The 144,179-nt window shown below is 44.2% G+C and overlaps 6 protein-coding genes, 1 non-coding gene and 1 pseudogene across 24 annotated transcripts in view; 2 read left to right on the top strand and 6 right to left on the bottom strand.

The window, feature by feature from the left end:
• Positions 1-2,738, bottom strand: part of LOC123726127 (E3 ubiquitin-protein ligase UBR4-like) — a 10,592-nt pseudogene extending 7,854 nt beyond the window's left edge.
• Positions 2,739-6,178: 3,440 nt separating this feature from the next.
• Positions 6,179-16,969, bottom strand: LOC106566298 (E3 ubiquitin-protein ligase UBR4). The gene is made up of 6 exons (XM_014134202.2): positions 14,930-16,969; positions 13,018-13,115; positions 11,923-12,026; positions 8,974-9,103; positions 6,611-6,750; positions 6,179-6,361 (listed from the first exon to the last, which is right to left on the bottom strand). The coding sequence occupies exons 3-6, from the start codon at positions 11,956-11,958 to the stop codon at positions 6,242-6,244; spliced, it is 426 nt and encodes a 141-aa protein (XP_013989677.1). The 5' UTR covers positions 11,959-12,026; positions 13,018-13,115; positions 14,930-16,969; the 3' UTR covers positions 6,179-6,241.
• A 50-nt stretch (positions 16,970-17,019) lies between these two features.
• LOC106566299 (ER membrane protein complex subunit 1) lies at positions 17,020-38,700 on the bottom strand. The gene is given in 24 exon segments (XM_045692862.1): positions 17,020-17,614; positions 18,161-18,290; positions 19,728-19,812; positions 20,433-20,643; positions 22,223-22,396; positions 26,971-27,108; positions 27,201-27,320; positions 27,506-27,667; positions 27,973-28,122; positions 29,541-29,740; positions 31,256-31,264; positions 31,690-31,806; positions 32,792-32,888; positions 33,340-33,438; positions 33,650-33,721; positions 34,134-34,307; positions 35,750-35,905; positions 36,202-36,296; positions 36,299-36,327; positions 36,618-36,746; positions 36,877-36,970; positions 37,145-37,210; positions 37,335-37,462; positions 38,407-38,700. Coding segments are annotated over 24 exon segments (2,907 nt in total). The 5' UTR covers positions 38,499-38,700; the 3' UTR covers positions 17,020-17,434.
• Positions 38,701-50,352: 11,652 nt separating this feature from the next.
• On the top strand, positions 50,353-70,884 carry LOC106566297 (proline-rich receptor-like protein kinase PERK10). Of its 4 annotated transcripts, none has more exons than XR_001319860.2 (4): positions 50,353-50,491; positions 63,050-63,140; positions 66,868-66,972; positions 67,126-70,884. XR_001319860.2 is itself a non-coding variant. In XM_014134198.2 (4 exons), the coding sequence occupies exons 2-4, from the start codon at positions 63,086-63,088 to the stop codon at positions 68,737-68,739; spliced, it is 624 nt and encodes a 207-aa protein (XP_013989673.1). In that variant the 5' UTR covers positions 50,353-50,491; positions 63,050-63,085; the 3' UTR covers positions 68,740-70,884. The 4 variants fall into 4 exon arrangements, 2 of the variants coding, with proteins under 2 accessions (XP_013989673.1, XP_013989674.1); XM_014134198.2 differs by having other exon boundaries at positions 68,276-70,884; XR_006758481.1 differs by lacking the exon at positions 66,868-66,972 and having other exon boundaries at positions 68,276-70,884.
• A 1,844-nt stretch (positions 70,885-72,728) lies between these two features.
• LOC106566296 (pancreatic progenitor cell differentiation and proliferation factor B) lies at positions 72,729-82,054 on the bottom strand. The gene is made up of 5 exons (XM_014134197.2): positions 81,753-82,054; positions 80,581-80,673; positions 79,547-79,624; positions 75,473-75,572; positions 72,729-73,225 (listed from the first exon to the last, which is right to left on the bottom strand). The coding sequence occupies exons 2-5, from the start codon at positions 80,633-80,635 to the stop codon at positions 73,099-73,101; spliced, it is 360 nt and encodes a 119-aa protein (XP_013989672.1). The 5' UTR covers positions 80,636-80,673; positions 81,753-82,054; the 3' UTR covers positions 72,729-73,098.
• Positions 82,055-82,196: 142 nt separating this feature from the next.
• trnae-cuc (transfer RNA glutamic acid (anticodon CUC)) lies at positions 82,197-82,268 on the top strand. Its single transcript has one exon. It is a non-coding gene; the product is annotated as a tRNA-Glu (tRNA).
• A 4,374-nt stretch (positions 82,269-86,642) lies between these two features.
• LOC106566294 (tumor protein D54) lies at positions 86,643-123,657 on the bottom strand. Of its 15 annotated transcripts, none has more exons than XM_014134190.2 (10): positions 123,391-123,655; positions 108,673-108,875; positions 108,277-108,425; positions 100,958-101,005; positions 98,948-99,049; positions 93,939-93,965; positions 91,599-91,643; positions 90,888-90,936; positions 90,455-90,503; positions 86,643-89,837 (listed from the first exon to the last, which is right to left on the bottom strand). In XM_014134190.2, the coding sequence occupies exons 1-9, from the start codon at positions 123,404-123,406 to the stop codon at positions 90,495-90,497; spliced, it is 648 nt and encodes a 215-aa protein (XP_013989665.1). In that variant the 5' UTR covers positions 123,407-123,655; the 3' UTR covers positions 86,643-89,837; positions 90,455-90,494. The 15 variants fall into 15 exon arrangements, with proteins under 15 accessions (XP_013989665.1, XP_013989668.1, XP_045548824.1 ...); XM_014134193.2 differs by having other exon boundaries at positions 91,599-91,640; XM_045692868.1 differs by lacking the exon at positions 100,958-101,005 and having other exon boundaries at positions 91,599-91,640; positions 123,391-123,657.
• A 14,469-nt stretch (positions 123,658-138,126) lies between these two features.
• Positions 138,127-144,179, bottom strand: part of LOC106566293 (dnaJ homolog subfamily C member 5) — a 41,531-nt gene continuing 35,478 nt past the window's right edge. Inside the window, exons 2-5 of the mRNA XM_014134181.2 lie at positions 143,974-144,150; positions 142,357-142,570; positions 141,380-141,551; positions 138,127-139,742 (exon numbers count right to left, since the gene is read on the bottom strand). Coding sequence (XP_013989656.1) covers positions 139,639-139,742; positions 141,380-141,551; positions 142,357-142,570; positions 143,974-144,086 — 603 coding nt within the window. The 5' untranslated portion in view covers positions 144,087-144,150 and the 3' untranslated portion in view covers positions 138,127-139,638. The remainder of the gene's footprint in view (positions 139,743-141,379; positions 141,552-142,356; positions 142,571-143,973; positions 144,151-144,179) is intronic.

Here is a 144,179-nt window from a genome sequence, read left to right as displayed (position 1 = left end):
AATGTGCTTTCACCGAAAAGCTATTTCAAAATCGGACATAGCGATTGCATAAAGGAGTTCTGTATCTATAATTCTTAAAATAATTGTTATGTTTATCGTGAGTAATTTAGTAAATTCACCGGAAGTGTTCGGTGGGAATGCTAGTCACATGCTAGTCACATGCTAATGTAAAAAGCTGGTTTTTGATATAAATATGAACTTGATTGAACAAAACATGCATGTATTGTATAACATAATGTCCTATGAGTGTCATCTGATGAAGAACATCAAAGGTTAGTGCTGCATTTAGCTGTGGTTTTTGTGACATTATATGCTAGCTTGAAAAATGGGTGTCTGATTATTTCTGGCTGGGTACTCTGCTGACATAATCTAATGTTTTGCTTTCGTTGTAAAGCCTTTTTGAAATCGGACAGTGTGGTTAGATTAACGAGAGTCTTGTCTTTAAAATGGTGTAAAATAGTCATATGTTTGAGAAATTGAAGTAATAGCATTTCTAAGGTATTTGAATATCGCGCCACGGGATTCCACTGGCTGTTGAGTAGGTGGGACGCTTGATACAGTTATGGAACCTGTATCCCTCTCTACAGATACCGCAGGTCAGTCCTGGTAGAGTGTTGTTGTTATGTTACCTGGAACTTGTATCCCTCTCTACAGATACAGCAGGTCAGTCCTGGTAGAGTGTTGTTGTGTTACCTGGAACTTGTATCCCGCTCTACAGATGCAGCAGGTCAGTCCTGGTAGAGTGTTGTTGTGTGTTACCTGGAACTTGTATCCCTCTCTACAGATACAGAAGGTCATTCCTGGTAGAGTGTTGTTGTGTTACCTGTGTCATGACGTTGCCCTCTCTGGGAACAGGGAGCACAGTTGACTCCCTCCCCCTTGCACCATCCCCCTACCTACCTCTCCCTACCCAGGCCCTGTGAAAACAGTTGTAAAATTCTAAAGGAGAATGTCCTGCCGCTTGGCCCAGTTGAGACACAGAGGGGTTTCATTGAGAGACCAAGGAAATTCTTCCAAAACACAGAATTGGGGAACCGAACGACATTTATGTTCTGGAGAAGGTATAAAAGATCGGTGAAGAATCCAGCTACGAACTGGTCCACTTGGTACAATTTTGTGATACTCAGAAGAAACAATATAGCCATATTACCATAATACTGTTTATATAATAGCCTCAGCTATGGGACTTGCATCTAAATGGTTGTATAAAATGTATTAATAAGGATAAAGCTATTTGGAATACGTTGAGATGCTATGTACTGATGTTAATGTGATAGAATGTATTTCTGTTCAAAGCTTAAATCAGTCATCGGCACGCCCCCCAGGGACACAGACAGGACCAGGCGTCATGTGACAAGCCTGTTCTATGTTCACGTATAAAACCCCCACCCTGATTTTCTTTCATCAGACCAGCTTACCTCAGAAGAGAGAGCCAAGGTCTGACCATCCAATTCCTCTACTGAAAGTTAACTATACCACGTAGTTAAACTTTTAGACTATCGAGACCGACAGAATAATAACAAGTATTTGATATTAATTAATAGTCTGCAGATAGAAATTATATCATTGAACGCGAAGACCGACGAAACATCCATTCTATAACGACATTAATGAATGTCGCTTTGAAAGATCCATTCTAACCGAGAGAGAGAGAGAGAGAACAGGACAAAAACTCTCCAACAAGGATCCCGACGACACACTGAGCGTAAATATATATTGATTGCAATTGTTCCCGAATGAGTGAGCGTTCATGTGCAAAGGATTAGCATATCAATTGTTAATATTTATCAACTCTGTTGTGTCTTCTCAGCTGCCCTTTATGACCCTTTGTTTAACAAGACACCAGCCATGCCGGTTTAGCCCACTAGGGCACATTCCTCTACCATTTCTTTGTAACGATAACTACTGTTTGTATGCTTTCTGTGAATTACTTAGTTTAGTAAATAAATGATTTTAAGACAATTGATGTATGGATGACTTTAGTAAAGGCTGGATTCGTGCAGATACAACAATTTACGACGTTTGGAATGAGACTGGACGCGAGGTAAAATACACCATTTAAACCAGAAGATAACCGGCCTATACTATAATTTAATATAATATATAATGTTATAATATAGGAAAGTTATATTAGGAAAATTATAACTTTGTAATCTGAATATTTTCCTTGGTGCCCCGATCTCCTAGTTAATTACAATTAAACGATTAATCAGTTTAATCGCGTGATAATAATTACAGGGAGTTATTTGATAAACATGTCTTCAAGTTAATGGTGCCCAAAGACACGACACAGGTAAGCTACACACCCTTTGCCAGGTCCCAGTTTAGGGGAGCCTTCTCCATCCTTGGTGCGGGCGGCGATGTCTCGGACCCTGAGGGCGGCCCAGAGGGTCCTTCTCCTTGCCCTTGTCAGCCAGGGCCGTGGAACACAGGTTCAGGTACAGGATGTTCAGCAGACACCACGCTCCCAGCAGCTGGAAGTTCTGGTAGTGCTGGAGGACACATTTCACAACAATGTTTGAATCATTTAGCAGGCACTCCTCTCCAGAGACTTCACAATCAGTGAATTTAACTACCCTAAACAACCACATACACTACATGGCCAAAACTATGTGGACACCTGCTTTCATTTCATGTAACTCCTGATCTTGTTCTTGTGATGACGTTGCTTCCAGAGGCAGTTTGGAATTCGGTAGTGAGTGTTGCAAACAGACAATTTTTTTTACGTGCTTCAGCATTCAGCGGTCCCGTTCTGTGAGCTTGTGTGGCCTACCACTTTGCGGCTAAGCCGTTGTTGCTCCTAGACGTTTCTACTTCACAATAACAGCACTTACAGTTGACCGGAGCAGCTCTAGCAGGGCAGAAATTTGACCGACTGACTTGTTGGAAAGGTGGCATTCTATGATGGTGCCACGTTGAAAGTCACTGAGCCATTCTATTGCCAGTGTTTGTTTATGGAGATTGCATGGCTGTGTGCTCAATTCTATACACCTGTCAGCAACGGGTGTGGCTAAAATAGCCAAATTCACTAATTTGAAGGACTGTCACCATACTTTTGGCCATGTAGCATATTTCTATGCTTTATAATACTTTTAAATGACATGTCCGTTTTTGGAGGGAAATACCAGGTTACCCGGGAGAAAAGTGATTTATTCACCCATCAGCCTGTATCCAGCTACACAGGTGAGGACAGGTATCCAGCTACACAGGTGAGGACAGGTATCCAGCTACACAGGTGAGGACAGGTATCCAGCTACACAGGTGTGGACAGGTATCTAGCTACACAGGTGAGGACAGCGTTGATTCACTAGTCACCTCTCCTCCAGCTCTGCGGGAGCTGCTGATGGCCTGGCTGATCAATTCATAGATGTCCAGCTGAAAACACAGAGAGAGGACAGAGAGAGCGAGAGCGAGGACAGAGAGAGCGAGAGCGAGGACAGAGAGAGCGAGAGCGAGGACAGAGAGAGAGAGAGCGCGAGGACAGAGAGAGAGAGAGAGCGCGAGGACAGAGAGAGAGAGAGAGCGAGGACAGAGAGAGAGAGAGAGCGAGGACGAGAGAGAGAGAGAGCGAGGACAGAGAGAGAGAGCGAGGACAGAGAGAGAGGAGAGAGAGAGCGAGGACAGAGAGAGAGAGAAGCGAGGACAGAGAGAGAGCGAGCGAGGACAGAGAGAGAGAGAGAGCGAGGACAGAGAGAGAGAGAGCGAGGAGAGAGAGAGAGCGAGGACAGAGAGAGAGAGCGAGGAAGAGAGAGAGAGAGCGAGGACAGAGAGAGAGGGGAGAGAGAGAGAGAGACAGAGAGAGAGAGAGAGAGAGCGAGGACAGAGAGAGAGAGAGAGGAGGACAGAGAGAGAGAGAGAGAGAGAGACAGAGAGAGCGAGGACAGAGAGAGAGAGAGAGAGGACAGAGAGAGAGAGAGAGCGAGGACAGAGAGAGAGAGAGAGAGAGAGAGAGAGAGAGAGAGAGAGACAGAGAGCGAGGACAGAGAGAGAGAGAGGACAGAGAGAGAGAGCGAGGACAGAGAGAGAGAGAGAGCGAGGACAGAGAGAGAGAGAGAGAGAGCGAGGACAGAGAGAGAGAGAGAGAGAGCGAGGACAGAGAGAGAGAGAGAGAGCGAGGACAGAGAGAGAGAGAGAGAGAGAGAGAGAGAGAGCGAGGACAGAGAGAGAGAGAGAGAGAGAGAGAGAGAGAGCGAGGACAGAGAGAGAGAGAGAGCGAGGACGAGAGAGAGAGAGAGAGAGCGAGGACAGAGAGAGAGAGAGAGAGCGAGGACAGAGAGAGAGAGAGAGAGAGCGCGAGGACAGAGAGAGAGAGAGAGAGAGAGCGAGGACAGAGAGAGAGAGAGAGCGAGAGAGAGAGAGAGAGAGAGAGCGAGGACAGAGAGAGAGAGAGAGAGCGAGGACAGAGAGAGAGAGAGAGAGAGAGCGCGAGGACAGAGAGAGAGAGAGAGCGAGGACAGAGAGAGAGAGAGAGAGCGAGGACAGAGAGAGAGAGAGAGCGAGGACAGAGAGAGAGAGAGAGAGCGAGGACAGAGAGAGAGAGAGAGAGCGAGGACAGAGAGAGAGAGAGAGCGAGGACAGAGAGAGAGAGAGAGCGAGGACAGAGAGAGAGAGAGCGAGGACAGAGAGAGAGAGAGCGAGGACAGAGAGAGAGAGAGCGAGGACAGAGAGAGAGAGAGCGAGGACAGAGAGAGAGAGAGAGAGAGAGCGAGGACAGAGAGAGAGAGAGAGAGCGAGGACAGAGAGAGAGAGAGAGAGAGCGAGGACAGAGAGAGAGAGAGAGAGCGAGCAAGGACAGAGAGAGAGAGAGCGAGCAAGGACAGAGAGAGAGAGAGCGAGCAAGGACAGAGAGAGCGAGCAAGGACAGAGAGAGCGAGCAAGGACAGAGAGAGCGAGCAAGGACAGAGAGAGCGAGCAAGGACAGAGAGAGCGAGCAAGGACAGAGAGAGCGAGCAAGGACAGAGAGAGCGAGCAAGCGAGCAAGGACAGAGAGAGCGAGCAAGGACAGAGAGAGCGAGATCAAATGTAAGTAACTTAAAATCAGCCAAAACGCACCCGTTAATAGAATGTGTTTTGATAACTTCTAATTGTAAAAGATTAGCTGGAAGGGGTGAACTGATGTCATTCTTCACTAACTGATCAGAGTACTGAGTCATATCAGTCTGCTAGAGTACTACAGAGTCATATCAGTCTGCTACAGAGTCATATCAGTCTGCTAGAGTACTACATACACAATTGGTGCACCCTAGCAACTAGGTATAATATTGGTGGTAATTACACATTTCTGTACGATGGTAGCAGCATCCTTTTCATAGTCCTCCTCTTTGGAGCCAGTGGAGGCAGTGCGGAGCTGCAGGCCACTGCCCACCTGCAGGACGGCCATGAACGTGGCAACACTGACACCTGGAGGAGAGGAGGAGTAAACCTACAGTTAACCCCAAGATTAGAGGCAGAGGCAACAGGGGAACTTTCAGCCAAAATAAAACATATTTAAACTAAAAGAATCATTGTATAAAATCATGGGTAAGCTTCGTCAGAAGAACATTGTTTTTCCGCTTGAAAAGTTGACTTTTGACAAAAAACAAACAAAAAAAGGGGACAGTACACTACTGTATGTGGCCAAACTAGGAGTGGAACCTACAACTGAACACAGAACGTACCGGTGTAGAGGCAGCTGAGTGCCAGGACAGTCACATCCAGCAGTCTCCCAGGGGTCAGGGGCTCCAGGACGGGCAGGGACAAGGTGTCCAGGGCCATGGTTACATCGAATACCAGGGAGTGGAACCTGAAGGGAAGAGAATAACACTGGGTAGTGGGTGTCAAATACTGATGATAAATGAGTGTGACCGAGCACGTCACCAAATTCACCTATGACCAGTGTAGGTACCAACTCAGGAGCATGATTACATCAACAAATTTACTGCAATTTTGACTAGAAGAGACAATTGACTCAAATGGGAAAAATATTCTATCACAACAACAATTCACTATGCTCCTACAGAGAGGAAAGAAATCCTTGAGTAGTGTTGTACTCGAGTCCAGAAGTCCAGTGATTAGGGATTTAACTACAATACAATCCTGTGAAGACCAGAGAAATCTGGGTCACACACACACACACACACACTCAAACCCACCCATTGCGGACGGCGGTTGCGTCTCCGACGGTGGCGGGCATGATGAAGGAAAGAGTTGGCTGAGACGGCGTCCTGAAACCGGTTGATATAGCGCAGGAAGTAAGGGAGGTTCAGGCAGACACGCAGCGATTTCTCTGACCCGCCCAGTTCCTGGAGACTGGCCACGTTCTGGGACGCGTTTTCATTTTGGCCTGGAAGGTCTGGTCTGTCGTCTGGTCCTCAATCTCCACCTGAAGAGTAAAGATAAACAGAAATATCAGACCATGTGAACAGCAGCCTACAAAACAACAAATATTACACTCAGAGCCATTTTTGACAAATGATGGTTATAAAAAAGGTACAGAGTAAAATGTTGATATCAAGAAACACAGAGGGGGAAAAAAACTGTTAACTTTCCCAGCTAACAGGGTGGCCATGACTGGCTTTTACTTTTGGTGGCTAAAAAAGTTGTAGAAAATGTTTCAGGAGAAATGTTCTACCTGCGTGTGTCCTGAGGGGGAGGCCAGTACGGTGAGGTCAGGGTTGAACACCGAGGTCAGCTGATTGAAGAAGTTCATTCGCACTTCCTTGTGTCGCAGCTCAGGGTTGACTGGAGAAGGCACCTCCTTCTGGTCCTCCACTGTCAGGGCGGGAGAAACAGGCCCGTTAGGACAGGGCGGGAGAAACAGGCCCGTTAGGACAGGGCGGGAGAAACAGGCCCGTTAGGACAGGGCGGGAGAAACAGGCCCGTTAGGAGAAACAGGCCCGTTAGGAGAAACAGGCCCGTTAGGAGAAACAGGCCCGTTAGGAGAAACAGGCCCGTTAGGAGAAACAGGCCCGTTAGGGAGAAACAGGCCCGTTAGGAGAAACAGGCCCGTTAGGAGAAACAGGCCCGTTAGGAGAAACAGGCCCGTTAGGAGAAACAGGCCCGTTAGGAGAAACAGGCCCGGAGAAACAGGCCCGTTAGGACAGGGCGGGAGAAACAGGCCCGTTAGGACAGGGCGGGAGAAACAGGCCCGTTAGGACAGGGCGGGAGAAACAGGCCCGTTAGGACAGGGCGGGAGAAACAGGCCCGTTAGGACAGGGCGGGAGAAACAGGCCCGTTAGGACAGGGCGGGAGAAACAGGCCCGTTAGGAGAAACAGGCCCGTTAGGACAGGGCGGGAGAAACAGCTGTCTTGCCCTAACCCTGTTGAGTAGACAAGCACCATAGCTGTCTAACCAAACATTGTCACCCCAACATTTTAAATGTATTTATTTGACATAATCCAACAACATAGCCAGAATTAAATGACACTTCTACTGAGTCTATCTAACAATGTGATACAGTGAGTCAATTCCATTTAAATTCCAGTCAATTCAGGAAGTAAACCAAATTGAAAAGTATTAAAGAAAATGTGGAATTTCAGCAGCAGCGGCCTGTGCAGTTTCAGATGAGGGAGGACGATCCTTTTTTTTTAATGATCTTATTTCTATTACAGCATATTGGATGACTGTCATTCATATTCCATTCACTCAAGTTCAATGTAACAGCGATAGGTTTAGGCTACTAGACAATACTCAAATGTTCCCTGTACCCATCAAGCGGTTTCTACAACTTAGCCTATGAATGACAGTTTACAACGTAGGTGCACACAGGTCGAGAGAAAGACTTGTGACAGTGACACATTCAATAACGCCTTGCACATTCTTGCCTGCATCTAGCTGATTTAGGGTGTAATAAATTAGTCCAACAGTTGCAAACGAGAGTTTCTATTGGACAAATACAGGTATGTTTTATCCCTGTTTCGTTCTGTTTTAGAAATGTTTTTCAACGGAATGAATAAACACCTGATCACACACAAACAGCTCACTTTAACAGCCACATAGAAACAGCTCGTTGTATTCCTTCTCGCATCTCCTCCTCTCACCTTTTCCCTTCGCTTGTGGACTTCAAATGCACAACACATTAGCTGTCTGTGACCAGGCGAGAAAAATAAAAAAACTTTACATGCCAAACCTTAATATCAAAACCGCAATCATGCAGTACAGTCAGTAAGCAGTTTAGCAGTTACACTGACGGGGCCCCGGTGGCACCAAATTAGTAAAACCAAAAGCTTACCTTGACTTCGTTAAGAGTTCTGGTGTTGGATAGTCATAGCCAGCTAGCTAACATAGCACCCCTCTGAGCCGGGTGTTTGAGTACGCTAAACAGGCTAGCTGCAATTGGTAGCTAAGTAATTGAAAACAATTGGCAAACTCTAGCTAACTCTCGCTCTTGCTCCTCCGTTTTTGAAGAAATGAATTTGTTCATAACTGTTCAACTATTGTCTTTCTCTCTCTTTGAGTCAACTACTCACCATATTTTAAACACTGCAGTTCTAGCTAGCTGTAGCGTATGCTTTCAGTACTAGATTAATTCTCTGATCCTTTGATTGGGCGGACAACATATCAGTTCATGCTGCAACAGCTCTGATAGACTGGAGGACGTCCTCCAGAAGTTGTCATAATTACTGTGTAAGTCTATGGAAGGGGGTGAGAACCATGAGCCTCCTAGGTTTTGTATTGAAGTCAATGTAGCCAGAGGAGGACGGAAGCTAGCTGTCCTCCGGCTACACCATGGTGCTACCCTACAGAGTGCTGCTGAGGCTACTGTAGACCTTTTTTGGAAAACAGTGTGTTTTTAACAAATTATTTGGTGACAAATATATTTTGAATAGTTTTATCTAAACACGATAACTTTTTAAATGTTTCACTATTTAAATTTTTATTAAAATTCACCGAGGATGGTCCTCCTGTGAGGAGCCTCCGCTGAATTTCAGTGTACTTCCTGAATTGAATTGGAGTTGACCCCAAGCCTGGTGAGATGTAAGAAGAGAATTCACAGTCAGAAAGTGTCTTGACTGTCTGTGGCAGCTTGGCGGACTTCATCATGGCTGTGAAGGTGATGATCTTGGTTCTGTCTAGGCGGCTGCAGCCGGTACACAGCCCCTTTATTAACAGGATCAGGTGTTTCTGGAGACAGAAAAGAGAGGAGGAGAGGGGGAGGGGGGGGTGAGAAGAGTTCTGTTACGCCATTTATTCCACTGAGTCACTGACTACTCTATATTTATAGACACAGTCCAGTACTACTACTGCTGATACTTACTACTACTACTACTACTACTACTACTAACTGCTACAGATACTTACTACTACAGATACTTACTTACTACTACTACTACAGATACTTACTTACTACTACTACTACAGATACTTACTACTACTACAGATACTTACTACTACTACAGATACTTACTACTACAGATACTTACTACTACCCCTACTACAGATACTTACTACTACCCCTACTACTACAGATACTTACTACTGCTACTTACTGTTGCTACTACTGATACTTACTACTACTGATACTTACACTACTACTACTGATGATACTTACTACTACTACTACTACTACTACTACTACTACTACTACTACTACTACTTACTACTACTGCTACTTACTACTGAAACTACTACTGCTACTTACTACTGATAATACTGCTACTAACTACTACTGATACTGCTGCTACGTAGTACAAGTACTATAATACATACTACCTCTTATAACTTCTACTAATTGTTATTTTGAAATTGTCTCTTTTCATTGTTATGGACTGATGCGTTCGCTTCCTCAACAATGCAGTACATCAGCATTTCACTGCACCTTGTATACCTGCTGTAAACTGTACTGTAATGTTGAGGAAGCTAAAACATCAGCATTTCACTGCACCTTGCATACCTGCTGTAAACTGTGTATGTGACAAATACAATTTGATGTTGAGAGGACGGTCTTCCTCGGGGACGTGACCAAGACAACATAGAAGATCAGGATTTGGGCAAGGGAATAGTTCAGTTTCAATTAAGATTCCTCTCTATATCTATGAATAATCAAGAAAAATCCCATCCCTGCTGTCTGTCTGTGGGATAACAGACTGGACATAATACACTTCAAAGTAGGTTTAGATAAACACAGTGGAGGATGTCTAGCCTGCCTGACCCCAGATCTGTTTGAGCTGGCTATGCCAACGCTGGCATGAGAATGATTAGAGGAGTTGGCAAGACAGCAAAAACAGATCTGGGATCAGGCTAGAGGACAGAGAGGATGGGTATAAGCCAGGACTCTCCAAACATGTTTTCCTGAAGGAGGTACCCTCCTGCAGGTATTCACTACAACCCTGTTTTCCTGAAGAGGTACCCTCCTGCAGGTATTCACTACAACCCTGTTTTCCTGAAGAGGAACCCTCCTGCAGGTATTCACTACAACCCTGTTTTCCTGAAGGAGGTACCCTCCTGTAGGTACCCTCCTGCAGGTATTCACTACAACCCTGTTTTCCTGAAGAGGTACCCTCCTGCAGGTATTCACTACAACCCTGTTTTCCTGAAGAGGAACCCTCCTGCAGGTATTCACTACAACCCTGTTTTCCTGAAGAGGAACCCTCCTGCAGGTATTCACTACAACCCTGTTTTCCTGAAGGAGGTACCCTCCTGCAGGTATTCACTACAACCCTGTTTTCCTGAAGAGGAACCCTCCTGCAGGTATTCACTACATCCCTGTTTTCCTGAAGGAGGTACCCTCCTGCAGGTATTCACTACAACCCTGTTTTCCTGAAGGAGGTACCCTCCTGCAGGTATTCACTACAACCCTGTTTTCCTGAAGGAGGTACCCTCCTGCAGGTATTCACTACATCCCTGTTTTCCTGAAGGAGGTACCCTCCTGCAGGTATTCACTACAACCCTGTTTTCCTGAAGGAGGTACCCTCCTGCAGGTATTCACTACAACCCTGTTTTCCTGAAGGAGGTACCCTCCTGCAGGTATTCACTACAACCCTGTTTTCCTGAAGGAGGTACCCTCCTGCAGGTATTCACTACAACCCTGTTTTCCTGAAGGAGGTACCCTCCTGCAGGTATTCACTACAACCCTGTTTTCCTGAAGAGGTACCCTCCTGCAGGTATTCACTACAACCCTGTTTTCCTGAAGAGGTACCCTCCTGTAGGTTTTCACTACAACCCTGTTTTCCTGAAGGAGGTACCCTCCTGCAGGTATTCACTACAACCCTGTTTTCCTGAAGAGGTACCCTCCTGTAGGTATTCACTACAACCCTGTTTTCCTGAAGGAGGTACCCTCCTGTAGGTATTCACTACAACCCTGTTTTCCTGAAGAGGTACCCTCCTGTAGGTATTCACTACAACCCTGTTTTCCTGAAGGAGGTACCCTCCTGTAGGTATTCACTACAACCCTGTTTTCCTGAAGGAGGTACCCTCCTGTAGGTATTCACTACAACCCTGTTTTCCTGAAGAGGTACCCTCCTGTAGGTATTCACTACAACCCTGTTTTCCTGAAGGAGGTACCCTCCTGTAGGTATTCACTACAACCCTGTTTTCCTGAAGAGGTACCCTCCTGTAGGTATTCACTACAACCCTGTTTTCCTGAAGAGGTACCCTCCTGTAGGTATTCACTACAACCCTGTTTTCCTGAAGAGGAACCCTCCTGTAGGTATTCACTACAACCCCAGCTGTAACTAACCTGATTCAGTTTATCAAACAGCTAATTATTAGAATCAGGTGTGCTAGATTAAGGTTGGAGTGAAAACCTGGACGGTATCTCTCCAGGGACAGGGTTGGAGTGAAAACCTACAGGACGGTATCTCTCCAGGAAGGGGGTTGGAGTGAACACCTACTGGACTGCATCTCACCAGGAACAGGGTTGGAGTGAAAACCTACAGGACGGTATCTCACCAGGAACAGGGTTGGAGAGCTCTGGCTGGTTTAAGCATTTCTACTTCTCTCACCTGTGAGACGGCGCATGCTTCGTCAGGGTTCTCCATACGCAGCAGTGAGAACTCAATCAATACTTTACAAGCTGCTGCTACTGACAGCAACTGGTTTCTGGGGACTAGAGGTGGAGAGAACAGAGGATGACTGATCAGATTTCATATGAATAGTCTTGTTAATAACATGTACACAACACTGCAATCTTGACATTTTTTATTAAAAAGTTGTATAGTGATGTACCTGAAGGCCATGCGAACATGAACAGCACAATCTACTGTAACTGGGTTAGCCGCAGAGAGAACATGAACGTAGCGTATCAATTGGAAGGCAGAAATACTGTAAACATGTTTCTATCAAATGACTTTATGCCTGTAAGTTAAGACTGGAATAAGAATGTGACAAATATGTGTAGTTTCTTCCTGGGGGGTTTCACACCAAATTGTGCCGTTTCCTCCCGTTGGATGACCAAAGAGAAAGTATTGTAAAAGATTGGGACACACAAGTGATGCTTCATTATAAAAATCATAGATGGATTTAACGTGAGCATTTTTTGTACAATAAACAAAATGACTTGCATGGACAGTGGATACGTGGTTATGTTTAGGAATTTTTGTTTGTTAGACATTTGGCGATGTGAAAGCAACCGGACCAAATGTAAAACCTACAACGTAATACACTTAACTCAGTTTTAAGTTATAGTTCCAATCAATGTGTGAAAACGCCTTGAGCCTTAGATATCTCAGACCTTGGAGCAACATAAGACAGGCAACGACAACAAGGTCTGAGGATGATGTCAGCTTGGGCCTGCCGCAGAGGCAGAGTTCTACCTTCAGACACATTAAATGATTAAAAATGGCAACACTAGGGCTGCTGAATCAAGTGCACCTACCAAGTGCACCTACCAAACAAATGAACAAAAAAAATAGGAATGTTTGGGGATCGACTAGGAATGCCTTGGAGATCGACCAGTCGATTGCCCGTTTGGTGACCACTGGTCTGGAGAGACTAGTCTCTTCTCACAAAACAAATTTACAAAGGAGTGGTTGCTAAAGTAGTTGAAATGGTAGACATAAAGGAACTAGTTAAATTAGTTAATGGATAGTTGAACATACTTTGTCCACAGACTGTGGCGATGTAATGAGCAGAGAGCGCCACGAACGACGAGTAGAACGGCTAATACTGTTTATCATGGTGTAGGATCTCAGATTCACTGCAATGACATGGGAAATTGAAGAGGGAGGGTCATTGCAAAATACACAATAAATGGCATTACAAAAGTACAGTTCAACTCACAGTCAAGAAAAGGCTATGTCGTCATGAAGAATAACACTGTGCAAAAGAATAGGTTGGTCCAGCAGCCGAAATAAATAGTCAAGCATAGATCCATAATATCCACAGGACTTTATTCACTCCTGAAATGTTGCTGTTGAGAAGGTTTTGTTTACATTTACATTTTAGTCATTTAGCAGACGCTCTTATCCAGAGCGACTTACAGTACATTTCATGCATTTATTTTATTTATTTTTTTGTACTGGCCCCCCGTGGGAATCGAACCCACAACCCTGGCTTTGCACACACCATGCTGGCGTTGCAAACCAACTGAGCCACAGGGAAGATAAAAAATTACAAGTGAATGCTGTGGTTTAGAGTCCCCGGGAACACCAGCTCCAACGGTTTCACATATTTGGTTGTATGTTTTGTCGTCATTTGACAACAAAATGTTTTTATAGCTTCAAATTTAGACTGTCAGTTAATGCATCCAGAAATGAGTCTATACATTTGAGTGGTTATATTTCTCCAGCCCCCATCCCTGAGCTACTGTTGCCCATATTTGATCTATCCCATAGTCACAACACCTGACAAATCAAGGGCTTGATGGTTTGTTAACAACTAGTAGTCAAATCAGGTGTGCTATTGTTGGGATAGATCCAAATGTGTGTGTTCTGCCATTTCAGTTGATGAAGAAATCAAACCTATCACATTCATAGATGCAGCTCTGGATGCCAGGACTGACAGACAGTTCAACACAATGACATGATAAATGGGGCGGCAGGTAGCCTAGTGGTTGGATGCCAGGATTGACAGACAGTTCAACACAATGACATGATAAATGTTCTACAAATTGTGAAGCTATAACTTACAGTTCAGTGTACTCAAATGACAACACAAAAAGGTTGTGCTGCTACTCCATTGTATAGCTAGCTATACTTTGTTATAAATGGAGGTTTGATAGTTGCACTAGGCTCATTAGACTTGACACATAAGGCATTTAACAGTATAACCGATAAGCTTCAAGTATGAATGGGTGTGTCAACGACTGAAGTGACCATTGAACTGCAAGAAATATCCCAGATTGTAGCTAGCTGTTGACAGTCCTTTGGGCTAACGTTAACTACCTAACTCAGAACGGATCAAGGAGTGCAAAGTCAAGAAACGTTATAGTTAGCCCACATCGAACGACATATGAAACGATTATATCAACAGCTGTGTCAACTCGTGATGTTGACATATCTAAATACTAACTATCTAATCCATTCATGCCATCACATCAGCAACATCATGACCGCAAACAACTTGACCATCAAGTAAACAGAGAACCACGGGGTAAACTTTCGTTTCTTACAATACAAGAAATGTTAGTTAGTTCGTCAACTGTGGCTCGTTAAAGCCTAACATTACAGTAGTTCGCCAAAAAAAAACTACAATGTTTGGCTTTGTTTATTGTCATGCAAATACGACAAAACTCTTCCGAATTCAGTTATTATGGTTTAACAGCAATGTTTACTTCACCGTAAACTCTGTTAGGAATGCAAGGCTTCATCTTTTTTTTATAGAAATGTTTGGGGATCGACTAGGAATGCCTTGAAGCAAATTCACACTAGGTATATTACTGTAGGTAGCATGCTATGCTAATGCTAGCGCAATACAACTGAGCTGAGTTAAGTTAGCATGGTTGCTAGCTGTTATATCGAGCTCTTTCTCGTCAACAGAGCGCTGCATTTCACAGACGGACACGTTGTTTACCTGTTTATTATGGATTCTATAAGCGGAGGTAGCTCTTTCGTTTCAAAAGTTGTGTAGGAAGCTGATAACAGCGGCGGGACAGCAGCAGTCCATTTCGATTCCCCATCTCGTCCACTCACCGCCATCTTTAGATTCCTTACCGGACAAGCAGAAACACTTCCTCAACAACATCCCCCAAATAACAGGAAGTGTCGACATAGATATTAAATCAAAGACGCGCTGTAATAAAGCGCTTTAATAATAAACTACGACAAACTAGCAAGAAAATTTCGTAGATGTAGAAAGGATAGAGAATTTTAGAGAAGAAAATAAAAAAAAGACAGTGAAATAATTGCTATTATTTCTTTATAGCACAACCAAACATCTGTAGTACGCTTACTTTGTGCAAAAAAATTTAAAAAAATAAGACTTTCAGAAATAGGAATCATTTTATTGAGGGCATTGGCGTTTTTGTTAAAGTGTTGCATGAGCAGAGTTGTCCATTCACCCCAAAAAGGAAAAATTTATATTCTAGAGCGCCATGCTAATCCATGTTTAAGACATAAATATAGCACATAAAAATGAAAAACATTTCAAACAAAATAAACCAAAATTATCAAAATCTCATCGAAATCTGTACCGCATTTAGTAATCTTAAAATACGTTTTAGTCATCTTTCAGAGCTAAATCATGTTTCAGTATAAGAACACCTGCTTTGAAATGCACCAAGTAACCACTTAACTGCTCTTTCGTTGTGGTAAAAATAACATTTCATTGCATGAAGTGAGATCATGAAAAGCACTTTACATTGCTATCTTAAAAGGAAGGTTATAAAGGGTGTAGACAGTTCATTATTTGTTAATAGCAATGACATACAGTGCCTTCAGAAAGTATTCATACCACTTGACTTATTCTACAATTTGTTGTGTTACAGCCTGAATTCAAAATGGATTAAACACATGACAGTAAAAACATGTTAAGAATTTAATGCAAATTTATTGACAATTAAATACAGTAATCTCATTTACATAAGTATTCACACCCCTTTGCTATGACACTCCTAATTGAGCTCAGGTTCATCCAATTTCCTTTGATCATCCTTGAGATGTCACTACAACATGATTGGAGTCCACCAGTGGCCAATTCAATTGTTTTGACAGGATTTAGAAAGAAACACACCTGTCTATATATGGTCCCACAGTTGACAGCACACGTCAGAACAGAAACTATACCATGAATTCCAAGGAACTGTCTGTAGATCACTGAGATAGAATTGGGATGAGTCATATCTGGGGGAAGGGTACACAATTTCTAGATTGTTGAAAGTTTCCAAGAGTACAGAGGTCTCCATCATTGGGAAATTGAAAAAATATGGAACTACCCACTCTGCCTAGAGATGGCCATCCGACCAAACTGAACAACTGGGCAAAAATGACCTTGATCAGGGAGGTGACAAAGAGCCCAATGACCACTCTGACAGAACTATAAAGTTCCTTGGCTGAGATCGGAGAACCTGCCGGAAGGACAACAGTCTCTATAGCACTTCACTAATCTGGGCTTTATGGGAGAGTGATCAGATGGAAGCCACTCCTGAGGAAAAAGCCACATGACAGCACGCCCGAAAAATGGCTAAAAAAATGCATGTGAAAGAGCATATCTAAAAATATTGTGGTCTGATGAGATGAAAATCTAACTCTTTGGCCTGAATGCAACGTGCTACGTCTGGAGAAAACCAGGCACAGCTCATCTGGAAAAAGACTTGAAGATTGCTGTTCACCGCTGCTCCCCATCTAACTTAACAGAGCTTGAAAAAAAATCTGCAAGGAAGAATGGGAGAAAATCCTTAAATCCAGATGTGCAAAGCTGATACCGACATACCCAAGACAACTGAAATCTGTAATCTCCACCAAAGGTGCTTCTACAAAAGTATTGCATTTACATTTGTCATTTAGCAGACGCTCTTATCCAGAGCGACTTACAATTTTTTTTTTGCTCCGTACTGGTCCCCCGTGGAAATCGAACCCACAACCCTGGCGTTGCAAACACCATGTTCTACCAACTGAGCCACACGGGACCAGGGGTGTGAATACCAGGGGTATTGACTCAGGGGTGTGAATACTTACGTAAATTAAATCTGTATTTAATTTTCAATAAATGTACGAACATTTCTAAAAACATGTTTTCACTTTCATTATGGGGTATTGTGTGTAGCTGGGTGAAGGGGGGGAATCAAATCCATTTTTAATTCATGCTGTAACAACAATGTGGAAAAAGTCAAGGGGTAGGAATACTTTCTGAATGCAACTCCCCTTAAATTCTACCTCAATGTAAAGTCTTACCAAATAAATTAAACAATCAAAAAATTTTATGGAAAATCTTGCAACCCGAAATTAATCTCTTTCTTGAAAAAGAAAGATGACGACCCCCCCCCCCACCAAAACGGCTTCAGCTCGTCCACCACCATTGTCACGGTGTCATCCATGCAGCAACGGAGAGATCAGAGTTGAAAGGTGAGAAGTTGACTCTTCACCGCCAGGCCCGGTTGAGCAGTTTGACCTGTGCCAGGCGTTTACTAATCATGGTGGCGAAGAACAGAGCGAACAGAACACTGCTGATCAGGACGTAGTCGTAGTCATCTTTCAGCACGTCGAACTGCTTGGAGGGGTACACTCTGGTTTGGTAGATGTCAAGACCGTACGCAACCACCTGTGTAACAAAACATATACAATTCCGTGTTAAGTATTTAGTCTTTGACCTACATCATATTTAAATCTTCATTTCATCTACAGTCGCTCTGCATTGTCAGTGTACCATGGCCTCAGAAATGCAGAAGGAAGTCCAGACTTGATACATTGAAGGTAGTGTAATAGACCAGTTTCCCAACCAGGGGTACTAAGACTTGGGGGTACTAAGACCCCTGGGGGTACCTGGCCTATCCACAGGGGGTACTAAGACCCCTGGGGGTACCTGGCCTATCCACAGGGGGTACTAAGACCCCTGGGGGTACCTGGCCTATCCACTGGGGGTACTAAGACCCCTGGGGGTACTTGGCCTATCCACTGGGGGTACTAAGACCCCTGGGGGTACTTGACCTATCCACAGGGGGTACTAGAGAAGACTCATGAGACCATAGGCCTACTGGTAAAATGCACATGAGGGGTACTCCAAGGGTACTGTGGTCATAGCAAAATGTACTTTGTGGTACAGTAGCTGAAACAGGTTGGAAACCAAAGTAATAGACCATAGACTCACCAGACATGTGGACTCCAGGCCAGAGGGGGCAGTGTAGATTCCTTTCACTCTCAATACGGTCTGATTGTAGTTGATGAACCACTCTGTGCGGATGGGCATCTCTGGGGCGTAGGGTATAAGGTTCTCCTCACTGAAAATAAATGACAAATCAATTCTTACTTTCATAGAGTTTCATATAGTGACAAGGGCCCAAAAAGACTCCAGCCACCCCAGTCATAGACTCTTCTCTCTGCTACCGCCCGGCAAGCGGTACCGGAGCCCCAAGTCTAGGTCCTAAAGGCTTCTTAACACCTTCAACCCCCAAGCCATAAGACTCCTGAACAGCTAATCAAATGGCTACCCGGACTATTTGCATTGTCACCCCCCTCCACCATTTTACACTGCTGCGCCTCTCTGTTTGTTATCCATGCAGTCACTTTACCTCTACCTACATATCACCTCAACTAACCTGTACCCCCACACATTGACTCTGTACTGGTACCCCCCTGTATATAGCCTCACTACTGTTATTTTTCTTATTTTATATTTATTTATTTTTTTACTTCAGTTTATTTTTGTAAAAACTTTCTTAAAACATATTTTTCTTTAAACTGCATTGTTGGTTAAGGGCTTGTAAGTACGTAAGCATTTCACTGTAAGGTCTACTACACCTGTTGTATTCAGCATTTCACTGTAAGGTCTACTACACCTGTTGTATTCAGCATTTCACTGTAAGGTCTACTACACCTGTTGTATTCAGCATTTCACTGTAAGGTCTACTACACCTGTTGTATTCAGCATTTCACTGTAAGGTCTACTACACCTGTTGTATTCAGCATTTCACTGTGAGGTCTACTACACCTGTTGTATTCAGCATTTCACTGTGAGGTCTACTACACCTGTTGTATTCAGCATTTCACTGTGAGGTCTACTACACCTGTTGTATTCAGCATTTCACTGTAAGGTCTACTACACCTGTTGTATTCAGCATTTCACTGTAAGGTCTACTACACCTGTTGTATTCAGCATTTCACTGTAAGGTCTACTACACCTGTTGTATTCAGCATTTCACTGTAAGGTCTACTACACCTGTTGTATTCAGCATTTCACTGTAAGGTCTACTACACCTGTTGTATTCAGCATTTCACTGTAAGGTCTACTACACCTGTTGTATTCAGCATTTCACTGTAAGGTCTACTAAACCGGTTGTATTCAGCATTTCACTGTGAGGTCTACTACACCTGTTGTATTCAGCATTTCACTGTAAGGTCTACTACACCTGTTGTATTCAGCATTTCACTGTAAGGTCTACTACACCTGTTGTATTCAGCATTTCACTGTGAGGTCTACTACACCTGTTGTATTCAGCGCATGTGACTAATAACATTTGATTTGAACCAATATTCCTCTCTAACGGTCAAATAACTTTGAAACAACAGGGTCCTGTTCATTAGTGTACAATGTAGCAAAATGTTTTGCAACAGAAAACAAAAATATGCATTCGTAATTGGACAAAAATAGGTATTCCCTCGCAGTTTCAGTACATTTTCTTCCTTTTGGTGCCTAATGAACATGTGTTGGTACTAACCGGCTGTGCTCAGTGACGACCTCTGGTCTCCGTGGATCAAGGAACATCTTGGGGAGAGACAAGATGGCTCCTGATGGTAAACCCACTGAGATAAAACAAATAGCCAGAGCAAAATTAATTACGATACAGATAGTGCTGAAAGAGGGTATTAAATCCACTAAACACCATTGCAAAATCTGCATAACTAAAGGTTTAGCAAAAAAAATAAAAAATAAATGTAACCATGAAAATCATTAATGACTGTCAATAACAAATACTTCTTGGTATTCTTGGTTATTGTCTAGGCAACATTTTGTAATGTCTTTATTATTTTAAATACTACCCACCCACCCACAGAACTACCCACCCACCCACAGAACTACCCACCCACCCACAGAACTACCCAACCATCCCTCCCACCCACCCACAGAACTACCCACCCACCCACCTGCAGAACTACCCACCCACCCACCCGCAGAACTACCCACCCGCAGAACTACCCATCCACAAAACTACCCACCCATCCACAAAACTACCCACCCATCCACAAAACTACCCACCCATCCACAAAACTACCCACCCATCCACAAAACTACCCACCCATCCACAAAACTACCCACCCATCCACAAAACTACCCACCCATCCACAGAACTACCCACCCATCCACAGAACTACCCACCCATCCACAGAACTACCCACCCATCCACAGAACTACCCATACTGACCGAGGAGATGTCTGGAGGTGATGCCCTTCTCAGTGAGCGTAGCCTCCATGGTGGTGATGGGAGAGGGGAAGATGTAGGTCTGCTGTAGGACCTGGGGCAGGTGGGGTCTGTCCAGACTACTGAACACTGTGCTGTTATACAGCTCTGTCCCTTCAAACAGCTCCAGCACACTGAACTCATTACGCCTGGACTTGGTGTTCCAGTACTCATACTGTGGAGAGGGACGGAGAGAGAGAACATTTTCAGGGTTTCTCAATAGCTGGAAGACAGTAGTTCATTAACCTTTTCCCTCACCATAGAAATCTTTAACACTTGTGACCGTAACAGCAGCAGCTGATACTACTACTACTACTACTACTGTTGCTACTCCTACCACTCCTACTCCTACTGTAAATTCTACTTCTACTTCTGCTATTACCACCACTGATAATACTACTACCACCACCACCACTGATAATACTACTGCAATCACCACTACTGATAATACTACTACTACCACCACTGATAATACTACCACCACTGATAATACTACCACCACTGATAATACTACCACCACTGATAATACTACTGCTCCCACTACTGATAATACTACTGCTACTGATAATACTACTGCTCCCACTGATAATACTACTACTGATAATACTACTGCTCCCACTGATAATACTACTACTGATAATACTCCTGCTCCCACTGATAATACTACTACTACTACTGATAATACTACTAATAATACTACTGCTCCCACTACTGCTAATACTACTGCTCCCACTACTGATAATACTACTACTCCCACTGATAATACTACTGCTACCACTACTGATAATACTACTACCACTGATAATACCACTGATAATACTACTACCACTGATAATACTACTGCTAATACTACTGCTCCCACTACTGCTAATACTACTGATAATACTACTGATAATACTACTGCTAATACTACTGCTAATACTACTGATAATACTACTGCGCCCACTACTGCTAATACTACTGCGCCCACTACTGCTAATACTACTGCGCCCACTACTGATAATACTACTGCGCCCACTACTGATAATACTACTGCGCCCACTACTGATAATACTACTGCGCCCACTAGTGATAATACTACTGCGCCCACTACTGCTAATACTACTGCGCCCACTACTGCTAATACTACTGCGCCCACTACTGCTAATACTACTGCTCCCACTACTGCTAATACTACTGCTAATACTATTGCGCCCACTACTGATAATACCACTGCTCCCACTACTGATAATACTACTGCTCCTACTACTGCTAATACTACTGCTAATACTACTGCTCCCACTACTGATAATACTACTGCTCCCACTACTGATAATACTACTGCTCCCACTACTGCTCATACTACTGCTAATACTACTGCTGCTAATACTACTGCTGCTAATACTACTGCTGCTAATACTACTGCTGCTAATACTACTGCTGCTAATACTACTGCTGCTAATACTACTGCTGCTAATACTACTGCTCCCACTACTGATAATACTACTGCTCCCACTACTGCTAATACTACTGCTCCCACTACTGCTAATACTACCGCTGATAATACTACTACCACTGATAATACTACTGCTCCCACTACTGATAATACTACTGCTCCCACTACTGATAATACTACTACCACTGATAATACTACTGCTCCCACTACTGATAATACTACTACTCCCACTACTGCTAATACTACTGCTCCCACTACTGCTAATACTACTATTGATAGTAGTACTACTACTGCGAATACTGCTGCTACTACTACTCACCACCACCCAGTTCTCAGAGTGGACAAAGTGGACGGGTCCCCTGGCCTTTCTCTGGACGGCTTCATGGATGATGCGTCCAGTCACACCGTCGACCAGGAACACGCCCACGAAGGCCCGCTCAGGGTGGGCGTCTGTACTCTCCGTCACCACTGCCAGCAGGTTAGGGTTTAGGTACTGCGGTAGGTAAAAAGGAAAGAGACTGTTATTCAGGTCTTCACAACAACAACAAAAAATATATTTTTTATTTTTTTTAAATCACAATTTCTCTTATTTCCAACAAGTTTGTATGTGCACTTGTTGCTCCTCAAAAAAATTATTAAAAGTTAAACTTTTGGGTCAGAGTTTGCAGATATTACCCGCTGAACATGCTTTTTAGTCCAGTCTAGTCTAAATCTGGATCTGGGAAACTGGCCCTTAATAGTCTGAGTGTAGACTCTCTAGTCCAGCCTTTCTTAAAGTATGGGTCGCAACCCACTTGACATGTTAATAGTGGGTTGTTGACGTGTCAGAGTAAATGTATAATTATTTAATTAATTACTGGAATTGATTTGACCACGTGCGCAACTGCACTCCGCGACCCACACGCTGCAGTGCTGTCAGCCACTGACTTGTCATTCCCACTCGCCATCAAATGGACTCAAGCTAGCCACAAGTTCTGAGTGAGCTCAAATCGTCATGAAACGCAAATACAGCGATGAGTTTCTCTTGGTTTTGTACAAACTTTGAGAAATAACAAGGATCGGCCGCAATGTGTTTTGCGCGGTGAAGTGCTTACCTGCTGACCACACCGCTCTCGTCGCACAAATAAACATTCACATACATGTTATTCAATCATTGCACCCACACTGCTCACGGGCATCTGCGTGGCCAGGTCGCTAAAATAGAAATTAGTTCTATTTGTGACACTCAACGCGCTGCAAGTCCGGCCTCTCCCATCTCCTCATTGGTTTTTAGTAGCATATACCCACGTGGGGGATTGAAAGATGAACTGAGGTCCACACTCCTGTCGGTGTGTAGTAATGCTGTAGAGTTGGTTGCCAACCGCCATTTAAAGTCCACAGAAGAAAAATAAGCCTTAAGGAAGGAGGAGAGATGAAAAACAAAGTCGGTTGACCGTTTTATGTGTGGATTAATTGTCGGCGTAGAGGACCTTGTGCATTTCAGGTAAAATAACAACTCAATGTTTATATACCAGGACAAATTAAGCTACCTAAATAGGACAAATTGGCTAGCAACAACAAGCTAGCTAGCTAAATTGCCATGAATGTTTAATGCTTTTCGACCTATCCCTAAATTAATATAATTGGTTCAGAGTTTGTTTTGATATTTCAACCTGCGTGTCCTGATCGCTTCTGGTGTGGGTAAACCACACGTCCGGTTTGGTCAGCATGCTAGGAATTAGGCTCTCAAAACGAACAAATTAAAAATGACCCGTCCTGACCAAACGTCCACAGCATGACATTAAACCCAGGGAGTTCTGACAGAACGGGGAAGAATGCTTCAGGAAACAATGCTTCGACAGTGGACGAGTAAGTCAGCTAGCAAGGCATTGTCGTCATTTTATAACAGGTAATGATTAGCAGAAATAAGCGAGTACTCTCTCTCATAGTAGTAGATTAGTTCTTACAAACAATCCCCTCGTACACAGCTAATAGCTAGCTAGCTAATGTTAGCCAAAGCAAGCTAGCGAGATACTGATAGTGTAATACAGATGGAGAATCAATATGATCACACCTACGGTACACATCTTACTGTATAAATTACTGTTGGAGTCTAGGTTGGAACTGTTGCTGTTAAAATACAAGTAATAAAAAAAAAAAAATCTGAATACAATTATTTAACACGTCACACAGATGTAGACTAGTCCCGTGTGGCTCAGTTGGTAGAGCATGGTGTTTGCAACGCAAGGGTTGTGGGTTCGATTCCCACGGGGGACCAGTATGGAAAAAAATGTATGCATTCACTACTGTAAGTCGCTCCGGATAAGAGCGTCTGCTAAATGACTAAAATGTCAAATGTAGACCAAGACAGACAGACCATGACAGACAGACCGACATATGTGTGATTTGATCAGTCAGTTTATTCCAGTTCAGAATGAATTAATGTGAATTAATTTTAACAGCAACAGTTCCAACCTAGGCAGATATGTAAGAGTGTTTTTAATCATTTATATGGGTCTCATCATTTGTTGTCTATACTGCATTTGTTTTAGGCATAAGGACAATGAAATGCACCAATTTTTACATATAGATGCATGTTTTCATAAGCTTGGGTCCCAGGAAAAACACCGCATTTCTCATTTGGGTCCCAGGCTGTAAAGGTTGAAGAACCCCTGCTGTAGTCTACAGTCGTGGCCAAACGTTTTGAGAATGACACAAATATTCATTTTCTGCTGCCTCAGTTTGTATGATGGCAATTTGTATATACTCCAGAATGTTATGAAGAGTGATCAGATGAATTGCAATTAATTGCAAAGTCCCTCTTTGCCATGCAAATGAACTGAATCCTCCAAAAAACATTTCCACTGCATTTCAGCCCTGCCACAAAGGACCAGCTGACATCATGTCAGTGATTCTCTCGTTAACACAGGTGTGAGTGTTGACCAGGACAAGGCTGGAGATCAGTCTGTAATGCTGATTGAGTTCGAACAACAGACTGGAAGCTTCAAAAGGAGGGTGATGCTTGTAATCATTGTTCTTCCTCTGTCAACCATGGTTACCTGCAAGGAAACAGGTGCCGTCATCATTGCTTTGCACAAAAAGGGCTTCACAGGCAAGGATATTGCTGCCAGTAAGACTGCACCTAAATCTACCATTTATCGGATCATCAATGGTGGAACAAGCTCCCTCACGACGCCAGGACAGCGGAGTCAATCCCCACCTTCCGGAGACACCTGAAACCCCACCTCTTTAAGGAATACCTGGGATAGGATAAAGTAATCCTTCTAACCCCCCCCAAAAAAAAAGTTATAGATGTACTATTGTAAAGTGGTTGTTACACTAGATATCATAAGGTGAATGCACCAATTTGTAAGTCGCTCTGGATAAGAGCGTCTGCTAAATGACGTAAATGTAAATCAAGAACTTCAAGGAGAGCGGTTCAATTGTTGTGAAGAAGGCTTCAGGGCATCCAAGAAAGTCCAGCAAGCGCCAGGACCATCTCCTAAAGTTGATTCAGCTGTGGGATCGGAGCACCACCAGTACAGAGCTTGCTCAGGAATGGCAGCAGGCAGGTGTGAGTGCATCTGCACGCACAGTGAGGCGAAGACTTTTGGAGGATGGCCTGGTGTCAAGAAGGGCAGCAAAGAAGCCACTTCTCTCCAGGAAAAACATCAGGGACAGACTGATATTCTGCAAAAGGTACAGGGATTGGACTGCTGAGGACTGGGGTAAAGTCATTTTCTCTGATGATTCCCGTTTGCGATTGTTTGGGGCATCCGGAAAAAAAGCTTGTCCGGAGAAGATGAGGTGAGTGCTACCATCAGTCCTGTGTCATGCCAACAGTAAAGCATCCTGAGACCATTCATGTGTGGGGTTGCTTCTCAGTCAAGGGAGTGGACTCACAATTCTGCCTAAGAACACAGCCATGAATAATGGTACCAACACATCCTCAGAGAGCAACTTCTCCCAACCATCCAGGAACAGTTTGGTGACGAACAATGCCTTTTCCAGCATGACGGAGCACCTTGCCATAAGGCAAAAGTGATAACTAAGTGGCTCGGGGAACAAAACATCGATATTTTGGGTCCATGGCCATGAAACTCCCCAGATCTTAATCCCGTTGAGAACTTGTGGTCAATCCTCAAGAGGCGGGTGGACAAACAAAACCCCACAAATTCTGACAAACTCCAAGCATTGATTATGCAAGAATGGGCTGCCATCAGTCAGGATGTGGCCCAGAAGTTAATTGACAGCATGCCAGGGAGGATTGCAGAGGTCTTGAAAAAGAAGGGTCAACACTGCAATTGACTCTTTGCATCAACTTTATGTAATTGTCAATAAAAGCCTGACACTTATGAAATGCTTGTAATTAAATTATACTTCAGTATTCCATAGTAACATCTGACAAAAATATCTAAAGACACTGAGGCAGCAGACTTTGTGAAAATGAATGTGTCATTCTCAAAACTTTTGGCCATGACAGTACTGTCCTACCACCTAGAGCAGTGATTTACCTTGTAGAGAACACTGTCCTACCACCTAGAGCAGCGTTTACCTTGTAGAGAACACTGTCCTGCCACCTAGAGCAGCGTTTACCTTGTAGAGAACACTGTCCTGCCACCTAGAGCAGCGTTTACCTTGTAGAGAACACTGTCCTGCCACCTAGAGCAGCGTTTACCTTGTAGAGAACACTGTCCTGCCACCTAGAGCAGCATTTACCTTGTAGAGAACACTGTCCTACCACCTAGAGCAGCGTTTACCTTGTAGAGAACACTGTCCTGCCACCTAGAGCAGCGTTTACCTTGTAGAGAACACTGTCCTGCCACCTAGAGCAGCGTTTACCTTGTAGAGAACACTGTCCTGCCACCTAGAGCAGCGTTTACCTTGTAGAGAACACTGTCCTACCACCTAGAGCAGCGTTTACCTTGTAGAGAACACTGTCCTACCACCTAGAGCAGCGTTTACCTTGTAGAGAACACTGTCCTGCCACCTAGAGCAGCGTTTACCTTGTAGAGAACACTGTCCTGCCACCTAGAGCAGCGTTTACCTTGTAGAGAACACTGTCCTGCCACCTAGAGCAGCGTTTACCTTGTAGAGAACACTGCGGTCTCCCATCACTCTGCCCTGAGAGTGGACATGTTCGTTGGGCCTCTTCCCTTTGACAGCTACTATCTTCTGGACCTCTGTAGGTAGGACCACCTCCCAGATTCGCTCTGTGGACAAGTCCTGGATGAACACACACACACTCTCAATGTCACATCCATGCATATACACACACACACAAATGAATGTCACGTACACACACAGTGTTAAGTCACCTTGCGCAGTCTGAATCCAGACAGGTTTCCGTGCTCTGAATGGACCAGGTAGAAGAAGATCGAGGAGGCCATCTCCTGGAGCTGCTGCAGGACGTTTTTCGTGGAGGGGAAGGCTGTCACCTGGAGGGAGGGAACACATATAAAGGCAGAAAAATTAAAAAGGGAGTCAACACTAACAGGTACTTTACAAAAGAAAAGGCGCAAATCTTTCCCACAAATGCAGCAGAATGTTTTATTACACATCAGTTAAAACCCGTTGACGTTTCATCCCTCAAGGCCTTGCAATCAGACAGATGTAGTCCTACCTTGTATTGGTCATCGACCAGCAGCAGGACTTTGGCGTAGTCCTGGTCTATAACAGGTAGTAGTAGTGACTGGAGGATGGGGCGGGGCAGGGCCGGCAGGGCGATGTGGCTCTTCCTGCCAAATATGGGGTTGAACACATGCAGGGTGGCCAGGCCAGTGTCCTGGGGGGAAAAAACCAGACACAGCGAGAGCGGAAATGTTTAAAAAAATAGGAGACATTTCCTCCAACGTTATATCCAGTCGGAGTAAGAGCTGCCCTACCTAGTTACAGTACGTAAAAATGTAGGTTGTAATTCCTACTGAGACGCTTGGTAAACGACAGCTCCGATGGCTTTTTCCAGCTTCAAGATCACATTTAAAATCGTTGGGGAATCTTACAAATCACCAGAACTCTTAAATAAATAAATAAATAAATAAAGTGTAGTAAGGACTATTTTGCAACACAGTCCACGGTGTTGTTTCCTACCTTATCCTTGATGAGCAGAGTGCATTGTGGGGGATGGGGGAAGTGAGCGGTGGTCCTCTGGACTACCAGTTTGAAGGCTGCGTTGGGCTGGACATTCTCCAGGTAGTGCTTCCACAGAATAGAGCCTGACTTGCTGTCGATGCCAAAGAGCTGGAACCAAAACAGAGATAAAAAGATTATTTCATAACGTGTGCTATAAAAGCATAACACTTATTTTATGGCCAAGGACAAATGCACTGTGAAAGCCGAACATCATTTCAAACAACATTCCAATCATTTATTAAAATCAATTGCACAAAAACCACATCACATCCAGAGCATTTTACAGAGCTTGTGTTAGGACTGAAGTAACACAACACTCTGCATATATGAGACTGACTAGGACTACTGCAAAGTGCTACCAATGTGGGTGCTGAGGTCAACAGAACCTCTCTCTACCAATGTGGGTGCTGAGGTCAACAGAACCTCTCTCTACCAATGTGGGTGCTGAGGTCAACAGAACCTCTCTCTACCAATGTGGGTGCTGAGGTCAACAGAACCTCTCTCTATCAATGTGGGTGCTGAGGTCAACAGAACCTCTCTCTACCAATGTGGGTGCTGAGGTCAACAGAACCTCTCTCTACCAATGTGGGTGCTGAGGTCAACAGAACGTCTCTCTACCAATGTGGGTGTTGAGGTCAACAGAACCTCTCTCTACCAATGTGGGTGCTGAGGTCAACAGAACCTCTCTCTACCAATGTGGGTGCTGAGGTCAACAGAACCTCTCTCTACCAACGTGGGTGCTGAGGTCAACAGAACCTCTCTCTACCAACGTGGGTGCTGAGGTCAACAGAACCTCTCTCTACCAACGTGGGTGCTGAGGTCAACAGAACCTCTCTCTATCAACGTGGGTGCTGAGGTCAACAGAACCTCTCTCTACCAATGTGGGTGCTGAGGTCAACAGAACCTCTCTCTACCAATGTGGGTGCTGAGGTCAACAGAACCTCTCTCTACCAATGTGGGTGCTGAGGTCAACAGAACCTCTCTCTACCAATGTGGGTGTTGAGGTCAACAGAACCTCTCTCTACCAATGTGGGTGCTGAGGTCAACAGAACCTCTCTCTACCAATGTGGGTGCTGAGGTCAACAGAACCTCTCTCTACCAATGTGGGTGCTGAGGTCAACAGAACCTCTCTCTACCAATGTGGGTGTTGAGGTCAACAGAACCTCTCTCTATCAACGTGGGTGCTGAGGTCAACAGAACCTCTCTCTACCAATGTGGGTGCTGAGGTCAACAGAACCTCTCTCTACCAATGTGGGTGCTGAGGTCAACAGAACCTCTCTCTACCAATGTGGGTGCTGAGGTCAACAGAACCTCTCTCTATCAACGTGGGTGCTGAGGTCAACAGAACCTCTCTCTACCAATGTGGGTGCTGAGGTCAACAGAAACTCTCTCTACCAACGTGGGTGTTGAAGGGGGGAGGGGCTGCATGTTTTTTATCAGGTAGTTTCTCACCTTCCCCAAGGCCGTGACCATGAGGATCACCTTCTGCCATCTATACACCCCCCCCCAACCCCCCCTCGGCTCACCTTCCCCGAGGCCGTGACCATCACCATCATCTTCTGCAGGTTGAACTCATCCCTGGACAACGTTTCTATGGTGACCTCGTTCTTAACCTGGCTGCGGGGTTTACGGGCTTCGTAGAACAACTTCCACAGGTGTGCCAGCCACACCTGGAGCAGAGTCACCTGGGATGACAGACGCTTCAGCACCATGGGGAATAAGCCGTCTGAGGAGAGGGATAACCACGGACAGACGGACACACGTTATCATCTACACTTTCAGTCGTTAGATTCTAAAACAGCCATGGTTGCAGTCGTCAGGATAGAAGGCTGGACCGCAAGATGTTTCCTCAGGTTAATCTGGAACCCGGTGGATTCTTTCTACAGGGACACTAAATAAACCAGGTCAACACTGAAGCTCACAAACTGATCTACAAACAAAATGACAGACTTAGAACACAACCAAACAACAAAGACTACAAGAACACAACAAAGACTACAAGAACACAACAAAGACTACAACCAAACAACAAAGACTACAAGAACACAACCAAACAACAAAGACTACAAGAACACAACAAAGACTACAAGAACACAACAAAGACTACAAGAACACAACAAAGACTACAAGAACACAACAAAGACTACAAGAACACAACAAAGACTACAAGAACACAACAAAGACTACAAGAACACAACAAAGACTACAAGAACACAACAAAGACTACAAGAACACAACAAAGACTACAAGAACACAACAAAGACTACAAGAACACAACAAAGACTACAAGAACACAACAAAGACTACAAGAACACAACAAAGACTACAAGAACACAACAAAGACTACAAGAACACAACAAAGACTACAAGAACACAACAAAGACTACAAGAACACAACAAAGACTACAAGAACACAACAAAGACTACAAGAACACAACAAAGACTACAAGAACACAACAAAGACTACAAGAACACAACAAAGACTACAAGAACACAACAAAGACTACAAGAACACAACCAAACAACAAAGACTACAAGAACACAACAAAGACTACAAGAACACAACAAAGACTACAAGAACACAACAAAGACTACAAGAACACAACCACACAACAAAGACTACAAGAACACAACAAAGACTACAAGAACACAACAAAGACTACAAGAACACAACCAAACAACAAAGACTACAAGAACACAACAAAGACTACAAGAACACAACAAAGACTACAAGAACACAACAAAGACTACAAGAACACAACAAAGACTACAAGAACACAACAAAGACTACAAGAACACAACAAAGACTACAAGAACACAACAAAGACTACAAGAACACAACAAAGACTACAAGAACACAACAAAGACTACAAGAACACAACAAAGACTACAAGAACACAACAAAGACAACAAGAACACAACAAAGACTACAAGAACACAACAAAGACTACAAGAACACAACCGAACACAACAAAGACTACAAGAACACAACCGAACACAACAAAGACTACAAGAACACAACCAAACAACAAAGACTACAAGAACACAACAAAGACTACAAGAACACAACAAAGACTACAAGAACACAACAAAGACTACAAGAACACAACAAAGACTACAAGAACACAACAAAGACTACAAGAACACAACCAAACAACAAAGCAGAAACTTAAAATCAGAGCCCTTTGCTACTGAACTTTAACATAAGCAAACAGAAAAGACAGAAAGCTCATAGCTTTACCTTGAATGGCTGGATCCACGCGCAGCAATTAGAAAACCAAAGAGACAGAGCAAGACTTAAGCCAATTGGGGATAGCAATACATAGAAGACAATTAACTTAGACAGGGTCAAATAACATTATACGGTCCTGGCGGCAACAAACACAGGCCATCACAAATACTTATACCAAGCCAAAAAGAGACAAAAACACCTAAAAAAATTAAATACATGGAATCATTCTTTTTTTTTTTACAAAAAAAGACATGTTGAAAACATAGATTTTAAAGGGAATGACTAAAAGCATAATAACGTTAATCGTATCGTTTTAGAGAAATACCTTTTTGTGTATCATCCTCAATTATTTTATTTGATGCACGTCGTCTTCGCTACGTTGTGTTTTTTAAAATGACAATATGAATAAGGTTAGCTAGTCTCTGATCTCCGATGTTCTTTACCAGCTTTCTTGCCAAACTCCCCCTCCAGCTCCGCCTGTGTCCCAGTGAGCGGCAGGTCCACCATCTCCATGGTAACAACATCAGCCAGGGCCTCCTCTCTGGTCCATACCACACGTCCTGAAATCACAGGTGTTGGTTAGAAGCCTCGTCTAGTGTGTGTGTGTGTGTGTGATATGTGATTTTTATTAGGATCCCCGTAAGCCAAAGGCGAAAGCTAGTCTTCCTGGTGTCTGCCACATAACAAAAAGAGACATTACATACAAAAAGACTTAACAATTTACATTCATATAAAACAGTGTGTGTTCCAGTGTGTAGGGTTTTTTTTGTGAATCAAAAATACGTTTAGGTGGTGGGCGTGGCAATGAGAACGGTCGCCCGTCGTCACGGCTACATCGTAGAGAATATTTTACATCTTGGCGCTGTTGAGATTTTTTTAAGCAAAATTTCCTGCAATTCTACATATTTCTCGATGAAGCTGAGAATCCTTTTTGCAGTTTAAAGCTAATTTCCTGCAATTCTACATATGTTTCCATGATAGCTGAAAGAAAACTGAGTTTTAAAGCCAATTTCCTGCAATTCTATGCATTTTTTCCACGAATAATGCTGTGTTCTTTTGCAGAAATATAATAACAAAATTAATACTAATGCTTTGTTTTTTTTATTATTTTCAATTCTCTCTCCAACTGTTTAACTTTTGTTAGTTCTCAAAAGATAAAAAGAAAAAATATATATAGATCATTATCTTTTCTACATGTTTTATATCTGATTTGTCGTTTAGGTTTCCACACTGAGAGCGTTTCTCCATCCCAAAGATTACAATGGCAGACAAATCCATAGTGTGTGTGCGCGCGTTTCTGGTTTTACTATCCTTGCGGGGACCAGAAGTCCTCACAAGGATACTAAAACAAGGACAATTCAGACAAGTGGGGACATTTCGCAGTCCCCACAGGGGGAAAAAGCTATTTTAAGCTGAGGGGGTTGGTTTACAAATCAGGGTTAGGAGTTAGGTTCAGAGTTAAGGTTAGGGAAAATAGGATTTTGAATAGGAATCCAAGGATAGCAAAACCAACGTGTGTGCGTGTGTGTATATGTATACACTGACCTGGCTGCTGTATAAAGGTGAGAGCATGGTCCTCTGTCTGCACTAGGACCCTGTAGCCCACAGAGTCGTCCTTCTTCAGGAAGGCATGGACGTACAGCTGGGGAGGAAAAACATCAGACACTACAGGGTGAGGCACCGGGCACCACAGGGGGAGGCACCGGGCACCACAGGGGGAGGCACCGGGCACCACAGGGTGAGGCACCGGGCACCACAGGGTGAGGCACCGGGCACCACAGGGTGAGGCACCGGGCACCACAGGGTGAGGCACCGGGCACCACAGGGTGAGGCACCGGGCACTACAGGGTGAGGCACCGGGCACTACAGGGTGAGGCACCGGGCACTACAGGGTGAGACTACTGTATATGCACTTTGTGACAACAGATCATGTAAAAATGGCTTTATAAATAAATGTGATTGATTGCAGTGCTGTAACCTCCTATAGGTAGATTCCAACAGCATTTCCTTTGGACTTTTCTGCGAATGGTTGGACGTGTCAAACTCATATTTACTACCCTGTACCTGATTTTCCAAAAGCCAGACAGACTCACCTTGTGTGGTTTCCCACCGTTCAGATCCAGGGGAAAGATGACAGTGGTATCCAACAACCTGCGACCAGAGTCAACGCTGAACAGGTTGACAGCACAAGCCTGGAGTGGGAACAACAAGGAAGACAACCAACGGGTTACTTACAACAGTATAATAAACTACTATATGGACCACAAATGTTTCTTTCTGCCCCCTGAACAAGGCAGTTAAGCCCACTGTTCTCTGGTAGGCTGTTATTGTAAAATAAGAATTTTTAAATGCATGACTCAACACTTCGATTTTAAGCAACTGTGAGACACGATGACGACTCACAGTTTCGTTTTTGGGAGTCATGACGGCAGCAACAGTCTTCTCTCCTGTGGTGGCAAATGAGACTAAGAACGCCTGTAAAAACACATAGAAACGCATTTATATGCCCACTTAGAACTCATTCAGCGTCACTGACCTTCCGACTAACAACATTCGAGGTCCAATATTATCCAGGTTGAATGGTTAAATAGTATAATAATATACTGTATGCTACATAGCAGATGCACTATCCAGAGAGACTTATAGTACTGGAAAAATATAGCAGTAATCAAACTCACAGACGGGGTTTACTGTATACGGGTAGACAGGGTTTACTGTATACGGGTAGACAGGGTTTACTGTATACGGGTAGACAGGGTTTACTGTATACAGGTAGACACAGTTTATGGTCAGTGACATTAATAATTGCCTGTCTGGGATGAATTAAGTTTATTGAATTCAACTATATTGAATAAACAAAAAAATGAATGAATTAACGAATCTGTACGGGCTGGAAGTCTCTGAGTGGGGCGATGGTGTATCCATCAGCATTGAGCTGCAGCAGGACGTGGTGGTCTGGTCCAAGCTGGAGAAAGAACTCTGAGAGGGGGGAGCGAGCCGGGTGGGGCTGGCTGGACACCAGGACGGGCTGGAAGCCTGGGGACACCTCTAGATCCAGAGACTGGGGGGGGTTTAGGAAATTAAGCAACAGAAAGACATCGGACCATTCCTTTCCACTCAACAAGCAATAGCATCAATGGGATTATTAATGCACAAGGTATTCACGGGATTTAAAAGGAAAAAAATCCAGTCAAAAACAATTGAAATCTGCTAAACACGTTAACATTTGCTAGCGTCTGTTTGCTGCCTGAACCAGTCACAAATCAACCCATATGAAACAAAAAGGTAGGGATGCCAACAACACCAGTTCACACACTCCATGCTGAATACACGCTAGCTAGTGTAGTGAAGTTCTCGCTAATTCCCAAATGAGTTTTCATTCTGTTCTGCTGTGATGTCATCACGTTGGCCAAATGTTCCGATGTAGCGAGAGACGCAGAGCCAGTTGTCAGTCGGATGGTGATTTTTGAGAACAAGTCCAATAACTTTGGTGCCGTACAACTTCATCAACAAGCTGGCAAACTAGCTAGCATATGACCATTCAAACTAGCTAGCGTCTGACCATTCAAACTAGCTAGCGTATGACCATTCAAACTAGCTAGCGTATGACCATTCAAACTAGCTAGCGTATGTTTTCAGAATTAGGAACTAGGAACTATTCTTTTTTTTTTTTTTTTACAAATCGGTAGAGGGTTGAATGTCGCCATTTGACGTGAGACGGTGTAGTCCACTGTTGATACATTCGGCAGCAGTCAAGTTCAAGACGTTGGACTTTCAAGATGCAAAGTGTCACTTGCCTCATCATCAGGATGTGTTTTGCGTCATATGAGGCAACTGACACTCTGTTATCTTGAAAGGCCAACATCTTGAAAACTTGACTGTTGACATGCAAAAACTTTTTGGGAATGTTTTAACAGTGGACTAATGAAAAAAAGAAAAGTATAATAACGAAAAATAACCTTTTTTGAGGGGAGTTCCTTTAAAAAAAAATTTTAAAAAATCACAGAAGTTAAAGCAAAAACAAATCCCATGACTGAACCTTATTAAGATCGGCAGGCAAACTTTTTGGCTCAAGAGACACATTGGGATTTTGAAATTTAACAGAGGGCCGCTCAGATTGTTTTTAATGACGGATTTGTTTGTCAAAAATCGATTTACAGGCCAGAAAAGGGTCAGTTATTTGAAAATCTACAGGTCCATTATCATATACATGATAACGGACTTAAAGCATTTGAGATAGATATATATACATGATAACGGACTTAAAGCATTTGAGATAGATATATACACACTTTCAAATCTAGTTTGAGGTTTAAGTGTTACCTGGAGTGTTTTTGTTTTAACCCAGAAAAATGATTTACTTCATATGACAGAAATCTGTCGCAGTGACAGAGAACTTTAACCTCTACAATCGCATGTTATGTCTCTCAGTTTCAAACATATCTGTTACCATCAAGCACTGGCTCACTGAACGATACGGTTGTGACGGTGGGAGACGGGTACCTGTAGTAGGATCTGGCTAAACTCTGGAGTATCCTCAGCCTGTATAGGGAGGGTGTAGAGGGCGAATGTGGCAGGGTCCACACACATCAGTAACCCGTGACCAACCACCACACAGCTAGACTCAACACTGGACAGCCACGGGGCTTCGACTGATCTCTGAGGACAACGACAGACAGGAATCAGTGGGTTAGAGACAGGACGTGTGTGTGTGTGTGTGTGTACAGGCTACAGAGGACCAACAGACACAGTGTAGATACTGATGGAGGACTAACAGTTTGAGCTGGTTTCCTCAGACACAGATTCCATTTCCTCCTGGACTGAAAAAGCATGCTGAAAAGGTTATCCAGGTTCTAGGCTTAATCTGGCTCTGGAAAACAGGCCCTTTAATGATACCTTAATGAATTTTAAAATGGTTGCCAATGAAGGTTTGATGACAGTTCTAAAGCAGTTACCTGCTTGATGATCTCTCCATCCTCTAGACTGTAGGCTATGATAGTGAGGTGAGAGTTAGGAACCAACCCCAACACATAAACCTCCTCTTCTCCCCAGAGTACACTGCCTGGTATTGGACTGCATCACTGTGGGGTACAGAAAATAATTAGTCAAGCAGTTTTACACAGTCCTGAAAATGAAATGCATATTACCTACGTGCTGTAGACTGGGTTCAAATACTATTTGAAATATTTTAGATACTTTGAGCGTTTGATTGAGCCTTTACGGATTGCCAGATGGGCAGGGCTTGCACTTTTGGCTACATTTGATTGGCTCCATTGCGTCAGGTTAGCATCACCAAGTGCAGCTAAATCATTTGAAATAAAACAAATACCATTTGAACCCATGCCTGGTCCCAGCCAGCACCAGCACCTACCTGTCAGGCAGGTTCTCGACCCATTTCTGGTGTCCATTGGACAAGTAGTGGAGAGAGATGGCAGCTTTCTTTAGCACTGCCACATGCTTTACGGTGTCCTGTATGGCCACAAAACACGCAGCCTGGAAGCTGAAATAGAGATAGACATTATGAGTACTTAGTCATCTGGCAAAATATCTAAAAATCATTGTCCATTTCTATTGAGTGTCTCTCAGCTATAAAATTAAAACAGGTCATCTGCACACAAAGAGACACACACCTGCCAGTATCCAGCACGGCCTCCCAGTTCAGCCCGCCAATGTTTGTGTCCCAGGAACGGAGCAAACGACCATCTCCAACCACCATCAGAGCATCTAGAGAAGACGTAAAGAACAGTCAAATATCCACCGTCAAAGATGAACGCAGAATCTTAAAATGAACATAGGCCTAGATAAAGCCTATATAATTGACTGTGTACAACACGGTTATGTTGGCTAGGCCAAGAAACTAGGCAAGTCTACAACAAACTTTTAAAAGGCTGTAGTCACCTTGTCCATGTAGCAGAAGTGTGTCTATGGTTCCCTCTGGTCCGGTCTTGTCCACATGTCTCCAAACTGTAAAGTCAGAATGAAAAATATTTAACTCTATGCAACTCAAAACATTCTTGTCACAGATTTCAGAGTCAAAGAGAAAAGCTAGAAACATATTCGCATTGTAATATGAATTACAAATACTCACAGAGATCTCCAGTCCTGGAGTTGAAAGAGGCAAAGATATTCTTGTCGGTGGCGACAAACAGCTTTTTAGATGACTGTGTATTCGACTCAAAGTGGGCAAAGAGTGTCTTCCCCACATACTGCTGTCTCCTGGAAATACAAAAAGGGGAATATTTTTTAACAGTCAGACTTCTGTTGAAATATAGCTAGCTATTTTTACTTTAGTTAATCAAATCACTAATGTACATAATCCTATTCATTACTGTGGCATTTGGAGACAGTATCATATCTGCAAATACACTGATCACTACTCACTAACTTTAAGCATCAGCTGTCAGAGCAGCTTACGGATCATTGCACCTGTACATAGCCCATCTGTAAATAGCCCATCCAACTACCTCATCCCCATATTGTCATTTTGTTGTTGTTTTTGCTCCTTTGCACCCCAGTATTTCTCCTTGCACATTCAGCTTCTGCACATCTATCACTCCAGTGTTTAATTGCTAAATTGTAATTATTTCACCAGCATGGCCTATTTATTGCCTTACCTCTCTTATCCTACCTCATTTACACATGCTGTATATAGACTTTTCTACTGTATTATTGATTGTATGTTTGTTTTACTCCATGTGTAACTCTGTGTTGTTGTATGTGTCAAACTGCTTTGCTTTATCTTGACCAGGTCGCAATTGTAAATGAGAACTTGTTCTCAACTGGCCTACCTGGTTAAATAAAATAAAAAAAATATGTAAAAAAATATTTTAAAAATACACTAATCGCAAGGAGCATGTGGGACAAATGTGTGGAAACGGGTCTCCTTCCCTCACTGATCCTTACCCCCATTAAAAGAAGAGGAAGCGATCTGAAAATACATTTACATTAGTGAATGATTAGCTATATATTCCAACAAGAGACTGTCGGAGACGGGTGCAGACATGACAGGAATAACTACTGAGTGAATCCAACCCCGGAGGAACGATTGGCTTTTCGCCTACGACCAAACACATCTGACGCTGTCAATGGTTAGCACATAGCATTAGCTACCGTTAGCTAGCTGCATAGCAGAATCAATGGACATGCTCATAGTTACATACCAATCAAACTTTCCAACTTGATCTTCGAAAACAGCTTCACTAATGCAAAGAAAAGACAATAAGATGACAAATAAAGACGTTAGTTTAGCCATTTTAACAGATGGCTTCTAAGAAAGGGAACGACCAAAGATGGTGGATACATGAAGACGGTTCATTCAAGCCGTTAACCATTGAATAAAAATTGTCATTTCCGATCTGGTTAAAGGGGTGGTACTCCCATGGACACCAATGCAATAGCATTAAAGGGATGGTTTTCCCATGGACACCAATGCAATAACATTAAAGGGGTGGTTCTCCTATGGACACCAATGCAATAGCATTAAAGGGGTGGTTCTCTCATGGACACCAACGCAATAGCATTAAAGGGGTGGTTCTCCCATGGACACCAATGCAATAGCACTAAAGGGGTGGTTCTCCTATGGACACCAATGCAATAGCATTAAAGGGGTGGTTCTCCCATGGACATCAACGCAATAGCATTAAAGGGGTGGTTCTCCCATGGACACCAATGCAATAGCACTAAAGGGGTGGTTCTCCCATGGACACCAATGCAATAGCAATAAAGGGGTGGTTCTCCTATGGACACCAATGCAATAGCATTAAAGGGGTGGTTCTCCCATGGACCCCAACGCAATAGCATTAAAGGGGTGGTTCTCCCATGGACACCAACGCAATAGCACTAAAGCAGTGGTTCTCCCATGGACACCAATGCAATAGCATTAAAGGGGTGGTTCTCCCATGGACACCAATACAATAGCATTAAAGGGGTGGTTCTCCCATGGACACCAATGCAATAGCATTAAAGGGGTGGTTCTCCCATGGACACCAATGCAATAGCATTAAAGGGGTGGTTCTCCCATGGACACCAATGCAATAGCAGCTGGGTCTGGTCTACTTATTTCATTGACTGTAAATGTAACCAGAATAAAATAGGGAGTGGGGTGTCTCGCTTCCTTTTCTGATAACCCATGTAATAATCTCTTCCGGGTCGATTTTCTTCTTCGTTTTATTTGGCGATGTGTAAACTAATACATAAGGTGCATTACCGCCATCTACCGAGCTGGACTGTGATGGTGAGAGGACTATTGGCGCTGAAACCAACCAAACACACACACACACACACACACACACACACACACACACACACACACACACACACACAAATACTGTGAAATGACTTGTGAATCTCCATTCAAGCTCTCACTTCCACAAGCCCTGGCTGCCTTCTGTGAGCCTGTAGGACCCAACCATAGACTGTATGACCACAAACATAGACTTTAGGACCACAACCATAGACTTTAGGACCACAACCATAGACTTTAGGACCACAACCGTAGGACCACACAACACACAGCAGCCTCTGTCTGTCTGTCAGGAGAGTAAGTCAATGGTATTTTTCAGAATTTAATATAAGTTATATTGTAGCCTATCTTTCATGGTATTCAGACCTGGGTTTAAAATACTTAATTTAAATATGTGCCTGGGTTGAACTTGCCTGGCTTAATAAACCAATAGAAAAGTCCCAAAACTGTAAAACCCGCCCATCTGGCACTCCAGGCATACTCAAGCAAATGCTCAAAGTATTTGAACAAATATATGTATAGTATTTGAACCAGGTCAAGTGGTATAGTATTACTACTATAAGTGATAGTAGTACTGTAACTGTGCTGGAGGTCAATAAAGGGGATTTACATTAAGGGAAAGGGGGACACCAATTAGTTGTACAACTGAATGCATTCAACTGAAATGCGTCTTCCGCATTTAACCCAAGTTGCCCTATTGCCCGGGGTAAGTGGCCTGAGCAGTCGTGCAAGTTGAGCCTGCTCTGTGGTTGACCCATTGGGCAGGTGAATTTTTTATATATATTTTTTACAAAATGCAAAGAATTCCAGTAGTCTGGTCCTTCTGGTCCCTGAATTGTGTGTAGGTGAAAATGGCTACTAAAAATGGCTGCCCGATGGGCTGTCACGTCCTGACCAGCAGAGGGAGTAGTTGTTTAGTATTTTTGGTTAGGGTGTGGCAGAAGTACTGTGTTGTATGTTTTTTTCTGGTATTTCTGTTTCTATGTTGGTCTGTGTGGCTCCCGATCAAGGACAGCTGGTTATCGTTGTTCCTGATTGGGAGTCATATATTAGGAGTGTGTTTGTCACCTGGTTTTTGTGGGTTGTTTTAGTTTGCACTGCTGTATGTAAGTACATAGTCTGTGAAACTGTCTAGTCTGTCATGTTTATTGTTTTGTCCGTGGCCATCATAATTTAAATAAAATGATGTGGAGCACACAAGCCGCTGTGTATTGGTCAGATAATGATTTTGAAATATCTTCAGATGAAGGTGAAGATTGTGACATGGGCAAGGGCTTTCCACACTTTAATGTCAGCTACCCACACCTTACTGGCCTAGAACACCTCTTTCTGTAGCCTAGTGTCAGATTAATTTAGTAAATACTGATAAGAATGTCTAATGATGATCACAAATCCTTACGTCAGAGATATGACAGATATACGCTCTTAGAAAAAAATGTGCTTTGGTTTGTCCCCATAAGGGAGCCATTTTTGGTGCTAGGTAGAACCTTTAGAGGAAAAAAGGGTTCTTGGTAAGAGCCCTTCATAGAGGGTTCTAAGCAGGTTCTATGAAAAACCCTACATAGAGGGTTATTCCTAGCACAATCTGTGAATAGTTATGCTTAGAACCCTCTATGAAGGGTTCTACTTTTATCCTCAAGGTTCTTCATAGAACCCTCCAAAAGTTCTACCTAGAACCCTCTGAAGGGTTCTACTAAGAACACTTATCTGTGAAGGGTTCTTCCTAGAACCCCCTGTGAAGGGTTCTTCCTCCAAGAAGCATTAGCATCAAGTTTTTAAGTTATACCATACATATACATACATTGCTCCTTGAAAGTGCTAGTTTGACAACTTGATTGTTGACATGCATGCTTTTTTGGGACTGTATAAACAGTGGAATATTAAATTTAAAAAATAAATACAATTATTTACCTGATTATTACTTTTAACAAACAATCAATAATTTTAGTCAAGATGATTGAATATATTTCTCTTTATATCTCTTGGCCATCTTTGAGGAAAGATGGCCAAGTTTCTGTGACCTCAATAGAATCTACATTTTGTTACATTACAGCCTTATTCTAAAATTGATGAAATTGTTTTTTTCCCCTCATCAATCTACACACAATACCCCATAATGACATCACAATACCCCATAATGACAAAACAAAAGCATGCACTTTGTTGAAGCACCTTTGGTAGCGATTACAGCCTCGAGTCTTCTTAGGTATGACGCTATAAGCTTAGCACACCTGCATGTGGGGAGTTTCTCCCATTCTTCTCTACAGATCCTCTCAAGCTCTGTCAGGTTGGACGGGGAGCATCGCTGCACAGGCTCTGTCGCAGCCGGCCCGCGACCGGGAGACCCATGGGGTGGCGTACAATTGGCCCAGGGTCGTCTGGGTTAGGGGAGGGTTTGGCTGACAGGGATGTCCTTGTCCCATCGTGCACACGCCTTCCCTGTGGCTCAGTTGGTAGAGCATGGTGTTTGCAACGCCAGCATGGTGTGTGCAATGCCAGGGTTGTGGGTTCGATTCCTACAGGGGGCCAGTACAAAAAAATATATAATAATAATAAAAATGCATGAAATGAAAATGAAATGTATGTATTCACTACTGTAAGTTGCTCTGGATAAGAGCGTCTGCTAAATGACTAAAATGTCAATGTAAATGCACTAGTGACTCCTGTGGTGGGCATGGTGCAGTGCACGCTACGCGCCCAGGCATTTACAGGGGGTGGAGGAACACCCGTGGCATGGAATTACTCTGATGTTAATATCTCGACTCATCCTGCTGCCAGGCGGAAGGATATTCCATTGAGTGACTAGCATAGTCCCTAGTTCATAGAACCTTGGTTAGTAACCTTGGTTCTCTTTTCACATCTCCATTTTGTTTCTCTCCATCCTCAGGAGCCCGTCTACGTGTATGAGGATAAGAATATCCCCTACAAGTGGAGTTCCCCTAGAGGCCATCATCCATGGACGTTTCTCCAACAAGTCAGATGTCTGGTCCTTTGGGGTTCTGCTCTACGAGATGCTAACCTATACCATACCTAGGTACGTCATGATCACCTAACCCAGTGGTTCTCAAACCTCTCCTCGTGGACCCCCAGACATTTTCACAGTTTTGTTGTGAAACCTGATTCACCTATTCAAGGGCTTGGGATAATTAGTTGACAAGTTAAATCAGGTTTTCTAGAATAGTTAAAATACATGGAAGTGATGGTGGTTTCCAAGGAAAGGTTTGAAAACCCGGGCCTGAAGAACCGACGATGTATTGCATGGAATTCTGCGTCGGGCATAAATGACCATTTGGATCAGGAACGTTTCCTCTCATTAACGTTATAGCACTTTGTGACAACTAGTGATGTAAAAAGGGCTTAAATAAATACATTTGATTGGTTGATTGATTGATCTTATGGCTTTTCTCTGTGATCCAGGCTAAAGAAACAAACAAAAGGTGTCCAGTCAGATCCTTGCTGGCTCCAGATAAATAGCCAGACTTCCTCTACAAACTCATGCTCAGCTGTTGGCGTGACAACCCTGCAGACAGACCGGACTTCAAGGAGTTCGGGCCCAAACTGGAGAACATCAACCCGCTATGAGCTGGAACAGGGCTCCCGAGTGACACAGCGGTCTAAGACACTGCATCTCACTGCAGGACCTGGTTCGATTCCAGGCTGTATCACATCTGGCTGTGATTAGGATTCCCATAGGGTGGTGTATAATTGTCCTAGCGTTGTCCGGGTTTGGCTGGAGTAGGCTCTGTCATTCATTGTAAATAATAATTTGTTCTTAACTGACTTGCCTAGTTAAATAAATGTTAAAAAATATAAACAGTGACTGTCCCTAGCCAAAGGAGGGCAGCAGAGTCATTGTCTCTCAGAGTAGAGGGTATCCTGGCTTGTCTCTCAGAGTAGAGGGTATCCTGGCTTGTCTCTCAGAGTAGAGGGTATCCTGACTTGTCTCTCAGAGTAGAGGGTATCCTGGCTTGTCTCTCAGAGTAGAGGGTATCCTGGCTTGTCTCTCAGAGTAGAGGGTATCCTGACTTGTCTCTCAGAGTAGAGGGTATCCTGGCTTGTCTCTCAGAGTAGAGGGTATCCTGGCTTGTCTCTCAGAGTATAGGGTATCCTGGCTTGTCCAATATGGTAGGTACTGTAATCAACTCTCTAACCTTTAAGGCATGACTAACAAACACATAGCTCTCTCTGGTTGTTGGAAACTCAAGTTTGACTTAAATGTGTTTCCATTGGCAATCCTTGAGGTACCATTCAAATATCAGGGTTTTAATCAGTTACACATGTAGGTTCTTCAGTTATAATTAATGGCCATTTTTGTAGGGATTGATACATTTTTAGTTAGGGCAAATGAAGTCTGAAATTTCAAAATTGAAATTACATTCTTTAGAAGCCTTTTCAAAACTGCACTACAAGTTTGCAATTCGTGCTGTGCATATCATTGTATTGTTGAAACTTTTGCAATAAGCCTAAATGTACTGCTTAAAAAAATATAGATATTTCCCCATGGTTAATAATTATATTAATTACATGCATCTCTCTGTGTTGTAGATTTCCCCCAGGCGACATCCCAAATGGCACCCTATTCCCTATTTAGTGCACTAGTTTTGAGCAGGGCCCTATGGAATAGGATGCCATTTGGGATGTCAGTCAGCCAGTCACGTGGTCACCCCTCCACCTGGTGAACCCTCCACCTGGTCACCTCTCCACCCGGTCACCTCTCCACCCGGTCACCCCTCCACCCGGTCACCTCTCCACCCGGTCACCTCTCCACCCGGTCACCCCTCCACCCGGTCACCCCTCCACCCGGTCACCCCTCCACCCGGTCAACCCTCCACCCGGTCACCCCTCCACCCGGTCAACCCTCCACCCGGTCACCCCTCCACCCGGTCACCCCTCCACCCGGTCACCCCTCCACCCGGTCAACCCTCCACCCGGTCACCTCTCCACCCGGTCACCTCTCCACCTGGTCAACCCTTCACCCGGTCACCTCTCCACCTGGTCACCCCTCCACCTGGTCACCCCTCCAACCAGTCAGCCAGTCACCTCGTCAACATGCTACCCACTACCCCAATATGCCAATGAGAAGATGAGAATCACATCTCAGTCCCTCTCCCTCTGTTGCTGTGGTGGACCAGGCCCAGTGTCTGGGGGATTCATCCTACAGGTCATCTTTAATATATCATCTCAAGGCCAGTGAGACCAGAATCAGAATGGCTACAGAGTGCCTCAAGCTCTCCCAGGCCAGGATGGCTTCAATCAAGCCATCAACAGCTCATGCAGTGATACACTACATTTGGGGGTTTGGGAAGCATCAAGAGAAAACACTTGACAGGTTTGAGAAGCATCGAGAGACAACAATTGACACGTTTGGGAAGCATCGAGAGACAACAATTGACAGGTTTGAGAAGCATCGAGAGAAAACACTTGACAGGTTTGAGAAGCATCGAGAGACAACAATTGACACGTTTGGGAAGCATCGAGAGACAACAATTGACAGGTTTGAGAAGCATCGAGAGAAAACAATTGACAGGTTTGGGAAGCATCGAGAGACAACAATTGACAGGATTGGAATAAGAACCCAGTTGGTCTCTCGTTTGGTAGCATCAAAGTGATAAAACTGTAATTTTACAGAGGAAAATCTCAACCTCCAGTTAGATTAGAAAGTCTAGATACCGTTTATAAACTGTCATTAAAACATTAATAAACTTTTTCATAAATTATTCACAAAGTAATACTTTGCTCACATTGTCTCTTTTTAGACAGACATGATTTGGTATGCACCTCACACAGGCTACTGAATACATCCCAGGACTACTTCCTCCTTACAGAGTTACTACAGGCTACTGAATACACCTCAGGACTACTTCCTCCTTACAGAGTTACTACGTCCTCATCAGCACCTCACACAGGCTACTGAATACACCTCAGGACTACTTCCTCCTTACAGAGTTACTACGTCCTCATCAGCACCTCACACAGGCTACTGAATACACCTCAGGACTACTTCCTCCTTACAGAGTTACTACGTCTTCATCAGCACCTCACACAGGCTACTGAATACACCTCAGGACTACTTCCTCCTTACAGAGTTAGTATGTCCTCATCAGCACCTCACACAGGCTACTGAATACACCTCAGGACTACTTCCTCCTTACAGAGTTACTACGTCCTCATCAGCACCTCACACAGGCTACTGAATACACCTCAGGACTACTTCCTCCTTACAGAGTTACTACGTCCTCATCAGCACCTCACACAGGCTACTGAATACACCTCAGGACTACTTCCTCCTTACAGAGTTACTACGTCCTCATCAGCACCTCACACAGGCTACTGAATACACCTCAGGACTACTTCCTCCTTACAGAGTTACTACGTCCTCATCAGCACCTCACACAGGCTACTGAATACATCCCAGGACTACTTCCTCCTTACAGAGTTACTACATCGTCATCAGCATTTTTTTCACTCAGGCTTACTGAAGGAGGCCTAAGGACTGAAGAAACAGGTTCAATCATTACATTCAATCCCCTGGGAAGCAACCAGTCTGAGACTATTTATTCATTAATTCAGGCTTACTGGGGGATACCTATGGGTCCTATGTTTTCTGTCCGGAGCTTATATACATGTTTTATTTTATTTTTATTTCACTTTTATTTAACCAGGTAGGCAAGTTGAGAACAAGTTCTCATTTACAATTGCGACCTGGCCAAGATAAAGCAAAGCAGTTTGATACATACAACAACACAGAGTTACACATGGAGTAAAACAAACATACAGTCAATAATACAGTAGAAAAATAAGTCTATATACAATGTGAGCAAATGAGGTGGCAAAAAAAGGCCATGGTGGCAAAGTAAATACAATATAGCAAGTAAAACACTGGAATGGTAGATTTGTAGTGGAAGAAAGTGCAAAGTAGAAATAGAAATAATGGGGTGCAAAGGAGCAAAATAAATAAATAAAGTAGGGGAAGAGGTAGTTGTTTGGGCTAAATTATAGATGGGCTATGTACAGGTGCAGTGATCTGGGAGCTGCTCTGATAGCTGGTGCTTAGCGAACGCTTATTTATTTATTAAACAACAGTTTTTCGGCATGAAGCTTTCATTAGACCAATGAAATTGCCGAACGGGTTAAGGTCAAACATCTTTTATGTTTACTGTTTAGATTAAATCGAGCGCTCTCAAACTTCCCATCATTCTGATTATGGTAGTCATTTTGTCACCCTGATTCCTGGGGGCACAACAAAGTATTTGCAGCCACTCGACATCAGTGTAAATCGTGCATTTAAGGTGGCGCTCCGTGTTCAGTGGGAGGCTTGGATGACAAGTGGGGAGAAATCCTTCACTAAAACGGGCCGCATGCGAAGAGCAACTTATGGTCAAGTCTGCCAGTGGGTCCTGACAGCGTGGAGCATTGTCAAAAAATCCACTATCATCAACGGGTTTCGAAAGGCTGGACTGCGTCGTGTTGAAGAGGGCTCAGCGGGGGATTTGCCTCCGGATGAAAGTGACGAGAGCGACAATGAAAACGATCCAATATCGGATGAAGCAATTCTGAGGCTATTCAACTCCGACACCGAAGGAGATGACTTCAGTGGTTTCAGTGCACAGGAGGAGGAAGATAGTGACCAATGACTTTCTTGGTAGGCTACTGTTTACTGCTCATTTTTTATTTTTTGTTACAAGCCGTGTTTCATTAAAGCCTATTTATTTTTGTTACAAGCCGTGTTTCGTTAAAGCCTATTTTATTTTTGTTACAAGCCGTGTTTCGTTAAAGCCTGTGTAAAGTTCATTTGTTTCAATGTACCGGTAGGCACCTGCGGCTTATAGACATGTGCGGCTTATTTATGTCCAAAATAAAAAAAATTAAAAAATTCAGCTTATATTCAGGTGCGCTTAATAGTCCGGAAATTACGGTAATTGGGATTGGGGCCTTCAATTGGAGGCAACTGTTTATCGTTGCCTCTGATTGAAGGTCCTATAATTAGGAGTGTGTTTGTCATGGGTATTGTGGGAGGTTGTTCTTTGCATAGCTGTGTGTTGCCTGCAAGACTGTTTGTCGTCCGTTCATCGGTTTCGCGTTTTGTTTTTGTATAATAAACATAAGCATTCACGTACCCGCTGCACCTTGGTCCATTCCCTACGACGACCGTTACAGAACCTCCCACCAACCACGGACCAAGCAGCGGGCCCAGGAGGAGGAAGGATCCTGGGCCAGGGAGAAAAGGGAGTGGAGGACATCTTGGACATGGGAGGAGATAATGGCAGGGGGCAAGACCCTGCCATGGAGACAGGTGGAGACAGCAAGGGAGGAACGGCAAAGGTGGAGCGAAGACCGGGACTGTTACAGGGTACACGGTTGGCATTTAAGCCTGAGAGGCAGCCCCAATAATTTTTTTGGGGGGGCACACGGGTAGTTTGGCTGGGCCAGGGTTAAGCCGCAAGCCAACTCCCCGTGCTTATTGGAGGCTGCCTATTAATGGTCAGGTCCCATGCTTTGGAGTGATGCGCACGGCGTCGAGGCCAAGTTTTCACAGGCCGGTGTGCGCGGTGCCAGCGCCCCACATTTGCCAGGGGGAAGCGGGCATCCAGCCAGTAAGGGTGGAGCCAGTACTGCGCTCGAGACCGCCAGTGCGCCTTCACGGTCCAGTGTATCCTGTTCCCGCTCCTCGCACTAGCCCTAAGGTGTGTGTTTCCAGTCTGGCACATCCAAAGCCAGCACCACGCACCAGGCCTCCAGTGCATCAGCCCAATCCAGTACGTCCTGTTCCTGCTCCTCGCATTAGCCCTGAGGTGTGTGTCTCCAGTCTGGTACCCCCATTACCAGCCCCACGCATCAGGCTTCCAGTGCGTCAGCCCAGTCCCGAGCTTCCGACGACAGTACCCCGTCCAGAGCTTCCGGCAACAGTGCCCCGTCCAGAGCTTCCGGCAACAGTGCCCCGTCCAGAGCTTCCGGCAACAGTTCCCCGTCCAGAGCTTCCGGCAACAATCCCCCGTCCAGAGCTTCCGGCAACAGTGCCCCGTCCAGAGCTTCCGGCAACAGTACCCCGTCCAGAGTGTCCGGTGACAGTGCCCCGTCTACAGATGGCCTACAGTCCGGAACCGAGTGAGACGGCCTACAGTCCGGAACCGAGTGAGACGGCCAACAGTCCGGAACCGAGTGAGACGGTCTACAGTCCGGAACCGAGTGAGACGGCCTACAGTCCGGAACCAAGTGAGACGGCCTACAGTCCGGAACCGAGTGAGTCGGCCCACAGTCCGGAGCTCCCAGAGTCGGCCCACAGTCCGGAGCTCCCGGAGTCGGCCTACAGTCCGGAGCTCCCGGAGTCGGCCTACAGTCCGGAGCTCCCGGAGTCGGCCTACAGTCCGGAGCTCCCGGAGTCGGCCTACAGTCCGGAGCTCCCAGAGTACAGTCCAGGGTCTACAGTGACATGCTTCAGGCAGAGGTATTCAGTAGGGGTGGACTGGTCAGGTAGGGGACTAAGGCCTGAGCCTGAGCCACCTCCACTGTAGGAGGTTTGGGGAAGGGGAGGTGTAGCACGGGAGCCGTCGGTGACGGCAGCCACCCTCCCTTCCCTCCCTTTAGTAAGGGGTTTATTTTTGTAGATATTTTTTTTGTTGACAGGTGCATCCGGGGTCTGCACCTTTGGGGGGGGTACTGTCACGTCCTGACCAGTAAAGGGGTTATTTGTTATTATAGTTTGGTCAGGACGTGGCAGGGGGGTATTTGTTTTATATGGTTCGGGGTGTGTGTGTATGTAGAGGAGTGTTTGATTTATGTATTCCGGGGTTTTGGTCATTGTTCTATGTTAGTGTATTTCTATGTTCCGTCTAGTCGTTTCTATTTCTATGTTTAGGTAATTGGGGCCTTCAATTGGAGGCAGCTGTTTATCGTTGCCTCTGATTGAAGGTCCTATAATTAGGAGTGTGTTTGTCATGGGTATTGGGAGGTTGTTCTTTGCATAGCTGTGTGTTGCCTGCAAGACTGTTTGTCGGCCGTTCATCGTTTTCATATTTTGTTTTTGTATAATAAACATGAGCATTCACGTACCCGCTTCGCCTTGGTCCATTCACTATGACGACCGTTACATAAGTGTTTCCAGTTTCAGAGATTTTGTTCTGGGGTAGACAGTGGGGAAGAGCTGAAGGAGCAGGTTCATTCCTCCTGTTGTCTGTCCTTGGGGTAATGTACAGAGTGCTAATCATCTCTGGACAGAGAAGCCTCAACACTCCTTAAGGACGTGTCTACACAGAGACACAGAGAACTGAACGCATGCCCAGAAAACCTGCTCTCCTGCTCTGCCCACCTCCCTCTATGTCTCTCTCTCTCTCTCTCTCTCTCACCTTTTTAATGAGGGTCACATGCCTAGAGTAATAACAAAGTCTAGATGACTACGTGACCAATGTGCTGACTCTCAGCCATATAGATAAACACTTGTACATTTTGATGTTATGACCATAAATATTTCCATCTTCCTTAGCTAAGTTAACTTCCTGTTGAACTTTAACCCATCTCACATCTAGACAGCTCTGGCTTTCTCCTTTCTGTCTTTATTGTTGCTACAGAAAGAGAGAGATGTCTTTAAACATACCCCCTTCCTTCCCTCCCTCCCTCCCTTGGAGAGAGCAAGCCAAGAAGCCCTACCCTCCCTCCCTCCCTCCCTTAGAGAGAGCAAGCCAAGAATCCCTACCTTCCCTCCCTCCCTTGGAGAGAGCAAGCCAAGAAGCCCTACCCTCCTACCCTCCCTCCCTTAGAGAGAGCAAGCCAAGAATCCCTACCCCCCCCTCCCTCCCTCCTTCCCTCCCTCCCTTGGAGAGAGCAAGCCAAGAATCCCTACCCTCCCTCCCTCCCTCCCTCCCTTAGAGAGAGCAAGCCAAGAATTACATACATACTACATTCTTCTTCCTGGTTCAGGTTCCTGAGATATCAGACTGACCTAATGAAGCACTCACAACTCAACTGAACATTGGGATAGTTTTAAAGAATGATATCAGACCTGCAAGGTAAGAGTTTTATAATACTTTTTTTTTTAATCCTGCAGCATGCCTTAAAGTAGTCTAAGTGTTGGTTTATAGGGTCCTGATTGTTGCACCGATGACTTTAGACTGAGGGAGCACCCAGGTACGGTGCAACACTACTCTGGGTTACAAAGTATTTCATCATCTACAATACAGGTACATACTGCCTGGTTCCACATCTGTTTGTGTTGCTCTTAGAGTCATTGTCAGGCCAAACGGATGCAAACAGAACTGGGACCAGCCTTCTATCCACTGTCCCCTCAGTGTTGATCAGGAGAGAGAGAAAGGTCACTATGGTGGGTAAGAGAGAGAAGAGAGAGATCACTATGGTGGGTAAGAGAGAAAAGAGAGAGGTCACTATGGTGGGTAAGAGAGAGAAGAGAGAGGTCACTATGGTGGGTAAGAGAGAGAGAAAGAGAGGTCACTATGGTGGGTAAGAGAGAGAAGAGAGAGATCACTATGGTGGGTAAGAGAGAAAAGAGAGAGATCACTATGGTTGGTAAGAGAGAGAAGAGAAAGAGAGAGAACACTATGGTGGGTAAGAGAGAGAAGAGAGAGGTCACTATGGTGGGTAAGAGAGAGAGAAAGAGAGGTCACTATGGTGGGTAAGAGAGAGAAGAGAGAGATCACTATGGTGGGTAAGAGAGAAAAGAGAGAGATCACTATGGTGGGTAAGAGAGAGAGAGAGGTCACTATGGTGGGTAAGAGAGAGAAGAGAAAGAGAGAGGTCACTATGGTGGGTAAGAGAGAGAAGAGAGAGATCACTATGGTGGGTAAGAGAGAGAGAGAGGTCACTATGGTGGGTAAGAGAGAGAGAGGTCACTATGGTGGGTAAGAGAGAGAGAGATCACTATGGTGGGTAAGAGAAAGAGAGAGGTCACTATGGTGGGTAAGAGAGAGAGAGGTCACTATGGTGGGTAAGAGAGAGAGAGGTCACTATGGAGAGTAAGAGAGAGAAGAGAGGTCACTATGGTGGGTAAGAGAGAGAGAGGTCACTATGGAGAGTAAGAGAGAGACGAGAGGTCACTATGGTGGGTAAGAGAGAGAGAGGGGCCACTATGGTGGGTGGGTGTGAGAGAGGTCACTATGGAGAGTAAGAGCGAGAGAGAGGTCACTATGGTGGGTAAGAGAGAGAGAGAGGTCACTATGGTGGGTAAGAGAGAGAGAGAGGTCACTATGGTGGGTAAGAGAGAGAGAGATCACTATGGTGGGTAAGAGAGAGAAGAGAAAGAGAGAGGTCACTATGGTGGGTAAGAGAGAGAGAGGTCACTATGGTGGGTAAGAGAGAGAGAAAGAGAGAGGTCACTATGGTGGGTAAGAGAGAGAGAAAGAGAGAGGTCACTATGGTGGGTAAGAGAGAGAGAAAGAGAGAGGTCACTATGGTGGGTAAGAGAGAGAGAGAGGTCACTATGGTAGGTAAGAGAGAGAGAGATCACTATGGTGGGTAAGAGAGAGAAGAGAAAGAGAGAGGTCACTATTGTGGGTAAGAGAGAGAGAGGTCACTATGGTGGGTAAGAGAGAGAGAAAGAGAGAGGTCACTATGGTGGGTAAGAGAGAGAGAAAGAGAGAGATCACTATGGTGGGTAAGAGAGAGAGGTCACTATGGTGGGTAAGAGAGAGAGAGAGGTCACTATGGTGGGAAAGAGAGAGAGGTCACTATGGTGGGTAAGAGAGAGAGAGATCACTATGGTGGGTAAGAGAGAGAGAGAGGTCACTATGGTGGGTAAGAGAGCGAGAGAGGTCACTATGGTGGGTAAGAGAGAGAGACAGAGGTTACTATGGTGGGTAAGAGAGAGAGAGAGAGGTCACTATGGTGGGTAAGAGAGAGAGACAGAGGTCACTATGGTGGGTAAGAGAGAGAGAGAGAGGTCAATATGGTGGGTAAGAGAGAGAGAGAAGTCACTATGGAGAGTAAGAGAGAGAGAGATCACTATGGTGGGTAAGAGAGAGAGAGATCACTATGGTGGGTAAGAGAGAGAGAGAGAGGTCACTATGGTGGGTAAGAGAGAGAGAGAGGTCACTATGGTGGGTAAGAGAGAGAGAGAGTCACTATGGTGGGTAAGAGAGAGAGAGAGAGGTCACTATGGTGGGTAAGAGAGAGAGAGAGGTCACTATGGAGAGTAAGAGAGAGAGAAGAGAAGTCACTATGGTGGGTAAGAGAGCGAGAGGGGCCACTATGGTGGGTGGGTGTGAGAGAGATCACTATGGAGAGTAAGAGAGATAAGAGAGGTCACTATGGTGGGTAAGAGAGAGAGAGATCACTATGGTGGGTAAGAGAGAGAGAGATCACTATGGAGAGTAAGAGAGATAAGAGAGGTCACTATGGTGGGTAAGAGAGAGAGAGATCACTATGGTGGGTAAGAGAGAGAGAGATCACTATGGTGGGTAAGAGAGAGAAGAGAAAGAGAGAGGTCACTATGGTGGGTAAGAGAGAGAAGAGAGAGGTCACTATGGTGGGTAAGAGAGAGAAGAGAAAGAGAGAGGTCACTATGGTGGGTAAGAGAGAGAGAGTTCACTATGGTGGGTTTAAAAGCAGAAATAGCCCAGCTGGGATTAAAAGTCTAAAGGCATTAAACCGGGTCAGAACCGGGTCAGAACTGGGTCAGAACCAGGTCAGAACCGGGTCAGAACCAGGTCAGAAAGAAAACAACACATGGAAGAAAGGGAGGGTAGGTGGGGTGTGTGTGTAACGTTGGTAGAATGCGTTGTGTGGCAACAGGGCCCTTGTGCAAGTTGTTGTTCTCCAGCTTCCCCCCAAGGAGGGGGAGAGAGGGGGAGAGAGCGGGGGGGAGAGAGGGGGAGAGGGGGGGGGGGTCTTTCGGCAGAATCACTCTGGACCTAGTTTCAGAAGTCCTCATCTCTACAGCAGGCATAAGTAGGTCAAAGAAAGTGGGTGACAGGGTGTCAAGAGTTTGGGTGTCGCTCAGCATGAAAAAAAAATACCTTCCAATTACCTGGTGACACGGTAGACCCCCCCCCCTCTGGAGTTGGGACTACAGTCCTGCAAAAAAACACAGGGGGCAGTAAACACTATTATGTGGGAGAATGTCCCAGCTGACAGTGACAGAAGGGAACTTCCACAGTCAACGACCTTCTTGGTACCTGGTAGCTGGTGGATTGAGACAGTGGAGCAGCCAGTTAAAAACACATGACGTAAACACTGTGTGTGTGAGAATCTAACACCTGGCAGGCATAACAATGAGAGTTTAGAATTCACATGTGAAAAACATTATTGGTAGTACTGCTAGACAGCTACGGTGCAGGTATTGAGACTGCGTAGCAAGCATGAAACCTCCTCCTTGGTACAGCAGCGTAGGTACAGTCGGAAAAAGGGAGGGCTGTCTGCCAATGCGTGACCTATCCCCTACATAGCCCTTATACAAGTGTAACGCTCCGCTTTCACTCTGTCTCTGCGTGGGTGCTGTGAGTCTAGAGGGACTCTATGGAGGGGGGGGGTGGAGCTGAAGACCAAGCTGTCTGCATGACAGATGGAAAACCCAATCGCTTCCCGATGCCGCGTTTGTCTTGTAGTATTGCGTTGCAGAGACAACGTATGCATCTAATTGTAAGCTGTAGACGGCTTGACAGAAATGGTAGCAGAAGGTGAACGTTGAATTTTTTGTTGCGCACATATCCAAATGATGTCGCGTAACATTTGACGCAACAACGCTGTCGGTGTGATAGAAGCGTAGTCCCGTCATAGTTCACTACATGTCACATTGTTCCCTTGTACACTCTGTCTGTAGCTGTCACATTGTTCCCTTGTACACTCCGTCTGTAGTCGTCACATTGTTCCCTTGTACACTCCGTCTGTAGTCGTCACATTGTTCCCTTGTACACTCTGTCTGTAGCTGTCACATTGTTCCCTTGTACACTCCGTCTGTAGTTGTCACATTGTTCCCTTGTACACTCCGTCTGTAGTCGTCACATTGTTCCCTTGTACACTCCGTCTGATTTTGTCACATTGTTCCCTTGTACACTCCGTCTGTAGTTGACACATTGTTCCCTTGTACACTCCGTCTGTAGTCGTCACATTGTTCCCTTGTACACTCCATCTGTAGTCGTCACATTGTTCCCTTGTACACTCCGTCTGTAGTCGTCACATTGTTCCCTTGTACACTCCGTCTGTAGTCGTCACATTGTTCCCTTGTACACTCCGTCTGTAGTCGTCACATTGTTCCCTTGTACACTCCGTCTGTAGTTGTCACATTGTTCCCTTGTACACTCCGTCTGTAGTTGTCACATTGTTCCCTTGTACACTCCGACTGTTGTCGTCACATTGTTCCCTTGTACACTCCGTCTGTAGTTGTGACATTGTTCCCTTGTACACTCCGTCTGTAGTTGTCACATTGTTCCCTTGTACACTCCGTCTGTAGTTGTCACATTGTTCCCTTGTACACTCCGTCTGTAGTTGACGCATTGTTCCCTTGTACACTCCGTCTGTAGTTGACACATTGTTCCCTTGTACACTCCGTCTGTAGTTGTCACATTGTTCCCTTGTACACTCCGTCTGTAGTTGACGCATTGTTCCCTTGTACACTCCGTCTGTAGGTGACACATTGTTCCCTTGTACACTCCGTCTGTAGTTGACATATTGTTCCCTTGTACACTCCGTCTGTAGTAGTGACATTGTTCCCTTGTACACTCCGTCTGTAGTTGTCACATTGTTCCCTTGTACACTCCGTCTGTAGTTGGCACATTGTTCCCTTGTACACTCCGTCTGTAGTTGTGACATTGTTCCCTTGTACACTCCGTCTGTAGTAGTGACATTGTTCCCTTGTACACTCCGTCTGTAGTTGACACATTGTTCCCTTGTACACTCCGTCTGTAGTTGACACATTGTTCCCTTGTACACTCCGTCTGTAGTTGTGACATTGTTCCCTTGTACACTCCGTCTGTAGTAGTGACATTTTTCCCTTGTACACTCCGTCTGTAGTTGTGACATTGTTCCCTTGTACACTCCGTCTGTAGTTGTCACATTGTTCCCTTGTACACTCCGTCTATAGTTGACACATTGTTCCCTTGTACACTCCGTATGTAGTTGTCACATTGTTCCCTTGTACACTCCGTCTATAGTTGACGCATTGTTCCCTTGTACACTCCGTCTGTAGTAGTGACATTGTTCCCTTGTACACTCCGTCTGTAGTTGACGCATTGTTCCCTTGTACACTCCGTCTGTAGTAGTGACATTGTTCCCTTGTACACTCCGTCTGTAGTTGTCACATTGTTCCCTTGTACACTCCGTCTGTAGTTGACACATTGTTCCCTTGTACACTCCGTCTGTAGTTGTGACATTGTTCCCTTGTACACTCCGTCTGTAGTAGTGACATTGTTCCCTTGTACACTCCGTCTGTAGTTGTGACATTGTTCCCTTGTACACTCCGTCTGTAGTCGTCACATTGTTCCCTTGTACACTCCGTCTGTAGTTGTCACATTGTTCCCTTGTACACTCCGTCTATAGTTGACACATTGTTCCCTTGTACACTCCGTCTGTAGTTGTCACATTGTTCCCTTGTACACTCCGTCTATAGTTGACGCATTGTTCCCTTGTACACTCCGTCTGTAGTAGTGACATTGTTCCCTTGTACACTCCGTCTGTAGTTGTCACATTGTTCCTTGTACACTCCGTCTGTAGTCGTCACATTGTTCCCTTGTACACTCAGGTTGTGTAACTGATGCACAATGCATGGATGAGTTTGTCTGAACAGGAACGTTCCCATGGATGAGTTTGTCTGAACAGGAACGTTCCCATGGATGAGTTTGTCTGAACAGGAACGTTCCCATGGATGAGTTTGTCTGAACAGGAACGTTCCCATGGATGAGTTTGTCTGAACAGGAACGTTCCCATGGATGAGTTTGTCTGAACAGGAACGTTCCCATGGATGAGTTTGTCAGAACAGGAACGTTCCCATGGATGAGTTTGTCTGAACAGGAACGTTCCCATGGATGAGTTTGTCTGAACAGGAACGTTCCCATGGATGAGTTTGTCTGAACAGGAACGTTCCCATGGATGAGTTTGTCTGAACAGGAACGTTCCCATGGATGAGTTTGTCTGAACAGGAATGTTCCCACGAGCGTGGCGTGGAGCGTAATGAGCCATCAGGAGCACTGAACGAGGACAACAACATGTGACTGTGCTGCTAGACACCAACTCAGCTACATCTCAAATCAAATGTTATTTATCACATGCACCGAATACAACAGGTGTAGACCTTACAAACCTTTAACTAACAATGCTATTTTTAGAAAATAAAGTGTTAAGAAAGTATTTACTCAAATAAACTGAAGTAAAACATTTATTATTATTATTAAGGAGCAACAATAAAATAAAAGTAGCGAGGCTATATACAGGGGGTACCGGTACAGAGTCAATGTGGAGGCTATATACAGGGGGTACCGGTACTGAGTCAATGTGGAGGCTATATACAGGGGGTACCGGTACAGAGTCAATGTGGAGGCTATATACAGGGGGTACCGGTACTGAGTCAATGTGGAGGCTATATACAGGGGGTACCGGTACAGAGTCAATGTGGAGGCTATATACAGGGGGTACCGGTACTGAGTCAATGTGGAGGCTATATACAGGGGGTACCGGTACAGAGTCAATGTGGAGGCTATATACAGGGGGGTTAGGGTACAGAGTCAATGTGGAGGCTATATACAGGGTGTTACGGTACAGAGTCAATGTGGAGGCTATATACAGGGGGTACCGGTACAGAGTCAATGTGGAGGCTATATACAGGGGGTTAGGGTACAGAGTCAATGTGGAGGCTATATACAGGGTGTTACGGTACAGAGTCAATGTGGAGGCTATATACAGGGGGTACCGGTACAGAGTCAATGTGGAGGCTATATACAGGGGGTACCGGTACAGAGTCAATGTGGAGGCTATATACAGGGGGTACCGGTACAGAGTCAATGTGGAGGCTATATACAGGGTGTTACGGTACAGAGTCAATGTGGAGGCTATATACAGGGGGGTACCGGTACAGAGTCAATGTGGAGGCTATATACAGGGGGTACCGGTACAGAGTCAATGTGGAGACTATATACAGGGGGTACCGGTACAGAGTCAATGTGGAGGCTATATACAGGGGGTACCGGTACTGAGTCAATGTGGAGGCTATATACAGGGTGTTACGGTACAGAGTCAATGTGGAGACTATATACAGGGGGTATCGGTACAGAGTCAATGTGGAGGCTATATACAGGGGGTACCGGTACAGAGTCAACGTGGAGGCTATATGCAGGGGGTACCGGTACAGAGTCAATGTGGAGGCTATATACAGGGGGGTTAGGGTACAGAGTCAATGTGGAGGCTATATACAGGGTGTTACGGTACAGAGTCAATGTGGAGGCTATATACAGGGGGTACCGGTACAGAGTCAATGTGGAGGCTATATACAGGGGGTACCGGTACAGAGTCAACGTGGAGGCTATATACAGGGGGTACCGGTACAGAGTCAATGTGGAGGCTATATACAGGGGTTACGGTACAGAGTCAATGTGGAGGCTATATACAGGGGGTACCGGTACAGAGTCAATGTGGAGGCTATATACAGGGGGTACCGGTACAGAGTCAATGTGGAGGCTATATACAGGGGGTACCGGTACAGAGTCAATGTGGAGGCTATATACAGGGGGTACCGGTACTGAGTCAATGTGGAGGCTATATACAGGGTGTTACGGTACAGAGTCAATGTGGAGACTATATACAGGGGGTATCGGTACAGAGTCAATGTGGAGGCTATATACAGGGTGTTACGGTACTGAGTCAATGTGGAGGCTATATACAGGGGGTACCGGTACAGAGTCAATGTGGAGGCTATATACAGGGGGTACCGGTACAGAGTCAATGTGGAGGCTATATACAGGGGGTACCGGTACAGAGTCAATGTGGAGGCTATATACAGGGGGTACCGGTACAGAGTCAATGTGGAGACTATATACAGGGGGTACCGGTACAGAGTCAATGTGGAGGCTGTATACAGGGGGTACCGGTACTGAGTCAATGTGGAGGCTATATACAGTGGGTACTGGTACAGAGTCAATGTGGAGGCTATATACAGATGGGTACCGGTACAGATTCAATGTGGAGGCTATATACAGGTGGTACCTGTACAGAGTCAATGTGGAGGCTATATACAGGGTACCGGTACAGAGTCAATGTGGAGGCTATATACAGGGGGTACCGGTACAGAGTCAATGTGGAGGCTATATACAGGGGGTACCGGTACAGAGTCAATGTGGAGACTATATACAGGGGGTACCGGTACAGAGTCAATGTACGGGCGGCAACGGTTAGTCGAGGTAATTGAGGTAATATGGATGGATAATATAGGGAGAACCACTTTCCTGGCACTAATCACTTAAGATGTTCAGTATCTTGTTTCTTTTGCCTCATTAACCCCCCAGCAGAAATCTAATTAGCTTAATAATACAAAATCCCCATCTAAATCCCCATCTAAAATCCCCATCTAAATCCATCTGTTTAAACAAGAGATAACAATACACTAACTGCCGTGTTTGTCAGACCATGAGACATCCTGAAAATCGCTCTTTTCACGAACCATTTGCGTCCGAACCATTTGCTCAGTGTCAGCCTCTCAACGTCTCATCACGACAACACAGATGTCCATAATTCTCCGATTATTTCATATTTTTTCAGAAACATGCCACGAGTTGTTCAGTCCAAAACACTGTTGAGCAACAAGACAACAACTTTTCCAGGTAGTGCCTGTTTTTCTGATCATCCAACAGAAAACAAATATTTTTGAAAGGCCCTATGATACACAGAGCAACTGTTATCTAGAGTCAACAATGTTCTGCTTTTTTTAGCTGGAGGGCGGCTGGCTGATTCCAGACTTGGAATCAAAGGAACACCCCCCCCCCACGTTTTGGCGTATCAAGCCTTTATCTGGCAGATTAAACCTGGTTTGGTTGTGTGTGTGTGTTTGAGTTTCCATTGAGAGTTTAATCTCTGTTTCATTATCATACCAGACCTTGAAGGTCAAGTGTGTTATACAACACGTCGAGGATAACAGACTATTCTATTACTGTATCTGTGAAGAGGTTAACATTACTATAAACATCTGTTGTATAGTAGACAGCTTTACAGTTGATTTCCTCAGTGCTACAAACATCTGTTGTATAGTAGACAGCTTTACAGTTGATTTCCTCAGTACTATAAACATCTGTTGTATACTAGACAGCTTTACAGTTGATTTCCTCAGTACTACAAACATCTGTTGTATACTAGACAGCTTTACAGTTGATTTCCTCAGTACTATAAACATTTGTTGTTTACTAGACAGCTTTACAGTTGATTTCTTCAGTACTATAAACATCTGTTGTATACTAAACAGCTTTACAGTTGATTTCCTCAGTACTACAAACATATGTTGTATACTAGACAGCTTTACAGTTGATTTCCTCAGTACTATAAACATCTGTTGTTTACTAGACAGCTTTACAGTTGATTTCCTCAGTACTACAAACATATGTTGTATACTTGACAGCTTTACAGTTGATTTCCTCAGTACTATAAACATCTGTTGTTTACTAGACAGCTTTACAGTTGATATCCTCAGTACTACAAACATATGTTGTATACTAGACAGCTTTACAGTTGATTTCCTCAGTACTATAAACATCTGTTGTTTACTAGACAGCTTTACAGTTGATTTCCTCAGTACTACAAACATATGTTGTATACTACTAGACAGCTTTACAGTGATTTCCTCAGTACTACAAAAAATAATTTCAGCTCAGTGACTAAAGAGATTATTGTTACTAGTTACTAGGAACGACACTATACAAGACTAGTTACTAGGAACGACACTATACAAGACTAGTTACTAGGAACGACACTATACAAGACTAGTTACTAGGAACGACACTATACAAGACTAGTTACTAGGAACGACACTATACAAGACTAGTTACTAGAAAGTGGGCCCACCACGTCATTTCAAAGTGGAAAATTGGATATTGTTTGGTTGAAACGTTGAGCAATGAGATAACAACCTATATTCACCCACTCAAAAAGAGTTAGTTTAATTTCCAATGTGTTATCACTATGCTTTCAACCAATCTAAAAGCACAACCATATTCTAATGAAAAAACAATGTCTGATTTTTGGTTTAGTTGTCACCAACTGCGTATTTAACCATTTTAAAGCAAAGTTTAAATGGGAATACAATGTCAGGTATTTTGTTTATATACAACAGATTAATATGTTAACATTGTGCTTCATCTAATAGCGAAACCAAATTACCTGGATTATAGTTGAGATTATATTAAAAAGTACATCAACGCCGTTCATGATTCTGTGCAGATTATTACAGAAATTGTGAAGATCTCCACAGCCCTGCGCCGACCTACGCACGCTATCTTGAAAATAAACTCTTTATATGATTACAAGACAAGACATTTGTAGTTACAGTAACCTCAAAATGTGGCCATGGAGACGCTAAACAAGACATTTGTAGTTACAGTAACCTCAAAATGTGGCCATGGAGACGCTAAACAAGACATTTGTAGTTACAGTAACCTCAAAATGTGGCCATGGAGACGCTAAACAAGACATTTGTAGTTACAGTAACCTCAAAATGTGGCCATGGAGACGCTAAACAAGACATTTGTAGTTACAGTAACCTCAAAATGTTGCCACGGAGACGCTAAACAAGACATTTGTAGTTACAATAACCTCAAAATGTGGCCATGGAGACGCTACTCATGTTAAGGTTAAATGTTACATTAGTTTGTAAAATAGCCTTAACTTTAGGCTATTCACTGTATTAAACGTAATATTGAAACGTGTTTTGTTGACAATGCAACCAAACATCAACATTTAAAGTAGATGTGTGTCACGTCCTGACCAGTAAAAGAGGTTGTTTGTTATTGTAGTTTGGTCAGGGCGTGGCAGGGGGTGTTTGTTTAGTACAACACTAAACAAACACCCCCTGCCACGCCCTGACCAAACTACAATAATGTTCTAAATTTTCTATTTCTGTGTTAATCTAGTTTTTCTATTTCTACGTTGGGTTTTGGTAGCTGGTTATCGTTGCTTCTAATTGGAGGCCATATTTAAGTGGGTTAGTTTTCTCTTGTGTTTGTGGGTGGTTGTTTCCTGGATAGTCTGTGTACCTTACGGGACTGGTTTCGTCGTTTGTTTTGTTTATGGTTTTCCTTCAATAAATTAAGAAGATAAATATACCCGCTGCGTTTTGGTCTACCTACAACGACGCTTGTAACAATGTGTCTACTGCTTGGATAGTATCATCTGAGCAACTGGCTTAATCCCATTCTTTACTTTTATTTTTGGTTGAGTTGGAGACGTGAATCCAACATATCCTTTGTTAACTTGTCGAAAAGTGCAAAGACTATTTATTGTGCTTTAAAAGTCATATTGAATTATATTTGGTTGTCAACGCAACCAAATATCAACATTTCAAAGAGTATCTTCTGATTGGATAGTTCCATCTGTGCCACTGACGATACATCTCCTTTAAATGTAGATATTTGGTTTCGTTAAGACAACCAAACAGAATTCAATATCACTAAATATAATTACATTTTAAATTAACCAGAGCTTGTAACCTTAGGCCTATTGTTTGTCTATTTTTTTGTTGAATTCTGGGTTGAATTGAAACAATAGGGTTCCTGAGTGGCGCAGTGGTCTAAGGCACTGCATTTCAGTGCAAGAGGCGTCACTACAGTCCCTGGTTCAAATCCAAGCTGCATCACATTTGGCCAGGATTGGGAGTCCCATAGGGCGGTGCACAATTGGCCCAGCGTTGTCCGGGTTTGGCCGTCATTGTAAATAAGAATTTGTTCTTAACTGACTTGCCTAGTTAAATTAATCAAAAAATGTAAATAGCTGTTGATGTTTTTACAAGTGCTATATAGGCCTAAATAGCATCATTGCTGATGTGAGTGACAAAGAATGGTAACATTTAATTCGTTTTGTTAAACCGACCTTTAGGAATGATTTCGATAGTAACGGTGAATCTATTTCGTTTTTTAAGTGGAGATCTCTCAACAATCATTCTCACGATAGCACATTGGTAATAGTCAGTAACAAATATTATGACATTTGGTTATCATGGTGACATTATCCCGTGGTTGAAATTTTACCCTGAAAAACAACAGTTGTTGACTTTTTTTCAAATCCAATGTATTTTCCACATAGATTCCACGTCACAATATGTTGATAAATTACATTGAAACAATGTTGATTCAACCGGTTTTTGCTCAGTGGGATTACCATTAATAAAACTTACAGTATCTTTTAGCTAGCTAACATCTTTACCTACTTCAGTTCAAAGTTCTGATTGTCAACCTGGATAAGAGCTTCTGATAAATGACTGAAATGTACTACAAAATGAAATAGCTGAAAATAGCAGCAGAGGTTGCTGGACTGAAGGTTAAACAAATTGTTCCAGAGTTCAGGATGAAAAATCCATGACTCTGTTTGTCCACGTCTAGCCAGCCTGATCACTCGTTCTTTCGTTCTTTCTCTCTTGTCTCTTTTTTTTTCAGGAAATTGAACCGTCGACCGGGCTGACCAGAAGCAACATGACCAGTGTTAACTCCCCCGCCTGCCTCCTGGCTCGTAACCAGTTCTATAGAAGTAAAGATAAACCCTATTTTTAAACCTTGACTTTGTCTCATCCGTTATTGAACTTGGACAGACAACAGGTTTGGTCTGGGCGGGGTGTCTGTTTGTTTGATAGAAGATATGAAGAGTGACCGGAGGACATGTGAAAACTTAATGGAGAATTACTGTCAACCTCTGCACTTTATCTTTTGAACCATCGTGACAAATACTTAGAACAGGGTGTCCTTTCATACACTCCGGTTTATGTTTGATGAACATTTGGTTGACTGAACTGTAACCTCACTGTGAAACCACACACTCAACACCTGGTCAAAAGAATACATGACTCATTTATATCGACTGTAGTCTAGTTCATCTGCTATTTTTAAACAGTAAACTGATTCTGAGGACAAACTCCAAAAATGTGAACTTTTAGTTGGATTCAACCTTTATTTTAACCAGGTTGTCACATTGTGGTCAAAATAACTCATTTTCAAGGAAGACCTGGCCAAGAAGGCAGCTCAAGTAAAAACCAAAGAAGACATCGGTCTTCATCTGTCATTAATCATTTGATTACGTACACAACATTCAAAATCCCCCTAAGTATGTCCATCCATCCAGCCTCGGCCTACAGTAAATCCTAACCCCATCCATCCAGCCTCGGCCTACTGTAAATCCTAACCCCATCCATCCAGCCTCGGCCTACAGTAAATCCTAACCCCATCCATCCATCCTCGGCCTACTGTAAATCCTAACCCCATCCATCCTCGGCCTACAGTAAGGCTAAACTAGCTAGCTGCATTCGCTAGCTAGGTAAGTGAAAGTGAAAAGAAATACAACTAAATATAGCTCTCTCTCTCTTGCTTCTCTTACATTTTTTAAGAAATTAATTTGTTCAAAACTGTTCAACTATTGTCTTTCTCTCTCTTTGAGTCAACTACTCATCACATTTTATGCAGTGCAGTGCAGTGCTAGCTAGCTGTAGCTTATGCTTTCAATACTGGATTCATTCTCTGATCCTTTCATTGGATGGACAATATGTCAGTCCATGACACAAGAGCTCTGATAGGTTGGAGGATGTCCTCCGGAAGTTGTCATAACTATTGTGTATGGAAGGGGATGAGAACTCCCGAGTGGTGCAGCACTCTAAGGCACTGCATCTCAGTGCAAGAGGCTACAATCCCTGGTTCAAATCCAGGTTGTATTACATCTGGCTGTGATTGGGAGTCCCATAGGGTGGTGCACAATTGGCCCAGTGTCGTCTGGGTTTGGCTGGGGGTAGGCCATCATTGTAAATAAGAATTTGTTCTTAACTGACTTGCCTAGTTAAATAACAAAAATAAATATAAGCCTCCTAGGTTTGAAGTCAATGTACTTGAAGGAGGATGGAAGCTTGCTGTCCTCCGGCTACACAGTGGTGCTACACCAGAGAGTGCTGTTGAGGCTACTGTAGACCTTTGTTGTTTAAATCAATTATTTGGTGACATGTTAACATATTTAGTTTAGTTTTATCTAAAAAGGATCACTTTTTTTATTGTTTCACAAATTGTTATTTTTTATTTAAATTCACTGAGGAGGATGGTCCTCTCCTTCCTCCTCTGAGGAGCCTCCACTGCTGTAAGCCGGCATGGACACAATATGACACACAGCATAAAATAACGCAACCAACAAAACAAGAAACACACTGTTTACACAACCTATGGTAGCTTAACGCCACTTTGAAGTTGATAACAGTTGCTGCTGCCGTCTCCATTATCTCACTAGCACAACACAGGCTAGCTAACATCGTCACACGACTACAACACAAGCTAGCTAACATCGCCACACTACTACAACACAGGCTAGCTAACATCGTCACACTACTACAACACAAGCTAGCTAACATCGTCACACTACTACAACACAAGCTAGCTAACATCGTCACACAACTACAACACAAGCTAGCTAACATTGTCACACGACTACAACACAAGCTAGCTAACATTGTGACACGACTACAACACAAGCTAGCTAACATCGTCACACTACTACAACACAAGCTAGCTAACATCGTCACACAACTACAACACAAGCTAGCTAACATTGTCACACGACTACAACACAAGCTAGCTAACATTGTGACACGACTACAACACAAGCTAGCTAACATTGTGACACGACTACAACACAAGCTAGCTAACATCGTCTCACTACTACAACACAAGCTAGCTAACATTGTCACACGACTACAACACAAGCTAGCTAACATTGTGACACGACTACAACACAAGCTAGCTAACATCGTCACACTACTACAACACAAGCTAGCTAACATTGTCACACGACTACAACACAAGCTAGCTAACATTGTGACACGACTACAACACAAGCTAGCTAACATTGTGACATGACTACAACACAAGCTAGCTAACATCGTCTCACTACTACAACACAAGCTAGCTAACATTGCCACACGACTACAACACAAGCTAGCTAACATTGTGACACGACTACAACACAAGCTAGCTAACATCGTCACACTACTACAACACAAGCTAGCTAACATCGTCACACTACTACAACACAGGCTAGCTAACATCGTCACACGACTACAACACAAGCTAGCTAACATCGTCACACGACTACAACACAAGCTAGCTAAAGACAATCTAAAGATTTCTTCAGATTAAATCAGAAGATGATTATTAAGATGATTGTAAAGATTAAATAGAAATTAAAACAACATTTTTTTTTTTTATAAAACATACATTTTTATAAATCCTTAGGGAAGGCCTAGAAGGCCCTGACGGTTCCCCACTGATACAGAAAGACTGAGCAACCAGGAATGTCTCTGAAAAGCTGCATGTGAATGTGCTTATCTGAAATGTGATTGTGACTGTTTTATCTCTCTCCGTAAAGTCACTGTTTTCTCTCTCCATAAAGTCACTGTTTTATCTCTCTCCGTAAAGTCACTGTTTTATCTCTCTCCGTAAAGTCACTGTTTTATCTCTCTCCGTAAAGTCACTGTTTTATCTCTCTCTGTAAAGTCACTGTTTTCTCTCTCTGTAAAGTCACTGTTTTATCTTTCTCCATAAAGTCACTGTTTTATCTCTCTCCGTAAAGTCACTGTTTTATCTCTCTCTGTAAAGTCACTGTTTTATCTCTCTCAATATAGTCACTGTTTTATCTCTCTCAATATAGTCACTGTTTTATCTCTCTCCATATAGTCACTGTTTTATCTCTCTCTGTAAAGTCATTGTTTTATCTCTCTCCATATAGTCACTGTTTTATCTCTCTCCATATAGTCACTGTTTTATCTCTCTCCATATAGTCACTGTTTTATCAATCTCTGTAAAGTCACTGTTTTATCTCTCTCCGTAAAGTCACTGTTTTATCTCTCTCCATATAGTCACTGTTTTATCTCTCTCCATATAGTCACTGTTTTATCTCTCTCCATATAGTCACTGTTTTATCTCTCTCCATATAGTCACTGTTTTATCTCTCTCTCCATATAGTCACTGTTTTATCTCTCTCCATATAGTCACTGTTTTATCTCTCTCTCTCCATATAGTCACTGTTTTATCTCTCTCCATATAGTCACTGTTTTATCTCTCTCTCCATATAGTCACTGTTTTATCTCTCTCCATATAGTCACTGTTTTATCTCTCTCTATATAGTCACTGTTTTATCTCTCTCTCCATATAGTCACTGTTTTATCTCTCTCTATATAGTCACTGTTTTATCTCTCTCCATAGAGTCACTGTTGTATCTCTCTCCATAGACACAACAAGCCCTACAGAGAGTATAAAGCCTAATGCAGTCTACAGCCTCTCTGATTGGTCGATGCTACAAGTACTGGTCTGGGTGACCATGTCAACACAACCAGGTGACTGAACCATCATATTCTCCACACTACTCCTTTAATGACGACATCACACAGCGGTTCAACTAGACTGGTGCTGTCTGTCTTGTACTTTGTATTGTCGCCTGTCATTTCTACTACTTGAGTACCGGCACGTCTTTTGAGTGTCCTCCTCAGGGTTCCCAGGAGCAGGGGATTTACTAATCACCTCTTTATATCATCCTCAGGGTTCCCAGGAGCAGGGGATTTACTAATCACCTCTTCATATCCTCCTCAGGGTTCCCAGGAGCAGGGGATTTACTAATCACCTCTTTATATCATCCTCAGGGTTCCCAGGAGCAGGGGATTTACTAATCACCTCTTCATATCCTCCTCAGGGTTCCCAGGAGCAGGGGATTTACTAATCACCTCTTCATATCCTCCTCAGGGTTCCCAGGAGCAGGGGATTTACTAATCACCTCTTTATATCCTCCTCAGGGTTCCCAGGAGCAGGGGATTTACTAATCATCTCTTCATATCCTCCTCAGGGTTCCCAGGAGCAGGGGATTTACTAATCATCTCTTCATATCCTCCTCAGGGTTCCCAGGAGCAGGGGATTTACTAATCACCTCTTCATATCCTCCTCAGGGTTCCCAGGAGCAGGGGATTTACTAATCACCTCTTCATATCCTCCTCAGGGTTCCCAGGAGCAGGGGATTTACTAATCACCTCTTCATATCCTCCTCAGGGTTCCCAGGAGCAGGGGATTTACTAATCACCTCTTCATATCCTCCTCAGGGTTCCCAGGAGCAGGGGATTTACTAATCACCTCTTCATATCCTCCTCAGGGTTCCCAGGAGCAGGGGATTTACTAATCATCTCTTCATATCCTCCTCAGGGTTCCCAGGAGCAGGGGATTTACTAATCACCTCTTCATATCCTCCTCAGGGTTCCCAGGAGCAGGGGATTTACTAATCACCTCTTCATATCCTCCTCAGGGTTCCCAGGAGCAGGGGATTTACTAATCACCTCTTCATATCCTCCTCAGGGTTCCCAGGAGCAGGGGATTTACTAATCATCTCTTCATATCCTCCTCAGGGTTCCCAGGAGCAGGGGATTTACTAATCATCTCTTCATATCCTCCTCAGGGTTCCCAGGAGCAGGGGATTTACTAATCACCTCTTCATATCCTCCTCAGGGTTCCCAGGAGCAGGGGATTTACTAATCACCTCTTCATATCCTCCTCAGGGTTCCCAGGAGCAGGGGATTTACTAATCACCTCTTCATATCCTCCTCAGGGTTCCCAGGAGCAGGGGATTTACTAATCACCTCTTCATATCCTCCTCAGGGTTCCCAGGAGCAGGGGGAATATCTAAAGGAAGGTGGGTCAGTGTGGTTCTGGGGGAGCCCCAAACCATGCACCGCCCCGTCCAGCCCACCGCCCCGTCCAGCCCACCGCCCTCGCCCAGTGCTCCCGTCCAGCACCCCGGTCCAGCGCCCCCCAGTCCAGCTCCCCGGTCCAGCTCCCCGGTCCAGCTCCCGGTCCAGCGCCCCCGGTCCAGCGTCCCCGGTCCAGCGCCCCGGGTCCAGCGCCCCCGGTCCAGCGCCCCCCAGCCAACAGAGCGGTCCAGTAGAGTCACACCACCACCAATCAACAGGTTGAAACACAAAGAGGGAAAGACTCCAAGAGGAAGACGAGGGAGAAGACATCTTCCACTCTGTCTGTCCTCTCAGCACAGAAATATGGACTTGATCAAGCCAGTCGGTGTCGAACATGTTTTACATTTTGCGTCACTCCCTATCCTACCCTGAAAAATGCCATTTCTGCAAGCGCTCTCTAAAAACAGACTTCAGCCTTTATTCAATCTCTATTCGCTGAGGCGTTACAGATTGCACGCTATAAATTTAAAGGTCATTTCTGATTGAGTCGACATATTACAGCGTTTACCGTGAATGCACTCTCCACTAACATTGCCTTTTAAATTTAAATCGTGACGTAACGCTGAACTTCCGCGATATGGATTGAAAAGACCCTCCCTTTATATTATTCCATACATTGGTATAAGATATGAATTCAATCAAACACACAGTCCAGTTATACACCCTCTGCTCCTACTCTCCTTTTTCTATTGTTAATTTTCCCCTCCCTTCCTTTCTTCATTTCATAACTTTGGCCACAGCCTGTTCTACTCTGTGCAGCATAACTAACGGAACAAGATGTTCCCTTTTCTCCTGATACTGGCTGGTTGCCAGGCAGCAATATGGGAACATTCATTCATGAGTTGAATAAAACAGAAACCTGTTACCTGGTTCAGAGCTAGAGAGACAGGCAGCAGAAACCTGTTACCTGGTTCAGAGCTAGAGAGAGACAGGCCGACAGGCAGCAGAAACCTGTTGCCTGGTTCAGAGCTAGAGAGAGACAGGCAGACAGGCAGCAGAAACCTGATGCCTGGTTCAGAGCTAGAGAGAGACAGGCCGACAGGCAGCAGAAACCTGATGCCTGGTTCAGAGCTAGAGAGAGACAGGCCGACAGGCAGCAGAAACCTGATGCCTGGTTCAGAGCTAGAGAGACAGGCCGACAGGCAGCAGAAACCTGATGCCTGGTTCAGAGCTAGAGAGAGACAGGCCGACAGGCAGCAGAAACCTGATGCCTGGTTCAGAGCTAGAGAGAGACAGGCCGACAGGCAGCAGAAACCTGTTGCCTGGTTCAGAGCTAGAGAGAGACAGGCCCACAGGCAGCAGAAACCTGTTACCTGGTTCAGAGCTAGAGAGAGACAGGCAGCAGAAACCTGATGCCTGGTTCAGAGCTAGAGAGAGACAGGCCGACAGGCAGCAGAAACCTGATGCCTGGTTCAGAGCTAGAGAGAGACAGGCCGACAGGCAGCATAAACCTGTTACCTGGTTCAGAGCTAGAGAGAGACAGGCCGACAGGCAGCAGAAACCTGATGCCTGGTTCAGAGCTAGAGAGAGACAGGCCGACAGGCAGCAGAAACCTGTTGCCTGGTTCAGAGCTAGAGAGACAGGCAGCAGAAATCTGATGCCTGGTTCAGAGCTAGAGAGAGACAGGCCGACAGGCAGCAGAAACCTGTTACCTGGTTCAGAGCTAGAGAGACAGGCCGACAGGCAGCAGAAACCTGATGCCTGGTTCAGAGCTAGAGAGACAGGCAGCAGAAACCTGTTACCTGGTTCAGAGCTAGAGAGAGACAGGCAGCAGAAACCTGTTACCTGGTTCAGAGCTAGAGAGACAGGCAGCAGAAACCTGTTACCTGGTTCAGAGCTAGAGAGAGACAGGCAGCAGAAACCTGATGCCTGGTTCAGAGCTAGAGAGACAGGCAGCAGAAACCTGTTACCTGGTTCAGAGCTAGAGAGAGACAGGCAGCAGAAACCTGTTACCTGGTTCAGAGCTAGAGAGACAGGCAGCAGAAACCTGTTACCTGGTTCAGAGCTAGAGAGACAGGCAGCAGCAACCTGTTACCTGGTTCAGAGCTAGAGAGACAGACTGATTCTCTCCCTCCCTTTTTCTCTCTGTGAGAAGTATGTTCCCACCCACACACAACTACCCAGTGACCTGGAAAAACTGCTGCTCAGTCTAAAGATAAAAGCACTTCTGGAACATAATGATCCTTGTTTGTTTTTCCCTGGTCCCTTCTGTTCTATGTGTTTGGTTCCTGGGTAGCAAGGCATGACACATTCACGTAATCTAATGGCTACAACGCTAGTATTGTAGTCTATGGATCGACAATAGCATTTAGTTAGCTTCTGGTTAAATCCCCAAGACAGATCTGTCAATGTATTGACTGATATGCAAATATAATGTGCTTTATATATTCACAAACATTAACCTCTGATGGAAGTGTAATTTGTATATAGTAAAATAGTCTTTCATACTTGTTTTATGCAACCAACCTCACTTGATTTACCAAATAAAACCATAATAGAAAGATATTTTTAATCCCAGCCCCTGTCCCCTCAGGTCTTTTTGCCTTTTGGTAGGCCGTCATTGTAAATAAGAATTTGTTCTTAACTGACTTGCCTAGTTAAATAAAGGTTAAATCAAAATAAAATATCTGCCGATCATAAGCGGTTTTCCTTTCTTTGAGCTACAGAAATGTATCTTTCAGTATAAAATAGCAGAATATTGGAGAAAGCTTTTCCCAACATTGTAAGACAAATTCAACGGTGCTGTTGGAGGCCGTTATGACACTATAACCTTTTCTAGAATAATCCGTAGTAATCATCCTGTTATGGGATTGGGTGAATCTATGTGCATTGTATTTAGGCATAGGGATAGGGGACTGCTTCGGACTGCATGAATGATTCCCTAAAGGTCAATAGAAACCTTCTGTCAGGGTTATGATAGGGTCAAGGTTAAGTTACTGTCCAAATGGCTAGTTTCTGTGGGAAGTGAGATGATGGCTTTCAACGTAGCAGTTGGGGAGAGAAGTGAGAATGACAAGATGCAGATATCAGAATGGTATCTGAAGGGAGATCAGAGCCAAACAGCCATCTGGTCCAGCCTGTCCCATCCTGCTGAGACATTCACCCCAGGTACTGTAGATAAGACTGGCTCTGTAGCACTGTGCTGCTATACAGCTGAGGGTATCCTGTTGGGTGAATACATCTGGTCGGAGATTTTCTCTGCCTCCGTATCCGAGTACCGTACCGGAGTAGAACCTAACAGTGTCAGGCAATATGGTGTCTTGACTCAAGACAAGAACAGCCTAATGGCCTGGTGTCAGACAACATGGTTTGACTCAAGACAAGAACAGCCTAATGGCCTGGTGTCAGACAACATGGTGTCTTGCAGTGTTGGCAGTAGGAAGCCCCCTCCACTAGACATACTTATCATAACGGTGTTACATTTCACATAGCAATTGACTGTACTGAATAGTCCTAAGCTTCCAGAATAAACTTTACACAGCATGGTAGGAATGGACATTCCCATTTACTTACTATACTTGGCAGAGGGATTGTTTGTTTCTAGTATTTCAGATCCATAACTGCCAAAAGATCCATAACTGCCAAAGGCTTCATAAGTCACAGACAAGAAGGTAAGAGGATCCATGCATATCAATGGTCTGTTTCCAGTATTCAGCCTGACAGAGTTGAACACTGAGTGCCCAGGTTAAAACCTCTACGGGATCGTGTGTCCCAGCCGCGGGATGGTTGAGCTAACGTGCGCTAATGTGATTAGCATGAGGTTGTAAGTAACAAGAACATTTCCCAGGACATAGACATGTCTTATATGGGCAGAAAGCTTAAATTCTTGTTAATCTAACTGGACTGTCCAATTTACAGTAGCTATTACAGTGAAAGAATACCATGCTATTGTTTGAGGAGAGTGCACAACAGAAAACGTATCACGGCAACTGGTTTGATACATTCACCTCTGAAGGTAAATAATGTACTTACATTCAGTAATCTTGCTCTGATTTGTCATCCTGAGGGTCCCATAAAATGTAGCATAGTTTTGTTTGATAAAATCTATTTTTATATTCAAATGTAGGAAGAGGGTTCTACAGTTTGAACCCCTGCCCCTAGATGTGTGAAGGTTAGTGTATTTTCTATAGGGAAGCTAATTATTCATCACATTCCTGAGTGTGTAAACTTACAAAAATTATATGGTAATAAAAAAATGTATGTTCTCTATAGGGTTTGATCCTTTTAATGTTGACTGACGAATAAAGGTTGACTGACGGATACTGAGTGCCCAGGTTAATGTTGACTGTTTGGCATAGCAAGATTGTTTTCAGAGCAATAAATTCCATTGAAAGAAACAGAAATGACAGACAAGTCTATAATTAGGCTGAGGCGACTTTTACTAGACATCTGCAATCACAGGGTGACAAAGTGGAGAAGTTAACAAAAGTTATGAGGGCACCACGGTGTTACAGACAAGTACAAATGTAAAAAAAAAAAAAAGATTTTTTATATATATATATTTTGTTCATAGATTTAAAAAAAACAAAAACGGGATACAAATAAAACAACGGTCATTGTCAACCTGTCCTACTAAGACAAACAAAAAAAGCGTGTGTGTTCCAATATCCATACTACCTAGTATGAAGCAATGTAAGAGGCATACATTCTATGTAGTGTGGAGGATGGAACCGCATTAAGGGTTTAGGGAATGGGGACGCAGCCTCCGTCTCCTAGCGTTTGTCCCATCTCTCAGGAGGGGGGTGGACTCCCCGGCTCCGGCCTCCCGGCTTCGCTGCCGTCGCTGACCTGCCTCTTCATCACCATCTCCCTGGCAACGCAGGTCACCTGGCCGTTGGTCACAGTCATGGCCGCCGCCCTGGAAGAGAGGGGTCGAGTGTGAGAGCAAAGCAAAACGGGGAGAGGTAAGGATGACCTGCGTGGCTCAGTCGGGAAGACTGTAGCACTAACAATGCAAAGGTCGCCAGTTCAATTCCCAGGGATGGAGGACAGTGTGAGCGAGGAGGAGTTGTTTAGGGAGAGAGAGGTTGAGTGTGAGAACAAGGAAAACTGGTGTTGTATTCAGCAGGGAGCACCTTGCTTAATGTTGTAGATGAAACTGCCATGAGGATTATGTCTTAGTGTGTCAGAAAGCTGTCTGTCCTAGTGAGGGACCCAGGAGGGAGTATTCATGAAGCAAGACAATAAGGGTTTGGAAATGTCAGCTAATGAATTGACTACTAGTTGAAGTTGTTTCACAACACTTATAAAGAGCTGGGGGTTTTTCCGCTAGCATTCTGGTAAGACGCCCAATGGGCTTTAGCGGGGGTTTTTTGCACCCCCTTGTGTAAAACCGTAAATCCCAGTGTGAGAGAAGGACAGTATAAGGATACACGCGAATATGAAAACCTTGCTACCGCACATTTGTGTGAAATTACAGATGCTTATTTGTTTGATATTAATAAGCCTGTATTCTGGATGGCCTTGTCTTCACCTCTTCTGACCAACTAGTCGGTATAATGTAAGTAAGTCCCATAGTGAACAATGTAACTTAAGATACGCACCTTTGTCTTTAACGCTAATAAAAAGGCCCAATGTCTTTAACGCTAATAAAAAGGCCCATTGTCTTTAACGCTAATAAAAAAGGCCCAACCAAGAATCTGTTTGTTTGTCCATTTATGAACACTTGCCATCTCACCTTTACTATAGTAGCTATCAGGAAGGTTAGTCTCCTCACCTAACAGTGGGTGAGGGCGGGGTTAACGGTGTGCTGAGTAGGTGTGGGAGGAGCTATGAATGGACATTTCTCCATTGAAAGTCTATGGCCATTGGAATGCATTGAAATAGTATCAAAATGGTGGGCAGAAGGAAGATAATGTGATTAGGTCAAGTCGAATTCCATAAGAGATGTAACAAGCACACTAAAACCTTAAAAGTATTACCTCTGGTTAGATCAGTAGCTTGTGACTTTACTGCATTAGGTTAAAAAAAAATAAAGCTTTATTTTTAAAACTTACAAGATAATTTTTTTTTACGAATTCGTCAAAGATTTAATGCATATTGCATAAATTAACATGAAATGTGTATTATACACACAAATATAAAACGTTGGTGCCATGAACTTAATTAAGATCCCAGAACTTTCCATACTCAAAAAACATCTAAAATGTTGTGCACAAATTTGTTTAGACCCGTTTTAATGACCTTTTTCTCCTTTGCCAAGATAATTAATCCACCTGACAGGTGTGGCATATTATGAAGCTGAATAAACAGCATAATCATTACACAGGTGCACCTTTTGCTGGGTACAATAAAAGGCCTCTAAAAATGGGCAGTTTTGTCACACAACACAATGCCACAGATGTCTCAAGTTGAGGGAGTGTGCAATTGGTATGCTGACTGCAGGAATGTCCACCAGAACTGTTGCCAGAGAATTTAATGTTAAATTATCTACCATAAGCTGCACTCAGCGTCATTTTAGATAATGTGGCAGTATGTCTAAGACCAGCCACCCGGACAGCTGATAAAACAGAGGAGTATTTCTGTCTGTAATAAAGCTCTTTTGTGGGGAAAAAACTGATTGGCAGGGCCTGGCTCCCCAGTGCGTGTGCCTGTGACAGTCCATGCCCACCCATGGCTGCGGCCCTGCACAGTCATATGAAATCCATTGATTAGGGCCTAATTTATTTAAATTAACCGATTTCCTTTTATGAACTGTAACTCAGGAAATTTCTCCCTCTCAAATTCCAGTTAACTCCTGAAAATGACTTTGTTTGTTAATCTGAGTCCACCTGGTGTCATTTTGGCACCATTTTTTTAGAAAAGGCTTTGCCATTGACATGTGCATCTTATCCTGTGACCTTTTGACCCAGAATTGAGACACACACACACAAAGAAAATTATATATCTTAGCAATGGTAAGCCCTACAGACATGAAACAAAGTGCACTGTGCTTCTGAGAGTATGTTCAGTTCAGCTCTAAAAGCAATGTTTATTTTACACCCCCCCCCCCCAAGGGAGCGCAATGGAACCAGAGGATAAGTCAAGAACATTCTGAAGTGTTTTGAATACGTAAGAGGTTATAGTCCATTACCCACATTTCTCCCAGTTGCCTACTTTAACTTACTTCTGCTTGGCCTCCTCAGTCAGAGTGGTCATTCCTGGCTGGTTCTGCTTCCCAAAGAAGAAGCTGGACCACCAATGTCCAGAGTCTTGTTTGGGCAGACCTGAGAAACAAGATTAACAACTAGGTCAAACACATAGAAAATGAATAAACATAAGACAATTACCTATATAATAGCCCCAACATAATACATAAAAGGTTCACACGGATATACAGTAACCCGATTACCCGATAATTCTATAGTTGACCCTCGGATCGGATCACGCTCGGTGGCCACGGACCGGTGTGAAAATACAGACCAGATCTGAAATTATTTGAAGAAAATATCCTAATAAAAATAAATAATCTAATTAGCTACACATGGCAGTTGGCTCAGTAAAAAATATTTAATCTGTCTCCTTCACCGGTCTTCCTCGCTCTGTCTGACTTGAGCTCTCGCTATTCCTGGGGTTGTGTGTTTCGTCACAATGTACTTTTGAATGTTCGTTTTGGACTGATGTCCGACTGAGCATTCTACTCAACGCATCATCAATGATCGCTGATGGAGATTTCAAAAGGTGCATTACAGTGGCTTGGAAATACAATGACATTCAAAATGGAGGCAAATAATTAGTAGGAAAACATTTTCATGTCACCAGATTGACTTTAGATGTAGTATAACGCTTGCTAGCATTGCCAGCTATTTTTGACAAACTTTACTAGCTAATGTCAACATTGCCAACCGTCTAAAGTAAGTTTGATGACATGTTAACGCTGACAAAGTTGTTTCCTACTAAATATTTGACTACTTTAGCGATGTCATCGTATTTCCTGGTCCCCCAAAAAACAAACAAGAAAAGTAGTTTTGCTGTAATACACAGCTGTATTTGAGCCAGGGCGAAGTGTTCAGATAGTCTATTTTATGACGTTTCCGCTGGATATACGGGATCAGCAATATGTTGCCATTTCACTATGGAGAGAACGAGAGTGTTGGAAAGATGTTTCAAATACAGTGAGGAACTATACTGTGGTGACCATAAAAATACATTGAGAAGCTCTGAGGCACATAAGTGGTGGTGCATTAGGACAATTAGAAATCCCCAAACTGGAACTTTTATAGACCTACAGGCCAGGTACTTCTTTACATGTTCAAGTTAAATAATACATAATACATACATACATAGCTCCAAAAAATAAAGGGAACACTAAAATAACACATCCTAGATCTGAATGAATGAAATAATCTTATTAAATACTTTTTTCTTTACATAGTTGAATGTGCTGACAACAAAATCACACAAAAATAATCAATGGAAATCCAATGTATCAACCCATGGAGGTCTGGATTTGGAGTCACACTCAAAATTAAAGTGGAAAACCACACTACAGGCTGATCCAACTTTGATGTAATGTCCTTAAAACAAGTCAAAATGAGGCTCAGTAGTGTGTGGCCTCCACGTGCCCGTATGACCTCCCTACAATGCCTGGGCATGCTCCTGATGAGGTGGCAGATGGTCTCCTGAGGGATCTCCTCCCAGACCTGGACTAAAGCATCCACCAACTCCTGGACAGTCTGTGGTGCAACGTGGCGTTGGTGGATGGAGCGAGACATGATGTCCCAGATGTGCTCAATTGGATTCAGGTCTGGGGAACGGGCGGGCCAGTCCATAGCATCAATGCCTTCCTCTTGCAGGAACTGCTGACACACTCCAGCCACATGAGGTCTAGCATTGTCTTGCATTAGGAGGAACCCAGGGCCAACCGCACCAGCATATGGTCTCACAAGGGGTCTGAGGATCTCATCTCGGTACCTAATGGCAGTCAGGCTACCTCTGGCGAGCACATGGAGGGCTGTGCGGCCCCCAAAGAAATGCCACCCCACACCATGACTGACCCACCGCCAAACCGGTCATGCTGGAGGATGTTGCAGGCAGCAGAACGTTCTCCACGGCGTCTCCAGACTCTGTCACGTCTGTCACATGTGCTCAGTGTGAACCTGCTTTCATCTGTGAAGAGCACAGGGTGCCAGTGGCGAATTTGCCAATCTTGGTGTTCTCTGGCAAATGCCAAACGTCCTGCACGGTGTTGGGCTGTAAGCACAACCCCCCCACCTGTGGACGTCGGGCCCTCATACCACCGTCATGGAGTCTGTTTCTGACCGTTTGAGCAGACACATGCACATTTGTGGCCTGCTGGAGGTCATTTTGCAGGGCTCTGGCAGTGCTCCTCCTGCTCCGTCTTGCTGCTGGGTTGTTGCCCTCCTACGGCCTCCTCCACGTCTCTTGATGTACTGGCCTGTCTCCTGGTAGCGCCTCCATGCTCTGGACACTACGCTGACAGACACAGCAAACCTTTCTGCCACAGCTCGCATTGATGTGCCATCCTGGATGAGCTGCACTACCTGAGCCACTTGTGTGGGTTGTAGACTCCGTCTCATGCTACCACTAGAGTGATAGCACCGCCAGCATTCAAAAGTGACCAAAACATCAGCCAGGAAGCATAGGAACTGAGAAGTGGTCTGTGGTCACCACCTGCAGAACTACTCCTTTATTGGGGGTGTCTTGCTAATTGCCTATAATTTCCACCTGTTGTCTATTCCATTTGCACAACAGCATGTGAAATGTATTGTCAATCAGTGTTGCTTCCTAAGTGGACAGTTTGATTTCACAGAAGTGTGATTGACTTGGAGTTACATTGTGTTGTTTAAGTGTTCCCTTTATTTTTTTGAGCAGTGTATATATAAAATAAACATTTAACAAAAAGGGCAAACAATTCACACAATGAAAGCGCACAAATTAGTGGGAGACAGAGCCAGAGAGCATTCTGGAGAGACAGAACCAGAGAGCATTCTGGAGAGACAGAGCCAGAGAGCATTCTGGAGAGACAGAGCCAGAGAGCATTCTGGAGAGACAGAGCCAGAGAGCATTCTGGAGAGACAGAGCCAGAGAGCATTCTGGAGAGCCAGAGCCAGAGAGCATTCTGGAGAGCCAGAGCCAGAGAGCATTCTGGAGAGCCAGAGCCAGAGAGCATTCTGGAGAGCCAGAGCCAGAGAGCATTCTGGAGAGCCAGAGCCAGAGAGCATTCTGGAGAGACAGAGAGCATTCTGGAGAGACAGAGCGTTTTAATACTAAGCTGTAGTGTAGACCACAACGCAATTCTCAATAGATCTGGTCCACCTCAGATCCGAATCAGGGATTGATTTCCCCCCCAAAATAAAAAAATGACCTGGTCCTGGTGGTGTCAGATGGGAATTTCACGGATCCAATTCGGTTAGGATCTCAATTTCAGGTCCAAGAATACCTGAACTAAACATAACTCACTAAATGACCTCATCACTGTGTACATGTAAAGCTTCAGTAGACGAGGAAAAAACTGACTACCATTCTCTGCTGCCTCAGTTGGTGTTGTCATGGCACCGTGCCCTGAGGCAGCAGAGAATGGTAGTCAGTCAGTTGGTGTTGTCATGGCACCGTGCCCTGAGGCAGCAGAGAATGGTAGTCAGTCAGTTGGTGTTGTCATGGCACCGTGCCCTGAGGCAGCAGAGAATGGTAGTCAGTCAGTTGGTGTTGTCATGGCACCGTGCCCTGAGGCAGCAGAGAATGGTAGTCAGTCAGTTGGTGTTGTCATGGCACCGTGCCCTGAGGCAGCAGAGAATGGTAGTCAGTCAGTTGGTGTTGTCATGGCACCGTGCCCTGAGGCAGCAGGGAATGGTAGTCAGTCAGTTGGTGTTGTCATGGCACCGTGCCCTGAGGCAGCAGAGAATGGTAGTCAGGTCGGCAGAGGAATGGTAGTCAGTCAGTTGGTGTTGTCATGGCACCGTGCCCTGAGGCAGCAGGGAATGGTAGTCAGTCAGTTGGTGTTGTCATGGCACCGTGCCCTGACTGGCACAACAAGGCAATCCTACAGTCACCAACCTTAAAAGGTCTACCATGTAGTAAGACTGGGACTATACCAGTATCGCCATACTCATACTACCCCAACAGTTAGGGAACTCCCAGTACCACCCCTGAACACAGTCCCTACCCCAACAGTTAGGGAACTCCCAGTACCACCCCTGAACACAGTCCCTACCACCACCCATATGCTTGCTTTGTGTACCTGGATGGTGTGGAATGACCTCCCCACTGTACTCTGAACTGCCACAGGAGCTGCTGCTGGAAGTGGAGCCGAGGCGCCCTGGGGAAAAGTTAAACCAATAGGACTGTTAGGTTTGTACAGAACAACTCATTCAGCACCTTTACAAGCCTACTCCAGACCTAGGCTATTGTCACAGGATCAATCCATACTTCTGTCACTGTCTCAGGATAGGGCTGGACAATACTACCCATTCATGACCAAGAGGTTTGATCCCCACAAATTCTGGGAGGTACAGTTAACTCTAATGAACTCATCCTCTGCAGCTGAGGTAAATCTGGGTCTTTTCCTGTGTCATGAGAGACAGTTTCATCATAGCACTTTCAAAGTTCTTGCATTTTTCCAGATTGACTGATCTTCATGTCTTAAAGTAATGATGGACTGTTGTTTCTCTTCGCTTATTTGAGATGTTCTTGCCATAATATGGATTTGGTCTTTTACCAAATAGGGCTATCTTCTGTATACAATCCCTACCTTGTCACAACACAACTGATTGGCTCAAACACATTAAGAAGGAAATAAATTCCACAAATGAATTTTTAACAAGGCGAGCCTGTTGATTGAAATGCATTCCGGGTGACTACCTCATGAAAATAAAGGTGAAATAAAAGGTTAGATTACAACAACAAAAAATGAAGCTGGTTGAGAGAGAATGTCAAAAGGGTACAAAGCTGTCATCAAGGCAAAGGGTGGCTACTTTGAAGAATCCAAAATATATTTGGATTTGTTTAACACTTTTTTTTGGTTACTACATGATTCCATATGTGTTATTTCATAGTTGATGTCTTCACTATTATTCTACAATGTAGAAAATAGTAAAAAAAAAATTAAACTGTAGGTGTATCCAAACTCTTGACTGATACATATTTATTTTTTTACTTGGGTGCCAGTTTTCAACACTTCCAAAGACAAAGGAAAATCACACTGATGGAGTTTGACTGAGTTACGGCCTGAGTGCTTCTTTTGTAAAGACATGCCCTGGCCCGAGAGCTACTCACTTCGGTAGTAGTCATTGGTAGCAACAAGAGAAGCGCCTGCATTGATCGCTGCCATTCTTCAGATCTTGTTGAATAGTGCGTTAGATAGAAACCCTGGAAGAAGAATGGGACACTAAGTCAGACATTTGTACATAGACAGAGATTATAGCACAAGTTTTTGCAACGATGTAGTTCCTAGCCAGTCCTTCAGAATGCATGGCTGGCTAACTACATACAGTAACAAGCAATAAGAGTCACCTCTCACACTTAGCTATATGAGAAATATTGAAACAATCATTGCTGCCAAGGCTGCCTCAAATTGTTAGTGTGTAGGCTACCATCTGTTCTGTGACTTTAATGTAGGCATCTGATACTACTAAACACAAATGACAAGGTTTTTTATTTATTTATTTAAAATTAACCTTTATTTAAACAAGGCAAGTCAGTTAAGAACAAATTCTTATCTACAATAACGGCCTACCAGGGAACAGTGGGTTCACTGCCTTGTTCAGGAGAAGAACGACAGATTTTTTTTTACCTTGTCAACTCCGGGATTGAACCCAATTGACATTTCAGTTACCGGACCAACCGTCTAACCACCCAACCGGCCGTCTAACCACCCAACCGGCCGTCTAACCACTGTCGCCCCAAAACTACAATATCTCGCTGATGTGGGTGTGCTAAACTCAGGGACCATTCGACCTAAATCTAACCATGATTTCAATTAACAACTGCCATTCGCTGGTGGTACATAACTAGCTAGTTAACGTTAGATAGCTAGGCGCCTAATTATACTTTACTAGCTAATTTACAATGTTACCATTCTTAAAAAAAAAAAGTGATCGAAAATGACAAACTTGAGTTTAGAAACATAACATTTGTTAGTCTGTTGTTGAAGAAAAAGCCAACTCGACTAACCGTTAGCTAGAAGAACATGTCCATTTTGGGGACGAAAGGCCTAAAAATGACTCTCGAGTAAAATGTCAAAAGCAAATTTTACTTGGCTATGTTGGCAAACAATTAACATAAAAGTGAGTGTAGCTGCAAACAAATGATTTCGTGCTGTTGTCATACAAAGCAAATGTCCAAAAACAACAAGCACATCTTCTTACATGACCGAGTATCATTAGCATTAGCTAACTTAGCATCGACTGAATTCAATCATCAAAACTGCCGTTTCAAGCAAATCTCACCTTTTTTGTTGTTGTTGTTGTTACCCAAGAGATGTTAAAACAGCAGCCAACTGAATCAGCGAGGCTAGGTAGGGGAGTTAACGCTAGGCGACGGGGCCCATTTGAAACTAGATTTAGGGGGTAAATACGACCCTGCGGTAGTAGTGAAGTATATCTGCGGTAAATGTTATGCCAGAATGAAGGATTTGGAGAGAGGTTTTATACTACGAGGTGACTGACAGACACTCTCTGGTCAGACCAGGAGGAGCTTGAACATGGATCGTGTACGACGTGCAGTGGGGTGACGAGAGTTTGTTTGCTCAGGGTGGGGGAAAAAACTGTTTGAACGAACTAGAACAAATCTCTGTGACAAACTATTTATAAAATATAGTAAATATATACATATTTATCTGTCAACAGTTATCATATCTACTATAAGGTTTGAATCACCGACAGACTACACCTTCCCTGGTGGTCTAGTGGTTAGGATTCGGCGCTCTCACCGCCGCGGCCCGGGTTCGATTCCCGGTCAGGGAACAACTGTTTTATCAACAGACCTCTTATGGAAGAAACCTTAAAATCAAGTTTTGCGGGTGTTTTTCGAAATGCTTATGTTTCTAGCTCCAACAGAGCAGTAATATCTAACAATTTGACAATATATACCCAAAACATACAAATCTAAGTAAAGGAATGATGAATTAAGAATGTATAAGGATAAGCAATGTCAAAGCGGCATAGACTAAGATACAGTAGATAGTATAGAATACAGTATATAAATATGAGATGAGTAATGCAACATATGTAAACATTAATAAAGCGACTAGTGTTCCATTTATTAAAGTGGCCAGTGATTCCAAGTCTGTATGTAGGCAGCAGCCTCTAATGTGCTAGTGATGGCTATTTAACAGTCTGATGGCCTTGAGATCAAAGTTTTTCAGTCTCTCGGTCCCAGCTTTGATGCACCTGTACTGACCTCGCCTTCTAGGTTAGAGCGGGGCGAACAGACAGTGGCTCGGGTGGTTGTTGTCCTTGATGATCTTTTTGGCCTTCCTGTGACATCGGGTGGTGTAGGTGTCCTGGAGGGCAGGTCGTTTTCCCCCGGTGATGCGTTGGGCAGACCGCACCACCCTCTGGAGAGCCCTGCAGTTGCGGGCGTTACAGTTGCTGTACTAGGCGGTGATACAGCCTGACAGGATGCTCTCAATTGTGACAAGCCAAATATCTTCAACCTGGGAAATTCACCCACAAATATAACTTTATATACCGGCATACACTATATATACACACACTGTACAAAAATGTGGGGATTCGGCTACTTCAGTCACACACGTTGCTGACAGTTGTATAAAATTGAGCACACCTCCATGCAATCTCCATAGACAAACATTGGCAGTAGAATGGCCTGTATTGCAGAGCTCCGAGCTCCAAATCGAGCACCGTCATAGGATGCCACTTTTCCGACAAGTCAGTTTGTCAAATTCCTGCCCTGCTAGAGCTGCCCCCGGTCAACTGTAAGTGCTGTTATTGTGAAGTGGAAACGTCTAGGAGCAACAACGGCTCAGTCGCAAAGTGGTAGGCCACACAAGCTCACAGAACAGGACTATCCTCGGTTGAAACACTCACTACCGAGTTCCAAACTGCCTCTGGAAGCCATGTCAGTACAAGAACTGTTCATCAGGAGAGGCAACCAGACTGTCATCCAAAATTGCCTGATACTTGGTGGAATTCATTATGCCATCAATCTTAACCAGTGCCTCTGGACCTCTGGAATTAAAACAGCCCCAAAACATCACTGACCCCCCTCCATATTTCACCGTGGGTATGAGGTGCCTCTCCTTGTATGCATCTCTGTTTCGACGCTAAACATGCCAATGCTGTATCTGACCAAAACATTCAATTTTGGTCTCTTCTGACCAGAGCACCTTCTTCCAGTCATAATTTAAATGACGTTTGGCAAACTCCAAACGTTTGCATCAGTGTCTTGGGGTCAGAAAGGGCTTTCTTCTGGCAACCCTTCCAAAGAGCCTGTGGCTTCTGATGGTGCTTTTTATTGTTTTTTTAACCTGGTGACCCCAAGGCCTGCAATTCTTTCACAGTGATTCTTGGGTTTTTTGTTGCTTCTCTCACCATCCTCCTCCCTATCCTGGGGGGCAAAACGCATTTGCGTCCTCAACCCGTGAGGTTTTCAACTGTTCCATATCTTTTGAATGTTTTAATAATTGCCCTGACAGTGCTCAGTGGTATATTCAATCGTTTGTGGATCTTCTTGTAGCCGTTACCAGATTTATGAAGGTCTAAGATCATCTGTCCCTTTTCAACTGCCAGTTCCTTTTTCTTCATGGTGTTGGATGACAAAGGGATATTGCATGTGTGTTCTCATTTTTATACCCTTGTGAAACAGGAAGAGATGTAATGGCTCAATATAGTTCCTTAACACTTAGATAAACTTAAATAAGTGGCGTTTTATTTTGGTAATTTTATTTACAATAATATTTAAGGGTGCCATTAATTGTGAAACCTTGAATTGGAGGACATTGAATTAAAAATCAATCAAATTATTTTGGTTGGCTCCATTGAAACATTAAAGTACAGTATTTCTCACGTTGGCATTTTGAGTTTTTCTATAATTATATTGTTTATATTTTTTTAAAGTATTGTTTGTGCATTGCCAGTCAGGCGTGCCAGTAATTTTGGAGCCCACTGTACATAGGCATGGAATCACTGGCCACTTTAATAATGAAACAGTAACTTTAATGTTTACATACTGTATTCTATTCTACTGTATTTTAGGCTATGCTACTCCGACACTGCTCGTCCTAATACATTTCTTAATTCAAATTGGTTTACTTTTAGATGTGTATTGTTAGATACTACTACACTGTTGGAGCTAGGAAAACAAGCATTTCACTACACCTACAATAGCATCTGATAAATATGTGCATGTGACCATTTTAGTTAAGTTGCCATTGTTAAACATTTTTGCCCAATGAATACCATTTAAAATCAGCTTCTTGATATGCCACAACAGTCAGATGGATGAATTATCACCTTGGCAAAGGAGAAAACGCTCACTAACAGGGATGTAAACACATTTGTGCACAATAAGATGTGATTTTATTTCAGCTCATGAAAACATGGGACCAGCATCTATATTTTTGTTCAGTAGTTTGACCCACGTTCTAGGCTCTTTCCCGTGATCCCCCCCGTTCTAGGCCCTTTCCCGTGATCCCCCCCCGTTCTAGGCTCTTTCCCGTGATCCCCCCCGTTCTAGGCTCTTTCCCGTGATCCCCCCCGTTCTAGGCTCTTTCCCGGGATCCCCCCCCCCCCCCTTCTAGGCTCTTTCCCGGGATCCCCCCCGTTCTAGGCTCTTTCCCGTGATCCCCCCCGTTCTAGGCCCTTTCCCGTGATCCCCCCGTTCTAGGCTCTTTCCCGTGATCCCCCCCGTTCTAGGCTCTTTCCCGTGATCCCCCCCGTTCTAGGCTCTTTCCCGTGATCCCCCCCGTTCTAGGCTCTTTCCCGTGATCCCCCCCGTTCTAGGCTCTTTCCCGTGATCCCCCCCCGTTCTAGGCTCTTTCCCGTGATCCCCCCCGTTCTAGGCTCTTTCCCGGGATCCCCCCCGTTCTAGGCTCTTTCCCGTGATCCCCCCCGTTCTAGGCTCTTTCCCGTGATCCCCCCCGTTCTAGGCTCTTTCCCGTGATCCCCCGTTCTAGGCTCTTTCCCGGGATCCCCCCCGTTCTAGGCCCTTTCCCGTGATCCCCCCGTTCTAGGCTCTTTCCCGTGATCCCCCCCGTTCTAGGCTCTTTCCCGTGATCCCCCCGTTCTAGGCTCTTTCCCGTGATCCCCCCCCGTTCTAGGCTCTTTCCCGTGATCCCCCCGTTCTAGGCTCTTTCCCGTGATCCCCCCCGTTCTAGGCTCTTTCCCGTGATCCCCCCGTTCTAGGCTCTTTCCCGTGATCCCCCCCGTTCTAGGCTCTTTCCCGTGATCCCCCCCCGTTCTAGGCTCTTTCCCGTGATCCCCCCCGTTCTAGGCTCTTTCCCGTGATCCCCCCCGTTCTAGGCTCTTTCCCGTGATCCCCCCCGTTCTAGGCCCTTTCCCGTGATTCCCCCGTTCTAGGCTCTTTCCCGGGATCCCCCCGTTCTAGGCTCTTTCCCGGGATCCCCCCCGTTCTAGGCTCTTTCCCGTGATCCCCCCGTTCTAGGCTCTTTCCCGTGATCCCCCCGTTCTAGGCTCTTTCCCGGGATCCCCCCGTTCTAGGCTCTTTCCCGTGATCCCCCCCGTTCTAGGCTCTTTCCCGTGATCCCCCCCGTTCTAGGCTCTTTCCCGTGATCCCCCCGTTCTAGGCTCTTTCCCGTGATCCCCCCGTTCTAGGCTCTTTCCCGTGATCCCCCCCGGTTCTAGGCTCTTTCCCGTGATCCCCCCCGTTCTAGGCTCTTTCCCGTGATCCCCCCCGGTTCTAGGCTCTTTCCCGTGATCCCCCCCGGTTCTAGGCCCTTTCCCGTGATCCCCCCCGTTCTAGGCTCTTTCCCGTGATCCCCCCCGTTCTAGGCTCTTTCCCGTGATCCCCCCCGTTCTAGGCTCTTTCCCGTGATCCCCCCCGTTCTAGGCTCTTTCCCGTGATCCCCCCCCGTTCTAGGCTCTTTCCCGTGATCCCCCCGGTTCTAGGCCCTTTCCCGTGATCCCCCCCGTTCTAGGCTCTTTCCCGTGATCCCCCCCGTTCTAGGCTCTTTCCCGTGATCCCCCCCGTTCTAGGCCCTTTCCCGTGATCCCCCCCGTTCTAGGCTCTTTCCTGGCCACTGTGCTCTCGCTTGCACTTTGGGGTGTAGGCCAGGTTAACAGTAAAGAACTGCTAAGGGAAAGGGTTTTATAAAAATATATTGGATTGATCAAATTTGAACATTACCCACAACTCTCTTTTGTTTAAAGGAATGCTTTATTGATATTCTCAACATATGACAAACCAACATTGAATTCATCCACCATTCTCATCCATTTAAATGTTGACAACTAGGCTCCCATTCTAAATAAATATATATTCCTGCTATCATCCCCAACATTGTACATGCCTTCAATAAATGTGTTTTAACAAATTCAGCCGTGGCATCCCAAAAAATGTACATTAAACCCAAACAATGTTTTTGCAGCTCTACACAATCTATGGATACATCTGCCTTTTTCCTTGCCATGTCATAACCAGAGACATAAGAAAACTGAATAGACTAAGGCTGCGTTTACACAGGCAGCCCGATTCTGATCTTTCGCCACTAAATTGGTATTTTGATCGATCAGATCTTTTGCCAATAGATTGGACAAAACATGAATTGGGTTGCCTTAGGAGGCCTTGTCTGCCAACACAGATTAAGCTTAGTCCTGGACTAAAACACACATTCCTAACGGAAATTCTCTGTCTGATCAGTGTCTGGGGGGGGGAAACCGGTCCAGATCGTAGCAAACCTATCTATGGAATAACTATAGTTTTGCGTTGAGAGAGAGAGATCTGTAACAGGCAGGTATTAAATATTGGCAACGATTTACAGATGGCAATTATATATAAAAACAACCCTTATTTAAACTCCACCCAACAGAGAGACATCAAAAACACATAACCTATATATAAATCACTACTAAATTAAAAAAACAAAAACAAAAGGGTAAATGAATACTCCATCCCCTGAACAGAAATGTAAGAGCACTAAATTGGGGGGGGGGAGAGAGAAAGAAATACAATCTACGTAGATACATCATGTTGAAAATAACAAAAAGTGACTTTGTTACCAAACCAATAGAAGCCATTTCAAGTTGTGTTGAAGGTTGTAAGCTAGGGAACAGCTAGTTGCTCTTTATAGTGTAAAGAGGCTGGGTTAGTGCCCACTGGCTAAACAGGAAGTGTTGTTGATATAACAGTAGAGCTAGTCACAAGGGTGGGTAGGAGTACGTCTGGGTACAGGAGTGTGTGCATACGAGTGTGTGTGGTGGCGTTACACCTGAGGCACGCGGACAATTCTTATAATAAATGGTGGACACAGAGAGCTGTCTGGACTGTATTTGACAGTTGATCATTTCAGATGTGGCACAATAACAGTAAGCACTTGAGCCAACAAATAAAAGAGAAAGCAAAAATCTCCCAGGTTAAACGCTATTCTACAACTTCCAGATTAAGAAAGAATCGAAAAACGTACATTTATTTTATACCAGCAAAGTAACAGAAAGCAATAAGACTGAAAGAGTAAGGCCTAAAGATATCTTTACAGCAAAGCCTTGCTTCACATTGTAGAAACACACCAAACAGAAATCGAACGCTCAGCAGGGTACCTACCACACTGAAACCGAACGCTCAGCAGGGTACCTACCACACAGAAACCGAACGCTCAGCAGGGTACCAAACAGAAATAGAACGCTCAGCAGGGTACCAAACAGAAACAGAACGCTCAGCAGGGTACCAAACAGAAACAGAACGCTCAGCAGGGTACCAAACAGAAACAGAACGCTCAGCAGGGTACCAAACAGAAATAGAACGCTCAGCAGGGTACCAAACAGAAACAGAACGCTCAGCAGGGTACCAAACACAAACAGAACGCTCAGCAGGGTACCAAACACAAACAGAACGCTCAGCAGGGTACCAAACACAAACAGAACGCTCAGCAGGGTACCAAACAGAAACAGAACGCTCAGCAGGGTACCAAACAGAAACAGAACGCTCAGCAGGGTACCAAACAGAAACAGAACGCTCAGCAGGGTACCAAACAGAAACAGAACGCTCAGCAGGGTACCAAACAGAAACAGAACGCTCAGCAGGGTACCAAACAGAAACAGAACGCTCAGCAGGGTACCAAACAGAAACAGAACGCTCAGCAGGGTACCAAACAGAAACAGAACGCTCAGCAGGGTACCAAACAGAAATAGAACGCTCAGCAGGGTACCAAACAGAAATAGAACGCTCAGCAGGGTACCAAACAGAAATAGAACGCTCAGCAGGGTACCAAACAGAAACAGAACGCTCAGCAGGGTACCAAACAGAAATAGAATGCTCAGCAGGGTACCAAACAGAAATAGAATGCTCAGCAGGGTACCAAACAGAAACAGAACGCTCAGCAGGGTACCAAACAGAAATAGAATGCTCAGCAGGGTACCAAACAGAAATAGAACGCTCAGCAGGGTACCAAACAGCAATAGAACGCTCAGCATGGTACTAAACAGAAACAGAATGCTCAGTAGGGTACTAAACAGAAACAGAATGCTCAGTAGGGTACCAAACAGATCATTGTTGTAGTCGTAGTGTTTTTATTTGCCTTCTTGTTTGAGCCTCCACGTCCGCCATACCTACCGATGAATGCCGACTGGCAGTATTGTTCACAATATATTTATTCATATATATATTTATACATATAGATAAGTCATGTAAAAACATTATGCAAAGCAGTGTAAAATTGTTTTATAATACAAAATGGTTTAACGTATTTATTTTTTACAAGCTGTGGTGATTTGATGTTATGTAACCTCAGGTTGTATTTTGCGGTAGTTTGTATTTGCACAGTGAGATGAGATATGCACATGCTTTTAGTAGGCGAGGGGGCTGAGGGAGACTTCCAAACAGACCTTTAGCCCCTTAACCTCCTAGGCACTTGTGGAGATCTGAAGGAACTAGATAAGAGTAAGCAATGTGCAACAAATCAACCTATTGGTTTAAACAATATGGTAGTGGCTCCACCTTGCCCCGTCATAGTATAGGTGGAATTGTTGCCATATTGCACACATCAATCCAATCCTTTCAGTTCTCCACAACGGATAGGCTAGTGGCTACGGAGTAGGGGCTAGGGGGTGATTTAGGACTGGGCAGTAGTACTAATGATATAGGGCACTACATTTTGCCGGTCAGGTGAGGGAGGCAGTAGTGAGTAATGTGGGGATTAGAGGGTGACTTCTTTAGGCCAAAGGTCATGTGTCACTCAGTGATGAGGCGCTTAATGATGATGTCACAGTCCCGGTGATGAGAGAGAGGGGGGGGGGGGGTGGAGATGATCTTCAGAAGGGTGCGTTGTCCTGAACAGGGTTCGTGTCGGTCGGGGACTGGACAGCTTCACCGTTACCTCTGGCTCCAACCACCTTGTACTGAAGAGGAAGAGAGACAGGGGGAGGATGGTATGGGATCAAACGTGATGGTAAATCTTAAGTTATTTCATTTAAAAAGGAGCTGTGTGAGACTGTAGAGAATAGGGTAAGCGCATTCAACTGTTTTGAGATTTGTATAGATCAAGCACCTGTTAAAAGGTTGGTCACTTTTCAAAATGTCTGTGCTGCAGCACCGGTAAATCGTTAATGTGACACTCTTCTGCAGGAATCGTCTTCCGCAGGATTTTATTTAACTAGGCAAGTCAGTTAAGAACAAATTCTTATTTACAGTGACGGCCTACAACCGGCCAAACCCTAACCCGGACGATGCTGGGCCAAATTGTACGTCGCCCTACGGGACTCCCAATCACGGCCGGTTGTGATACAGCTTGGAATCGAATCGGGGTCTGTAGTGACGCCTCTAGCATTGCGATGCAGTGCTTTTAGACCGTTGCGTCACTCTGGACCCGAGTGAGTGACACCAAGCGTAACACATCACTCAGGTGTGTTAGCGTCTAACAATAACCCATAGGTACCACTTGTTACATATACCCACGATGGTATATTATACCCATTATAAAATACAGCCATTACCAGATCCACTTTGCCACACACACCTTTTCTTTACATGTGCTGCAGTGCAGGGAGACTTTAAAATCAGCCCAGCTGTGAATAGAACAAATGGGAAATCTTCAGGGAGTCAGTCATTTCATTTTCACACCATTTTTAATTTTCAAGAGTTGTTTTGAGAGACAGTTGATAATAATCCAATAGTAATACGATCCCGTGCAGGAATACGCTAAAGCACTCCTAAACTAACTCGTCTGTAGGATGTTAAGAAGCAAAGTATACGGCGCAGCGGTGACGACAGCCTACGGCGCAGCGGTGACGACAGCCTACGGCGCAGTTCCCAACGAAGATACAAATGGAATGTACAAACTACAAAAATATATTTGTCCATTTTACTGTTTCTACATTCCAGTTGTGAGTTGTAAAGGTTTAACAGTACTCTGCGTCATACTCCCATTTCAACAACCCCCTTCGGCTCACCTTCATGTTCCCAACTTTGTCCTCAAACGACTTGAAGGTTGGAGAGTTTCTATTAAAAACAAAAAAACAGATATAATATATTACAAAACAGTCAAGCAAAAAAAATAATAATAATAATTCTACAAATGAGCACATGGGAAGATCATAGAATTAGCAACAACTTTCAGAAGTGTTCATTCATGATATAAAACACCGGACTCAAAAAAAGAATGATCCTCTCCTGTAAAGGGTTAGGGTGGACGACAAACGTAAGTGGGAACCTCCATTTTATTATACTTTGATTGTCCACTGCCAGACACCCTTATCCAGGGCTACCTCTGGGAGATGACAGTTTCATGCATCATCAGGGCAAATTCTTAGTGGAGTTGATTTACATTGAGTTACCAGTCATATGATGTGTATTGAGTTAGCTCACATACATATATATTCACAGGGAAAAGCATACAGACAGGATATCAAAGTCACGCTTAGTATTTTCATTTAGTTAGAGCCAGCACATAAAACACAATGTTTCCACTACGAATTTTTACAAGGCTGTGTGTATGTATATATATATATATGGGAAATTCAAAGACCAAAAAAACATCACAAATAAGACCACAACAGCTGTTACTCTAAAACCACTAAATGTCATAAGGACAAAGTGATACTTAAAGTGATGAAAAAAACAAAACGAAATTGAATTTTAAAAAAAAGTGTGAGCTAATTTACCTCATCGCTGGCATACTTATCGAATGGCGGATGGAGTAGTTGCTACTTTGTAAGCGTTAAAAGGAGGGAGACAAAGAAGAAGTGAGAGCATTAGGAGCCAAGTGGAGAAGAGGGTTATTAAAGCAGCGAGGCAGGCCCAGGCCTGGCCCACCACTGGAGCACTCACACACAAGCAGGGGAACATGGTTACAGCGGGACTGAAGTCAAGTCAGTCAGGTCAAGAAGGATACTGCCATCTGGTGGTTACTTCAGGTTAGTCATTTTTTATTTTAATTTAACAAAGCAAGTCAGTTAAGAACAAATTCTTATTACAATGGACGGTCTACCCCGGCCAAACCCGGACGACGCTGGGCCAATTGTGCGCCGCCCTATGGGACTCCCGATCACGGCCAGATGTGATACAGCCTGGATTCAAACCAGGGACTGTAGTGACGCCTCTTGCACTGAGATGCTGCGCCACTCCGGTAATTAATCATTAAAATATGCAGGGAATTAATTTATATGAACTGAAATCCTCTTAAATAATAAAGTAATTCATGAAAATCATAACCTGAGGGGGAACAAAATTGCATCTTTCAAAGAAAATGCCAACTAAAACGGTACCAGAGCATCAGCTCTCAGACCAACAGGCTCTGCGATAGTCTTATGGCTAAGAGGGTAGAAGTTAAATAGTTAGAAAACTGCTAAATAGTTAGTTGGTTACCCAGAATCTCTGCACTACGCACACTCACAAGACCATAAACTCAGCAGCCAGTTTATTAGGTACACTCGTCTAGTACCGGGGGTCGGACACCCCTTTCCCTCCAGAACAGCCTGAATTCTTCGGGGCATGGAAACGTTGCTCAATTGGTATCAGGGGACCTAACGTGTGCCAGGAAAACATTCCCTACACCATTACACCACCACCACCATCCTGTACCGTTGACACCAGGCAGGATGGATCCACGGACTCATGCTGCTAACACCAAATCCTGACTCTGCCATCAGCATGACATAACAGGGACTAGGACTCGTCGGACCAGGCAATATTTCTCCACTCATCTGTCCAGTGTTGGTGATAGCGTGGAACAGCTTCTTCTTGTTTTGTAGCTGATAGTAGAGGAACCAGGTGTGGTCGTCTGCTGCAATAGCCCATCTGTGACGCGGACAGACCAGTTATGCGTTCTGAGATGCCGTTCTTCACACCGCTGTTGCACTGCGCTAATATTTGCCCGTTTCGTTTGTGGCACAGGTGTTAGCTTGCACGATTCTTGCCATCCTCCTTCGATCTCTCTCATCAACGAGCTGTTTCCTGTAGCTGACTGGATGTTTTATTGTTTGTCGTGCCATTCTCTGTAAAACCCCTAGACCAGGGCTCTCCAACCCTGTTCCTGGAGAATGAGAGTCCCGTTGGTTTACACTTTAACCCTAATCTAGTGCACCCGATTCTAATAATTAGCTGGTTGATAAACTGAATCAGGTTAGTTACATCTGGGGTTGTAGTGGATACCTACAGGAGGGTAGCTCTCCAGGAACAGGGTTGGAGTGAAAACCTACAGGAGGATAGATCTCCAGGAACAGGGTTGGAGAGTCCTGCCCTAGATAAATGTGTGTGAAAAGCACAGGAGGCTGGCCGTTACTGAGATGCTGGAACCGGAGCCTGGCACAGACGATCATAACACGCTTAAAGTGGTTAAGCTAATTAGTTTGGCCCTTTCTAACGTTCAATCGAACAGTAACTGAATGCCTCGATGCCCGTCTGCCTGCTTCATATCGCAAGCCGCGGCCACATGACTCACTGTCTGTAGGAGAGATCCATTTTTGTGAACGGGGTTGTGTACCTAATAAACTGGCCCCTAAGGGTATATAAAAACACACGCTGCTGCTACTCTGTCCTTTATTTTACTCTTATTTATCCTGATGCCTAGTCACTTTACCCTGCCTTCATGTACATATCTGCCTCAAATACCTCGTACCCCTGCACATTGATCTGGTACTCCCTGTATATAGCTCCACATTGATCTGGTACTCCCTGTATATAGCTCCACATTGATCTGGTACTGGTACTCCCTGTATATAGCTTCATTCTTGTTTATTTTATTCCTCGAGTTACCATTATTCTTTAACTCTGCATCTTTGCAAAGGGCTCATAAGAAAGCATTTCACGGTTAAGTCTACACCCGTTGTATTGGGCGCATGTGAACGAATACATTTTGATTTGAGAAGCAGAGTGGCAGCATAAAGACTATAGCTGTATTAAAAAACAGTCAGAAGTGGTGAAAACTCTAGGTAAGTGGTCATAGTAATTGATGAAGTCAGTAAATTGGGTCGTTCCAGTCCCAGCAACAGAGTAGGTCTTACCTAAAGGAGTTAGAGAACGGCAGCGCTCTGTAGACCAGACGCAGCAATTGAAAAAAAACAAGACAAACAAAAATACAGAGTGAGGCACAAGAAGCAACGAGCTGAGCAGAGCTAGCCTATTTATCAAAAAAGGGGCTGCTTTCAGAGGGTACGTCCCAAATGGCATGGCACCCTATTCCCTATTTAGTGCACTACTTTTGACCATGGGGCTATAATAGGGCAAAAGTTGCCATTTGGGACAGTAGCAGATATTGAAATGATTTAAGAAGTCCAGAAAACCTCATTGCAATGCACAGGTCAGCCATGTTTATTTTCAAACCTGGTAGCAATGATGGTGATGGGTACATGATAGATGGCATTGCAATGCACACCAGGGTCCCATGTTCTGCAACCCTGCTGTAGCAAATGTATAGACCTATAGTCTGGTCTAACTCAGACTTGGTCATGGATAACGCTAGATGAAAATGAAAGACGATAACAAAAACATTTTTTTAAAATGGGACAAAAGAAAACTAAGGAACAAGAGTTGTTGCAGCACATTGATACAGAGCAAGCAGGAAGGGAGTATTGTTGCAAGGCCAGAGTAATGGATCCAGAAACAGGGAAACAAGGAGAGAGCGATGACACACACACACACACACGTGGACTTGGACAATGTTAATAGACATATTCTGAGATCATGTAGATACTAGAGATAATATGTTATTAGGGTGGTGATGAATGGATAGATGGATTATTTACAACAAATAAAGTGTTGAATTGAACCATATATTAAAAAGGCCTTCAGACATTTGGTTCAATTACGAGTCATCTGTAATATGGCTGTCAAAAAGCATGGCCCACCATAGCTAGTTAAAGTTGGAGCAACCAAGTGGAATTGACTGCAGGCAAAGGTGGTTATCAGTCAAGTCTGGGAGGGTGGGGGGGGTTAGTGTAAATTCTACAGTGTCTCCTTCAGTAGTCTTCTAGGAGAGTAAATGCAGATTGTGTTTTCTACATCAGAGCTGCCAAAACACTCCTCCTGGAAAACTACTGGCTAATCAAGGGCCTGGGGCCACATTATATAAATGCTGCAGCTAATCAAGGGCCTGGGGCCTCATTATAAACGCTGCAGCTAATCAAGGATCCTGGGGCCTCATTACATAAACGCTGCAGCTAATCAAGGATCCTGGGGCCTCATTATATAAACGCTGCAGCTAATCAAGGATCCTGGGGCCTCATTCATAAACGTTGCAGCTAATCAAGAGTCCTGGGGCTTCATTCATAAACACTGCAGCTAATCAAGGGGCCGGGGCCTCATTATATAAACACTGCAGCTAATCAAGGGCCCGGGGCCTCATTATATAAACACTGCAGCTAATCAAGGGTCCGGGGCCTCACTATATAAACGCTGCAGCTAATCAATGTCCTGGGGCCTCATTCCTAAACGCTGCAGCTAATCAAGGGTCCTGGGGCCTCATTCTATACTGCTCAAAAAAATAAAGGGAACACTTAAACAACACAATGTAACTCCAAGTCAATCACACTTCTGTGAAATCAAACTGTCCACTTAGGAAGCAACACTGATTGACAATAAATTTCACATGCTGTTGTGCAAATGGAATAGACAACAGGTGGAAATTATAGGCAATTAGCAAGACACCCCCAATAAAGGAGTGGTTCTGCAGGTGGTAACTACAGACCACTTCTCAGTTCCTATGCTTCCTGGCTGATGTTTTGGTCACTTCTGAATGCTGGCGGTGCTCTCACTCTTGTGGTAGCATGAGACGGAGTCTACAACCCACACAAGTGGCTCAGGTAGTGCAGCTCATCCAGGATGGCACATCAATGCGAGCTGTGGCAGAAAGGTTTGCTGTGTCTGTCAGCGTAGTGTCCAGAGCATGGAGGCGCTACCAGGAGACAGGCCAGTACATCAGGAGACGTGGAGGAGGCCGTAGGAGGGCAACAACCCAGCAGCAGGACCGCTACCTCCACCTTTGTGCAAGGAGGAGCAGGAGGAGCACTGCCAGAGCCCTGCAAAATGACCTCCAGCAGGCCACAAATGTGCATGTGTCTGCTCAAACGGTCAGAAACAGACTCCATGAGGGTGGTATGAGGGCCCGACGTCCACAGGTGGGGGTTGTGCTTACAGCCCAACACCGTGCAGGACGTTTGGCATTTGCCAGAGAACACCAAGATTGGCAAATTCGCCACTGGCGCCCTGTGCTCTTCACAGATGAAAGCAGGTTCACACTGAGCATGTGACAGACGTGACAGAGTCTGGAGACGCCGTGGAGAACGTTCTGCTGCCTGCAACATCCTCCAGAATGACCGGTTTGGCGGTGGGTCAGTCATGGTGTGGGGTGGCATTTCTTTGGGGGGCTGCACAGCCCTCCATGTGCTCGCCAGAGGTAGCCTGACTGCCATTAGGTACCGAGATGAGATCCTCAGACCCCTTGTGAGACCATATGCTGGTGCAGTTGGCCCTGGGTTCCTCCTAATGCAAGACAATGCTAGACCTCATGTGGCTGGAATGTGTCAGCAGTTCCTGCAAGAGGAAGGCATTGATGCTATGGACTGGCCCGCCCGTTCCCCAGACCTGAATCCAATTGAGCACATCTGGGACATCATGTCTCGATCCATCCACCAACGCCACGTTGCACCACAGACTGTCCAGGAGTTGGCGGATGCTTTAGTCCAGGTCTGGGAGGAGATCCCTCAGGAGACCATCTGCCACCTCGTCAGGAGCATGCACAGGCGTTGTAGGGAGGTCATACAGGCACATGGAGGCCACACACACTACTGAGCCTCATTTTGACTTGTTTTAAGGACATTACATCAAAGTTGGATCAGCCTGTAGTGTGGTTTTCCACTTTAATTTTGAGTGTGACTCCAAATCCAGACCTCCATGGGTTGATAAATTGGATTTCCATTGATTATTTTTGTGTGATTTCGTTGTCAGTACACTCAACTATGTAAAGAAAAAAGTATTTAATAAGATTATTTAATTCATTCAGATCTAGGATGTGTTATTTTAGTGTTCCCTTTATTTTTTTGAGCAGTGTATAAACGCAGCAGCTAATCAAAGGTCCTGGGGCCTCATTATATAAACGTTGCAGCTAATCAAGGGCCCGGGGCCTCATTATATAAAAACGTTGCAGCTAATCAAGGGCCTGGGGACTCATTCATAAATGCTGCAGCTAATCAAAGGTCCTGGGGCCTCATTATATAAACACTGCAGCTAATCAAGGGTCCTGGGGCCTCATTATATAAACGCTGCAGCTAATCAAGGGTCCTGGGGCCTCATTATATAAACGTTGCAGCTAATCAAGGGTCCTGGGGCCTCATTATATAAACGCTGCAGCTAATCAAAGGTCCTGGGCCTTAATTCAATAAACGTTGGATACCACAATATATGCGCACAACGGTTTTCACCAAAAAAGTTGGCATTTATAAAAATGTAACTTGGACGTGAGCATGTGCTGATCCTCCCACAACCTTCAGACCATGAGTTGGCTCAGTGGCTGAATTATTACATTCCCAGAAAGCAACAGTAGGCTATAGTAGCCTTCTGCAGGAATATATGACAATTATTCATAATTGTTTTTTTAAATAAAAACTTAAATATAATAAAATGCTATTATTTGCCTTAAGTGAGAAGAGCAAAAATATATTTTTTATCTTTACATTGTAAAATAATTAGAAATCAGCATCCATTTCATTTCCATGATCATCGCAGAATAAATTCACCTTTTCTGACTGATGGTTTCATACTGGTGAAATCGCCCATCCTAACTTATTGTTGGTCTATAGGCTATTATTCATCCCCCATCTCTCATTTAAAATTGGACCCACTTCACAGTAGTAAATAGATCAGCTATTTCTAGCATGTTGCTCTGTGATCCGAAGTGCAGTTTAACGGTAAAACAAACAGTTCACCTTTACCATCGAGGTTTGTAGGCTACGTATGAATCATTTAACGTGACATACCTCCAATAGACAATATTTCATTTAGAAATATAATAAATATCATAACCATTGCAAAATAAATCCCTCAACTTTTTTGGGGCCATAATGAGTTCATTTTCCTGAAGTAGACATAAAATAAATTACAATGCGCATCTCATTTAATTGAGCCTTAGATAGGCTATTATAAAATTTCAAGTTTTTGCTCTATGCATCCGAAAAGGAGCGAGGTATATAACATACAGTATCATTTAAAACAGGTGAACAGAGGGTTGATCTTTAGCATTGAAGTGGGTAGGTTACTACTGTAAGCAGGCCTACTGTAGTCCCCCCCCCTCCGGAGCAGACAATGGTTTAGAATGTGGGCAGTGCAGCTTATTTCTGTTCGGGGGAAGAAAAAAAATAAAGAAAAAAAGTTTGTAATGTTTACAGGGCCACAACAATTTGCAATCGTTGTTGTCTTTCAGAAGAAAAAAAAAACGGTCAGATACAACAAACGTCACTGCAAAAGAAAACGTTCTGCCAACACCTCCAAAAGACATTCGATCACGTTCACCATTGCTATTTACTTTAGCTAGGGTCTTGGACTAATTTCCATATTTACAAAGTGCACAACAACAACATGACGATTGAGCATATTACCGCCATAAAAAAAAGGTGAATGATGGGCGTTTCCAGGCGGCGTTATAATGCTCGTTGACACACGCACAGTTTAACAGGTCTGACTCATAACAGGATATATATACACACACGTTGTATATTATAAATCAATATTTGTGCGCAGTCTTTTCAGAAATGAAGCATGCAGATATTTAGTGTCAAATTGACCCAACAGTTATAAATGAGGCCCCAGGTGTGCAGCTGAATCAGGTGTTGTAGATTAGAGGGGGCAGGACTAGCTTTCACCAGAAAGAGGGTCGTTGTGGCCTCACAAAATAAACATCTACAACCTATAGTGGAAAAGAGGACCGAGATGACACCTCCAGGTTTTTACAACTTTGTGGTTGTCCGACCTTGCTCTGGAGAAAGGGATTGAGGCGGCCATTTTGTGTCTTGGTCTGTACCTCATGTCTCCCAGTTTCCTGCTGAGGGCAGTTCCCATGGTGGAGAAGGCAGCAGTGGTCTTCTGTCCCGCCACAGACAGGGTCTCCTGAGTCTTCTTATACCTGGTGGGAGAGGATAAATACAGTATATAAATCATTAGAACATGCTTGAAAACATATCGAAAACAGGGCTCACTTAGTTTGGAATAGATTACGCCTCTGTCGCAAGCAGAAGGAAGATTCTTTGCCACTAAGGGGTTAATAAGTCTGACAGACAAGAGCAGAAAAACAAATATGCAGAAATACTGAGGAAAACACTGCACAAATACTGAGGAAAACACTGCACAAATACAGGGGAATTAGCAAGAGTTTCTATCCAATACTTGACAAAGATCTCAAACAACAAATTCTGATGAAAGATCATTAAAAAGAAGGTATGCCCACATTTTGAACTGGTTTGTAATGAATTGTTCAGTAGGGCGGAGGGCGACTTCCAACCCAGTAGGGCGACTTCCAACCCAGTAGGGCGACTTCCAACCCAGTAGGGCGACTTCCAACCCAGTAGGGCGGAGGGGGACTTCCAACCCAGTAGGGCGGAGGGGGACTTCCAACCCAGTAGGGCGGAGGGGGACTTCCAACCCAGTAGGGCGGAGGGGGACTTCCAACCCAGTAGGGCGGAGGGGGACTTCCAACCCAGTAGGGCGGAGGGGGACTTCCAACCCAGTAGGGCGGAGGGGGACTTCCAACCCAGGAGGGGTTCAGTAGGGTGAGGGGGAGTGTTAATGAGATCAGGTATTGTACAAAACAGCTTAAACCAAACTCTGAACTTTCAAACTGGACATTTCAGGCTTATTTCAGATTTTTAAAACAGAAAATTCATAATATTAATAATTTCAGACCTAAAGCAGGAATCTACCCAGACATCACCGTGCTTAAATCCCCCACAGAGTCCAAACAGAACCACAGGTTTCCTAACAAGATGTCCCACAATGGACTGGAACACATTCCTGCCCATAGTATTTCAAAACCCCATCACAGCCCTCTGAATGGATGGCTGTTCGGCCTCTACAGGGGTGGCACCAAAACTTCACACACGAGCAGGTGATCACCTCTAGCACGGCATCAATAGTCAAGTCACCCCTGATCAAGTAATTTACATTTTACATTTTAGTCATTTAGCAGACGCTCTTATCCAGAGCGACTTATAGTAAAGTGCATATATTTTTATTACATTTTTAAATACTGGTCCCCCGTGGGAATCGAACCCACAACCCTGGTGTTGCAGGCGCCATGCTCTACCAACTGAGGTACAGAGTCCCAGAGTCCCATGAGTAATCATGTTTTACTGGTCATCCGTTCACTACACAAAGTCCTCTCATCTTTATCCCAGAAAATGGATTTCTATTCGGACTGATCAATACAACAATGGTATTGATAACTGATAATACTGAGAAGAGAGTTGGGGGAACAATGCAGTTGGTGGATAATCAATTAACGACGTCATTTCATTACACTTTGTACAGCGGGTCAGAGGTTCCCCAGGAGATGTGATGACCAAGACAAAAGCAAAGTACATTCAGCTAGACTAGGGCAGGCACCCCAGTCTCACTAAAAAACAGCCTCTCAAATCCAGTCCTCAAGTAACCCACGGCGATACCCATTGTTGTCCCACACAAGCTCACATGATTTAAAGTGAAGCAGGAACAGTCAGAAGCCCCTCCCCCCTCTCCAAGCAAACAGCAGGAACAGTCAGAAGCCCCTCCCCCCTCTCCAAGCAAACAGCAGGAACAGTCAGAAGCCCCTCCCCCCTCTCCAAGCAAACAGCAGGAACAGTCAGAAGCCCCTCCCCCTCTCCAAGCAAACAGCAGGAACAGTCAGAAGCCCCTCCCCCCTCTCCAAGCAAACAGCAGGAACAGTCAGAAGCCCCTCCCCCCTCTCCAAGCAAACAGCAGGAACAGTCAGAAGCCCCTCCCCCTTGCTGAAACAAAATGCAACTCAGACAAAACTAAACAAGTTAATAGATCAACTCACGCTTCAGATCGGGAAATTTCATCCAAAGTTGCAGACGCTGTAAGATATCTACGGACAAACAGTATGACAATTAAATGACTGACTTCTTACAGAGGGAGGAAAGAGCAAGTTAGAGACTTTAAAGTTTACACAACTAGAACCCTTCTACACACACAAATAAGACAGTCCAAAAACTTGCCACAATACTTTGATTTGTTTGAATAGTGCATATACTGAACAATTTGTAACACTATGACAATGCATCAGTCTTTGTTTGGAAAGTTACAGAAGTGGAAAATACCCAACTGTGCTGAATTTCTAGGGGTTTATTACAGCTGGGTTTCTCCCAAACTCGGTCCCTGGGGTCCCCTCTGGGTGCACGTTTTGGTTTGTCTGTCCTAGCACTACACAGCTGATTTAAATTAAACAACTCATCATCAAGCTTTGATTATTTGAAATCAGCTGTGCAGCGCTGGGGGGAGAGAAAATAATAACAATAACAAACCAACATGCACCCAGGTGGGGCCACATGACAGAGTTTTGGAAACCCTGGATTAGAGGACAGCACCTTCCTCAAGCTTGGACATAGTTGGTAGTCGCGTCTCGTGTTCAAACTCTCTTAGTAATACTTTCACAAAATAAAGAAATTAAAAAGGTGCTAATGTGTCAAGCATTAGAATCTATTGGATTAGTTACTGATTGAGCACCAACCAAACAGTGCCTGAACATTGTTGTTACTGTAATGAAGTCCTATAGATCCCTGTCAGTACAGTAACCTGCATGGGAAAAGAGGAAGTGGCTTTGGTTCTGCTGTCTACAATGGAAAAAAGGAAATACATAGCAAGCATAGCTGTCTGATTAAAAATGTAATAAAACACACAGACAAACCAAATAAAATACCTGTCTTCTAGGGCCCAGGACCATACCAGTATGGTGGCAAAGAAACTAAAACACAAAGCGGATTTCACTTGTTTAAGAACAAAGCCCTAATGTTGGAAATAAACATTTATTTTCCAAGGTATAGAACACTATATTTTACATACAGCAGGTTTTAAAAAGACCAAAAGAGTTGAGTCTGTTTCACATTTCCCATGGATTTATTTTTTGATACCAGCATCACAGCTATAGTGTCATCCCTACACAGGCACTCTCGTTCACGTGGCATTCTTCACATCCTCACTCTGGGTGAGTCATGTGACTGATCAAGCAAGACAACCATTTTTTGGGGCCAGTCCAACATTGTCATCCCCCTCTCTCCCTCTGCCCATGGTCGTTTACCAGTCCAGCTCTCTTTCAGTCTCTCTCACAATCCAATGGCGGGTCTGGTCGAGAAACGCTGAGTGAGAGTGAGTGAGTGAGAGAGAGAGAGATGGAGAGATAAATGCGCTGAAAGGACAGTGTAAGATAGCTCACAAATAACTACCATGTCTCTCTCCATGTAGGCCTTCAGCCACCCAGACAATTTCATTTGCTGTAGCAACGGTGGTGGTGGTAGTTTCACTACCTTTACACACAGAAGTAGGATATAATTAAAATGTATAGTGAAAGAGGGGAAAACGTTATTCCCCCATGTATTTCAGTTTCCCTCGTTTTAAGCGTAAAAATCAACCACCAAACTAACAGGAGTAGTTAGAACTAGGCTTTAACCTGTACTGGGCTATTTGGAAACAGCCACGCAAATGCTTTTTCAACATCCTCAATACATTGTTATATTTATAGCCATTTTAACTAAATACCTGCAGTCAACTTGTGCAATACATTAGGAGAAGAAAAAAAAAAACTGACAGAATTCTTTATTCCACCTGTCACATTCTGGAAGTTTATGGTAGTTCCCCAGAACAGTTAAAGCTGTCACGTGTTTGTTTGTAAACTAGCAGAACGGGAGAAAGCGTGAGAATGGGATTCCAGCTGTGTATTGACAAGGGTTGCGTTTTATATTGAAAGTCTGTGTTTTCTTGTGTTGTTTCAATAGAGAGCGATCAGTCGGCACAAAACAGCTTCATTTTCATCAGATGAGAGAAGTGCAACACTATTTGGCTGGCAGCCACACAAGTAAATTAGCTTATAATGAAAAAGCAAGGTTTTAAAAATGTTTTTATAGCTAATATTATGCATGGCCATCGTATCTTTTATGTTTATCACAGAAACAACGTTATCCTAATCTAGCATTTTACCAAAAGTAGTCTGGCTACACTGAAAAACAGCACCTGAGAACAGTAGCTCCACATCAGTGGGCTGTCTGCTGATAGAATGATGGAGAACAGTAGCTCCACATCAGTGGGCTGTCTGCTGATAGAATAAAGGAGAACAGTAGCTCCACATCAGTCAGAGTGCTGTCTGCTGATAGAATGATGGAGAACAGTAGCTCCACATCAGTCAGAGAGCTGTCTGCTGATAGAATAAAGGAGAACAGTAGCTCCACATCAGTCAGAGTGCTGTCTGCTGATAGAATGATGGAGAACAGTAGCTCCACATCAGTCAGAGAGCTGTCTGCTGATAGAATGATGGAGAACAGTAGCTCCACATCAGTCAGAGAGCTGTCTGCTGATAGAATGATGGAGAACAGTAGCTCCACATCAGTCAGAGAGCTGTCTGCTGATAGAATGATGGAGAACAGTAGCTCCACATCAGTCAGAGAGCTGTCTGCTGATAGAATAAAGGAGAACAGTAGCTCCACATCAGTAGAGTGCTGTCTGCTGATAGAATGATGGAGAACAGTAGCTCCACATCAGTCAGAGTGCTGTCTGCTGATAGAATGATGGAGAACAGTAGCTCCACATCAGTCAGAGTGCTGTCTGCTGATAGAATGGTGGAGAACAGTAGCTCCACATCAGTCAGAGAGCTGTCTGCTGATAGAATGATGGAGAACAGTAGCTCCACATCAGTCAGAGTGCTGTCTGCTGATAGAATGATGGAGAACAGTAGCTCCACATTCAGAGTGCTGTCTGCTGATAGAATGATGGAGAACAGTAGCTCCACATCAGTCAGAGTGCTGTCTGCTGATAGAATGATGGAGAACAGTAGCTCCACATGTCAGAGTGCTGTCTGCTGATAGAATGATGGAGAACAGTAGCTCCACATCAGTCAGAGAGCTGTCTGCTGATAGAATGATGGAGAACAGTAGCTCCACATCAGTCAGAGAGCTGTCTGCTGATAGAATGATGGAGAACAGTAGCTCCACATCAGTCAGAGAGCTGTCTGCTGATAGAATGATGGAGAACAGTAGCTCCACATCAGTCAGAGTGCTGTCTGCTGATAGAATAAAGGAGAACAGTAGCTCCACATCAGTCAGAGCGCTGTCTGCTGATAGAATGATGGAGAACAGTAGCTCCACATCAGTCAGAGAGCTGTCTGCTGATAGAATGATGGAGAACAGTAGCTCCACATCAGTCAGAGTGCTGTCTGCTGATAGAATGATGGAGAACAGTAGCTCCACATCAGTCAGAGTGCTGTCTGCTGATAGAATGATGGAGAACAGTAGCTCCACATCAGTCAGAGTGCTGTCTGCTGATAGAATGATGGAGAACAGTAGCTCCACATCAGTCAGAGTGCTGTCTGCTGATAGAATGATGGAGAACAGTAGCTCCACATCAGTCAGAGTGCTGTCTGCTGATAGAATGATGGAGAACAGTAGCTCCACATCAGTCAGAGAGCTGTCTGCTGATAGAATGATGGAGAACAGTAGCTCCACATCAGTCAGAGTGCTGTCTGCTGATAGAATGATGGAGAACAGTAGCTCCACATCAGTCAGAGTGCTGTCTGCTGATAGAATGATGGAGAACAGTAGCTCCACATCAGTCAGGGTGCTGTCTGCTGATAGAATGATGGAGAACAGTAGCTCCACATCAGTGGGCTGTCTGCTGATAGAATGCCTGTTGGTGAATTCTCATCCGAGTGGAGAAGTGTAACTGAAGCAAAAAATTTGTCTGATGCCGAGCAGAAATTACAATAAGCATTTTAAATCTATGTTTACAAAACACAGCAAGATATTTCTATGCTGTCAAAAAAAAAAAAAAAGAAGGAATTCTGTGTTAACTAGCAACTTAAACTTAGGTGTCGTGTTACGTGGCTGAATTAAAAAAGGTGACTAGCCAGTGTTAGCTTGCTGCCGTGTTTGAGAACTCAAAGTCCTTTGGATAAGTTATTTGTACAGCTACCACCATCTTGATTTCTTAGTTTTTTTCCTCCTCTCCCTTCTCAGCCTGCCCCCCCCCCCCCTTCTCAGAGTAGTGCAGGCAGGCCCGTTGCCCTAGACTCCACACAGAGAGTGTGTACACATGCTGCTTCAGAGCCAGTACTGTTCTTCCTTCAGACAAGCATGTGTCAAAACTTTGTGCAAATGAACAATGTCTCTCGTTCACATTCACTTGTAAAAATGTCCAAACTCAACACAAATGACATTCTGTAGCTCCTACCTATATATGTAGAACTTCATGAGTGGGATTGTCTGTTTTTGCAATTTGTTTATTTTAGTTTGCGGGCGTTGGCCTTCATGTAAATTTGCCATTACTAGTGTTACATTTTGTTTTGCATTCTGGTAATTGACACCCAAATGGGCTTTTTACTTTTTTTTGGCGCCCCCTCGTGTATTAAGCCAGTAATACCTTCAATACCAGGATGAGAGAAGGACGGTATGGATATCAGGATCACATCAAGATACCGACCAACCCTAGTTCAATCTATCAGAGATATTAGGTTGTTGGGTCAGAGGAAGTGGGAATGAGGATGTCACCTTAACACCCGGGAGTCACCGGCTTTAACAGGAAACACAGCACAGGGACACAGGAAGTGATAGAAAACAGACAGACTTCATGTAAAGAGTGAGTCATTGCCAGTTAGCCACCCATCCAAAAGAGAAAGAGATGGACCTAGAGCTCCTTCAGTGGAATAGTACAAGCCATTTCCCAGCCTCCTATAGCAGGCTTTATGTTTAGTCTGACAGAAAAAAAAAGGGACTATATGGGTTAGTCTAGGATAGACAACAACTCTTTGGCAAACCAACAGTGGAACGTTAAAGCAAGGCAGAACTTTGTGGAATGTACAGATAGAAATATTTCTATGTAGAACAAACAAACTTCTGACATGTAGAATAAAGAATCACGTCAGCTCTACTCGTGACATTTCTATCTGCAAAAGATGCACAATATCTGCATACTGAACGTGGGAAAACGTCATGACGACGACACCCAAAGCGCCGGGATAACTAGGAGACCCGTCATCTTCTGCCAAGTTAAAACTAGACTGGACTCTAAAAAAAATATGCTTATATAAAACAGATGGTGTCATGGGAATGTGAGTTCTCACACGCAGCAGGCAGAGGAACCCACAAAAGGACAAATATAGAATCAAGAGCACAATGATACAGTAAGCCAGGGTACACTGCAGACACTGGTAGCCTACGGCAGGGGTTCTCAAATAGACATTGAGGGTGAGAGAGCGGTAAACTTTCTCATTCCACCTCGCCAAGTTTCTCAGTGGTTCTGACATAGCTGGAAACCAGACTGGCTTAGAGATGTACAGCTCAGCACTGTGCCAGGCCGGCTTTCTGACTCATGCTACAATGCCAAACCATGCTGTTCTGACTCAGATGTTCACCTTGTCCTTTTCATAGTGTTGAAACATTAACCCACATTTCTGTTATTTTTAAAACTCATTGACTGAAATTGGTTAAATTACTTGAATTACATTGCAGTTTCTCTAGATGTCAAGCCAGAACTGTGCGATGTAGTAGGGCGTTGTAGTTTTCAACAGGACAATATTCTACATAGTTAATTAACAAATGTTCTGCACTAAACTACAATGACCATAATCTATTGTCTGGTCTATTTTTTTATTTACACGCCTGCTTAAAGACAGAGACAGAGACAGAGACAGACAGAGCGATGGAGAGCAGTTGATTGGCCAGGTATCTCTACCTGTAAATACATGATCTAAGTGACATAGTTGGTATTTAGCAGTTATAAAATTACACCTTATTTACTATGAAAAACTACTAAAATAGTGAGCAGCAGCTTTATCGAGATGAGATAACGTGAAATTAAATAATAAAGTCATCAAATAAAACAAATGTAATAAACACAATAACTGAAATATTTATATTAACGTGAACGATGGTTAATGAGTGATCAGCAGTAATGCACCAGCATCATGGGACGTTTATTCATTGTTTTATACTGTGTTTAAATATTCAACCCACATAATGCATTTCAATTTTTTTTTTTTAAATAAATAAATCTAAAACCATGATTATTATTATTTATTTATTTATTTATTTAATAGTCGAACTGACCTCGAAAAGCACTAAAATCGCACAGCACTACCTTTCCAGAACGGTTCCAGAAACGTAACCAGGCCCAGCACCACAGTAGAAATCAGGCATACAGAATGCAACACACTTAGGTTTTGTAGCGCTAAGATACATCTGGTGAGAGTGGTCCTCTGTTTGGTAGAGCATGACACTAGCAACGCTAAAGGTCATGGGTTCAACTCCACATATACAAAAAAAAAATGCACTCACTGTACTGTAACATCTCTTTGGATAAAAGCACCAGCTAATTTAAATATTTATATCTGAGGGGGGGGGGAGAAAATCCATTAACTAGGCTTCTTCAGAAACTTCAAATCACTGATGCTGACTGATACACCTTCACTATTAACATCAAAGAAAATAAATCAAAAAATAAAAATGTCTTTGCTCCCTCCATTTTGACTTGGTAATATACACGTCACTGTAAGACTTTGAACTGTTTGACAGGATTGAGAAGAAGCCTCGATTTAAAAACGGCTTCTTCACTCAAATCTAAAAGCTGCTAGGATGATGCTAGAATATTACTGCCAAGTCGGCACTAGAAGCACAAGCATTTCGCTACACTCTCATTAACATCTGCTAACCATGTGTAACGTGACAAATACAATTTGATTTGAGTTGAATCATGCTACTTATATAACGCAATGGGCCGTTTGAAACGTTGAATTACAGTGTTACAGCATGACTCCTCATAAACGCAAAAGGAATATTTGAGTAGCAACAAGAGGTCGAAGTAGACGGACATGATTCTAAAGCCTACGGATCACAACCACCTTGATGTTCACTTCAGTGTACTAACAGCTGTGGACCCGCACTCACAGGGCCACTCTGGTCTACACTAAAATAACCCTGACCGGGCCAGAATGACAGAAGGGAACAGCAGAGAGCGTCTAGAAGAATCAATTGACGGACGTTACGGCAAGCAATCAGTTTATGTTATTTTAACAACCTAAGATGAATAATATTACAGATGTTTTTTGTTGTTGTTTAAGTCTCAACATTTTTTTTTTTTTTAAAAGGGTCTTGTACTTACGCATTAGAAGTCTGGACATCCTGCCATCCCTTGGTGAGGTTCTGTTTGAGCTCGTTGAGGGGGCTCAGCCCCAGCTTCCTCTTCAGATCGGCAGAATGCTTCTCTTTGGCCAGGAGCACCTGTCTCAGGGTGTTGATCTCCTCCTCCACCTGACAGCAACACAGCAGACTGGTCAACCACTGGCTGGGTCAAACGTAGTTATGAACATTACCATTGTCTGAAACAAAAAGTTCCACTCAAATGTTTTGTGGAACAGATTATTAGTAAATCCAACTCACTCAAAAAGAGATGGGATCAGATTAGAGCACAGGGACAACAAAACAGACAAAACACGAGGCCTATGTCGGTTCCGGCCAACAGACACCGGCAGAAAGACACCGGCAGACAGAACCATACCTTTCCTAGCTCAGAGCGGATCTCCTCAGCCTCCTCCTCTGTGAGCCCTGGGGGTAGCGTGTTGATGGAGGATACCCCCATTGCTCCGCCCTCCACGGGGACATCAGTCAGCGGGTCTGCTCCTCCTGCAGGTCCAAGGCCCTTGTTGGGAGAGTTCAGGTTGATGTCTGGGTCAAGAGAGAGAGTGGGGGCAGGGGGGCATGCTGAGTTGAGAGAGAGTAGAAGGTCTTGAATTGATGTGTTAGTGTCATCAACAGTAATAATAATAATAAACTTTATTGGTACAGTGCTTTTCAACAAAAGTGCTTCACATCAAATAAAAGTGCTAACAAAAACAGGTAAACAAAAGGATAGCTAATAATAAAAAATAAAAAAAAAGACATTTAAAGCATCTTTATAAAAGTGTCTATTCTGCAGGGATATAAAAACAGACACTGATCTCCTCTGGCAGACCAAGTCCTGGGGTCCTAATGCCCAGTCTCCTTTCGTTGTCAACCTAGACTTTAGAATGGTCAACAGTGCCCTGCCAGAGAATCTCTGGCTGCGTCCTGGCTCGTAGGGAGATTTGCGGACAAAATGGCCAAGGTTATTTACAATCTGAGTTCTAGCAAGTTGGGAGCTGCCAAATACAGCCACCTCAGATTTTATATCATTGAGCTGATTATTTTTTTTTAAATAAAATTGGTCAGACAGTCAACATTTGATGTCAGCAAGACACTGGTGAAGGGTCACTACGCTAGCTTGGTCACTGGGTCTGGGTCAATAGAGCTGTGTGTGTCATCTGCATAGCAGCAAAACTGAAAGTTATGATGGTGCCGGGACCGATACGGAAACATCCATTCTCACTGAGAAACGTCTGCCGGGGACGATACGGAAACATCCATTCTCACTGAGAAACGTCCGCCGGGGACGATAAGGAAACATCCATTCTCACTGAGAAACGTCTGCCGGGGACGATACGGAAACATCCATTCTCACTGAGAAACGTCTGCCGGGGACGATACGGAAACATCCATTCTCACTGAGAAACGTCTGCCACAAAATATATGACCTGAACCAGTCGAGGGCAATGCCGGACAGACTCCCACCCACCTCTACGGTCCACAGTATCAAACATGGCACTAAGATCCAAATGAACTAGGATAGAGCATTCACCGGCAGCAGGTCATTATTCACCGGCAGACAAAAGGTCATTACTGATTTTCAATAAAGTTGTTTCCGCTCTGTGAAGTGGGCAGAAACAATAATTCATACTCAAAATGAGCCAATAATTGCTTGAAAAACAACTTTTTCCAAATATATATAAATATATATATTTTAAAAAGAAGCTTAGAGAAAGGACTATAATTATTTAGTCAGGAGGGGTCTAGATTGGGTTTTTTAAAATGAGAAGCTGGACCAGAGACAGAGTTCAGGGAACTATTTCCAATAGACGGCACGTTGGGGCCAACGGGGAACTATTTCCAATAGACGGCACGTTGGGGCCAACGGGGAACTATTTCCAATAGACGGCACGTTGGGGCCAACGGGGAACTATTTCCAATAGACGGCACGTTGGGGCCAACGGGGAACTATTTCCAATAGACAGCACGTTAGGACCAACGGGGAACTATTTACAATAGACAAAGTAAGTATGCATGGCTAATAAACAGAGTAGCAGAAGCGTGGGGGGGGAGCACAAAGTTCAAAGACTAACAGGTTAACAGCATAGACTTGGTTGTGTGTGTAGACCCTGGGGCACAAAGTTAAATGATTCTAACAGGTTAAGAAACTTTCCAGCTAGAACATCATGAATGAATGTTCTCCAAGAATAACAAGCCTGTCATATTTAAAAAGAGTAAACCAAAAGGAGAGGTCAGAATACTGCCATGAACAATCTATTAGGTTTAGGAGGGCGTTACACCAAACCAAAAGGAGAGGTCAGAATACTGCCATGAACAATCTATTAGGTTTAGGAGGGCGTTACACCAAACCAAAAGGAGAGGTCAGAATACTGCCATGAACAATCTATTAGGTTTAGGAGGGCGTTACACCAAACCAAAAGGAGAGGTCAGAATACTGCCATGAACAATCTATTAGGTTTAGGAGGGCGTTACACCAAACCAAAAGGAGAGGTCAGAATACTGCCATGAACAATCTATTAGGTTTAGGAGGGCGTTACACCAAACCAAAAGGAGAGGTCAGAATACTGCCATGAACAATCTATTAGGTTTAGGAGGGCGTTACACCAAACCAAAAGGAGAGGTCAGAATACTGCCATGAACAATCTATTAGGTTTAGGAGGGCGTTACACCAAACCAAAAGGAGAGGTCAGAATACTGCCATGAACAATCTATTAGGTTTAGGAGGGCGTTACACCAAACCAAAAGGAGAGGTCAGAATACTGCCATGAACAATCTATTAGGTTTAGGAGGGCGTTACACCAAACCAAAAGGAGAGGTCAGAATACTGCCATGAACAATCTATTAGGTTTAGGAGGGCGTTACACCAAACCAAAAGGAGAGGTCAGAATACTGCCATGAACAATCTATTAGGTTTAGGAGGGCGTTACACCAAACCAAAAGGAGAGGTCAGAATACTGCCATGAACAATCTATTAGGTTTAGGAGGGCGTTACACCAAACCAAAAGGAGAGGTCAGAATACTGCCATGAACAATCTATTAGGTTTAGGAGGGCGTTACACCAAACCAAAAGGAGAGGTCAGAATACTGCCATGAACAATCTATTAGGTTTAGGAGGGCGTTACACCAAACCAAAAGGAGAGGTCAGAATACTGCCATGAACAATCTATTAGGTTTAGGAGGGCGTTACACCAAACCAAAAGGAGAGGTCAGAATACTGCCATGAACAATCTATTAGGTTTAGGAGGGCGTTACACCAAACCAAAAGGAGAGGTCAGAATACTGCCATGAACAATCTATTAGGTTTAGGAGGGCGTTACACCAAACCAAAAGGAGAGGTCAGAATACTGCCATGAACAATCTATTAGGTTTAGGAGGGCGTTACACCAAACCAAAAGGAGAGGTCAGAATACTGCCATGAACAATCTATTAGGTTTAGGAGGGCGTTACACCAAACCAAAAGGAGAGGTCAGAATACTGCCATGAACAATCTATTAGGTTTAGGAGGGCGTTACACCAAACCAAAAGGAGAGGTCAGAATACTGCCATGAACAATCTATTAGGTTTAGGAGGGCGTTACACCAAACCAAAAGGAGAGGTCAGAATACTGCCATGAACAATCTATTAGGTTTAGGAGGGCGTTACACCAAACCAAAAGGAGAGGTCAGAATACTGCCATGAACAATCTATTAGGTTTAGGAGGGCGTTACACCAAACCAAAAGTAGAGGTCAGAATACTGCCATGAACAATCTATTAGGTTTAGGAGGGCGTTACACTAAAATATACAAGAGGGGCTATTTCTTGTTCAAACAAAAGATAAGGCTCTCAAAAATGAGGAAAATTCACCACATGACACAGGGCTACATATAAAAGTGGCCTCTATCAATGACGGCTGCCCCACCACCACAGCCTGGATTTTTTTTTGGTAGATAAGAAAAAAGGCTTGGAGGGGGTAGTTTTATTGCATGGAACTAAAAATCCTTGGGGTTTAAGCCAAAATCTCACAGAGCATGAAAACATCAATGCCATTGTAAATAATTTAAACCATTGCCTAAGTAGAGATCTTTACATTCAATAACCCAATCTTGACACGCTGCTAGATTTACAGAGTTAAAAATCAGGAGAGAGTTAGAAGAGCTCCTCTAACTGCACTATGGGACATACCATGTTACCATGTCCCCGTTAGCCAATTATGACAGAGGAGCAATACCAGACTCGGGCTATCCGTCAGTTTATTTTGGTTTTAGGAGGGGTGGAGCAGCTTTAATATTGCAGATATGATGGAAGCGAGACAATCTATGTAAATCGTCTGGATCATTTCCAATCCGCCACATAGATACACTTTTGTTTTTTTTAATATACCTTCCTTTATTATTCCCCAAACCCTACCCAATTGGAGAAAACTAATAAACAATAACACTTAGGCTTCTACATACTATACACAATCTATTTTACAATAGTTACATTTTGATTGTTTTTTGTCCTTCCTCTATTTCTGATGTCCATCCAGTTTGATTTCTATTTGTAACTGTTCTATTTCACAAAAGTTCTGAACCTATATAAATTTAACAGACCCCGTATATTTTTACATTTGTTATCTTATTAGTGCCACCTTTCAACTCCATTCAACCCCTCCCATCTATCTCTTAACACCATCCATATTGGATTGTCAGTCAAACAGTTCGCAATGTTGCTAGAAATAATCCTGGAACCCCTGCGGTTAGGGTGAATCCTGTCTCTTTAAAAAAAAATTAAATAAAAGTGCCACAGCAAATCAAAAGTGTCACAAAAGCAGACATTACTGTCGATACAAAGTTTCTTCATGTACTCGTTTAGGGAAACGAGGCGGTTGAAATGTTAAATCAAATTGTATTGGTCACATACACATATTCAGCCGATGTTATTGCGGGTGTAGTGAAATGCTTGTGTTCCCAGCTCCAACAGTAATATCTAACTAAATGCTTGTGTTCCCAGCTCCAACAGTAATATCTAACTAAATGCTTGTGTTCCCAGCTCCAACAGTAATATCTAACTAAATGCTTGTGTTCCCAGCTCCAACAGTAATATCTAACTAAATGCTTGTGTTCCCAGCTCCAACAGTGCAGTAATATCTAACTAAATGCTTGTGTTCCCAGCTCCAACAGTGCAGTAATATCTAACTAAATGCTTGTGTTCCTAGCTCCAACAGTGCAGTAATATCTAACTAAATGCTTGTGTTCCCAGCTCCAACAGTAATATCTAACTAAATGCTTGTGTTCCCAGCTCCAACAGTGCAGTAATATCTAACTAAATGCTTGTGTTCCCAGCTCCAACAGTAATATCTAACTAAATGCTTGTGTTCCCAGCTCCAACAGTGCAGTAATATCTAACTAAATGCTTGTGTTCCCAGCTCCAACAGTGCAATAGTATCTAACAATTTACACATATGTAAAAGTAAAAGAATAGAATGAATAAATATAAAAAGTAATTATTCTCTTCCTTACGCTAGCGAAGGTCTTTAAAATAATAGTGTAGTCCTCCCTCTGATCACCTAAAGCAAAGGTCGTTAAAACCTACGCGAGTGACGATGGGGTCAATATTAAAGTAGTTGGCCAGAACCATGGGCAGGAGGGAGTTGATGTCTCGGACACTGGCTCCCGGGTGACAGTGGACCTTGGGTCGGTCCACTGACCGTAGGGAGGCAAAAATCCCTCACCATCAAGCAGCCCATAATGACAGTGGCCCATGACGGAATCCAATGGGGAAAGAAGAGGGGGATGGAGGCTTTGAGCCAGGCTAGCCTGACTCGCCGTACCACCAGCAGATGGCGTCGTAAGCACCGAGAACCTGCTGTCTTGAGTCAGATCTGTTGAATAATAGTAGAAATCGGGGAAGGTGCCACTGGTCGTCTGCCGAACATTGGTACACTCCCAGGATCAGAGCAGACGCTCAGAGCCGGTAGGTCCGCCTCCAGCCGGTAGGTCCGCCTCCAGCCGGTAGGTCCGCCTCCAGCCGGGCAAAGCTGTTAGATAGCAGAATCAGATCATCCAGTATAGATGGAGGCCGGCCAGACTGCCTGCCTGCCTCCCTCCTGGCCAGTGTCCAGTCACCCAGCGTAGTTTAGCTTGTCTGTACGGTGGATTGGAACAGATCAACACAGCCAGAGTCAAAATAAACTAAAATCAGCAACCTGGCTGTAGGAGGCACTCAAGACAGATGCAATTTGCCTGGGTTGCCACCAGGTTTGTGGACTTTGAAAAGCAGGTACCGCTTTTTCCGCAGCCGAGCTAGCAACCGGACAATCTCTTCCCGAAGCTGCTCGATGGTGACGCCTTTTCGGGCAGACAAACCATGTGTCCACATTTTCTCCCTTCCCTTGTGTGGAGATCATGTCGCACCTGGAGCATTTGCGCCCCCAGCCATGGATAGAGCCCGCTCCATTAGCAGCGAAGTAATAGCTATGTTTTTAGCTGGATCCCAGGGCACAAACTTGCAGACCCAGCAGCAACAGTAAAAGCTAACCGTGCCATGGAATTCCTAGCTATACTTTTTACATTTTTTTAAACTTTGATTTAGATCCATTTATTACACTATTTAATAAAAGTAAAACTAACATTCACCACTTAGCTGTGCTTTTTGATGACATCTGTACGGCGATCTAGAAAACAGCCCTCGATCTCCGCATCTTTAGACACTGTCTTAGTTACACAAGCTAGTTTTCCATTCAATTTGCAACTCATGCAACTCAATTCATGCAAATATTCAAAAACACACCTAAAGAAAATATGCAAATGTTTCCCCTCAAAAAGGACTTGGTGCACACAACAGTGTGCGATGACATAGTGCACACAACAGTGTGCGATGACATAGTGCACACAACAGTGTGCGATGACATAGTGCACACAACAGTGTGCGATGACAAAGTGCACACAAGTTACTTTTCATGTACCCCATAAAAATGTTTAAAGTTGAATGTGTTTCCATTGAATGTTCAACTCTACCGATAGTTGTAACAAAATATGCAAATATGCCCAAACAGCCAACAGCTCGCAGACACAGCGCGGATAGGCTAGTCTACATTCTATATTCTAATCCATAATAATTTGTCAAATTGCAGTCAAGCATCGATCGTCATGTCACCAGAATAAGACCATCTATATTTATTGGAAAGGAGCATCAAGCTCTTCACTGTGCACTTTCACCCCCCTGTAAAGTTCATCATCATGTATTTCATCTGTAGCCTAATAAACTGCATGGTTTCCCCGAGTTGTAGTGGGAGGACCAAACACACACCCTATCATTGCATGACTCCAAAAAAAAGCTGAATATTTCCCGGGGGACAGCGAGGCTAAAAGTTATTCTAAGAGGAACTGTAGCTATACAAGAAGCAGTCTATCAAAAACGGCCATGAATTCACTCCCGTCACTGAGTAGACTGGGCTTAGCTAGGCAGGGCTAACGGAACCATCACCATTAGCTAGGCAGGGCTAACGGAACCATCACCATTAGCTAGGCAGGGCTAACGGAACCATCACCATTAGCTAGGCAGGGCTAACGGAACCATCACCATTAGCTAGGCAGGGCTAACGGAACCATCACCATTAGCTAGGCGGGGCTAACGGAACCATCACCATTAGCTAGGCGGGGCTAACGGAACCATCACCATTAGCTAGGCGGGGCTAACGGAACCATCACCATTAGCTAGGCGGGGCTAACGGAACCATCACCATTAGCTAGGCGGGGCTAACGGAACCATCAGCATTAGCTAGGCGGGGCTAACGGAACCATCAGCATTAGCTAGGCGGGGCTAACGGAACCATCAGCATTAGCTAGGCGGGGCTAACGGAACCATCACCATTAGCTAGGCAGGGCTAACGGAACCATCACCATTAGCTAGGCAGGGCTAACGGAACCATCACCATTAGCTTGGGCCTCCGTCTGACTCACAAGTCTGGTCCCAGATTTGTTTGTGCGGTCTTGTCTTTCCAACTACTACAGTCATTGGGGTTGTCATTGCCAAGCGTTGACCATAGGAGTTGTCAAGACAGTACAAACAGACCTGGGATCAAGCACTGTATCCACAATGAACAAGGCCATTGTCTGTGTGGAAGAATAGCAGTGTTTCTATACAGTGATGATAGATGGTTAAGACTAAGGCCGGGAAGATACCAGTACTGCAATATTGATTTTTTTTCACTGCAAAAATGAAAACACGAAGCAGTGGAAACTCTTTGGTCTTTTAAAAACCTGCTGTAAAATACTGTGATATAGTTTGGAAAATAAATTAAAATGACTTAATGACAACATAATGTTGGTTTCCAACATCAGGGCCGTTCTCCTAAGGAAGTTCAACCCTCTTGGTGTTCCGTTTCCTTGCCGTGATACTAACGAGTACGGTGGTTCTGGTATCGTCCCGGCCCTAGGTAAGACTACTGGAGATGACGTCACGTTGTAGTAATGTACAACACCTCTTTGGTTTAATAGATCACCACTGTACTATAGGGTCAACAATGACCAATTTGTTCAAATGAAGCAATAATATAGCTGACTAACCTAATTACACACTGAAATTAGATGTCTGTAGTCAAGACATTTGAGACCAAGCACACTTTTTATTTATTTAAATTTAACCTTTTTTAAACAAGGCAAGTCAGTTAAGAACAAATTCTTATCTACAATAACGGCCTACCAGGGAAGTGGGTTAACTGCCTTGTTCAGGAGAAGAACGACAGATTTTTACCTTGTCAGCTCGGGAATTCGATCTAGCAATCTTTCGGTTACTGGCCCAACGCCCTAACCACCCCAACGCTCCAACCACCCCAACGCTCCAACCGCCCCAACCACCCCAACGCTCCAACCACCCCAACGCTCTAACCGCCCCAACGCTCTAATCGCCCCAACGCCCTAACCGCCCCAACGCTCCAACCGCCCCAACGCTCCAACCGCCCCAACGCTCCAACCGCCCTAACCACCCCAACGCCCTAACCACCCCAACGCCCTAACCACCCCAACGCCCTAACCACCCCAACGCCCTAACCACCCCAACGCTCTAACCACTAGGCTACCTGCCTCCCCTCCACTTGACTCGATGCCACATCATTGTATGTTTTAAGATGAACGCATGCAAACCTAATCACATCCCATCAACCGTAACGAGTAGCTACAGTATCTACAGCAGGGCGAGGAGAACAGGCCGAGGCTACGGTATCCACAGCAGGGCGAGGAGAAGAGGCTACGGTATCCACAGCAGGGCGAGGAGAAGAGGCTACAGTATCCACAGCAGGGCGAGGAGAAGAGGCTACAGTATCCACAGCAGGGCGAGGAGAAGAGGCTACAGTATCCACAGCAGGGCGAGGAGAAGAGGCTACAGTATCCACAGCAGGGCGAGGAGAAGAGGCTACAGTATCCACAGCAGGGCGAGGAGAAGAGGCTACAGTATCCACAGCAGGGGCGGGGAGAAGAGGCTACAGTATCCACAGCAGGGCGGGGAGAAGAGGCTACAGTATCCACAGCAGGGCGAGGAGAAGAGGCTACAGTATCCACAGCAGGGCGAGGAGAAGAGGCTACAGTATCCACAGCAGGGCGAGGAGAAGAGGCTACAGTATCCACAGCAGGGCGAGGAGAAGAGGCTACAGTATCCACAGCAGGGCGAGGAGAAGAGGCTACAGTATCCACAGCAGGGCGAGGAGAAGAGGCTACAGTATCCACAGCAGGGCGGGGAGAAGAGGCTACAGTATCCACAGCAGGGCGAGGAGAAGAGGCTACAGTATCCACAGTAGGGGCGAGGAGAAGAGGCTACAGTATCCACAGCAGGGGCGAGGAGAAGAGGCTACAGTATCCACAGCAGGGCGAGGAGAAGAGGCTACAGTATCCACAGCAGGGCGAGGAGAAGAGGCCGAGGTTACAGTATCCACAGCAGGGCGAGGAGAAGAGGCCGAGGTTACAGTATCCACAGCAGGGCGAGGAGAAGAGGCCGAGGCTACAGTATCCACAGCAGGGCGAGGAGAAGAGGCTACAGTATCCACAGCAGGGCGAGGAGAAGAGGCTACAGTATCCACAGCAGGGCGAGGAGAAGAGGCCGAGGCTACAGTATCCACAGCAGGGCGAGGAGAAGAGGCCGAGGCTACAGTATCCACAGCAGGGCGAGGAGAAGAGGCCGAGGCTACAGTATCCACAGCAGGGCATGGAGAAGAGGCTGAGGAACAGCAATATGGCATCCAGTCCTAGTTATTTATCGTTTGTCTTCGGCAGGTTGAGTTTAGTTGGCATCTTGATTAGCTGGCATGATGATTACATCATATATATTCATAATGACGGTAGCTACGAGAATTTACAGCACATTTCTCAGGTAGCTAGCTACAGCGCCTTCAGAAAGTATTCCTGCCCCTTGACTTACTCCACATTTTGTGACAGCCCAAAATCTAAATGGATTAAAATATTTGTTGTTGTTGTTGCCACACACACACAACGATAGTGAAAACATGTTAGAAATTGCAGCAACATTTTTGTAAATGAAATACAGAAATCAAATTTACATAAGTATTTTCCCACCCCTAAGTCAATACAACGCCCTTAGGCAGCGATTACAGCGGAGTCTTTCTGTCTATAAGAGCGTTGCACACTGGGATCGTACAATATTTGCACATTACTCTTTTTTTTTTATATTCTTCAAGCTCTGTCAAAAAGATGTTGATCATAGCTAGACAGCCATTTCCAAGTCTTGTCATAGCTTTTCAAGCCAATTTACGTCAAAACTATAACTAGGCCACTCGGGAACACTCAACGTTGTCTTGGTAACCAACTCCAGTGTATATTTGGTCTTGTGTTTTCGGTTATTTTCCTGCTGAAAGGTCAATTTGTCTCCCAGTGTCTGGTGGAAAGCAGACTGAACCAGGTTTTCCTCTAGGATTTTGCTTGTGCTTAGCTCCATTCCGTTTTTTTGTATCGATAAACTCCCCAGTCCTTAACGATTACAAGCATACCCATAACATGATGCAGCCACCACTATGCTAGAAAATATGTTGTATTTGCCCCAAACATAACACTTTGTGTTCATGAGAAAAAGTGAATTGCTTAGTCAATTTCTTTGCAGATTTACTTTCGTGCCTTGTTGCAAACAGAATGCATGTCTTGGAATATTTTTATTCTCTACAGGCTTCCTTCTTTTCACTCTGTCATTAAGGTTAGTATTGTGGAATAACTACAATGTTGTTGATCCATCCTCAGTTCTCCCATCACAGCCATTAAACTCTAACTCTGTGGTCACCAACCAGCCGATCGCAGTCGACCTCCAAGGCATTCCTAGTCGATCACCAAACATTTCTATAAAGAACGATAAAGCCTTGCATTCCTATTTTTGTGCTGTTGTCGGTAGGTGCACTTGATTCAGCAGCCCTAGTGCCAGGAAGGCAAAGTGTTACCATTTTGAACACATTTCATGTGTCTGATGGTAGAACTCCGCCTACCCGGCAGATCCAGAGAGCAAATCAAGTGCACCTACAAGCCTACCACTGGCCAATCAGATAGCTGAGATCACAGTGTCTGCAGAGTTACCGTCGAGCCATAGGACTGTAAAAAAAAGAAACCTTGAGCACACAGGAATGTTGATACTGTGAGATAAAAAAAAAAGTTTAAAAAAAAAAAATCAACAAATAAAGGAAAGAGCTGCTGTATTTGAGTAAGTTGATGTTTGAGTTGTTATTCACAACTGTCAACACTTTGTAAAACACTTTTCTAAGCTGTAAAATGTGCTACAAACAGCACAACTGCAGCCGCAATGAATGATAGCAAAGTGTTTTCGATTAGCTTACGTTGTTGTTATTATTATTATTATTATTAGCAGTGTCTCCAATTAAACACATGAATTGGTGCGTCAAGGCAGAAATAATGCAGTGCAACTTGAGTTTCACCATCAACTGGAAGCCATTGTTCCCTTTTCTCAGCGGAGGAGGGAGAGGGAGAGGGGGAGGGAGAGAAGAAGGGGGGAGAGGGGGAGAGGGAGAAGAAGGGGGGGAGGGAGAAGAAGGGGGGAGAGGGAGAAGAAGGGGGGAGAGGGGGAGAGGGAGAAGAAGGGGGGAGAGGGAGAAGAAGGGGGGGAGAGGGAGAAGAAGGGGGGGAGAGGGAGAAGAAGGGGGGGAGAGGGAGGGGCAGCCTCACCGCTGCTCCCTCCCCTAAGCCTGACCATCAGGTGCATGCCATCAGTCCAGTAAGAATTTTAAAAAAGCCACATTTTGATAAACTCAGTTGTGCCTCGCAAGTAATAGAACAAATTATCTATTACCCTTGTGATCACGTACCTAACATGTTGAAATATCATTTCTAAATGGTCTGAGAAGAACAAAATTGGCAGGGCAATTCAAGAATAGCCAATATGCAGTGATAATGTATTGGGCCTATGGGGCAGCCTAGTGGTTAGAGCGTTGGGCCGGTTAGAGCGTTGGGCCGGTAACCGAAAGGTTGGTGGATCGAATCCCCGAGTTGACAAGGTCAAAATCCATCGTTCTTCTCCTGAACAAGGCAGTTAACCCACTGTTCCCTGGTAGGCCGTCATTGTAAATAAGAATTTGTTCTTAACTGACTTGCCCTGTTAAATATACACTGCTCAAATGTAATGTAACTCCAAGTCAATCACACTTCTGTGAAATCAAACTGTCCACTTAGGAAGCAACACTGATTGACAATAAATTTCACATGCTGTTGTGCAAATGGAATAGACAACAGGTGGAAATTATAGGCAATTAGCAAGACACCCCCAATAAAGGAGTGGTTCTGCAGGTGGGGACCACAGACCACTTCTCAGTTCCTATGCTTCCTGGCTGATGTTTTGGTCACTTTTGAATGCTGGCGGTGCTTTCACTCTAGTGGTAGCATGAGACGGAGTCTACAACCCACACAAGTGGCTCAGGTAGTGCAGCTCATCCAGGATGGCACATCCACGCGAGCTGTGGCAGAAAGGTTTGCTGTGTCTGTCAGCGTAGTGTCCAGAGCATGGAGGCGCTACCAGGAGACAGGCCAGTACATCAGGAGACGTGGAGGAGGCCGTAGGAGGGCAACAACCCAGCAGCAGGACCGCTACCTCCGCCTTTGTGCAAGGAGGAGCAGGAGAAGCACTGCCAGAGCCCTGCAAAATGACCTCCAGCAGGCCACAAATGTGCATGTGTCTGCTCAAACGGTCAGAAACAGACTCCATGAGGCTGGTATGAGGGCCCGACATCCACAGGTGGGGGTTGTGCTTACAGCCCAACACCGTGCAGGACGTTTGGCATTTGCCAGAGAACACCAAGATTGGCAAATTCGCCACTGGCGCCCTGTGCTCTTCACAGATGAAAGCAGGTTCACACTGAGCACATGTGACAGACGTGACAGAGTCTGGAGACGCCGTGGAGAACGTTCTGCTGCCTGCAACATCCTCCAGCATGACCGGTTTGGCAGTGGGTCAGTCATGGTGTGGGGTGGCATTTCTTTGGGGGGCCGCACAGCCCTCCATGTGCTCGCCAGAGGTAGCCTGACTGCCATTAGGTACCGAGATGAGATCCTCAGACCCCTTGTGAGACCATATGCTGGTGCGGTTGGCCCTGGGTTCCTCCTAATGCAAGACAATGCTAGACCTCATGTGGCTGGAGTGTGTCAGCAGTTCCTGCAAGAGGAAGGCATTGATGCTATGGACTGGCCCGCCCGTTCCCCAGACCTGAATCCAATTGAGCACATCTGGGACATCATGTCTCGCTCCATCCACCAACGCCACGTTGCACCACAGACTGTCCAGGAGTTGGCGGATGCTTTAGTCCAGGTCTGGGAGGAGATCCCTCAGGAGACCATCCGCCACCTCATTAGGAGCATGCCCAGGCGTTGTAGGGAGGTCATACAGGCACGTGGAGGCCACACACACTACTGAGCCTCATTTTGACTTGTTTTAAGGACATTACATCAAAGTTGGATCAGCCTGTAGTGTGGTTTTCCACTTTAATTTTGAGTGTGACTCCAAATCCAGACCTCCATGGGTTGATAAATTGGATTTCCATTGATTATTTTTGTGTGATTTTGTTGTCAGCACATTCAACTATGTAAAGAAAAAAGTATTTAATAAGATTATTTATTTCATTCAGATCTAGGATGTGTTGTTTAAGTGTTCCCTTTATTTTTTTGAGCAGTATATATATTTTTTTACTAATTGGTCCAGTACTGTTTTAATAGGTTAATGTCAGTGGAGGAATGGGAGGACCATTCTTTTCAGTTAATTTCATAAAAATAATAAAGAAAAACGAATCGAGTCAGTAAAAAGAGAGTCGTTTAAAAAGGAATCGTTCGCGGACTAGTAGATGTCTGTCAGCTAAACCATATGAGCTGGCAGGCTAATAAACTAGCTGGGTGCGTCTTGGCTGGTCCCTGCAACCCTGGATCACTGGGACGTCCCAACTGGTGTTAAACGTTACATTTCTAAAATGGTTAACATAAGGGTTATAGGGAAGGGCAAACTCATTCCACCGAGGGTTGAGTTTCTGCGGGTTTTCACTCATCCCTTGTACTTGATTGGATTCATTAATTAAAAGGTCACTAATTAAAGAACTCCCCCTCATCTGGTTGTCTAGGTGTTAATTGAAAGGGGGGTAAAGAATTAAAAGGTGCCTACACAAGTCCCTCCATGGAATGAGTAACACCCCTGGAAGAGTTATTATTATGGCGACGTCCCAAGGATCCCAAGTAGCTAACGTTAGCTAGATATTTAGCTCTCACAAGCTAACTAGCAAAGTAGCCTTTGTTTACAACAAAAAAATATATACGCTATTAAAAACACAAATACCGTTTCTTTTTTGTTGTTGTAAGATAAAAGAAAAAAATCCAAACAATATCTACGGAGTGAACCAAGTTAATTGAAAAGGTTAACAAAGAAATGTCATGATAGTAACTGGATCTCTCTGCCCTGTTTTCTCCGGCCCTTTGCGCATCTGACATTTCCAGAACGGCTGCGTCGGGCCCCAAGTTACCTTCATAGCTATAGTGTTCACAATCACAAACAACAATCATTTATATTCATTTCTTCCCCCCCAAAACAAATCAACCCACGTCAGCCCAAACATGTCTCTTATCCAACAACAACCATGTCAGTAATGTACGTTACCTTGACCAACATCCATGGCGTCGAATGAGCGGAGGTTTTTTTGGGGGGGGAGCTTTAGCAACAACAAACCAAAATAATCTGTAAATTAGAAAAAGATGGCTAGATAGCACAGCACCGTCCACTCAATCGAAACCTTTGAGCCTCTCCGTGTGTGTGTGTGTGTGTGTGACAGGATTATACAATAACAAAACCACACCGAGAGGGAGACGAACAGGGGGTGTATTCATTACGTCTCGCACCGGAAACCGTTTAAGAGCCAAACGGGGAGGTAAAACCAAACGGGGATGGACCTACCGCTGAGGTATAATAACAACGGGATCTACCTGAATGTGTCCAATAGAAACTCTTATTTCGTTGCAAAACGTTTTCCCTTCTTCCGTTTAGAGTAAACGGTTTCTGTAGAAATCGGTGTAATGAATAAATCCTAGGTACTACCTACTCGCTCCGATAAATAGACACTCTTTTCAACGCCACTTCGATGAGAAGTGATTTTCGTAACAGGTTAAGGAGAGAATTTTCGCTAACCTTAACATCAGTCTCCTAACCTGCTATGAAAAAGTAACTTCTGTGAAAAGTGTTATATACCAAAGTCACAAACCCCGCCTATTTCTATTTCGTTATCTTATTTTAAACCTAACAGCACAAACCTTGTGTCTTACCTTACATTAAGTCTAACATGTTTTTATTTTTTTAAATAGCCTTTTATTTTATTTTTCATACATTTTTGCTCGATGATGAACTTCCACCATGTGCCTTTTCCGGCTCAAATGGATGGCGTTGTCAAAGCGTTTTTCCCATGCCCCGATTTTACAGCCGACAGAGAGAGAGAGACCTCTGAATGACTTGAAAATACTGTGTGCTCAGGTATATACTGTATCTACAGTGACATGTATCTACCATTTTTTTCTAAGCCAAATTACTCTTGAGTAATAAGTCGATTGTCATTATTACATCCACCCTGTTTTATATCACCAGGTTCGTAAATCTGAAAGAGTGGTCCCGTTCTTTCTCTAAGCTCAGGTTTCCTTACTAGCTACCTAGTTTACCAGTTCTACTAGTTAACCAGTTATTCACTGCACTGTATTTGTTTTCTTTAAAAAAAAAATGTATTGTCAGGTTAAGTTTTGAATTAAATGCATTAAATGCTGTATCTCTAAATACCAGGGGTTTAGAGACATAATTAAAAGAAAATCCCATTTTTCATTATTTTATGAACACTCAAATGCAAATTTCATTCTACTCCAGGAGACTCACTCCTGCGATTCAGATTCTAGTTTTTGGAAATCACTGTTTATTATAGTCATGGATCTAACCACTCAGCTGGTCCTATGATATTTCAGAGTCTTGTGTGTCCAGAGATGGGTTCTATTGATCTCAAAACTAGATATTGCTAGTTTTATTATATGCAATATGTATGGGTACAATTCTCACACCTCAAATAGGACTTTCTTTTTGTATCTTGCTGATAAGCTTACAGAGCTGCAAAACAAGTATACAAATGCATGGCTTATAATAGCTGGAGACTTCAATTAAACACCTGATAACTCTTTAGATAGATTTCCACCTTGAAAAGCTCAGAGATCTCAGAATAGTGACATCACCTAATTTTGCAGTAAAGTGACAGTGATCGATACCTGGCGTTTCTTTAATACAAACAAATACACCAGGTAGGTGAATGATAGTCAGATTCCTCCCCCCACACTTTTACAGAATGTACAAGATGTAAATTATAAACAGGCTCATTTGACTGATCATAAAAATGATATCATTGAAGTTTGAAAGTTCTGAAAAATCCAGTGGCAATTCGAGGATACTGGAAACATCATAATTCACTCCTAAATTATCCATAGAGCTTAATCAGGGACTCGTTTAATTCAACTGATTTATAACCAAAGCATGGAAGTCACTGGGAAATATTTTAATTCAAAAGTAAGATGTATCGGCATTACACACAGTAAGGAACTAAAGAAGCAGAAATGTTTAAAAGAAGATGAGCTTATGAATAAATGTAATGTTCTTTTAGAAAATTATTCTCTTTCAGCAGAGGACGAAACAGATTTGAATACATCTCGAATTGAACTAGATGAAAATAGTTTAGCCCATGAGGCCTTTATTAGAACTAGATCAAACTGGTTTAGCTCATGGTGCCTTTATTAGAACGAGATCAAACTGGTTTAGCTCATGGGGCCTTTATTATAACGAGATCAAACTGGTTTAGCTCATGAGGCCTTTATTAGAACTAGATCAAACTGGTTTAGCTCATGGGGCCTTTATTATAACTAGATCAAACTGGTTTAGCTCATGAGGCCTTTATTATAACGAGATCAAACTGGTTTAGCTCATGGGGCCTATATTTCGATCTAGAGAAAATGAGGCCGGTGAGAAAAAAGCAAGCAATTTTTTTGCTGTTCAAAAAAGAAACTATAAAAGAAAATCTCTTTCTTCCTTAAATATTGACAATACCTTGTGAAAAGACCCAAAGATCATCTCTAAAGCACAATTGGCCCAGCGTCGTCCGGGTTTGGCAGGAGTAGGCCGTCATTGTGTTAACTGACTTGCCTAGTTAAATAAAAATAATACAATTGAAGTCTGAAGTTTACATACACTTAGGTTAGAGTCATTAAAAATCGTTTTTCAACCACTCCACAGATTTCTTGTTAACAAACTATAGTTTTGGCAAGTCGGTTAGGACATCTACTTCGTGCATGACACAAGTAATTTTTCCAACAATTGTTTACAGATAGATTATTTCACTTATAACTCACTGTATCACAATTCCAGTGGGGCAGAAGTTTACATACACTAAGTTGACTGTGCCTTTAAACCGCTTGGAAAATTCAAGAAAATGATGTCATGGCTTTAGAAGCTTCTGATAGGCTAACTGACATCATTTGAGTCAATTGGAGGTATACCTGTGGATGTATTTCAAGGCCTACCTTCAAGCTCAGTGCCTCTTTGCTTGACCTCATGGGAAAATTAAAAAAATCTGCCAAGACCTCAGAAAAAATAATGTAGACCTTCACAAGTCTGGTTCATCCTTGGGAGCAATTTCCAAACACCTGAAGGTACCACGTTCATCTGTACAAACAATGTATAAACACCATGGGACCATGCAGCCGTCATACTGCTCAGGAAGGAGACGCGTTCTGTCTCCTAGTGATGAATGTACTTTGGTGCGAAAAGTGCAAATCAATCCCAGAACAACAGCAAAGGACCTTGTGAAGATGCTGGAGGAAATGGGTACAAAAGTATCTATATCCATAGTAAAATGAATCCTATATCGACATAACCTGAAAGGCCGCTTAGCAAGGAAGAAGCCACTGCTCCAAAACTGCCATAAAAAAGACAGACTACGGTTTGCAACTGCACATGGGGACGAAGATCGTACTTTTTGGAGAAATGTCCTATGGTCTGATGAAAGAAAAATAGAACTGTTTGGCCATAATGACCATCGTTATGTTTGAAGGAAAAAGGGGGAGGCTTGCAAGCCGAAAAACACCATCCCAACCATGAAGCACGGGGGTGGCAGCATCATGTTGTGGGGGTGCTTTGCTGCAGGAGGGACTGGTGCACTTCACAAAATAGATGGCATCATAAGGAAGGAAAATTATGTGGATATATTGAAGAAACATCAGTCAGGAAGTTAAAGCTTGGTCGCAAATGAGTCTTCCAAATGGACAATGACCTCCAAGCATTCTTCCAAAGTTGTGGAAAAATGGCTTAAGGACAACAAAGTCAAGGTATTGGAGTGGCCATCACAAAGCCCTGACCTCAATCCTATAGAAAATATGTGGACAGAACTGAAAAAGCGTGTGCGAGCAAGGAGGCCTACAAACCTGACTCATTTACACCAGCCCTGTCAGGAGGAATGGGCCAAAATTCACCCAACTTATTGTGGGAAGCTTGTGGAAGCCCACCCAAAACATTTGACCAAAGTTAAACAATTTAAAGGCAATGCTACCGAATACTAATTGAGTGTATGTAAACTTCTGACCCACTGGGAATGTGATGAACGAAATAAAAGCTGAAATAAATCACTCTACTATTATTCTGACATTTCACATTCTTAAAATAAAGTGGTGATCCTAACTAAACTTAGACAGGGAATTTTTACTAGGATTAAATGTGAGGAATTGTGATAAAACTGAGTTTAAATGAATTTGGCTAAGGTGTATGTAAACTTCTGAATTCAACTGTAGAAAAGTCCCAGAATCACAAGACTAGTTGCATTGAAACCACCTTGGCCCATAGAGACGGACCCTAATTTTTCTGTACGATAGCTCTTTCAGGGACACCGTAGCAACACCCGGAAAAAGAGCATTTTCGGCACTAATTAAGGTCGCAACTCTGGCTTCGAATGACCTATCAAGCAGAAACTCGGGATTCGGGTTCGCCTCAGCTAGGCCTTCACATAATGTCGGAACTGGACCCGCAGCTAGAACGTAACTATGTGTTTTACGTTTTTTTTTAATGGTTTTAACACAAGGCGCTGTGAATTTTGGGCCGGCTCTGAAACATGTGATAGTTGGCTTTAAACGAGTTGGACAAAGTGGGTTTGGTGTCAAAATGATATCTTATTGATTGATGGACACTGACTTGATGGCTGACTTTTGTCCATTTCAAATAAGTTTAAACAGTGTTCAACTCTCACCAAATGGACAGGCTGAAATCAATACCGAAAGTGTTAGCAAATGCCATCACCGTAGTCTCTAGTCCGTAATATGTCAAAAGCATGTGTAAACAACTACAAGTCAGGCTTCATTCCAGGCCTACTTTTTGCACGGTCGCTGCGGTCAGAGCGAGCTACGGTCAAGTGGGGCATCTCGTTGAACTCGGCACGGCCTCTGGGTCACACAGAGACATGCCATTTTCGATGGGCTCATCGGGGGGAGGTTAGGGTGGATAAGCCACAGAGTTATTCTAGCTGCGCACACCGGTTCATGTAGTCTGACAGATCCGAGTTTCTCCCTAAGGATAACATGGGTTTTACAGGTTATGCTCTAACTCTGCTTCTGTGCAGACCATTTTCAAAATTCCTTTTGCCACTTGTTCAGGGTCACCTGTACCCCTACAGATATCAACATGAAAAGATTAAATGGTACCCTACATATCCTAAAGGGGAAATGTGAACTTTACCATCAAATAGGGCTGAAATCCCAAATCTGGGAGGCTTAAATCCTCACAGAAAGAAAAACAAATGGCATCACCATAGTCTCTAGACCGTGTCGAGTTCAACAAGTCGCCCCACTTGACCTTAGCTCACTCGGTCTGACCGCAGCGACCGTGCAAAAAAGTACGCCCAAAATGAAGCCTGATCTAAATTTGTAGTGCTTTTGGGTGACAGCGGCAGAACCGTTGAGGCTAGAAGCACAATTCAACCACAGGAACGTTCCTAAGGTCCTCCCGATCTGCGCAAGCCTATCCTTGACTGTGTGGAATTAACCCTTTTAACAGTGAAAACAAGGTGTTTTCATCTAACCGTTTACAATGACATCTCTCCCCATAGGAATACATTGCCTGCTGCCCTAACTTCAACCTGAAGCCTATGTGGGTTGTGAATGCCTTATGAACCTGTCTTCGATGACAATCCATCAGGCCACTATGAGGTCTACCTGTGTTGATTCTAAGCTTCCTGGAGCAACGGGAAGTGGTTAAATTCACCCTAAAAGTGGTTCTGATTTCACAACCTGCAGTTAGTGAAAAACACTGCATTTAACCCTCTATAAATCAGTCAGTTCTTAACGTCAATACTTGAAACTCAGGATTCTGTAAAAGCCCGCCCCAATGAGGATATGTGTTTACTTTCAGCTTCCAAAATGTCATGTGTGATTAGGCAACACTCATGAACTGTAAATCAGTAATTTCTCCCATCAGATGTCCAAGAAAAAACTCACACACACACACACACACACACACACACACACACACACACACACACACACACACACACACACACCGCAAGGATGGAGTGACACAGTGAGGGGCTTACAGACACAGAGCCTGCAATAGTTACCGGCGTTCGCACCAAAGAACCGTCAGACCTAGAGCTCTGAAACTTTATAAACCTGTTCTAGAGCTTAAGTCGGTAGTGCACGGTGAGTTATGTAGCTCTACAAGGTTCTCGGGTCGAGAAACAGCCTCGTCTATTTGCAATAACTTCATTTTTAACGTCGTGAAAATGATGACATTTAGAAAAGTCCCAGGATCACAAGACTAGGTGCATTGAAACTGCCTCGGCCCATAGACACTGACCCTACACATTTCTGGTTAATAGCTCGTCCAGGGACCCCGTAGCAACCCACAAAATAAATTAATATTTTCAGCACTAATTAAGGTCGATGCTCGGGCTCTGAATGACCTATTGACCCGAAACTCAGGAATCAGGGTCGCCTCAGCTAGGCCTACACATATTGTCAGAACTGGACCCCTAGCTTGAATGTAACTATGTTTTTGAAGGTTTTGTATGGTTTTAACAGAATACATAATACATAAGCTATGTTGTCAGAGTGAACATGCTCTTCTGCAAGTTGACAGTGTCCATTGCCAATGTATATCCATAAGGACTTCCCATAAATGAAATGGACATGCTGAATCAACATCAATGAGACATTTGTACTTCCTATGATCAAACATGACAAATAGACCTAGGTTGATTCAGGGCTTAACATAGTGATATATCATTTGGTCAGTATAAATGCCATTTGGACATGGTTCACTGACTTTTGGGTTCGGAAGCCGACTTCCTATGATCATATATGTCAAATGGACAAAACATAGGCCTTATGGACAAACTCAATAAAATAATACAAATGTATGTCCATACAGTTACTACATATGCATAATTGACAAAAAAATATATATATATATTTTTTACCTGTCCAACAATTACTTTTTATGAGGTTTAAAAACAAAAAAAATGTTGAAAATGTCACCCTTGGGACCTGACTTTGTGACCATTTCCCATATGAAAATCTACAGTGGAGCGCACTCGGCCCCTACGGGATTTTTGGTTTCTTACACTTGGCATTTGTAATGTTCCGGTTGCAATATGGTTTTCATGAACTGCAGCCCATTTGAGTGGTACTTGCGATTGTGTATATGGTTCGCCCAATGCCATTGAGTTGCCATTCATTTTTGTGCATTTCATGGGGGTCTTCCCTTACATGTCTATGTATATAGGGCAGCAGCCTCTAAGGTGCAGGGTTGAGTAACCGGGTGGAAGCTGGCTAGTGATGGCTATTTAACAATCTGATAGCTTTCAGATGGCTGTTTTTCAGTCTCTCGGTCCCAGCTTTGATGCACCTGTACTGACCTCGCCTTCTGGATGATAGCGGGGTGAACAGGCAGTGGCTCGGGTGGTTGTTGTCCTTGATGATCTTTTTGGCCTTCCTGTAACATCGGGTGGTGTAAAAGCTAACTCTCTCTCCTCTGCTCTCATCCTTCTAGACCTATCTGCTGCCTTTGATACTGTGAACCATCAGATCCTCCTCTCCACCCTCTCCGAGTTGGGCATCTCCGGCGCGGCTCACTCTTGGATTGTGTCCTACCCGACAGGTCGCTCCTACCAGGTGGCGTGGCGAGAATCCGTCTCCGCACCACGTGCTCTCACCACTGGTGTCCCCCAGGGCTCAGTTCTAGGCCCTCTCCTATTCTCGCTATACACCAAGTCACTTGGCTCTGTCATATCCTCACATGGTCTCTCCTATCATTGCTACGCAGACGACACACAATCTTCTCCTTTCCCCCTTCTGATAACCAGGTGGCAAATCGCATCTCTGCATGTCTGGCAGACATATCAGTGTGGATGACGGATCACCACCTCAAGCTGAACCTCGGCAAGACGGAGCTGCTCTTCCTCCCGGAGAAGGACTGCCCGTCCCATGATCTCGCCATCACAGTTGACAACTCCATTGTGTCCTCCTCCCAGAGTGTCAAGAGCCTTGGCGTGACCCTGGACAACACCCTGTCGTTCTCCACTAACATCAAGGCGGTGACCCGATCCTGTAGGTTCATGCTCTACAACATTCGCAGAGAACGACCCTGCCTCACACAGGAAGCGGCACAGGTCCTAATCCAGGCACTTGTCATCTCCCGTCTGGATTACTGCAACTCGCTGTTGGCGGGGCTCCCTGCCTGTGCCATTAAACCCCTACAACTCATCCAGAACGCCGCAGCCCGTCTGGTGTTCAACCTTCCCAAGTTCTCTCACGTCACCCCGACATAGAGTGCATAGAGGAGTTCTGTATCTATAATTCTTAAAATAATTGTTATGCTTTTTGTGAACGTTTATCGTGAGTAATTTAGTAAATTGTTAGTAAATTCGCCAGAAGTTTGCGGGGGGTATGCTAGTTCTGAACGTCACATGCTAATGTAAAAAGCTGGTTTTTGATATAAATATGAACTTTATTGAACAAAACATGCATGTATTGTATAACATAATGTCCTAGGTGTGTCATCTGATGAAGATCATCAAAGGTTAGTGCTGCATTTAGCTGTCTTCTGGGTTTTTGTGACATTATATGCTAGCTTGAAAAATGGGTGTCTGATTATTTCTGTCTTGGTACTCTGCTGACATAATCTAATGTTTTGCTTTCGTTGTAAAGCCTTTTTGAAATTGGACAGTGTGGTTAGATTAACGAGAGTCTTGTCTTTAAAATGCTGTAAAATAGTCATATGTTTGAGAAATTGAAGTAATAGCATGTCTAAGGTATTTGAATAACGCGCCACAGGATCCCACTGGCTGTTACGTAGGTGGGACGATTTGGTGCCACCTACCCTAGAGAGGTTAATGTTGAGCTTGAAGGGTACTATGGTGTTGAATGCTGAGCTATAGTCAAACAGCATTCGTACATAGGTATTCCTCCAGATGGGATAGGGCAGTGTGCAGTGTGATGGCGATTGCATCGTCTGTGGAGCTATTGGGGCGGTATGCAAATTGAGGGGGTCTAGGGTGTCAGGTAAGGTGTAGGTGATATGGTCCTTAACTAGCCTCTCAAAGCACTTCATGATGACAGAGTGCTACAGGGCGAGAGTCAGTTCAGTTACCTTTGCTTTCTTGGGTACAGGAACAACGGTGGACATCTTAAAGCAGACTGGGATAGGGAGAGATTGAATATATCTGTAAACAATCCAGCCAGCTGGTTTGCGCATGTTTTCTGTGGGCTTCATCAGTTTGTTTATCGCAATACATAAATTCTGCAAAAAAAGAAACGTCCCTTTTTCAGGACCCTGTCTTTCAAAGATAATTTGTAAAAATCCAAATAACTTCACAGATCTTCATTGTAAAGGGTTTAAACACTGTTTCCCATGCTTGTTCAATGAACCATAAACAATTAATGAACATGCACCTGTGGAACGGTCGTTAAGACACTAACAGCTTACAGACGGTACGCAATTAAGGTCACAGTTATGAAAACTTAGGACACTAAAGAGGCCTTTCTACTGACTCTGAAAAACACCAAAAGAAAGATGCCCAGGGTCCCTGCTCATCTGTGTGAACATGCCTTAGGCATGCTGCAAGGAGGCATGAGGACTGCAGATGTTGCCAGGGCAATTAATTGCAATTATCCGTACTGTGAGACGCCTAAGACAGTGCTACAGGGAGACATGACGGACAGCTGATCGTCCTCGCAGTGGCAGACCACGTGTAACAACATCTGCACAGGATCGGTACATCCGAACATCACACCTGCGGGACAGGTACAGGATGGCAACAACAACTGCCCGAGTTACACCAGGAACGCACAATCCCTCCATCAGTGCTCAGACTGTCCGCAATAGGCTGGGAGAGGCTGGACTGAGGGCTTGTAGGCCTGTTGTAAGGCAGGTCCTCACCAGACATCACCGGAAACAACGTCGCCTGTGGGCACAAACCCACCGTCGCTGGACCAGACAGGACTGGCAAAAAGTGCTCTTCACTGACGAGTCGCAGTTTTGTCTCACCAGGGGTGGTGGTCGGATTCGCGCTTATCGTCGAAGGAATGAGCGTAACACCGAGGCCTGTACTCTGGAGCGGGATCGATGTGGAGGGTCCGTCATGGTCCGGGGTGGTGTGTCACAGCATCATCGGACTGAGCTTGTCGTCATTGCAGGCAACCTCAAAGCTGTGTGTTACAGGGAAGACATCCTCCTCCCTCATGTGGTACCCTTCCTGCAGGCTCATCCTGACATGACAATGCCACCAGCCATACTGCTCGTTCTGTGCGTGATTTCCTGCAAGACAGGAATGTCAGTATTCTGCCATGGCCAGCGAAGAGCCCGGATCTCAATCCCATTGAGCACATCTGGGACCTGTTGGATCGGAGGGTGAGGGCTAAGGCCATTCCCCCCAGAAATGTCCGGGAACTTGTGGAAGAGTGGGGTAACATCTCACAGCAAGAACTGGCAAATCTGGTGCAGTCCATGAGATGCACTGTAGTACTTAATGCAGCTGGTGGCCACACCAGATACTGACTGTTACTTTTGATTTTGCCCCCCCCCTTTGTTCAGGGACACATTATTCCATTTATGTTAGTCACATCTGTGGAACTTGTTCAGTTTATGTCTCAGTTGTTGAATCTTGTTATGTTCATACGCCACAAATATTTACACGTATTAAGTTTACTGAAAATAAACACAGTTGACAGTGAGGACGTTTCTTTTGCCGAGTTTACAATACAGAATGCGTAGACATAATTTACTTTCTAAAAAGGAGTCACAAATGAGACTTGTTTAAGCATCAGAAACATTTATTTTACAACAGCACATCCGATAAATGACACCGGTCTTCTCTTTCAGACAGTAGATGACCATGCTAAAACATACATCCTATCTTCTATTTACTTCCACTGTATGTACAGGATAACTCAACCATTCATTCTAAATGACCACACACCTAGTTACATACCATTTAAGCTATATATTCATTTATTAAAAAGATACAAAATAAAATAATGCTTCATTATTATCTTACCACTATATATTTGCACTAATATTTCTTGTTGGTTTTTAAAAAAAGTTTCTAAACACAATGTTGTTTCTTGATCCGGTAGAACTTCGTTTTGTACACACATTGCATTCTCTCCGACAAGTTGAATGTATTTCAACACCTCAAAAGAGGAGAAGGAAACCACAGCAAGGATTTTCATTTGTCAACGTCTTCATATTAACAGATATTCTGATAATACAACCAAATCAAATCAAAATGAGTGAGTAGTGGGCAGGCCAATTAACTACAACCAATTAAAAATGTTTGACTTGATAATTGAACCTTCTTAGAAAAGAAAAGGAGGGAATATAAAGGAAGACAGATTTTGCTCTTTCTTACACTGGAGCTCAACAAAATGGAGGCTGGTCCCAGACCTGTTTGTGCTCTTGCCAACCCCATTAATATCCTTTTCAAGCCAAGTGCCAATGAGTGACAAGGAGTTGGTATGATAGCACAAACAGACTGGCACTCAGGTTAGGACAAAATGACAAGTGGATCATTTTTTTTTTTAGATTGACACTGAAAACTCAAGAGTAAAAACACAGCCTGCTAACATGAGGTAAAACAAGATCTAACAACAATATATATATATATATATAAACAATCTAAAAACACAAATGAGATTCATCAACACATTACATCACATATACAACCACCATGCTGCTCAAAGATGATTGGCTAGCGAGTCTGAGTGACTACTGAGGGTGTTGGAACACCTAGAACCATCGTGATGCCGCTGCTGCTTCTTCATTGTAGTAAACTGGTCTTTTAGTATGTATCCCAAATGGCACCCTATTCCCTATATAGTGCACTACTTTTGACCAGGTCCCATTGTGGTAGGGCTCTGGTTTAAAAAAAAGAAAAAGGAAAAAAAATAAGTGTCCCCTACATAAGGACTATGATGCCATCTGGGATTACAAGCCATACTCTCATATTCAGTCTGACTAAATACAGAAATGTAGCCAACAGGCATAACCACCACTTTGGATATATAAAATGTTATTATCGTATCCGACAACATAAATAAGAAACAATACAATCTATTGCAGAAAAAAAAAACACACAAAAAAAAAAAATCTACTTTTTTTGTTTGTTGCAAAACTCAAATATACACAACTTAATAAAAACTCAACCAATACATTTCTCATTACTTCCTCAAAGACAAATCTAAAACCAAGAGTTGAATAGATTGGTGGTAATAGGTATATAGAGGGAGACGTTCTGAGCACTTTTACCCACTAACACTGAACTCTGACCTCCTAGCACAAGCATTCATACACATGTACGCAGTATTACGCACGCACATGTAACAGTTTAGCTTCCGTCCCTCTCCTCGCCCCGACCTGGGCTCGAACCAGGGACCCTCTGCACACATCAACAACTGACACCCCACGAAGCATCGTTACCCATCGCGTTACCCACCCATTGCAGAGCAAGGGGAACATCTACTTCAAGGTCTCAGAGAGAGAGTGACGTCACCGATTTGAAACGCTATTAGCGAGCACCACCGCTAACTAGCTAGCCATTTCACAACGGTTACACTCACACAGAGCTGCTAAGAGACTAATTTAAATGATGTTAGTAAATCCTTCAGAGCTCAAATTAATGTCGAGTTTCAGTACGGACAAACAAGACTGGATTGGACAGAGAGGAGGAGGGTAGTTAACACAGAGGGTAGTAGTATTGGAGAGAACACAACAGAGAGCAAGAGGAGAACGACGATGAAGAAGAGGAGAAAATGGAGGAAGAGGGAAAGCATCCACATGATGACACTGAATAAAATAGAGATATTTTTCTATTAAAAACTAATGGAAATCATTCTGGCTTAAAAGACACTGTCCATATTATACGGCAGGGATCCTCAACGAGATTTCAGCTGCAGGTTCAGATTTTATTTTCTTGAGCAGATGGTCAGGGTGCAAGAACATAATTACAAATTATTTGTACAGATATAATAATTGACTATAAAACATAATTATTTCAAACCTGGGTTACATTTGTATTAAGATCACATGTCAACCGCCAGTTGGTGGAACCCTGCTATACCGTATCCATGGTAACAGTCTAGGTAGGTTTAGGTGTAATCAGTGTCAGAACCCTGCTATACCGTATCCATGGTAACAGTCTAGGTAGGTTTAGGTGTAATCAGTGTCAGAACCCTGCTATACCGTATCCATGGTAACAGTCTAGGTAGGTTTAGGTGTAATCAGTGTCAGAACCCTGCGATACTGTATCCACGGTAACAGTCTAGGTAGGTCTAGGTGTAATCAGTGTCAGAACCCTGCTATACCGTATCCATGGTAACAATCTAGGTAGGTCTAGGTGCAATCAGTGTCAGAACCCTGCTATACTGTATCCACGGTAACAGTCTAGGTAGGTCTAGGTGCAATCAGTGTTTACCCTTCATTAAAACACACATCTTTCATAGTGTGGTCCCCTGCTCCCTTTCTATCTAGTCACATGCTTCTCATATTTCACTACGATCAAAACTCCCAGGAACAACGCAACAAAGGAAAACAAAAATCTGTAAGCAGCGCAAGTGTTTAGTCCATAAGCAGAGTACCATGTGCCTTTATCAGTACACGATTAGGGAGGCAAATAGTTCACACTCTCTACAGTACACAACGATAAACTAAATCAACCTTCTTTGTGGGTTTGTGTGTGTGTGTTTCCGTATAAGACAACCTGTTGACATGGTAGCTGTGGACCTACGGACCGTGACAAGTCGTAACACGGACATCTTGTTGCTGCCCGAGGAGGGGACAGTGTCAAAACATCAACAGCAGTCAAATCATGGTCCAAACAGAATGGTAGAACATGGCTCAGAAGTCAGGAAGAATATCAGGTCCACTTCTCTAAATTTAAAAAGTGAGGTTGATCAAGCCCCTGATGGACAGGTGGTCCAGTGTTAATGAAATGTGACTGTTAGTTATAGTCTCTACACAGTCTAAACTCATGCAATATATACTTAACAAAAATATAAAACGCAACATGTAAAGTGTTGGTCCCATGTTTCATGAGCTGAAATAAAAACATCCCAGAAATGTTCCATACGCACAAAAAGCTTATTTCTCTCAAATTTTATGCACAAATTTGTTTACATCCCTGTTAGTGAGCATTTCTCCTTTGCCAAGATAATCCATCCACCTGACAGGTGTGGCATATCAAGAAGCGGATTAAACAGCATGATCATTACACAGGTGCACCTTGTGCTGGAGACAATAGAAGTCCACTCTAAAAATGTGCAGTTTTGTCACACAACACAATGCCACAGATGTCTCAAGTTGAAGGAGCATGCAATTGGCATGCTGCCTGAATGTTCACCAGAGCTGTTGCCAGATAATCGAATGTTAATTTCTCTACCATAAGCCGCCTACGTTGTTTTAGAGAATTTGGCAGTACGTCGAACCGGCCTCACAACAGCAGACCACATGTATGGCGTCGCGTGGTTTGCTGATGTCAACGTTGTGAACAGAGTGCCCCATGGTGGTGGTGGGGTTATAGTATGGGTATAAGCTACGGACAACGAACACAATTGCATTTTAATCGATGCCAATTTGAATGTAGAGAAATGCTGTGACAAGCTCCTGAGGTATCTGTGACCAACAGATGCATATCTGTATTCCCAGTCATGTGAAATTCATAGATTAGGGCCTAATTAATTTATTTCAATTAACCGATTTCCTCATATGAACTGTAATTCAGAAAAATCTTTGATAATTGTTACATGTTGCGTTTATATTTTTGTTCAGTATATATATATATATATATATATATATATATATATATATATATATATATATATATATATATATATATATATATATATATATACACACACACACAATGTGGAAGCCAACGTAATGTCCATTAATGAATATAATGTATGTCCAGGTCGCCCTACACTCCTCTCCTCACCCCACTGAGAATAACCTAGTTAAAGTCCTAGCTCAGGAAATACTAGGACGACATAAGATTCCCCCTCTCTGGCGGATAGAGAGGAGACGGAGAGGAAGGTGGCTGGGGAGGAAACGGAGAGGCCGGTGGCTGGGGAGGAGACGGAGAGGAAGGAGAGGAAGGTGGCTGGGGAGGAAACGGAGAGGCCGGTGGCTGGGGAGGAAACGGAGAGGAAGGTGGCTGGGGAGGAAACGGAGAGGAAGGTGGCTGGGGAGGAAACGGAGAGGAAGGTGGCTGGGGAGGAAACGGAGAGGAAGGTGGCTGGGGAGTCAACGGAGTGGAAGGTGGCTGGGGAGGAAACGGAGAGGAAGGTGGCTGGGGAGGAAACGGAGAGGAAGGTGGCTGGGGAGGAAACGGAGAGGAAGGTGGCTGGGGAGGAAACGGAGAGTCCGGTGGATAGAGGAGACGGAGAGGCCGGTAGCTGGGGAGGAGACGGAGAGGAAGGTGGCTGGGGAGGAAACGGAGAGTCCGGTGGATAGAGGAGGAGACGGAGAGGCCGGTGGCTGGGGAGGAAACGGAGAGGCCGGTGGCTGGGGAGGAAACGGAGAGTCCGGTGGCTGGGGAGGAAACGGAGAGTCCGGTGGATAGAGGAGGAAACGGAGAGGCCGGTGGCTGGGGAGGAAACGGAGAGGCCGGTGGCTGGGGAGGAAACGGAGAGGCCGGTGGCTGGGGAGGAAACGGAGAGGCCGGTGGCTGGGGAGGAAACGGAGAGGCCGGTGGCTGGGGAGGAAACGGAGAGGCCGGTGGCTGGGGAGGAAACGGAGAGGCCGGTGGCTGGGGAGGAAACGGAGAGGCCGGTGGCTGGGGAGGAAACGGAGAGGCCGGTGGCTGGGGAGGAAACGGTGTGGCCGGTGGCTGGGGAGGAAACGGAGAGGCCGGTGGCTGGGGAGGAAACGGAGAGGCCGGTGGCTGGGGAGGAAACGGAGAGGCCGGTGGATAGAGGAGGAGACGGAGAGAGGCCGGTGGCTGGGGAGGAGACGGAGAGGCTGGTGGATAGAGGAGACGGAGAGGCCAGTGGCTGGGGAGGAAACGGAGAGGCTGGTGGCTGGGGAGGAAACGGAGAGGCCGGTGGATAGAGGAGAAGGAGAGGCCAGTGGCTGGGGAGGAAACGGAGAGGCTGGTGGCTGGGGAGGAAACGGAGAGGCCGGTGGATAGAGGAGACGGAGAGGCCAGTGGATAGAGGTGATGGTGGGAATTATGCTTGTGTTTGTCAGAGTGAAATGGGGTTTTGATGATAATATCAGGCTAATATTTCAAGTGGCAGCCAAAGAAACCTTCTCTCGGGCAGGACCGAGTCTTGAAGGGCGTGGGGTGTAGGGGGGTGTTTAGTTGTATCCGGTGTCGGTCCGGTAGCTGGAGTGGCTGTCTGACGTCAGCCTGGTGGACTCTGTTCCGGACGGCTGCACCATGATGGGATCACCGCCAACGTCTGGGGGGGGGAACAACACACACGTTACAAATCTAAATGAACTGTACGTGTGACAGGCAGGCAGCTCTAACCGAATGACCACCCCGGACCAGAGTTAATCTGTTCTAATGTACAGTTCCTTGCCTACCTGGGATCGACTGCCCTCTATCGGCCTTCCCTTCGTTCAACTAAGTGAAAATCCACTGTACTTAAAGGCCTAGTGCAGTTAAAAATGTGATTTTCTTGTGTTATATATATATATATATATTTCCACATTTAGGTTGGAATAATATTGCGAAAATGATAATGCCCTTTTAGTGTAAGTGCGGTTTGAAAAAATGGCCTGAATTTTCAGCCTGTTTTTGGTGGGATGGAGATTTGGCCTGGCTGGTGACATCACCAGGCGATAAATTAGATAGTGCCAACAACTCTTCCCCACTCAGACAACTCCCAGACAGAAATTGCTCTTTGCTAAGAAGCCATTTCTGATCACAGTAGGGCACTTCATTGGTACCCAGAAAGGATTTGATTTAAACAACGGCCTCAGTAACAGTCTCTCCACCTCTAGTCCTATTGGTTGATGAAGCTCTCTCCACCTCTAGTCCTATTGGTTGATGAAGCTCTCTCCACCTCTAGTCCTATTGGTTGATGAAGCTCTCTCCACCTCTAGTCCTATTGGTTGATGAAGCTCTCTCCACCTCTAGTCCTATTGGTTGATGAAGCTCTCTCCACCTCTAGTCCTATTGGTTGATGAAGCTCTCTCCACCTCTAGTCCTATTGGTTGATGAAGCTCTCTCCACCTCTAGTCCTATTGGTTGATGAAGCTCTCTCCACCTCTAGTCCTATTGGTTGATGAAGCTCTCTCCACCTCTAGTCCTATTGGTTGATGAAGCTCTCTCCACCTCTAGTCCTATTGGTTGATGAAGCTCTCTCCACCTCTAGTCCTATTGGTTGATGAAGCTCTCTCCACCTCTAGTCCTATTGGTTGATGAAGCTCTCTCCACCTCTAGTCCTATTGGTTGATGAAGCTCTCTCCACCTCTAGTCCTATTGGTTGATGAAGCTCTCTCCACCTCTAGTCCTATTGGTTGATGAAGCTCTCTCCACCTCTAGTCCTATTGGTTGATGAAGCTCTCTCCACCTCTAGTCCTATTGGTTGATGAAGCTCTCTCCACCTCTAGTCCTATTGGTTGATGAAGCTCTCTCCACCTCTAGTCCTATTGGTTGATGAAGCTCTCTCCACCTCTAGTCCTATTGGTTGATGAAGCTCTCTCCACCTCTAGTCCTATTGGTTGATGAAGCTCTCTCCACCTCTAGTTCTATTGGTTGATGAAGCTCTCTCACCTCTAGTCCTATTGGTTGATGAAGCTCTCACCTCTAGTTCTATTGGTTGATGAAGCTCTCACCTCTAGTTCTATTGGTTGATGAAGCTCTCACCTCTAGTCCTATTGGTTGATGAAGCTCTCACCTCTAGTTCTATTGGTTGATGAAGCTCTCACCTCTAGTTCTATTGGTTGATGAAGCTCTCACCTCTAGTCCTATTGGTTGATGAAGCTCTCACCTCTAGTTCTACTGGTTGATGAAGCTCTCACCTCTAGTTCTATTGGTTGATGAAGCTCTCACCTCTAGTTCTATTGGTTGATTGCGTACACTCCTCACCTCTCTCGTCAGACTGCATCTGTGCCTCCAGGTCTTCAGGGGAGACGTAGAACTCTGGTTCCTGGTCCATGGGCGGCCGCGGTTTACACTTCCCACAGCAGCAGTTACAGCAGCAGCACAGACAGCAGCAGAAGTAGCAGCCAGTCGCCAGGCCACAGAAGATGAACAGGCCCTGTAGAGAGAGGAGACCGTCAGGGAGAGGGAAGGAGGTGACGCACACACAAACTAATGACTATTTATATCCACCACTACATTTACTGGGGACTCCATATATCCACCACTACATTTACTGGGGACTCCATATATCCACCACTACATTTACTGGGGACTCCATATATCCACCACTACATTTACTGGGGACTCCATATATCCACCACTACATTTACTGGGGACTCCATATATCCACCACTACATTTACTGGGGACTCCATATATCCACCACTACATTTACTGGGGACTCCATATATCCACCACTACATTTACTGGGGACTCCATATATCCACCACTACATTTACTGGGGACTCCATATATCCACCACTACATTTACTGGGGACTCCATATATCCACCACTACATTTACTGGGGACTCCATATATCCACCACTACATTTACTGGGGACTCCATATATCCACCACTACATTTACTGGGGACTCCATATATCTACCACTACATTTACTGGGGACTCCATATATCTACCACTACATTTACTGGGGACTTCATATATCTACCACTACATTTACTGGGGACTCCATATATCTACCACTACATTTACTGGGGACTCCATATATCCACCACTACATTTACTGGGGACTCCATATATCCACCACTACATTTACTGGGGACTCCATATATCCACCACTACATTTACTGGGGACTCCATATATCCACCACTACATTTACTGGGGACTCCATAACGACACATCTATCGCTAAATTTAGGTGTTGACATTCTCCTCTCCAAACATGAGATGTTGTCTTACCTTGGCCCACCAGGAGGAGAGGACAAAGTAGGTGTTGACGTTCTCCTCTCCAAACTGCTCGGCAACGTAGAGTCCCAGGGATCCGTACTTATCGTAGATGTTCCTCTTGGTACAGTCGTTCAGGATGGCGTGGGCGTTATTGATTTCCTTAAACTTATCAGCAGCCTCGGGGTTGTCTGGATTCTTGTCTGGGTGGAACTTCAGAGCCAGTTTCCTAATTGGACAGAGAACAGGAAGAGGTTTATGACTGGTGTGATGTGTCAAACACCCCCCCCCATTCTATAGTTCTAGAACCCTCATGTAACGCCATCACTTCAGCCCTATCACATACACTGAGTGTACAAAACATTAGGAACACCTTCCTAATATTGAGTTGCCTTCAGAGCAACTTAAATTCGTCAGGGCATGGACTCTACAAGGTGTTGAAAACGTTCCACAGGGATGCTGGCCCATGTTGACTCCAATGCTTCCCACAGTTGTGTCAAGTTGGCTGGATGTCCTTTTGGGTGGTGGACCATTCTTGATACACACGGGAAACCGAGCGTGAAACTCAGCAGCGTTGCAGTTCTTTACACAAACCGGCACCTACTACCATACCTCGTTCATACCCCGTTCAAAGGCACTTCAATCTTTTGTCTTGCCCATTTACCAGTGGTGGAAAAAGTACCCAGCTGTCAAACTTGAGTAAAAGTAAAAGATACCTTAACAGAAAATCACTCAAGAAAAAAAGCGAAAGTCACCCAGTAAAATACTACTTGAGTAAAAGTCTAAAAGTATTTGGTAAAAAATATACTTAAGTATCAAAAGTAAAAATTGTTTCAAATTCCTTATAATAAGCAAACCAGACAGCACAATTTTCTTGCTTTTTTTATTTACGAATAGCCAGGGGCGCACTCAGACATAAATGACAAACGAAGCATGTGTTTAGTGAGTCCCCCAGATCAGAGGCAGTAGGGACGACCATTCTCTTGATAAGTGTATGAATTAGACCATTTTCCTGTCCTGCTAAGCATTTAAAATGGAATGTGTACTTTTGGGTGTCAGGTAAAATGTATGGAGTAAAAAGTATATTATTTTCTTTAGGAATGTAGTGAAGTAAAAGTTGTCAAATATAAATATTAAAGTAGAGATACCCCAAGAAAAAGTCTGAAGTATTTTTACTTACGTAAGTACTTTATAACACAGCCATTTACCCTTAATGGCACACATACACAATCCTTATCTCAATTGTCTCAAGGCTTACAAATCCTTCTTTAACCTTTCACTTCCCCTTAATCTACACTGATTGAAGTGGATTTAACAAGTGACATCAATACGGGATCATAGCTTTCACCTGGTCAGTCTGTCATGGAAAGAGCAGGTGTTCCTAATGTTTTGTACACTCAGTGTAGTTCAGCAACAGCAGCACACCAGCTCTCTGTTGACCTCTAGAGGATCTTGTCTCACAGTGGACTGTGTTAAAAAAAAAAAAAGTCCACATTCCCTAGGTTGTGTCCTGTGGCGCTGTGTAGCGTGCCTATAGTGCCTATAGGACTTCCTGATTTCCTCTGGCGTGGCTAGTGGTGCTGTGTAGTAACGGTGTGCTGTAATATGTGGTGTAGAGGTGTATAGTGTTACCTGTAGGACTTCTTGATGTCCTCCGGTGAGGCGTTCTTGTTGATCCCCAGGACCAGGTAGAGCGAGTCTCCTGATGTAGACAGAGAACGCTGTCTCTGCGCCTCAGCTGCCATGACGACCACTCCCTCTGTCTCTCTCCTTCTGTCTGTCTCTCACACTCACTCACTCCTCACCAGTCTGAGAGGGGGGGGGGAGAAAGTCAGTGA

Source organism: Salmo salar, chromosome ssa13, assembly GCF_905237065.1.
Source record: "Salmo salar chromosome ssa13, Ssal_v3.1, whole genome shotgun sequence".
Taxonomy (NCBI): domain Eukaryota; kingdom Metazoa; phylum Chordata; class Actinopteri; order Salmoniformes; family Salmonidae; genus Salmo; species Salmo salar.
This window is presented reverse-complemented; position numbering and strand designations above follow the sequence as displayed.

Coding starts and splice junctions, on each gene's coding strand:
- LOC106566296 (XM_014134197.2), bottom strand. CDS start 80,635: ATGGCAGCGATCAATGCAGGCGCTTCTCTTGTTGCTACCAATGACTAC. Junction 79,625..80,580: donor TACCAATGACTACTACCGAA/GTGAGTAGCTCT, acceptor ACTTTTCCCCAG/GGCGCCTCGGCTCCACTTCC. Junction 75,573..79,546: donor GGTCATTCCACACCATCCAG/GTACACAAAGCA, acceptor CTTGTTTCTCAG/GTCTGCCCAAACAAGACTCT.
- LOC106566297 (XM_014134198.2), top strand. CDS start 63,086: ATGACCAGTGTTAACTCCCCCGCCTGCCTCCTGGCTCGTAACCAGTTC. Junction 63,141..66,867: donor TCGTAACCAGTTCTATAGAA/GTAAAGATAAAC, acceptor CTCTCTCCATAG/ACACAACAAGCCCTACAGAG. Junction 66,973..68,275: donor GACCATGTCAACACAACCAG/GTGACTGAACCA, acceptor TATCCTCCTCAG/GGTTCCCAGGAGCAGGGGGA.
- LOC106566294 (XM_045692866.1), bottom strand. CDS start 88,913: ATGCTGAGCGTTCTATTGCTGTTTGGTACCCTGCTGAGCGTTCTATTT.
- LOC106566298 (XM_014134202.2), bottom strand. CDS start 11,958: ATGGAGAACCCTGACGAAGCATGCGCCGTCTCACAG. Junction 6,751..8,973: donor AGTCAAGACACTTTCTGACT/GTGAATTCTCTT, acceptor CCGCCCTGACAG/TGGAGGACCAGAAGGAGGTG. Junction 6,362..6,610: donor CCCCCTCAGGACACACGCAG/GTAGAACATTTC, acceptor TTTACTCTTCAG/GTGGAGATTGAGGACCAGAC.